This window comes from Nerophis lumbriciformis, linkage group LG38 (assembly GCF_033978685.3).
Source record: "Nerophis lumbriciformis linkage group LG38, RoL_Nlum_v2.1, whole genome shotgun sequence".
Classification (NCBI taxonomy): Eukaryota; Metazoa; Chordata; class Actinopteri; order Syngnathiformes; family Syngnathidae; genus Nerophis; species Nerophis lumbriciformis.
In genome coordinates, this window is record NC_084585.2 from 11050912 (window position 1) to 11195090 (window position 144179).

Genomic DNA, 144179 nt, shown 5'->3' on the forward strand with positions numbered 1-144179 from the left:
TCCATTTGGATGACGTCACACCCCTCCTCTCATCGCCCCCCTGTCTCCACAAATGTGTGTGATGCCCCCCCCACCCCCCCCAAACCATTGCACTCACACACACACACGCACGCACGCACGCACGCACGGAAACACGCACACACATTGTCAATTAAAGTATGTTGCTAGTATGTTTCACTAGAAGGAGTTCAAGTCCCACTCGGACCACCCATTTGAGGACAGAACTCCCAAAGTGGGTCACGGAAGTGTAATATATAATATGCATTACTTATTTGTGTTCCTTCTAGTGTTGTCCCGATACCAATATTTTGGTACCGGTACCAAAATTATTTGGATACTTTTCTAATTAAAGGGGACCACAAAAAAAATTGCAGTATTGGCTTTATTTTAACAAAAAATCTTAGGGTACATTAAACATAACTCCCCCCAAAATGGATTAACTCGCTGGAATAAAAAAAGACAATATAACATACATCCATAAACGTGGACGCATGTGGAAAAAGTGCAATATATTTATCTGTACAGTAACCTATTTATTTATTTATTTATGCACCTTATTGCTTTTTTATCCTGCACTACCATGAGCTAATGAAATGAAATTTCATTCTTATCTGTACTGTAAAGTTCACATTTGAATGACAATAAAAAGTTAAGTTAAAGTACCAATAATTGTCACACGCACACTAGGTGTGGTGAAATTTGACCCATCCCCTTGTTCACCCCCTGGGAGGTGAGGGGAGCAGTGGGCAGCAGAGGTGCCGCGCCCGGGAATCATTTTTGGTGATTTAACCCCCAATTCCAACCCTTGATGCTGAGTGTCAAGCAGGGAGGTAATGGGTCACATTTTTATAGTCTTTGGTATGACTCGGCCGGGGTTTGAACTCACAACCTACCGATCTCAGGGCGGACACTCTAACCACAAGGCCACTGAGTAGTATCCACAAGTCTAAGTCTAAGTCTAACATATGTTTCTTATTGCAAGTTTGTCCTTAAATAAAATAGTGGACATACGAGACAACTTGTCTTTTATTAGTAAGTAAACAAACAAAGGCTCCTAATTTAGTCTGCTGACATATGCAGTAACATATTATGTCAATTTCCATTCTATTATTTTGTCAAAATGATTAAGGACAAGTGGTAGAAAATGAATTATTAATCTGCTTGTTCATTTACTGTTTGTATCTGCTTACTTTCTCTTTTAGCCTGGTCTATCTACACTTCTGTTAAAATGTAATAATCACTTATTCTTCTGTTGTTTGAGACTTTACATTAGTTTTGGATGATACCACACATTTGGGTATCAATCCGATACCAAGTCGTTACAGGGTCATACATTGGTCATATTCAAAGTCCTCATGTGTCCAGGGACATATTTCCTTAGTTTATAAACATAATATAAATTTTTTTTAAATGAAAGAAGATGTTGTGATGCCAAAAAATGTCAACCTAATCATAGCAGTATCAACTTGATATTTGGTATCATTACAGTGGATGTCAGGTGTGGATCCACCAATGGCGTTTGTTTACATTTTGACGCCGGTGAGCTACGATGTGTAGTGAAGCATGTTTAGCTATTCCTCGTCCTGCAGGGATGATACTTGTAAGACACGTACTTTATTTGTCGCCATGGAGGCGAGGATTAGTGATTTAGAAGTAGCTAAAACACTGCAGACTGGGGCTGGACTTTAGCCGCGAGCTAGCTTGCCATGTCTTAAAGCACCTCTTCCTGAGGGCGTTTCAGTGTTATAACTTCACCTTTATTGTTAGTTTTTAAGCCAAAATGCGTCCGTTCTCCCTTTTCTGTCTACACACTGTGTCTGTTTGTAAGTAGTCCGTGATTGTGCGCTGCCGAACATGCTCGTCTGCTCGTAAACCAGCAATGACACGACGTGACGACGACGGGAGTGCGGGGGGGTGGCGAACCGGTACTTTTCAGGGGCGGTATAGTTCCGAATATGATTCATTAGTATCGAGGTACTAAACTAATACCGGTGTACCGTACAACCCTAGTTCCTTCACCTTTTCACTTTTAAATTATATTTTCTTTTCTTTATTGGAATTATTGAAAATGTCAATAATGAATGACAGAGCGCTTTTTATTAAATATTTACCACAAAAGTATTTCTATACCAATTCCGGCTTTTTGACTCGGGGGCCACATTGGGTTAAAGAATATGCCCGGGGCCAAACATTTAACATTTAATGAAGTCAAATACAAATAAGGCAACAAGAGAAGTATCCCACACTACTCTTTTGTAAAGTAAATCTGTACAGCAGATATGGGCATCTACAACAACCACATGAATTGCCTGAGGGGCTGAACAGGGCCGATTTATTTATTTATTTATTTTTTATCTTAGGACGTCCCTCAGTCCCGATTGTGGACGCTGGCGAACTGAATCCCTGGCGACCACATTTATCCTTGAGAATATGGACAAGATGTTTGATTGATAGATTGATTGATTGAATTAATTATTTCAAACCTGCACAGTACAACAACACACACTTTTTTTTTTCCCCTTTGAACACCCCATGTACAAGTGAATGAAGGGCATTCTTGTGCAACAGCCGTACGTGTCACACTAAGGGTGGCCGTATAAACATCGCCAAAACGGTCATAAACATGTACCATATTGTGAAACCAAACTAAACAACAATGACAAAACACATTTCGGGAGAATATTTTGCACCGCAACACAACACAACAGAACAAATACCCAGAATTCCCTGCAGTACCAATTCTTCCGGGATGCTACACCATTTTATTTGGTACAGGGTGTAATTATAAGTGTGACCAGTAGATGGCAGTCAAACATAAGAGATAAGTCTCAAGTAAACACCAACATTTTAAATGTTCCATTGAAAATAGGCGGTCAAAAATCTATCAAAATGCTTTAGTAGTAAATGTTTTAGTGCTGTTCCTAACATAAAGTAGTGTAAAGTTCTTATATCTGTCAGTAAACTCGCCATGAAAGTGCTAAAACATACCGGTGTAAGTGAGTTTACATTATTCACCCAAGGAACTTTAGTTACTAGAGTTCCTGTCCGACAGTTTCCGGATGAGGAGATGCTGTTCCGTTGTTGATTGAAGTAAAGTTTGAACGTCATTAAAACAGTTAGCGCCATCTTTTGACACTTCTTCCACTCCCGTCCTTGCACGCTACACCGCTACAACAAAGATGACGGGGAGAAGACGCAGCCGAAACTTCCACTCCCGTCCTTGCACGCTACACCGCTACAACAAAGATGACGGGGAGAAGACGCAGCCGAAGGTGAGCCACGTAAATAAGATGGTGTGTTTGACAATGAAGCAGCTGGAAGGAGACACCGTAGAACAAGGGGTGCCCCAACTTTTTGACTTGGGGGCCGCATTGGGTTAAAAAAAATTGGGCCGGGGGCCGGGTTGTGTATATATATATATATATATATATATATATATATATATATATATATATATATATATATATATATATTCCGAGTGCGATGATGGGAAAATGCATTTTTAGACAATATGATTTGCCTGAGCAGTTCGGAGACACCAAGAGTAACAAGTGGTAGAAAATGGATTGGAAAGGACAGATAAAAAAAAAAAAAGTTTATTATTATTATTATTTTTTTTAACTTAGGACTTCCCGCGGGCCGTAGTTTGGGGACCCCTGTCGTAGAAGGTCAATACTGTACATTATTATTACATCACCTCAAAAAACTATTATAGTTTTCTATCGTATTGTTTCTCATACAGTTTTTTTAAAAACTTTTTTTTACTTTATAACAGGCATGATACATGGTAAAATCGTGACGTTTTGGGGGGCCAAGCACAAAACAAATTAATTTGAATTTATATCAGTGGAGAATATGAATTTGAGATAAGAATATTGTGAGTCATGAGCCACTTTGACTCGTAAGTCGACGTACCACTGTATACATATGATATTTAATACATATACATATGTTTTTATTTTAAAGCTAATGAATTCATTTGATTACATAGATTTTTAAATTTTACTACATATACAATACAGGCCAAAAGTCTGGACACACCTTCTCATTTAAATGCATTTTCTGTATTTTCATGACTATTTACATTGTAGATTGTCACTGAAGGCATCAAAACTATGACATCTGTGAAGTGAAAACCCTTTCAGGTGACTACCTCAGGAAGCTCATCGAGAGAATGCCAAGAGTGTGCAAAACAGTAATAAGTTATTTCACCTTTTTTGTTATGTACATAACTCCACATGTGTTCATTCATAGTGTTGATGCCTTCAGTGACGATCTACAAAGTAAATAGTCATGAAAATAAAGAAAACGTATTGAATGAGAAGGTGTGTCCAAACTTTTGGCCTGTACTGTAAGTATAGTGTTTATTTCATTTTCACATTTTATAGGGCGGAGTGGCTCGGTTCGTAGGGCGGCCATGCCAGCAACTTGAGGGTTCCAGGTTTGATCCCCGCTACTGCCATCCTAGTCACTGCCGTTGTGTCCTTGACACTTTACCCACCTGCTCCCAGTTCCACCCACACTGGTTTAAATGTAACTTATATAATAGGTTTCACTATGTAAAGCGCTTTGAGTCACTAGAGAAAAGCGCTATGTAAATACAATTAACTTCTTTTCATATGCATTTAAAGTCTTTAAAAGACACACACGCACACACCGTGGGTGCTTTGGGGCCAGAGCACCCACGGACAATGCCGAGCACCCACGTGGGATTGATGGCAACTTTCAATCTTTAAAATAATTTAAAAAAAATCAATCTTGTTGTAGTTAATTTTGTGGTGAGTTTGGTCTGTTTAAAAAAAAAAATAAAGCCCCAAATCATATGGGATATTACTTCGCTGAACGTATATTTAAAAAAAAAATGTAATACACACACCAAGCACCCACTGGCAGAAATGCAGATCGGCGCCTATGCGCGCACACACACACACTGGTTATCATTTGGAATGGGCACCAAGTTTTTGATCATCACTTGTGGGCACCACCCTTTCTACAGGTTGTGGAGGCATAAAAAAAAAAAAAAGTAAAATGGCCACTGCCCAGTTAGCTCATACACGTCTTTAAATCTCTGGATTGATGAAGTAATGTGCTGATCATTCTTACTGGGGACCCTGGGGAAAAAGGGTTAATATAGTTCATGGGGACCAAATTTAAATAATTTTACATAATTCACACACATTTGTACATGGCTACTGAGGACCATTTAAAAAAAAAAAAAGTTCAAATTAAATATGACATGATCCTCAGAATACAGCACTAAAGCTGTCCTCTTATAGGGAGTTTCACCACTTAAATGTTAAAGCAAATCCTGCATCTTCTGTGACATTACTGGAAACTGCTATTTAGCAGTAATGAAGTTGTCTGCAACTCCAACTACCATATATAGAAGGATATAGAATGGATCTGACTATCATTTAAAGGGGAACATTATCACCAGACCTATGTAAGCGTCAATATATACCTTGATGTTGCAGAAAAAAGACCATATATTTTTTTAACCGATTTCCGAACTTTAAATGGGTGAATTTTGGCGAATTAAACGCCTTTCTATTATTCGCTCTCGGAGCGATGACGTCACGACGCGACGTCACATCGGGAAGCAATCCGCCATTTTCTCAAACACATTACAAACACTGAGTCAAATCAGCTCTGTTATTTTCCGTTTTTCCGACTGTTTTCCGTACTTTGGAGACATCATGCCTCGTCGGTGTGTTGTCGGAGGGTGTAACAACACGAACAGGGACGGATTCAAGTTGCACCAGTGGCCCAAAGATGCGAAAGTGGCAAGAAATTGGACGTTTGTTCCGCACACTTTACCGACGAAAGCTATGCTACGACAGAGATGGCAAGAATGTGTGGATATCCTGCGACAGTCAAAGCAGATGCATTTCCAACTGGACTGGACAGATCAGCTTTCAGGAAAAGAGAGCGGATGAGGGTATGTCTACAGAATATATTAATTGATGAAAACTGGGCTGTCTGCACTCTCAAAGTGCATGTTGTTGCCAAATGTATTTCATATGCTGTATACCTAGTTCATAGTTGTTAGTTTCCTTTGATGCCAAACAAACACATACCAATCGTTGGTTAGAAGGCGATCGCCGAATTCGTCCTCGCTTTCTCCCGTGTCGCTGGCTGTCGTGTCGTTTTCGTCGGTTTCATTTGCATACGGTTCAAACCGATATGGCTCAATAGCTTCAGTTTCTTCTTCAATTTCGTTTTTGCTACCTGCCTCCACACTACAACCATCCGTTTCAATACATGCGTAATCTGTTGAATCGCTTAAGCCGCTGAAATCCGAGTCTGAATCCGCTACTGTAATGTCGCTATACCTTGCTGTTCTATGCGCCATGTTTTTTTGTATTGGCATCACTGTGTGACGTCACAGGAAAATGGACGGGTGTATATAACGATGGTTAAAATCAGGCAATTTGAAGCTTTTTTTTAGGGATATTGCGTGATGGGTAAAATTTTGAAAAAAACTTCGAAAAATAAAATAAGCCACTGGGAACTGATTTTTAATGGTTTTAACCCTTCTGAAATTGTGATAATGTTCCCCTTTAAAAACGTTTTCCTTTAGGGGACCTGTTTTTTTGTCCCCATACTGTCAGAGGCCCCCTAAAGGTGACTGTGTAAACAGAGCAATGTCCCCATTAGGTAAGTATTGCCAGAACACACACACACACACACACACACACACACACACACACACACATACACGTCTTGCCTACTTTGTGTGGACCCACGTTTGGTCAGTAGGTTGTGAGGACCCCCCTTTCCACTATAGCTAGAAGGATGAAAAAAATATATCTAACACACACACTTGCTTATGGTTGTCCATCGATTCGATGATGACCATCTTCTTTTATTTATGAGTCTGCTGATGTTTGAAAAGTCCGATCTTTTGAGGTCGGAGACTCAGGTAAAGAAGATACCTGCGCAATGATGGTTTTTAGAGTGGCATGAGGGGTGCGCTTTTCCCAACGCCACTACCTTGATTGTAAGAAGATCGTTCCAGTGGCAAGGGAGACCCTAGACGACCGGCATCTTCTTACAACTGCAGGAAGCTGCCGGAATCCAGGTTTTTGGGAAACCGCCTCAAAGCTTGCCGCCACCAGCTTGCTTTTCTGTCAGGGTGTGCTCCCTTAGCCTTCGTCCGCTTTTACAGCCATTGTGGTGCTTCTCACTGCTACCATCTTCTGCCTGCTCCACCGTTGAGGTCTTCGGGATCACTCTTAGTCTGGACTCTACCCTTCGACCTGTTCGGCTTGGGTAACCCTGCCAGGAGTACAAGACTCCAGCCGACATAGCTCTAGGGGTCATGGAGACGCGCAAAGTGCCCCACCACGATAAGGTGGTGATCCCGTCGGGACACAACACACACACACACACACACACACACACACACACACACACACACACACACTTCCGTCCATCCATCCATTTTTCTACCGCTTGTCCCTTTTTTGGGGTCGCTTCCATTGCCGTCAAAACACTTTGCTCTAAAACCTATTAAGTATCATATATCTGCTATATAATAAACTTCATAATGATGATACAGTATAATTTTTATTACATCTTTTCTGTGACATATTGTATTTATCTATTTTATTATGCATTTTTTAAAATAACTTATGAGCAAAAAAATGATAAAGGAAGCTGAGCCAAAGGTTACATTTACCGCATGTGGTCAATTTTTTAGTCAGGCACCTTCATTTGCATAAAGTGTTTGTTCAAACGAGAAATCATTTCATACCTCATTTGGCAGCAGAAAAAAAATATATATGTATATATGTTTTCCCAGAAGTGTGCTGTTGTTGAGAAGAATTCACAGTCATTTAAGTATGATGTGAAATAAGTCAGCCAGCCAGCAGTCAAACTGTAATTTCTTGTCGTTTCTTACTACTTCCTGCTGTGACAGTCAATGACAAGTCAAATAAGCTGAAAGTAGTGTGTGTGTGTGTGTGTGTGTGTGTGTGTGTGTGTGCGTGCGTGTGTGTTTAGTGCGCAGGCTGCTGTGTCTGAGGGTCTTTTGGACTGTGATCTTGAGGTTTATTTAAGCTGAATTCCGTGGGCTCATCAGGAGTGCGTTAGAAAAAATTCCCCCTATAGAAGCAGAAAGAATGTGCAGCGCATACAGTCGGGCATTAGGCACAAAGGCGTGTCTTTAGGGGTGGGGGCCACCATCAAAAGACTGACTCAGGGGGGATTTCTTTAGAAAGGGCATGGCAAAGGAGGGGTGGAAGGTTGCGGAAGGTGCTCTGGGGCTCCGTTCAATACAGTTAGTCGGTCCCGCCAGGAATTTGGGATGTCTTGATTGTGTCAATTCACGCAAAGTCAACCAACCAACCAACTTAACCAGTGAAGTTGGCACGTTGTGTAAATGGTAAATAAAAACAGAATACAATGATTTGCAAATCCTTTTCAATGTGAATAGACTGCAAAGACAAGATATTTAATGTTTGAACTGAGAAACTTAATTTTTTTTTGTTGCAAATAACCATTAACTTAGAATTTAATGGCAGCAACACTTTGCAAAAAAAGGTGGCACAGGGACATTTTTACCACTGTGTTACATGGCCTTTCCTTTTAACAACACTCAGTAAACGTTTGGGAACTGAGGAGACCAATTTTTGATGCTTTTCAGGTGGAATTCTTTCCCATTCTTGCTTGATGTACAGCTTAAGTTGTTCAACAGTCCGGGGTCCTCGTTATGGTATTTTAGGCTTCATAATGCGCCACACATTTTCAATGGGAGACAGGTCTGGACTACAGGCAGGCCAGTCTAGTACCCGCACTCTTTTACTATGAAGCCACGTTGATGTAACACGTGGCTTGGCATTGTCTTGCTGAAATAAGCAGGGGCGTCCATGGTAACGTTGCTTGGATGGCAACATATGTTGCTCCAAAACCTGTATGTACCTTCCAGCATTAATGGCGCCTTCACAGATGTGTAAGTTACCCATGTCTTGGGCACTAATACACCGCCATACCATCACAGATGCTGGCTTTTCAACTTTGCACCTGTAACAATCCGGATGGTTCTTTTCCTCTTTGGACGTCCACAGTTTCCAAAAACAATTTGAAATGTGGACTCGTCAGACCACAGAACACTTTTCCACTTTGTATCAGTCCATCTTGATGAGCTCAGGCCCAGCGAAGCCGACGGTGTTTCTGGGTGTTGTTGATAAACGGTTTTCACCTTGCATAGGAGAGTTTTAACTTGCACTTACAGATGTAGCGACCAACTGTAGTTACTGACAGTGGGTTTCTGAAGTGTTCCTGAGCCCATGTGGTGATATCCTTTACACACTGATGTCGGTTCTTGATGCAGTACCGCCTGAGAGATCGAAGGTCACGAGCATTCAATGTTGGTTTTCAGCTTTGCTACTTACGTGGAGTGATTTCTCCAGATTATCTGAACCTTTTGATGATATTACGAACCGTAGATGGTGAAATCCCTAAATTCCTTGCAATAGCTCGTTGACAAATGTTGTTCTTAAACAATTTGCTCACGCATTTGTTGACAAAGTGGTGACCCTCGCCTTATCCTTGTTTGTGAATGACTGACTATTTAATGGAAGCTGCTTTTATACCCAATCATGGCACGCACCTGTACCCAATTAGCCTGTTCACCTGTGGGATTTTCCAAATAAGTGTTTGATGAGCATTCCTCCACTTTCTCAGTCTTTTTTGCCACTTGTGCCAGCTTTTTTTAAACATGTTGCAGGCATCAAATTCCAATTGAGTTAATTTTTGCAAAAAAGTTTTCCAGTTCGAATGTTAAGTATCTTGTCTTTGCAGTCTGTTCAATTAATTGTAGGTTGAAAGGGATTTGCAAATCATTGTATTCCAGCTTGAAGCCTCCAAAGACATGCACCTGGGGATAGGTTGATTGGCAACAATAAATTGGCCCTAGTGTGTGAATGTGAGTGTGAATGTTGTCTGTCTATCTGTGTTGGCCCTGCGATGAGGTGGCGACTTATCCAGGGTGTACCCCGCCTTCCGCCCGAATGCAGCTGAGATAGGCTCCAGCACCCCCTGTGACCCCAAAACGGACAAGCGGTAGAAAATGGATGGATGGGTGGATGCATTCTGTTTTTATTTACGATTTACACAACGTGCCAACTTCACTGGTTTTGGGTTTTGTACTATATAAACATTTACTTTCCAGTTTACATGTTTGGATATTTAATATTTATTTATCCGTGGCAAGACAATACTGACCTAGCAAACAAGCTGCATTTACATATTAGAGATGTTGAAGTGTGATGATAATCTCTCATTGTCACTCATTTACCAACAAAACTTTGCGCAGCAGATCGCTGTCAACAGTTCATAAATGCTCGAAACGTGCATGGGCTAAATGCGTTGGAACATTAATGAATGTTTAAGACAGACTAACACTTTTCAAGCGTAAAACATACACGGAGAATGTCTGCAACTTTTGGACGACAGAGTAGACAGCGGATATTATATTAGAGAAGCCTTTAGCGTTTTTTTTTTTCTGTAATCATGAATTAAAGTTCATAATGGTGATAATGAGCTCTAATAAGAATGTGTTTTTACTGCCATCTCGTGTCTACTTTAAGTCGGTGTGCTACAAAACGAGTAAAACATTAATAGAGTATTTGTGTTCTATTTTTTGTCGTCCTGTTCTTTTTGAGGTTAAGATTACAAGCAACACTTGATAACAAATTAATAAAATCTCGAGCTGATTCAATGTTATTGAAAAAAAAAAAAGCTTCAGAACAGTGGAACTTTTGCCGCAACTTTCTGAAAAAGCTGCCGTGAATTTAGGCATTTTAGGCCGAAACAATCACAAAAAAAGTTAGCAAAATTTTGGAGGGACTGAATAGTGCAAGAAGTCATGTTCTTATGCATGGTCATGTTATATAACTATGATCAGTCATGCACCTCAGTGTATAGATTTGTGTTAAGCACAGGCCATCCATCCATCCATCCATCCATTTTCTACCGCTTATTCCCTTTTGGGGTCGCTGGAGCCTATCTCAGCTACAATCGGGCGGAAGGCGGGGTACACCCTGGACAAGTCGCCACCTCATCGCAGGGCCAACACAGATAAACAGACAACATTCACACTCACATTCACACACTAGGGACCATTTAGTGTTGCCAATCAGCCTATCCCCAGGTGCATGTCTTTGGAGGTGGGAGGAAGCCGGAGTACCCGGAGGGAACCCACGCAGTCACGGGGAGAACATGCAAACTCCACACAGAAAGATCCCGAGCCTGGGATTGAACCCCAGACTACTCAGCACCTTCGTAAATATGTAAATAAATGTTTAATAAAAAAAATTTGTACACGGCAAATGACACGTTTCCGCTTCTATATGTGAATGTTTGGTAACACTTTAGTATGGGGAACATATTCTAAGTAACAAAGACTTAATTTAGAGTTATTTGGACACTAGGGGAACATATAAGGGTTAGGGTTACTAATAAGCAATAATTCTGAGGTTATTGAGGGAAGACTCTTAGTTAATGGCTTACTGGTTGTATAACAAGGCCATGCAGAATAAGGCATTAATAAGTACTTAATTATGAGTAATTAAGAGCCAATATGTTACTAATTTGCATGTTAATAAGCAACTAATTAAAGTTAAAGTTAAAGTTAAAGTACCAATGATTGTCACACATACACTAGGTGTGGCGAAATTATTCTCTGCATTTGACCCATCACCCTTGATCACCCCCTGGGAGGTGAGGGGAGCAGTGGGCAGCAGCAGTGGCCACGCCCGGGAATCATTTTGGTGATTTAACCCCCAATTCCAACCCTTGATGCTGAGTGCCAAGCAGGGAGGTAATGGGTCCCATTTTTAATAGTCTTTGGTATGACTCGGCCGGAGTTTGAACTCACAACCTACCGATCTCTAACACACTCTAACCACTAGGCCACTGAGTAGGTGAATATGGTGAATATGTTCCCCATACTAAAGTGTTACCGATTGTTTCTATACATAGCATCATAACGATCACAAAACAAAGGTGAAAGTGATTATAAATGTGATTTTTCATTGATGTGTACTTCACAGTTTTCTGCATGTGTCGATTGTTCTCTGTAAAATGTGGTGATGGGTAAACACTCACTTGCTGTACACACTGCACAGACACTGTGTTGGTGTTTCATAACGGTCATCCAAAAAGTCACTACATTGTACCTGCAAATAAAATCAATTGTCAGCAAATGTAATTGTTTTGTTATTTTTAAGCAAGCAGCTGTGCAGAAAGAAATATGAAACGTGTAACCCTGGTTAATGAGCCAAATAATACCGTATTGTTCGGAGTATAAGTCGCACCGGAGTATAAGTCGCACCTGCCGAAAATGCATAATAACGAAGGAAAAAAACATATATAAGTCGCACTGGAGTATAAGTCGCATTTTTTGGGGAAATGTATTTGATAAAACCCAACACCAAGAATAGACATTTGAAAGGCAATTTAAAATAAATAAAGAATAGTGAACAACAGGCTGAATAAGTGTACGTTATATGAGGCATAAATAACCAACTGAGAACGTGCCTGGTATGTTAACGTAACATATTATGGTAAGAGTCATTCAAATAACTACAACATATAGAACATGCTATACGTTTACCAAACAATCTGTCACTCCTAATTGCTAAATCCCATGAAATCTTATACGTCTAGTCCAGGGGTTGGGAACCTTTTTGGCTGAGAGAGCCATGAAAGCCAAATATTTAAAAATGCATTACCGTGAGAGCCATATAATATTCTTTAACACTGAATACAACTAAATGCGTGTATTTTTAAGTAAGACCAACATTTTAGAGTGTAAGAAATCTCTTATTCTTTTTAATAACATTGTTATTCTGAAGCTAATCAATAATAAATAAAATACTTCTTACCAATAATGCGACTTCTTGAACAGGTGCGGTATAGAAAACGGATGGATGGATTAAAATGAATGAGAATGTTTTATATTTTGAACGTTATTTTTTAACACTGTGATTATCGTGTTAAGCAATGTCAGCTAAGATTTATCTGAGAGCCAGAAGAGCCACATCTGGCTCTAGAGCCATAGGTTCCCTACCCCTGGTCTAGTCTCTTACGTGAATGAGCTAAATAACATTATTTGATATTTTACGGTAATGTGTTAATAATTTCACACATAAGTCGCTCCTGAGTATAAGTCGCACCCCCGGCCAAACTATGAAAAAAACTGCGACTTATAGTCCGAAAAATACGGTAAACAAAGAAAAAACTTTGACCTTTTTGTCGCTATAAAATCAAAATAATCCAACATTTCCGATTTTTTTCTTTTTCTTAGTTCCACTTAGATCAGGGGTCGGCAACCCAAAATGTTGAAAGAGCCATATTGGACCAAAAATACAAAAACAAATCTGTCTGGAGCCACAAAAAATTAAAAGCCATATTACATACAGATAGTGTGTCATGAGATATAAATTGAATTAAGAGGACTTAAAGGAAACTAAATGACCTCAAATATAGCTACAAATGAGGCATAATGATGCAATATGTACATATAGCTAGCCTAAATAGCATGTTAGCATCGATTGGCTTGCAGTCATGCAGTTACCAAATATGCCCGATTAGCACTCCACACAAGTCAATAACATCAACAAAACTCACCTTTGTGCATTCACGCACAACGTTAAAAGTTTGGTGGACAAAATGAGACAGAAAAAGAAGTGGCATAAAACACGTCCTAGAAAGTCGGAGAAAGTTATACATGTAAACAAACTACGCGGTGAGTTCAAGGACCGCCAAAATTAGTAGGACAAAACGGCGCTCGCCAAATACTCGAATCAGTGAAGCATGTTTAATACAAACAGTGTGATTTATAACAATTAGGGAGGTTTGTGTCATGTTTGTCCTCCTACAGAAACCATATTAAAACCAAAAACCTTTTTTTCCCTTCATCTTTTTCCATTTTTCATACATTTAGGGGCGGTATAGCTCGGTTGGTAGAGTGGCCGTGCCATCAACCTGAGGGTTGCAGGTTCGATCCCCGCTTCCGCCATCCTAGTCACTGCCGTTGTGTCCTTGGGCAAGACACTTTACCCACCTGCTCCCAGTGCCACCCACACTGGTTTAAATGTAACTTAGATATTGGGTTTTCACTATGTAAAGCGCTTTGAGTCACTAGAGAAAAGCACTATATAAATATAATTCACTTCACACTTCACTTCACTTCACATTTTTGAAAAAGCTCCAGAGAGCCACTCGGGCGGCGCTAAAGAGCCGCATGCGGCTCTAAAGCCGCGGGTTGCCGACCCCACCGACTTAGATTGATGACGGAGACAAACACCAATGTCATAGACAACACTTTGTTCAGTTTGAGCTATGTCACTCGTGATCCTAAAAAAAGCTTCCTGATGAACAGTTTCATGCTTCACAGTCAAACGCCACAGCGGCTGTATCGCTCACATGTTGTTTTTTCTCCTAAAGTGACGCACTCATTGAGGGACACAGTATCAGTCCATGATGCATCGACATTCAGTATCGTTTGACCCATCACTAACAAAATGTGTTTTTTATTCATAACCTTTTGGTGTATTATACACATTTGCTTGTTCAGCTACATCATAAACTACGATGTGGATGTTATCATAATATTGGCATACATTGGATTAATTTATAGCATCTTTAATGTACAAAATGTATCAAAGTGGCGTCCGCTCTTCAATGTTTTAAGTACGCGAGCGTCGACGGAAAAGGCGAGGACGCCCTAAGCAAAGCCCATGACCTTCTTGATCCAGTCCACGTAGACGGACACACGGATGAAAATGTTGGGTTGACCTGAGTGACCGCAGCGCCTCATTGGGATGATCACACCCTCCAGAACCCAGCAGTCCCGGTTCTGGCACGCCAACGGGCCGCCATAGTCTCTCTGCAAGCACACAGGATGATAATACTTCTCACTTAAATGAACTTTATTATATTTTTATATATACATTTTTAGATTTCAGAATATGCATCGTTTCCCACTTGTATCACTTGTGTAATTTTTATACATGCTGTTACGTGTATTGCTACTGCTAGCAGGTCAAAAACAGTGGCGTTACACAATTGTGGTTGTAGGCAACCTCCTGGTTTTTTTTTATAACTCCAGATGTCAGTAACTGCATTTTGGCTGATTCAGCAGTTTAGCACTATTACAACATTAGTTGTGTAACGATGTACTTGTTAATAGAAATACTTTGTGGTCAACGAGAGCCCAGTTCTCCTTTCCACTTTCTCATGTACTCCAGATTATTATTAGCGTTAAGATTTTTTACGTTTAGGAAAAACCGCCTCTCTCCAATTCTCATCTGTTTCCAATTAATGCCCTGGTTTCTTTGTTTATGAACCAGTTGAATTAAAACTGATTATTATTAAACCAGTTGGACTAGTACTAACAATTATAAACTAGCACTATTGATTATACACCAGCTGGACTAGTACTATGCATCCATCCATCCATTTTCTACCGCTTGTCCCTTTCTGGGTCGTGGGGGCGCTGGAGCCTATCCCAGCTGCATTCGGACGGAAGGCGGAGTACACCCTGGCCAAGTCACCGCCTCATCGCAGGGACTAGTACTAATGATTATAAAGTAGTTGGACTAGTACTAATGATTATAAACCAGTCGGACTCATACTAATGATTTTAAACAGGTTAGACTAGTATTAATGATTATAAAGTAGTTGGACTAGTTCTATTGACTATAAACCAGTTTCACTGGTACTAATGATCATAAACCAGTTGGACTTGTACTAACAATTATGAACTAGTTTGACTATTACTAATGGTTATAAACCAGTCGGACTTGTACTAGTGATTATAAACAAGTTCGACTAGTACTAATGATTATAAACCAGTTGGACTAGTACTAACAATTGTGAACTAGTTTGATTATTACTAATGGCTATAAACTAGTCGGACTTGTACTAATGATTATAAACAAGTTCAACTAGTACTAATGATTATAAACCAGTTGGACTAGTACTAGTGATTATAAACCAGTCGGACTCATACTAATGATTATAAACAAGTTAGACTAGTATTAATGATTATAAAGTAGTTGGACTAGTACTATTGACTATAAACCAATTTCACTGGTACTAATGATCATAAACCAGTTGGACTAGTACTAACAATTATGAACTAGTTTGACTATTACTAATGGTTATAAACCAGTCGGACTTGTACTAATGATTATAAACAATATTGACTAGTACTAATGATTATAAACCAGTTGGACTAGTACTAACAATTATGAACTAGTTTGACTATTACTAATGGTTATAAACCAGTCGGACTTGTACTAATGATTATAAATAAGTTTGACTAGTACTAATGATTATAAACCAGTTGGACTAGTACTAACAATTATGAACTAGCACTATTGATTATACACCAGTTGGACTAGTACTATGCATCCATCCATCCATTTTCTACCGCTTGTCCCATTCTGAGGCGCTGGAGCCTATCCCAGCTGCATTTGGGCGGAAGGCGGGGTACACCCTGGACAAGTCACCGCCTCATCGCAGGGACTAGTACTAATGATTATAAAGTAGTTGGACTAGTACTAATGATTATAAACCAGTCGGATTCATACTAATGATTATAAACAAGTTAGACTAGTATTAATGATTATAAAGCAGTTGGACTAGTACTATTGACTATAAACCAGTTTCACTGGTACTAATGATCATAAACCAGTTGGACTAGTACTAACAATTATGAACTAGTTTGACTATTATTAATGGTTATAAACCAGTCGGACTTGTACTAATGATTATACACAAGTTCGACTAGTACTAATGATTATAAACCAGTTGGACTAGTACTAACAATTATGAACTAGTTTGATTATTACTAATGGCTATAAACTAGTCGGACTTGTACTAATGATTATAAACAAGTTCAACTAGTACTAATTATTATAAACCAGTTGGACTAGTACTAATGATTATAAACAAGTTAGACTAGTATTAATGATTATAAAGTAGTTGGACTAGTACTATTGACTATAAACCTTTCACTGGTACTAATGATCATAAACCAGTTGGACTAGTACTAACAATTATGAACTAGTTTGACTATTACTAATGGTTATAAACCAGTCGGACTTGTACTAATGATTATAAACAATATTGACTAGTACTAATGATTATAAACCAGTTGGACTAGTACTAACAATTATGAACTAGTTTGACTATTACTAATGGTTATAAACCAGTCGGACTTGTACTAATGATTATAAACAAGTTTGACTAGTACTAATGATTATGAACCAGTTGGACTAGTCCTAATGATTATAAACCAGTTTGACTAGTACTAATGACTATAAACCAGTTGAACTAGAACTAATGATTATAAATCAGTTTTACTGGTACTAGTGATTATAAACCAGTTGAGCTAGTACTAACAATTATGAACTAGTTGGACTAATTCTAATGATTATAAACCAGTCGGACTTGTATTAATGATTATAAACAAGTAAGACTAGTACTAATGATTATAAAGTAGTTGAACTAGTACTATTGATTTTAAACCAGTTGGACTTCTGCTAATGATTATAAACCAGTTGCACTAGTACTAATGATTATAAACCAGTTGAACTAGTACTAATGATTATAAACCAGTTGGACTGGTACTAATGATTATAAACCAGTTGGACTAGTACTAACAATTATGAACTAGTTGGACTAGTACAAACAATTATGAACTAGCTTGACTATTACTAATGGTTATAAACCAGTCGGACTTGTACTAATGATTATAAACAAGTTCGACTAGTACTAATGATTATAAACCAGTTGGACGAGTACTAATGATTATAAACCAGTTGAACTAGAACTAGTGATTATAAATCAGTTTTACTGGTACTAGTGATTATAAACCAGTTGAGCTAGTACTAACAATTATGAACTAGTTGGACTAATTCTAATGATTATAAACCAGTCGGACTTGTATTAATGATTATAAACAAGTTAGACTAGTACTAATGATTATAAAGTAGTTGAACTAGTACTATTGACTTTAAACCAGTTGGACTTCTGCTAATGATTATAAATCAGTTGCACTAGTACTAATGATTAGAAACCAGTTGAACTAGTTCTAATGATTATAAACCAGTTGGACTGGTACTAATGATTATAAGCCAGCTGGTCTAGTACTAACAATTATGAACTGGTTGGACTATTACTAATGATTATAAACCAGTCTGACTTGTACTAATGAAACAGGTTTGACTAGTACTAATGATTATAAACCAGTTGGACTACTACTAATGATTATAAACCAGTTGAACTAGTACTAATGATTATAAACCAGTGTTACTGGTACTAATGATTATAAACCAGTTGAACTAGTACTAACAATTATGAACTAATTGGACTAGTATTAATGATTATAAACCAGTCGGACTCGTACTAATGATTATAAACAAGTTAGACTAGTACTAATGATTATAAAGTAGTTGGACAAGTACTATTGACTACAAACCAGTTGGGCTTGTGCTAATGATTATAAACCAGTTGCACTTGTACTAATGATTACAAAGTAGTTGAACTAGTACTATTGACTATACACCAGTTGGACTTGTGCTAATGATTATATACCAGTTGCACTAGTACTAATGATTATAAACCAGTTGGACTGGCATGAATGATTCTAAACCAGTTGGACTAGTACTAACAATTATTAACTAATTGGACTAGCAGTAATGATAATAAAAACAGTTGGACTAGCACTAATGATTAAAAAGTAGTTGGACTAGTACTAATGATTATAAAGTAGTTTGACTAGTACTAATGATTATAAACCAGTTGGACTAGCACTAATTAATATAAATCAGCCATACTAGTGCTATTGATTATGAAGAAGGTTGGACTAGTATTAATGATAATAAAGTAGTTGAGCTAGTACTATTGACTTTAAACCAGTTGGACTTCTGCTAATGATTATAAACCAGTTGCACTAGTACTAATGATTATAAACCAGTTGAACAAGTACTAATGATTATAAAACAGTTGGACTGGTACTAATGATTATAAGCCAGTTGGACTAGTACTAACAATTATGAACTAGTTGGACTAGTACTAACAATTATGAACTAGTTGGACTATTACTAATGATTATAAACCAGTCGGACTTGTACTAATGATTATAAACAGGTTCGACTAGAACTAATTATTATAAACCAGTTGGACTAGTACTAATGATTATAAACCAGTTGAACTAGTACTAATGATTATAAACCAGTGTTACTGGTACTAATGATTACAAACCAGTCGGACTTGTACTAATGATTATAAACAGGTTCGACTAGTACTAATTATTATAAACCAGTTGGACTAGTACTAATGATTATAAACCAGTTGAACTAGTACTAATAATTATAAACCAGTGTTACTGGTACTAATGATTATAACCCAGTTGAACTAGCACTAACAATTATGAACTAATTGGACTAGTACTAATGATTATAAACCAGTCGGACTCGTACTAATGATTATAAACAAGTTAGACTAGTACTAATGATTATAAAGTAGTTGGACTAGTACTATTGACCAAACCAGTTGGGCTTGTGCTAATGATCATAAACCAGTTGCACTTGTACTAATGATTATAAAGTAGTTGAACTAGTACTATTGACTATACACCAGTTGGACTTGTGCTAATGATTATATACCAGTTGCACTAGTACTAATGATTATAAACCAGTTGGACTGGCGTGAATTATTATAAACCAGTTGGACTAGTACTAACAATTATGAACTAGTTGGACTAGTACAAACAATTATGAACTAGTTGGACTAGTACAAACAATTATGAACTAGCTTGACTATTACTAATGGTTATAAACCAGTCGGATTCATACTAATGATTATAAACAAGTTCGACTAGTACTAATGATTATAAACCAGTTGGACGAGTACTAATGATTATAAACCAGTTGAACTAGAACTAATGATTATAAATCAGTTTTACTGGTACTAGTGATTATAAACCAGTTGAGCTAGTACTAACAATTATGAACTAGTTGGACTAATTCTAATGATTATAAACCAGTCGGACTTGTATTAATGATTATAAACAAGTTAGACTAGTACTAATGATTATAAAGTAGTTGAACTAGTACTATTGACTTTAAACCAGTTGGACTTCTGCTAATGATTATAAATCAGTTGCACTAGTACTAATGATTAGAAACCAGTTGAACTAGTTCTAATGATTATAAACCAGTTGGACTGGTACTAATGATTATAAGCCAGCTGGTCTAGTACTAACAATTATGAACTAGTTGGACTATTACTAATGATTATAAACCAGTCTGACTTGTACTAATGAAACAGGTTTGACTAGTACTAATGATTATAAACCAGTTGGACTACTACTAATGATTATAAACCAGTTGAACTAGTACTAATGATTATAAACCAGTGTTACTGGTACTAATGATTATAAACCAGTTGAACTAGTACTAACAATTATGAACTAATTGGACTAGTATTAATGATTATAAACCAGTCGGACTCGTACTAATGATTATAAACAAGTTAGACTAGTACTAATGATTATAAAGTAGTTGGACAAGTACTATTGACTACAAACCAGTTGGGCTTGTGCTAATGATTATAAACCAGTTGCACTTGTACTAATGATTACAAAGTAGTTGAACTAGTACTATTGACTATACACCAGTTGGACTTGTGCTAATGATTATATACCAGTTGCACTAGTACTAATGATTATAAACCAGTTGGACTGGCATGAATGATTCTAAACCAGTTGGACTAGTACTAACAATTATTAACTAATTGGACTAGCAGTAATGATAATAAAAACAGTTGGACTAGCACTAATGATTATAAAGTAGTTGGACTAGTACTAATGATTATAAAGTAGTTTGACTAGTACTAATGATTATAAACCAGTTGGACTAGCACTAATTAATATAAATCAGCCATACTAGTGCTATTGATTACGAAGAAGGTTGGACTAGTATTAATGATAATAAAGTAGTTGAGCTAGTACTATTGACTTTAAACCAGTTGGACTTCTGCTAATGATTATAAACCAGTTGCACTAGTACTAATGATTATAAACCAGTTGAACAAGTACTAATGATTATAAAACAGTTGGACTGGTACTAATGATTATAAGCCAGTTGGACTAGTACTAACAATTATGAACTAGTTGGACTAGTACTAACAATTATGAACTAGTTGGACTATTACTAATGATTATAAACCAGTCGGACTTGTACTAATGATTATAAACAGGTTCGACTAGAACTAATTATTATAAACCAGTTGGACTAGTACTAATGATTATAAACCAGTTGAACTAGTACTAATGATTATAAACCAGTGTTACTGGTACTAATGATTACAAACCAGTCGGACTTGTACTAATGATTATAAACAGGTTCGACTAGTACTAATTATTATAAACCAGTTGGACTAGTACTAATGATTATAAACCAGTTGAACTAGTACTAATAATTATAAACCAGTGTTACTGGTACTAATGATTATAACCCAGTTGAACTAGTACTAACAATTATGAACTAATTGGACTAGTACTAATGATTATAAACCAGTCGGACTCGTACTAATGATTATAAACAAGTTAGACTAGTACTAATGATTATAAAGTAGTTGGACAAGTACTATTGACTACAAACCAGTTGGGCTTGTGCTAATGATTATAAACCAGTTGCACTTGTACTAATGATTACAAAGTAGTTGAACTAGTACTATTGACTATACACTAGTTGGACTTGTGCTAATGATTATATACCAGTTGCACTAGTACTAATGATTATAAACCAGTTGGACTGGCATGAATGATTCTAAACCAGTTGGACTAGTACTAACAATTATTAACTAATTGGACTAGCAGTAATGATAATAAAAACAGTTGGACTAGCACTAATGATTATAAAGTAGTTGGACTAGTACTAATGATTATAAAGTAGTTTGACTAGTACTAATGATTATAAACCAGTTGGACTAGCACTAATTAATATAAATCAGCCATACTAGTGCTATTGATTACGAAGAAGGTTGGACTAGTATTAATGATAATAAAGTAGTTGAGCTAGTACTATTGACTTTAAACCAGTTGGACTTCTGCTAATGATTATAAACCAGTTGCACTAGTACTAATGATTATAAACCAGTTGAACAAGTACTAATGATTATAAAACAGTTGGACTGGTACTAATGATTATAAGCCAGTTGGACTAGTACTAACAATTATGAACTAGTTGGACTAGTACTAACAATTATGAACTAGTTGGACTATTACTAATGATTATAAACCAGTCGGACTTGTACTAATGATTATAAACAGGTTCGACTAGAACTAATTATTATAAACCAGTTGGACTAGTACTAATGATTATAAACCAGTTGAACTAGTACTAATGATTATAAACCAGTGTTACTGGTACTAATGATTACAAACCAGTCGGACTTGTACTAATGATTATAAACAGGTTCGACTAGTACTAATTATTATAAACCAGTTGGACTAGTACTAATGATTATAAACCAGTTGAACTAGTACTAATAATTATAAACCAGTGTTACTGGTACTAATGATTATAACCCAGTTGAACTAGTACTAACAATTATGAACTAATTGGACTAGTACTAATGTTTATAAACCAGTCGGACTCGTACTAATGATTATAAACAAGTTAGACTAGTACTAATGATTATAAAGTAGTTGGACTAGTACTATTGACCAAACCAGTTGGGCTTGTGCTAATGATCATAAACCAGTTGCACTTGTACTAATGATTATAAAGTAGTTGAACTAGTACTATTGACTATACACCAGTTGGACTTGTGCTAATGATTATATACCAGTTGCACTAGTACTAATGATTATAAACCAGTTGGACTGGCGTGAATTATTATAAACCAGTTGGACTAGTAATAACAATTATTAACTAATTGGACTAGTAGTAGTGATAATAAACCAGTTGGACTAGCACTAATGATTATAAAGTAGTTGGACTAGTAATAAAGATTATAAAGTAGTTTGACTAGTACTAATGATTATAAACCAGTTGGACTAGCACTAATTAATATAAACCAGCCATACTAGTGCTATTGATTACAAAGAAGGTTGGACTAGTATTAATACTTATAAAGTAGCTGGACTAGTACTAAGGATTATAAACCAGATGAACTAGTACTTGACCAATTGCCCACCTCACAGGCGCCAACACCGCCCTGGAAAGAACTAGTACACATTTCGTTCTCTCGGACGCGCCCTCTGAAGTACTTGTTGCAGTCCTTGTTGCTGAGAACTGGTATGTGAGCCACATTGAGGACAGTCTCGTCTCCCGTGCCTTGGAAGGAAGGAAATAGGTTAGAATCCGAGTTAGCAAAGTTTATGGTTAGAGTTAGCATGAGTAAGTTTGGGTTTGGGGTTAGAGTTTGTACATTTAGGTTTGGAGTTGGAGAAAATGGGTTTAGATTAGAGTTAGTAAGGTTAGGTTTGGGGTTAGAGTTAGAAATGTTAGGTTTGGGGTTAGAATTAGTAGGATTAGGTTAGGTTTGGGGTTAGAGTTAGTAGGTTTAGGTCAGAGTTAGTAAGGTTAGGTTTGGGTTTAGAGTTAGTAAATTAAGGTTAGAGTCAGTAAGGTTACGTTTGGGGTTAGAATTAGTAAGTGTAGGTTAGATTTTGAGTTAGCAAGGTTAGGTTTAGGGTTGGAGTTGGGAGGTTTAGGTTAGAGTTATAGTTAGTAGGTTTAGATTAGAGTTATTAGGTTTAGATGAGAGTTATTAGGTTTAGATTAGAGTTATTAGGTTTTGATTAGATTTAGAGTTAATACGGTTAGGGATGAGTTAGTAGGTTTATTTTAGGGCTAGAGTTATTCAGCTTAGTTTATAGTTAGTAGGTTTAGGTTAGAGTTAGTAATGTTAGGTTTGAAATTAAAGTTACTAGGTTTAGGCTTAACTGAGTATTATTACCTCCTCCGACAAGTATTTTGTATACTGATCAGCAAAAATTACTGTAAAAACTACAACTTACTACTGGGTTATATTTTAGCTGATTTTGGTGCAGAATTGGATATAGGTGCACTTCCGTGACGGTTTTTCCAAAATAAAATGCTCCTTCAACGATTTTACTTTTTTCTTTAAATTGTGATCAGTGTTGTTTATTTTCTCAACTGCAGAGAATAACAATCTGAAGCAGTTTGTACAGTATATGGAAAAACTGAAACATAGCCTGCTGTTCATTACAGATAAGAGTGGATGTGTTTGGACTTACTGCATAGTAGTATCAGTGGCCTACCTACCTACCTACCGTACCTACCCACTACAACCACCTACCTCCTACTCACCTACGACCACTCCCTGAGGATCTCAGAGCCCGAGATGGTTCATATGTCTCTAACATGTCAGTTATGTACTTTGGCACAAGACCATTAAAAGACTTGTTCACAGGCAGAACTGTTTTAAAGTATATTGTCTGAGCAACAGGAAGCCAATGCAGTAACCAAAGTACTGGACTAATATGGTCATATTTCCTGGTTCTAGTCAGGACTCAAGCAGCAACATTCTGCATGTACTGCAGCTGCTTTACAGCTCGTTTAGAGAGCCCAGAGAGAGGCCATTACAGTAGTCTAACTACTGAGTGGTAGTTATAACTACCGACGCACAGTACCTACCTACTTACTATACCTACCTACCTACTTACCTACCTTCTGTAACTATCTACTTATCATAGCTACCTACTTACTATACCAACTACTACTATACCTACCTACTATCCACTATAAGTACCTACTATATTTTACGCATAGTACCTACCTACTTAGTAAAACTGCCTACCTATGTACCCATCTTCTGTAACTACCTACTTACTGTACCCGCCTACTTACTGTACCTACCCACTTACTATACCTACCCACTTACTATACCTACATACCCAACTACAAAACCTACCTACCTACCTACCCACTATAACTACCTATGAAGAGCACCTACCTACTTCCTATAACTACTTACCCAACTACTATAACTACCTACCTACCTACCTGCCTACCTACTTAGATACTAACACTACCTACCCACTATAAATACCTAGGTACAGTACCTACCTACTTACCCAACTACAAACCCCGTTTCCATAGGAGTTGGGAAATTGTGTTAGATGTAAATATAAACGGAATACAATGATTTGCAAATCCTTTTCAACCCATATTCAATTGAATGCACTACAAAGACAAGATATTTGATGTTTAAACTCATAAACTTTTTTTTTTTTTGCAAATAATAATTAACTTAGAATTTCATGGCTGCAACATGTGCCAAAGTAGTTGGGAAAGGGCATGTTCACCACTGTGTTACATCACCTTTTCTTTTAACACTCAATAAACGATTGGGAACTGAGGAAACTAATTGTTGAAGCTTTGCAGGTGGAATTCTTTCCCATTCTTGTCTTATGTAGAGCTTCAGTCGTTCAACAGTCCTGGGTCTCCGCTGTCGTATTTTACGCTTCATAATGCGCCACACATTTTCGATGGGAGACAGGTCTGGACTGCAGACGGGCCAGGAAAGTACCCGCACTCTTTTTTTACAAAGCCACGCTGTTGTAACACGTGCTGAATGTGGCTTGGCATTGTCTTGCTGAAATAAGCAGGGGCGTCCATGAAAAAGACGGCGCTTAGATGGCAGCATATGTTGTTCCATAACCTGTATGTACCTTTCAGCATTAATGGTGCCTTCACAGATGTGTAAGTTACCCATGCCTTGGGCACTAATGCACCCCCATACCATCACAGATGCTGGCTTTTGAACTTTGCGTTGATAATAGTCTGGATGGTTCGCTTCCCCTTTGGTCCGGATGACACGATGTTGAATATTTCCAAAAACAATTTGAAATGTGGACTCGTCAGACCACAGAACACTTTTCCACTTTGTATCAGTCCATCTTGGATGATCTCGGGCCCAGAGAAGCCGGTGGCGTTTCTGGATGTTGTTGATAAATGGCTTTCGCTTTGCATAGTACAGCTTTAACTTGCACTTACAGATGTAGCGACAAACTGTATTTAGTTACAGTGGTTTTCTGAAGTGTTCCTGAGCCCATGTGGTGATATCCTTTAGAGATTGGTGTCGGTTTTTGATACAGTGCCGTCTGAGGGATGGAAGGTCACGGTCATTCAATGTTGGTTTCCGGCCATGCCGCTTACGTGGAGTGATTTCTCCAGATTCTCTGAACCTTTTGATGATATTATGGAGCGTAGATGTTGAAATCCCTAAATTTCTTGCAATTGCACTTTGAGAAACATTGTTCTTAAACTGTTTGACTATTTGCTCACGCAGTTGTGGACAAAGGGGTGTACCTCGCACCATCCTTTCTTGTGAAAGACTGAGCATTTTTTGGGAAGCTGTTTTTATACCCAATCATGGCACCCACCTGTTCCGAATTAGCCTGCACACCTGTGGGATGTTCCAAATAAGTGTTTGATGAGCATCCGTCAACTTTATCAGTATTTATTGCCACCTTTCCCAACTTCTTTGTCACGTGTTGCTGGCATCAAATTCTAAAGTTAATGATTATTTGCAAAAAAATTTTTTTTATCAGTTTGAACATCAAATATGTTGTCTTTGTAGCATATTCAACTGAATATGGGTTGAAAATGATTTGCAAATCATTGTATTCCGTTTATATTTACATCTAACACAATTTCCCAACTCATATAGAAACGGGGTTTGTACTACAACTACCTACTTACTCACTATAACTACTTACTTACAGTACAGATCTACTTACTATGACTACTTACCCAACTACTATAACTACCTACCTATCTACCTACCTCCTCACTATAACTACGTATGTACAGTACCGGTACCTACCTACTTACTATAACTACTTACCCAACTACTATAACTCCCTACCTACCCACTATAACTAGCTACGCACACTACCTACCTACTTACTGTAACTACCTACCTACATACCCACCTTCTGTACCTACCTACCCACTATAACAGGGGTCGGCAACTCGCGGCTCCGGAGCCGCATGCGGCTCTTTGATCACTCTGATGCGGCTCAGCAGCTTACTTGCCGACCCCCCCCCCCCCCCGATTTTCCCGGGAGACTTTCGGATTTCAGTGCCTCTCGCAGGAACTCCCGGGATTACTATTCTCCGATTTTCACCCTTAGTGTTATAATAAGGGCATGTCATGATGGTACAGTATTTGGCGCCCTCTACAATCTGAATTAACAGCGTGTCAGCCCAACCCTTTGTTAGGCAGTATGCATCTTCTGCTTGCACACGTAGGTGACAGCAAGGCATACTTGGTCAACAGCCACACAGGTTACACTGACGGTGACCATATAAAACAACTTTAACACTCTTACTAATAATGCGCCACACTTTGAACCAAAACCAAACAAGAATGACAAACACATTTCGGGAGAACATCTGCACCGTAACACAACATAAACACAACAGAAGAAATACCCAGAATTCCATGCAGCCCTGACTCTTCCGGGCTACATTATACACCCCTGCTACAACCAAACCCCGCCCCCACCCCAACCCTACTCCCTCACACATCAACCCCCCCCCTTTCTGTGCGTCGGTTGAGGTGGGCGGGGTTTGGTAGCGGGGGTGTATAATTTAGCCCGGAAGAGTTAGGGCTGCATGGGATTCTGGGTATTTGTCCTGTTGTGTTTATGTTGTGTTACGGTGCAGATGTTCTCCCGAAATGTGTTTGTCATTCTTGTATAGTGTGGGTTCTCAGTGTGGCGCATTATTAGTAAGAGTGTTAAAGTTTTTATTTTTATACCGCCACCGTCGGTGTAACCTGTGTGATTGTTGACCAAGTATGCCTTGCTGTCACCTACGTGAGCAAGCAGAAGTCCCATACAATGTGTAGCTGATCAGGCACGTTGGTTGTAGTGGGTGCTATATGCTGTAATATCACAGCACGCATGACGCTGTCAAGCGCCATTCATATTAAACCCGTGTGCTGCACCAGCCATCAAATTTCATATTAAGGTATGGACAGCGTGTCTGAGACCCCTGGTTTATACATAGCACAAAGCAAAAAAGATGCTTCTCATGCATTATTATTTCATTTTAAATTTCAAAAGTTTTTTGTGGCTCCCATTGTTATCATTAATTTGTGAAACTGGTCAAAATGGCTCTTTGACTGGTAAAGGTTGCCGACCCCTGCACTATAACTACCTACATACAGTACCTACCAGAGGTGGGACCAAGTCATTGCTTTGCAAGTCACAAGTAAGTCTCAAGTCTTTACCCTCAAGTCTCGAGTCAAGTCCCGAGTCAAGACAGGGCAAGTCCGAGTCAAGTCCAAAGTCAAGACTGGAAAGTCTCAAGTCAAGTCCCAAGTCCTGCACTTTGAGTTTCGAGTCACTTCAAGTCCTTTTACCCACAGACTAATATATTTAGACAGATTGTGTATGCTTTTAAAACGCTGTATTTATTTATTAAAACAAGTGCATTTGAAATTGCAGGGAAAAAGATAGTGCTGACATTGCACTTCAAAATAGCACTATTAACCAGTCATTTTAAACATGTAACTCATTCCTTTACAGAATAAACACATTTGAAAAAAACAAGTGCAACTGTACTTATTTGCACAAAAGTGTTAACATTGTATTTCCATGGCATATTGCATTGTAACTAGTTCCACAGCAGTTTCTATCCTGTTCTTACCTTATCTCATTGATCTCATCTCATACTGTATGTGTGTTGATGTGTGCGTACACATGAAAAACATAAATATATGAACATAACAATGAACAGAGTTGTACTTTTTAGATGTCAGGACCCTATGCAATATGTACACATATTCTTAATATAGTATACATTTTAACTGACCTTTATTTGACTATGTTTGTCTTTTTGGAGGTGGCTAAAATACGCCGTGCTGCTGACCGCCGTCTAACGTTACCTTACTGTGTGTGTTACATTGACTAACGTAATGTTACTGTGTGTGATACATTGACTAACGTTACGTTAGTGTGTGTGATACATTGACTAACGTAATGTTACTGTGTGTGATACATTGACTAACGTTACGTTACTGTGTGTGATACATTGTCTAACGTAACGTTATGTGTAGGTACCTCATGCAACCCTGCTTAAAAAAAAATCACTTGACAAAAAGTATGAATAAGGTAGCAAACTGCAGTGGACGCAACATATTGCCGTGTTTGCAATGACGTTATAACCATAGACATCTTATAAGTAGACGCAGCATTGGTTGCTGTGACGTGAGCAATTTGGCCGCCATCTTGAAGTGGTGATGAGGAGCCGGCGAGCAGCCTAAACTGACAGTTGACAGGTAGAAAACAAAGATGGTGTTCAGCGTTTTCCTGCTCAAATGAGCGGACTGTTGAAAATAGGAATCGGGGGATTACTTTTCACAAGTAAGATTTAACATTAACGTACTATTGGTTGTATTTTATGAAAATAATATTACCACAGAGTTGAGAAGGATCAAAGATCTTCAATATTTGTATGTGAAAATCACAAAGAAATCTTCTGGGGGAGGATGACGCCCTACAGGGGTTTGCTTTACAAACTTTCAGCCCCACCAAGAACAAAATTCACCAGCCGCCACTGATTATGATGCATTCTCATTTTAGGCAAAGTATAAGACAATACTATCTTAACAGTATAATTGTAACCAGGAATAAGTCTTCAAGTAACAATATTCAAATACTAACATTGTTGGGTTAAACAGAATTTGGTTTTATTCTGAATCCAGTGAAAAAGATTGGTGGTTTTAGCTGATATGAAGACTTTCAGGTGCTTATATATGTTTAAGTATTTGGCAGACGCTTTTATCCAAAGCGACTTACATAAAATAATACATATAAAACAATCACTGCAAACATTATCATTTAAGGGAAGAATGTAATAGAAAATATCAATACAAAGTGTCAAGACAGAATAAACTCTCTGCTGCTGAAGCAACAGAGATACAGTCTGTAGGTCCCTAAGATATATAGATATCTAATGTATTCATACATTGTTTATGTAGGATACACGCATGTATATATAACCTAATCATATTGTTTCTTCAACTTAAAAATAGTTTACCGGTTTTTTCCCCCTTCTCTGGGATTATATTCCCAGTTTTGATCTCGGACGTCTGGTCACTTATAGCGTATAAGAATATTATATTACTGTTAAGCAAACTATGAATAATAAAACATGTGTCTGTTATCATAGCTACACGTATGACAAAAAGGCATGTGAAAATCAGTGGTATTCAGTGAGGTAAGATGAATTAAATGTGCTGACAGTTCATTGCTCCTGCCAAATGAAGTGCACTGAGTGGAGCGGATCACCACTCCAAGATGGCGGCCCCGCGCCTCGTCTGCGCCAGTAGGCAGTAGCGCTCTATGCTGCGTCTACTTATAAGATGTCTATGGTTATAACGTTAGCAGTGAGTTTGCAGCCTCACTGATTTAACTACGCAGCAAATAAAAGTCACGTTACTTAGCCAATAAACGTTATCTTACATTCAAAACTTACCCTTCTTTGTGCAACTTCAAATGTCGAACGAAGTTGGAAGTTGTTGCGTCTCCGTCTGTAATATTCGAACTGCGTGATTTGCATACGGCAATTCGTTTTTTGTTGACCCAGTCGTAGTTTTTATACCCGAACGAAAACCAACTTTAACATAATTGTTTATCACTGGCACGTTGTTGGACAACTCTGTTCACTGGTTGTCCTGCAATTTGATTGGCTGTTGTACTGACAGCACACCAGCTGACAGGAACAACACGCTGATAGACAGACGAAGAAAATGAAAATTACGGAGCGCGCCCAAATAACTTTTTAAGCTTTGGATTTTGGGGAAAGTAGCAAGTCATGTCAAGTCAAAAGGCTCAAGTCCAAGTGAAGTCACAAGTCATTGATGTTAAAGTCTAAGTCGAGTTGCAAGTCTCTTTACATTTTGTCAAGTCGAGTCCAAAGTCATCAAATTCATGACTCGAGTCTTACTCGAGTCCAAGTCATGTGACTCGAGTCCACACCTCTGGTACCTACCTACTTATTATAACTACTTACCTAATTACCTATCTACCAACTATAACTACCTACCATAGTTACCTATTTACTACATCTACCTACCTACTTGCTATACCTACCTACCATAGCTACCTTCTTACTATACCTCCCTAACTACCTATCTATCTATCTATCCATCCATCCATCAATCAATTAAGGCCTCTATACAATGAATCATCAAGTCTCTAATCGTCGGTTGGTGCATGGTTTACAAAAGCAAATAACCACAAGGGTCTCTAATTAGCGCCGAGTCAAAAAACATGAGCATTAACAATTGTGGCAGTAGGCAACCTCCTGGTGTTGTTTTGATTAATTCCACAAAAATAATTTATGGATGTATTTACCCAACAATTAATTGTCCACGTTATTTTGACTTGCCTCTGGTCTCGCCCCAACCTGCTATCTCACAAACGGTCCTCTCAGCCACGATGTAGCGCTCAGGGGGCAGGCAAATCTGAGAGACACGCTCATTAAACTGGGCGGCGCTATAGGAGAAAGACAAGCGTGAGACTGAGTGTGTGCGTGCGTGTGCAGCGGCAACGTGTACACACTATTCCAGTTGCAGCATGACCAGCTGAGACTCGGACGGTCCGCACACGATCTTGGTGAGCGGGATGGTCTGCACGCCGGGCTCGCCCTCCAGGGGGTCACGGAAAAGAGTTCCCATCATGGCCGAGTATCCTGGCAGGTCCACGTAGCTGAAAGCACATGCAGTTTTGTAACCAGCTGCTGCTTTGACCGGACACAACATTAGGAACACCCGCACAAGCTAATGACTGACATTGGCTGGGTCTCATGGCCGTGCAGCAATGCAAACTTGAATCAACAACATGATGTATTGATCTAAATCAGGGGTCGGGAACCTTTTTGGCTGAGAGAGCCATGAAAGCCAAATATTTTAAAAAGTATTTCCGTGAGAGCCGTATAATATTTTTTAACAATGAATGCAACTAAATTTGTGCATTTTTAAGTAAGACCAACATTCTTAGAGTATAATAAGTCTCTTATCTTACCATTAATGCGACTTCTGGTGCTGCATGGTTTTGCTGATGGCTTTGTAGTCTGGTTGATACGTGGTTGTTTTTAACACTGTGATTACCAGCGGAATTATTCATTACTTAAGTGTTAAGCAGTGTCAGCTAAGATTTATCTGAGAGCCAGATGCAGTCATCAAAAGAGCCACATCTGGCTCTAGAGCCATAGGTTCCCTACCCCTGATCTAAATAGAAGATGAGATTCACGCCTAAAAAAATACATGTTGTCTTATATTCGGACATTTGTATTAGCAAATACACACAGGCGGCACCAAGCGACTCAAAAGCGAGTCAGAGCTTTTCTTCCTGTCACTCACACACTCCAGTGACCTGGCCTCACACTGGAACAAAGTGTCTACAAGGTTGTTACTTTCAAGAGAATGATGATCAATAAATCATCAAACTAGCCCATCCATCCATCCATTTTCTACTGCTTGTCCCTTTCGAGGTCAATAAATATAATTTATGAAATATGTTTGCTTTGATTTGGTCTTAGAAAGACAAGCTCTGAAAAAGAGAGGTTGTGTTATTCAGGCAAACACGCTATATTGAAGAACATTTCACACGTGAGGTATTGCTAATATCAGACAAAGTTTAAAATTGTTCGGGCATGTGCATACTTGCCAACCTTGAGACCTCCGATTTCGGGAGGTGGGGGGGGGGGGGGGGGGGTGATATATATATATATAAGAAATACTTGACTTTCAGTGAATTCTAGCTATATATATATGTTTTATTACATACATATATATATATATATATATGTATATATATATATATATATATATATATGTATACATATATATATATGTATACATACATCATATATATATATATATATATATATATATATATATATATATATATATATATATATATATATATATATATAAATAAAAGAAATTCTTGAATTTCAGTGTTCATTTATTTACACATATACACACACATAACACTCATCTACTCATTGTTGAGTTAAGGGTTGAATTGTCCATCCTTGTTCTATTCTCTGTCACTATTTCAGAACACACACATTATACAAATATACAATATAAAATCAATAAGAAAACGGGAGCCCTAATTTGGGAGTCTGAATTAGGATCAAAAGTTCCTATATAAACATTGCGTACTCACGTCGCCATTTTGTATTGATTACTGCAGCTGTGCACTGGATTCATTCACAAATACAAACTACAACTCACAAACACTTTAGAGTTAGGCTCCACCATCAGAATGTGTACTTAAACTTATAAAGATCACATGGATATTATTCAGTGAGTTGATTCACCAAAACTAACCTGTTATACAGGAGGAAAAAGCACACAGGACGTTTCAATTGTTCACAGACTGGTTGCGCTCATCAGAATGACAAGACACTTCCGGTCTGCAGGTGATAGCATTCAATTGGGAAGAAACGCCTTACTGCCCCCTACTGACCAATGTGAATACTGATAAATGTGTAATGACAGCCCCAAAAACGAATTCAAACCACAAAATAAAATAAATAAATCAACACAAAAATGTGACACATTATGGGTGGGTCACATATGCATGTACAGTAGATGGCAGTATTGTCCTGTTTAAAAGTGTCACATTGCTGTTTACGGCAGACGAACTGCTTTACGGGGGACGAAAACTTGACTGCTGTTGTTGTGTGTTGTTACCGCGCTGAGAGGACGTTAATGAAATTGCCTAACAATAAACACACATAAGAAACCAAGAACTCGCCCTCCATCATTAGCTGTTTATATTGTGAGAAAGCGGACGTGTGAACAGGCTGTCAACATTTCACTCTGGTCCGCATGGAGATGGAGGGGGCGTGGCCTCCAGCTCCGCCTGAATTTCGGGAGATTTTCAGGAGAAAATTCGTCCCGGGAGGTTTTCGGGAGAGGTGCTGAATTTCGGGAGTCTCCCGGAAAATCCGGGAGGGTTGGCAAGTATGGGCATGTGGGTCTCTCTAAGCCTGCGGGTAGGCCTTCATTGCTGGAAAGGGACCGTCACTCCCCCCGGCTGACCAATCGGCACCTAAACCTGGTTCGGTGTTCAGGTGCCCTATAAATGCCAACTGAAGTGTTTCCGTCATGCTTTTGCGACACACTTAAATATCGAAACGTCTGACAAACCACTGCCTGAGAGCGTAAAAAAATGTTTTAGCGATATTTGAGAGGTTTTCGAAATATGGGTGTTTCCTTTACCAGTCTCTTATTGCGGTATCTAGATTTCGCACATATACCCTCCTGCACCAAATAATATTATAAATCCATTTAATAAAGTAAAATACAAATAAGGCAACAAGAGAAGTATCCCATACTTCTCTTTTGTGAAGTAAATATGTACAGCCGATATGGGCATCTACATCAACTATATGATTTGCCTGAATAGCTGGACAGGACAAAAAAATAAAAAATAAAATGAAAAATAAAAAAAATAAAGAAATTGGTTTAGCACATTGCTAGGGGTAATGGAAACACAGCTAGTGTTATCGTTTTTCCATTTACAGTAAAGCATGGTAAACATTTTACTGTAAAATAGTGTCCCGGTACCAAAATTATTTCGATACTCCTCGGTACTTTTCTAAATAAAGGGTGCCACAAAAAATTGCATTATTGGCTTTATTTTAACAAAAAATCTTAAGGTACATTAAACATATGTTTCTTATTGCAAGTTTGTCCTTAAATAAAATAGTGAACATACAAGACAACTTGTCTTTTAGTAGTAAGTAAGCAAACAAAAGCTCCTAATTTAGTCTGCTGACATATGCAATAACATATTGTGTCATTTATCATTCTATTATTTTGTCAAAATGATTAAGGACAAGTGGTAGAAATGAATTATTAATCTACTTGTTCATTTACTGTTAATATCTGCTTACTTTCTCTTTTAACATGTTCTATCTACACTTCTGTTAAAATGTCATACTCACTTATTCTTCTGTTGTTTGAGACTTTACATTAGTTTTGGATGATACGACAAATTTAGGTATTGATCCGATACCAAGTCGTTACAGGATCATACATTGGTCATATTCAAAGTCCTCATGTGTCCAGTGCAGTGGTTCTTAACCTGGGTTCGATCGAACCCTCAGAGTTCGGTGAGTCGGGCTCAGGAGTTCGGCGGAGGTCAAGACACACCCGACTCATCGTGTAAATAAAAACTTCTCCCTATCGGCGTATTACGGATACGGCAACAGCAGAAGTCACACTGTGTGTAATTTGTTGTGAGTTTATGCACTGTGTTGGTTTTGTTCTTTGAACAAGGTGATTGTTCATGCACGGTTCATTTTGTGCACCAGTAAGAAAACATGGTAACACTTTAGTATGGGGAACATATTCACCATTAATTAGTTGCTTTTTAACATGCACATTAGTAACATATTGGCTCTTAACTAGTCATTATTAAGTACTTATTAATGCCTTATTCGGCATGGCCTTATTATAACCCTAACCCTGGCCCTAACCCTCTGACCTTAACCCTAACCAAATAACTCTAAATTAAGTCTTTGTTACTTAGAATATGTTCCCCATACTAAAGTGTTACCAAAAACATATAACTTTGTCTTGAATTAAAAAAAAAAAACGTTTTATTTTTCACTAAAGAAGGGTTCGGCGAATGCGCATATGAAACTAGTGGGGTTCGGTACCTCCAACAAGGTTAAGAACCTCTGGTCCAGTGACATATTTCCTGAGTTTATAAAGATAATATAATTTTTTTTAAACCTGAAGAAGATGTTGTGATGCCAAAAATGATCAATGTTGTATCGACTAGATACGCGCTTGTACTTGGTATCATTACAGTGGATGTCAGGTGTAGATCCACCAATGGCGTTTGTTTACATTTTGATGCCGGTGAGCTACGGTGTGTAGTGAAGCATGTTTAGCTATTCCTCGTCCTGCAGGGATGATACTTGTAAGAAACTAACTTTGTTTGTCGCCATGGAGACAAGGATTAGTGATTTAGAAATAGCTAAAACACTGCGGACTGGGGCTGGACTTAAAGCACCTCTTCCTGAGGGCGTTTCAGTGTTATAACCAGTGTTGGGACTAACGCGTTACAAAGTAACGCGTTACTGTAACCCCGTTAGTTTCGGCGGTAACTAGTAATCTAACGCGTTATTTTTTTTCATTCAGTAATTTAGTTACCGTTACTACATGATGCGTTACTGCGTTATTTTACGTTACTTTTGATGTAGTATCGGCTAGAAACAGAAGCGCTGCGGTGTCGTTCTTCTGAATCTTCCTCTGTCACAAGCCGGAGAGAAGAAAAGAGGCGCGGTCTATGTGTGTGTGTGTGTGTGGGTGTGGTGAGGCACACAATAAGTGATCCGCGGTTTGATATATGAAACAAAAAAAAAAAGTTGTTGGCACGTTCAGTCCACACACAGCGTGGTCATGGCGAGCGGAGTAACGGAGGAGCTTGAACGCCCCGCGCCATTTAATCGGTGTGTTTATAGGTGCAGACTCGGTTGTGCAAAACGAGGGTTTTAAACACATGCTGAACGTGCTTGAACCACGTTACGACATCCCGTCGCGCACCCACTTCAGCAATAAGATTGTGCCAGATCTTTATGAGCAGGAGAAGAAAAAACTATCCCGAGCATCATCTGTTGCGCTCATGACAGACGGGTGGAAGTCCAGGGGAACTATAAGCGCTCACTTCATCACAGCAGACTGGGAGATGAGAAGACACGCCCCCACTACGAGAGTCGCCTTGCGCAGGTACTGACACAAGCAGTGGAGGAATGGAAGATAAAGATATCCCAGTCACACGTGATAATGCCAAAAATCAAATAATTACAGAGAATGAGGCAGGACTGGGACCACAGATAGGTGCTTTGCACATGTAGTGAATTTGGCATCACAGAAGGGAATCTCAGTCAATAGGATGGAGTGCCTCTTTGGGAGGATCAGGAAGGTTTCCTACTTCCACCCAAGCACAACAGCTGCTCATGTGCTTAAGACAAAGCAAGAAATGCTAAAGCTGCCTGCTCATACATGATGTCCCAACGAGGTGGAACTCCACTTATGATATGTTGGAGCAGCAGGCAGCTATATACTCTGCATTGACCCACAACACCCTGAAGACAAATGTCACCCTGTCTGATGATGATGTGAGAGTGGCAGATGAGGTCCTCCAGGTGCTTAAACCCCTCAAAAGTGTTCCATCTCTACTGAGCACTAAAACTTCACCATCTGTGTCAATGATCCTGCCACTGAAAGCAAGTATTCTACAATCCATGGCTCCAAGTGTGGAAGACAGCAGCATCACTCCAGATGTCAGGCTTTATTTCACTACCTATGTTTCAAGGAAGATGATGTTTCTTCTTATGTTGCACTTAAACTTGTTTTTTATTAATGGTCATTGGTCCAAGTTTAAAGAAAGGAGGAATGCCTTTTTATGTTGCACTGTTTTTCATTAATTATGTTAAAAGGAAAATAAAAATGCATGTCAAGTTGATCAACAGATTGTATTATTCTCCAGTGCAATAACAGTACTGAAATGAAGGCAAAAAGGGCATTAATGGGAGCTTTAAAAAAAAAGAAGAAAAAAATAAGTAACTAAATAGTTACTTTTCACAGTAACGCATTACTTTTTGGTGTAAGTAACTGAGTTAGTAACTGAGTTACTTTTGAAATAAAGTAACTAGTAACTGTAACTAGTTACTGGTTTTCAGTAACTAACCCAACACTGGTTATAACTTCACCTTTATTGTTAGTTTTTAAGCCAAAAGGCAATTTTTAGAGTCGGTATAATACCGAAAATGATTCATTAGTATCGCGGTACTATATTAATACCGGTGTACCGACTATAAAACATCTCATAGTAACCAAAATAGTATTGCTCAAATGCACCCACACAATAATGTAAAAATGTAAATGCACAATAGTTGCATTGGCTTTGCGGGTGTTGTGACCTAAAGGCGTCCAGGTAAATGGTGTACAGGTGGCAGTGACAAAGTGTTTGAAAGATGTTTACCAGGAAGAGAAACACTGCTTGGTGCTGATCACCCATCTGGCGTCAACCAAGGCCCCTCCACAGAAATGGTTTCCTTTCCTGCAAGGGTAAGGGGTCAAAGGTCAACTGCAGCCCGCAGTGTATTGGTCTTGTTCTCTGCTACCTGTCCCTGAGGCTAACCGTCCATGGCGAGTTCCCCGGTATTCCGCCGACGATGCGTAGCCTCCTCTGGATGCGGTCCTCTCTTTTCCCACACTCACTGAACTCAACCTTTTCTACGTGGACAAAGCAAAACTGTATTTTCTCCTCCATCGCTTTAAAGAGTGATATGTAATGTGGGACGTACCCACTGGTTCAGTCAGCGATACTTTCTCTCCGGCTGTTGGAAAAGATAAACAATTTGCAGGAATGTTTTTAATAAACTTTCAAATAAATAAGCAGAGCGAGGTCAGTACCGCACTGCTTGATGGCACAGTAGTCAAACTCCGTTTTGGGGTCGGTGGTGTAGCACCAGGGTCCGTGTTGGTCCCCATCAGGGTTCCGACAGTAGTTCTCTGTCAGGTTGGCCTCTGGGTGTGTTCTGGGGTTTATTCTGGACACGACAGGAAGGTGACACACAGGATATTCACGTGAACAATCACTTTTGTGGACGTTCTTCTTGCCATACTTGGTGCTGTGAGGCGTGTTCACATTCCATTTTTGGCAGGTGATGCCTTTGCGAGTTTTGCGCACCATGCCCCGGTAGTTCTTTCCATTTTCTTGGTAGCAATCTGACAGGGGGAAAACACATCATAAATGATCTATTGATTGATTACTTTTTGATGAAGGCCAGGTTTTTATTGTAAAACAATTTTTTTGATCATCAATCAAGCACACATTCTCTTGGCTTGTTATAATTGAATGCCTTTAGAATTGCTTAATATCATACATAAGTCAATGAAATTGATTATCGTTTTGACCACCAAAGACAGTATTTTTTTTTGCCATAAAAAGTCTGAAAAAGACGAGTTGTCTTACACTGTATTGACAAAAGTATTTGGCCACCCATCCAAATGATCAGAATCAGGTGTCCTAATCACTTGGCCCGGCCACAGGTGCATAAAATCAAGCACTTAGGCTTTGTTTCTACAAACATTTGTGAAAGAATGAGCCGCACTCAGGAGCTCAGTGATTTCCAGCGTGGAACTGTCATAGGAGGCCACCTGTGCAACAAATCCAGTCGTAAAATTTCCTCGCCCCTAAAAATTAGAAAGTAAATTTATTATAAGGAAATGGAAGAGTTTGGGAACAACAGCCACAAAGTGGTAGGCCACTTAATCTGACAGAGAGGGGTCAGTGGATGCTGAAGTGCATAGTGCAAAGAGGTCGCCGACTTTCTGCAGAGCTCCAAACTTCATGCGACCTTTCAATTAGCCCATGTACAGTACACAAAAAGCTTCATGGAGTGGGTTTCCATGGCCGAGCAGCTGCATCTAAGCCATACATCACCAAGTCCAATGCAAAGGGTCGGAGGCAGTGGTGTAAAGCACGTCGCCACTGGACTCTGGAGCAGTGGAGACGCCTTCGCTGGAGTGATGAATCACGCTTTTCCATCTGGCAATCTGATGGACGAGTCTGGGTTCGGAGGTTGCCAGGAGAACGGTACATGTCGGACTGCATTGTGCCGAGTGTGAGATTTGGTGGAGGAGGAATTATGGTGTGGGGTTGTTTTTCAGGAGTTGGGCTTGGCCCCTTAGTTCCAGTGAAAGGAACTTTGAATGCTCCAGGATACCAAAACATTTTGGACAATTCCATGCTCCCAACCTTGTGGGAACAGTTTGGAGTGGGCCCCTTTCTCTTCCAACATGACTGTGCACCAGTGCACAAAGCTAGGTCCATAAAGACATGGATGACAGAGTCTGGTGTGGGTGAACTTGACTGGCCTGCACAGAGTCCTGACCTGAACCCGATAGAACACCTTTGGGATGAATTAGAACGGAGTCTGAGAGCCAGGCCTTCTCGACCAACATCAGTGTGTGACCTCACTAATGCGCTTTTGGAAGAATCCTATAAACACACTCCGCAACCTTGTGGACAGCCTTCCCAGAAGAGTTGAAGCTGTAATAGCTGCAAAAGGTGGACCCACATCATATTGAACCCTATGGGTTAGGAATGGGATGGCACCTAAAGTTCATATGTGAGTCAAGGTAGGTGGCCAAAATACTTTTGGCAATATAGTGTATATTTGCAGCTCAAATATTTAAACATGCAAACCTAACGGTGGCATCAAATGAATGTGAGTCAGAGCTCTTCTTCCTGTCACTCACATACCCACACACACGCACAAAAAAACGAAGGTATGATGCTAATTTAAAGACAATGCTGATCAATGAAGTTGTCTTATATTTGCTCATTGTGATGAATGACGGCTTCTGCTCCTGTTATGATGTATTCTATCTACTCTATTATCCATCATAGAGGGAAAATGGGAATTCTGAGGACGAACCCTCTGCTTCGATGTCGTCTGCACAGCGTTTGATTTGTAAGCAGAGTGCAGTCCTCATCTCCGGCACAGATGTAAAGCACCAGGGAGCCTCCGAGCCATCTGGGTTGCGGCAGTAGTTCTCCTCCAGACCTCTAAAAAGCATCCCAGAAAGTCCCCGTCCCTTAATTGTCGATGTCTCAACCAATAAGTATACAATGTTTTCCTGCAGCGTACATACTTGCATTCGTATGTACTTGGGTAGAAGGGATGCTCGTGAGGATACTGCGTGTCCCACCGCTGGCAGGGGATGCCTGACGTGGTTTCGTTGACTCTTCCACGGTAATCCTCCCCTCGGCCGCGGAAACAGTTTGTGGTGAAGCTGGAGCGTTGACGTTTCTCAACACGCACCTCGGCTGAGGGCAGAAGAACAGTTCATTAGAAGAAAGGTCGAAAAAGTCGATCCTACGGTAAGTACGGTTTAGGACGGGGGTCAGCAACACGCAGCTCTTGAGAGTCGCAGGCGGCTCTTTAATGACGCCCTAAAGGATTGAAAATGGAAAAAGATGGGGGAAAAATAATTTTTTTGTCTTAGTATGTTTTTGGATTGAGGACAAACATGACACAAACCTTCCCAATTGTTAGAAAGCCCACTGTTTAATATGTTTGTGTGTATGCTTCACTAAAGACAATATTTGGTGAACAACGTTTTGTCCTACTAATTACGGCGGTTATTGAACTCACCATAGTGTGGACTGTGACGCAACAGTTTGTTTACATGTAAAATCTTCCACTCCTTTTTTGTCTCATGTTGTCCACCAAACGTTTTATGCTGTGCGTGAATGCACATAGGTGAACTTTGTTGATGTTATTGACTGGTTAGAGTGCTAATCAGGCATATTTGGTCAGTGCATGACTGCAAGCTAATCAATGCTAACATGCTATTAGGCTAACTGTATGTACATATTGCATCATCATGCCTCACTTGTAGGTATATTTGAGCTCATTTAATATCCTTTACTTGTATCCACTTTGTATATAATTTAGTTTTGCACGTCTCGGCAACACTAAATTGGCCCTAGTGTGTGAATGTGAGTGTGAATGTTGTCTGTCTATCTGTGTTGGCCCTGTGATGAGGTGGCGACTTGTCCAGGGTGTACCCCGCCTTCCGCCCGAATGCAGCTGAGATAGGCTCCAGCACCCCCGCAACCCCGAACAGGACAAGCGGTAGCAAATGGATGGATGGACGTCTCATGACACATTATCTGTATGTAATATTGGCTGCATTTCAGTTGTTTGTGTGCCATGTTGTTCCAGACCACAGCAAACGTTACCTAGCTTGCCAAAGATTGTAATACATCTATTAAAAGAAGACAGCCTGCCGTTTAAAAAGCCAGTAATTTCCAGGAGTTATCTCACCTTCTGATTTACTAATGGTTTCTAATGTTGTAAAAATGTGTAGAGTAAATATTACATTTCAACATTTCTGTCAATTAAGATTTGCTTCAGCCTGCGACACATAGTCATTTTGATAGTAGGCCATCATAGCTAATATGTGTGTCATGTGTTGTCGTCATGATGAGACTTACAAATGGCTTTTCATTTTTTGCAGCTCCAGACAGATTTGTTTTTTTGTATTTTTGGTCCAATATGGCTCTTTCAACAATTTTGGTTGCCGACCCCTGGTTTAGGAGAAAACGAGTTGAAAAAAATCGGTCCTGCTGTAAGTACATTTAGGTGACAAGCGGTCAAAAAAGTTAATCCTACCGTAAGTACGGTTTCAGAGAAGGAGGGTCGAAAAAGTCGATCCCATTGTGTAGGTGGAAAAGGGTAAAAAAAAAAAGTTGATCCTACAGTAAATACAGTTTAAAAGGAAAAGGGTTGATCCCGCAGTCCAGGGCCGGCCCGTGGCATAGGCCGTATAGGCAAATGCTAAAGGCGCCGTCCATCAGGGGGCGCCACGCCAGTGCCACAAATGTTGGAGAAAAAAAAAAAAAGTTTGTACTATTATTTCTAAATACAAAAAATAATCCCACGTTAATTAAAATGCAAAGTAAAGCCTATTTAATAGAAATATTATTTGTTACAACATTACGCCCCCCCCCCCCCCCCCCCCCCCCCCCCCCCCGCACGGTGCGCCCCCTCCCTTCCCGTATCATGACTCTTTTTGGACGTCACCACATCAAAAAATCAACACAAGATGTCAAAACGGCCAAAACTGTCAGGTGCCCAGGGAAGAAAAAAGAGAAAAGAAGAGGAGGAGAAACAAGAAAAGACAGAGGTAGCAGGTAGGTAACGTTAGCCTACATGAAATTATTTGTCTGTTACAGAATGTGATAGTAGCTGGCTTTTTAGCATTAAGCTAATGTTACATGATTCGGCAATTGCTAATCAATAAATAGCTAGTTCTGTTTTAACGTCGGGTTAATATTGTGGAGGGGGCTAAATTGTTATGGAAAATAATAATGTAACGTTAGGTAATTACAGTACTCCCACCTTACATTCCTCAGGGACATTTGTATTAGATCTTTTAAGCAGGTGTTTTTTGTTTACATTGTTATTGCCTTCTGGTTAGCTAATGTTTGCCCTGCAGGTAATAGTCACTTTTCCACCTCTTTATATATTAGGTATAGTTGTAAGTAAAAAAAAAAAAAGGTCAAAGACAAAGCTATTCAGTTTCTTGTGAGTATATACACTTCACTGCCGATGTGGGGGGGCGCCACCTAAAATCTTGCCTAGGGCGCCAGATTGGTTAGGGCCGGGCCTGCCGCAGTCACCCCAAAGACATAAAATACATAACATAACATCCATCCATCCATCCATCCATCCATCCATCTTCTTCCGCTTATCCGAGGTCGGGTCGCGGGGACAGCAGCCTAAGCAGGGAAGCCCAGACTTCCCTCTCCCCAGCCACTTCGTCCAGCTCTTCCTGTGGGACCCCGAGGCGTTCCCAGGCCAGCCGGGAGACATAGTCTTCCCAACGTGTCCTGGGTCTTCCCCGCGGCCTCCTACCGGTCGGACGTGCCCTAAACACCTCCCTAGGGAGGCGTTCGGGTGGCATCCTGACCAGATGCCCGAACCACCTCATCTGGCTCCTCTCGATGTGGAGGAGCAGCGGCTTTACTTTGAGCTCCTCCCGGATGGCAGAGCTTCTCACCCTATCTCTAAGGGAGAGCCCCGCCACTCGGCGGAGGAAACTCATTTCGGCCGCTTGTACCCGTGATCTTGTCCTTTCGGTCATAACCCAAAGCTCATGACCATAGGTGAGGATGGGAACGTAGATCGACCGGTAAATTGAGAGCTTTGCCTTCCGGCTCAGCTCCTTCTTCACCACAACGGATCGATACAGCGTCCGCATTACTGAAGACGCCGCACCGATCCGCCTGTCGATCTCACGATCCACTCTTCCCTCACTCGTGAACAAGACTCCGAGGTACTTGAACTCCTCCACTTGGGGCAAGATCTCCTCCCCAACCCGGAGATGGCACTCCACCCTTTTCCGGGCGAGAACCATGGACTCGGACTTGGAGGTGCTGATTCTCATCCCAGTCGCTTCACACTCAGCTGCGAACCGATCCAGTGAGAGCTGAAGATCCTGGCCAGATGAAGCCATCAGGACCACATCATCTGCAAAAAGCAGAGACCTAATCCTGCAGCCACCAAACCAGATCCCCTCAACGCCATGACTGCGCCTAGAAATTCTGTCCATAAAAGTTATGAACAGAATCGGTACATATGCAACAAATTCATATTTATGTACTTTGAATTAACTCTCACGAATGAAAAATTATGTAATTAAAAATAAAATTTTTAATATAATTATCATGATATCAAAATTCAATATAACTTTTTTGTACTACTTTCAAACTTTAATATAATTTGATTATATATTTAATATTATCCAAGAACATTATTATCAATATGATGATGATTATTATTATTGGTATTATTATTATTATTATTATTATTATTATTATTATGTCTACAGTAGTTGGTATCCTTCTGTGAAGGTGAATGACAAGTCTACCAGCAGATGGCGACATGGTTTCTCAAAGGTGGAATACAAATGGGGGAAATCCCAGGTTTCTGCTTATTGCACAAATGATGTTGCAAGTTTGGAAAATAAGCAGTGGAAGTTTTTTGTGTGTCATATTGTAAATAAACTAGCAAAAGTCCTGGAAATCATGTGAAGAATAGTAAATATATTGTTAGCGGTGTTAAATGTTGTAGAGGCAGAAATGTGTGGTTGTGCCTCATTGTTGCATGTTGTTTTGTGTACTTGGTGATCTCACAGTTCTTTTTCTCCATACAGTGTGGTACAGCGTGGTAAAGAGTGGTATGGACTAGTATAGTGTGGTACGGATTACTATAGAGTAGTATAGAGTGGTACAGTGTGGTATGTAGTGGTATAGAGTGGTACAGTGTGGTATAGTGTGGTAATAGTAACATTATAGTATAGAGTGGTACAGTATGGTATTGTGTAGTAATAGTAACAGTATAGTATAGAGTGGTACAGAGCTTACTACATTTGCTGATCTCACAGTTCTCTCGCTCCATGTCTGAGTCAGTGGTGTAACACCACGGCACAGGAGAGGCGTCGGGGTTACGACAGTAATTGTCGTCCAAACTCTTATCTGGATACCTGACACAAGAACACAAACATGTGATTTTACTACTACAACATTCACGTCCGTGTAAAGTACTACAGTGCTTGTACTTTTCAGGCTGGTAGATGTGTTGGTGAGGATACTGCTGGTCCCAGCGCTGGCACTCTCTGCCGCTTACAGTGTGATCCACCTGTCCTCTGTAGTCCTCGCCGTTACATGTGATGCAGACTTCTGCACACAACACCGTAAACATATTTACATCAACATTAACATAACCATAAAAAAACTTATAACACCATACAAATATCTAACATCATTAACATAACCATAAACATACTTATAACACCCTAAACATACTTATAACGCCATAAACATAACCATAAACATACTTATAACCCCATACAAATACTTATAACACCATAAACATACTTATAACGCCATAAACATAACCATAAACATACTTATAACCCCATAAACATACTTATACGCCATAAACATAACCATGAACATATTTATAACACCATAAACATACTTATAACGCCATAAACATTACCATAAACATACTTATAACCAGTGTTGGGTTAGTTACTGAAAAGCAGTAACTAGTTACAGTTACTAGTTACTTCATTTCAAAAGTAACTCAGTTACTAACTCAGTTACTTACACCAAAAAGTAATGCGTTACTGTGAAAAGTAACTGTTTAGTTACTTCTTTTTTCTTTTCTTTTTTAAAGCTCCAATTAATGCCCTTTTAGCCTTCATTTCAGTACTGTTATTGCACTGGAGAATAATACAATCTGTTGATCAACTTGACATGAATTTGCATCACTCAACTCTGCTAAGCCATGTGGTCTACATACAACACACAAAGACAAAGATATGTTACAAAGGCCAATTTGTTTCTGGCCAGAACAAATTGACAAAACTATTTTAAATAGCTGCAACATAACATACATAAGTAACAAACAGCATAATAACAGCATAGATGTAAACCAAGAAAGGCACACACTACATACACAAAGTCTAACCAGGCATTTTCTTCCTCAAGTAATTCTTATACAAAATCATGTCTGAAACCCAGAACACTACACATTTCCCCAGTTTTAGTTTAGAGATAAGGAAAGATTGGCCTGGCCCACTAGGATCCCTCTTTATGTTTGTGAACTTTATAGTCTATACATTTAGAGTGATGTGATAATCAAACACTCTAGAAGTCTAGAATGAAAGAGTATATAAGAGAATTTGTAACGACGTGGTCGCATAGTGATGAGGGTGTGGTTCTCCCAAGGATGCAGACGGCTTCGGACACAGCTTGCAGGTAGGAAAATAATTTATTGAAAATATAAATCGTACGGGGATCAAACAAAAGACGTGCAAATAGCAAAAGGCAAAAACAAAAGGACTAGCGTGGGAGCTAGCAGGCAAAATGGCATAGCGTGAAAAGCTAGCAGGAATCAAAGTTGTCGTCATCAGTTGTGTAAGAACAAACTAGGAAGCCAGACCGAGTGAGGCCAGGGCAAGGACTAAATAGCCCTCTGATTGGTGCCCGGGCAACAGGTGCGCGTCCCGAACACTAACCAGAGGCAGGTGAATGTAATCAGTTGACATGGCAACTGAACAAAAACAAAATCAAGGTGCTGAAAACATGTGACTCAAACATAAACAAACTATGATCCGGGCAGCGGATCGTAACAGTACCCCCCCCTTAAAGGACAGATTCCAGATGTCCCTTGACACGAAATAAAACTAGAACCCAAAAAACAAGAAACAGTTCAAGAGTCCAGGGAGGGTGGAGGGAGGATTTGGTGGTGGGTCGCCAGGCCACGTGTCCCCGAATCCACCGGGGAAGAGTCAGGTGGCGGCGGCGAGTGGAACGCCGCTGCCGCAGGCGAGGCGGGCGACCACGGAAAGGCCACATTCGTGGCTGCCGAGAAGGTGGGCGTGAGTGGCGCCAGAAGTTTAGCAGCCGCAGAGTTCTAAGTCTATGTCTCGGTTGTCGCTGCTGTTTGCGCCACAGGCGTCCATACAGAAACCTCAGAGAGCGCCGCTTGCGCAGCCAGACCACTCGAGGTCGCTGAGACGACGATGAGGGCGAGGAAGGTGGCGGCGTCCTGGAAAAGCCCACCGGAGACGAGGAGAGAGCAGACGTCGCCGTGGAAGCAGGAGGAGTCGTCGTCGCCGTGGAAGCAGGAGGAGACGTCGTCGCCGTGGAGGCAGGAGGAGACGTCGTCGCCGTGGAGGCAGGAGGAGACGTCGTCGCCGTGGAGGCAGGAGCAGGTTCTGGTACCAGCCGTGGAGCAGGTGCAGGTTCTGGTAAAAGCCGTGGAGCCGGCGCTGGTGTGGGTACCAGCCGTGGAGCCGGCGCTGGTGTGGGTACCAGCCGTGGAGCCGCCGCTGGTGTGGGTACCAGCCGTGGAGCCGGCGCTGGTGTGGGTACCAGCCGTGGAGCCGGCGCTGGTGTGGGTACCAGCCGTGGAGCCGGCGCTGGTGTGGGAACCAGCCTTGGAGCCGGCGCTGGTGTGGGAACCAGCCTTGGAGCCGGCGCTGGTGTGGGAACCAGCCTTGGAGCCGGCGCTGGTGTGGGAACCAGCCGAGGAACTTGGCATGGTGGAGCTTGGCGTGGTGGAGGTACAGGAGACGAAGCTTGGTGTGTCAGCCGAGGTGCAGGAACAGGTGCTAGCCGAGGTGCAGCTGGAGGTGGCCTAGCTGACGGTTGTGGCTTAGCAGAACGAAGGACTGGTGGTGGTGGCCGTGCAGGAGGTTGCGGTTTAGCACGCCGAAAGACTGGTGGCGGGGGCCGTGCAGGAGGTGGCGGTTTAGCACGCCGAAAAACTGGTGGCGGTGGCCGTGCAGGAGGTTGCGGCTTAGCACGCCGAAAAACTGGTGGCGGTGGTCGTGCAGGAGGTTGCCGCTTAGCACGCCGAAAAACTGGTGGCGGTGGCCGTGCAGGAGGTTGCGGCTTAGCACGCCGAAGTTGTGCCACCGCACTAGCACAGTTCCCAGTACTAGCCCCCCCCCTCAAGACGCGGATACCAGACGCGCTCTTTGCGGTTTGGAACCGTCTTCAAGGGTGGGTGGGGAGAGGTAAGGAGGGGGGTATACTCCTCCTTTTTAAAATGTTCAAATTGACTGTTAGTCTTCCCAATATCATGGGACTGTAGGGACGACCAGGAGGGAGAAAACAGAGGAGTGGGCGGAGCAATAGTCACTGAGGGCGGAACCAAAGTCACTGGAGGTGGAGTCTGAAAATCAGAATGTGACTGACTAGACTTACACTTAATAAAAATGTCCTGATAATGTTTTATCTTGGAATAAAAGTCATTTGGAGGTGGCTGACTGAATGAAGCAGAAGATGGAAAAAAAAATTCTTGCTCAATGACGTCATCGGGAGTGGGCGGAGTTACCTCTTCGGGGGGCGCCAATGAAATGACGTCATTGTTGGAAATGTCCATGTGACTGACAGCCCAATCGGAGAAATGTTTGGCGAAGTGGTCGATTGGGTTGCCAAACGTCTGAGGAGGGGAAGTTTGAGCTGCATGTAGCTTGCTTCGGTCCGGGGGAGGAGTTTGCAGGAGCGGCGCGTCTTGGCGGCGAGGGAAAGACTTCTTGGGCGGCTTCCGTCTTCGCTGACGCGTTCGGTACTGCGGGGGTGTGGCGGTGTCCTCGGGCCAAACGGAGTGGACTGGGACCAGCTTTCCGTTAGGACCCCATATCAGGTCCTGGCGCTCCGAGGGGGAATAGCGAAGAGTTTCCGCCTCCATCGCTCGCAACACCTCCCACGTACCTTCGTCGAACTCCTCGTTAGCCGATGCGGGAGAATTGTCTTCTGCTGGCTTCCTACTGTAACGACGTGGTCGCATAGTGATGCGGGTGTGGTTCTCCCAAGGATGCAGACGGCTTCGGACACAGCTTGCAGGTAGGAAAATAATTTATTGAAAATATAAATCGTACGGGGATCAAACAAAAGACGTGCAAATAGCAAAAAGCAAAAACAAAAGGACTAGCGTGGGAGCTAGCAGGCAAAATGGCATAGCGTGAAAAGCTAGCGGGAATCAAAGTTGTCGTCATCAGTTGTGTAAGAACAAACTAGGAAGCCAGACCGAGTGAGGCCAGGGCAAAGACTAAATAGCCCTCTGATTAGTGCCCGGGCAACAGGTGCGCGTCCCGAACACTAACCAGAGGCAGGTGAATGTAATCAGTTGACATGGCAACTGAACAAAAACAAAATCAAGGTGCTGAAAACATGTGACTCAAACATAAACAAACTATGATCCGGGCAGCGGATCGTAACAGAATTGACAGCAACGTTCCCTCTCAGGAGCGCGCATGTGCAATTGCGCACTGCTCAAGCGTCCTCTGCGCACGGCAAATCTATGCCATGCACAAAATCAAATAAAAAAATAAGCGCATAACAATTTTCGACACGACACGGACACGACAGAGAAAACCGTTTTCGTCTGTTTCGAAGTGGCATCAGAGTCTCTGTCTCTCTTTACTAGCTTCGTCGAAGCATGTTGCTATGTAGCTTGTTTCAGCAGATTTGAATTGCTGTTTTGGGCAGTAGATGGCATCTTTGATCCAAAGCACAATTTACATTTAACTAAAATGTTATTTTCTTTGTGCTCGACAAAAGAAAAGTAGTGAAAATATCTCCATGTTAGCAAACTCGACTTCTGGCTCCGCCATGATCAGACACCCAACCCCCCCCCCCCCGCTCCCCACACTCACACTCAGACACACCCACACAGAGCGCATGTCTCTCTCTCTTCTCCGGCTTGTGACACAAGAAGAATCAGAACGATGACACAGCAGCGCTGCGATAAAACACACTTTATACTACATAAAAAGTAACGTAAAATAACGCAGCAACGCATCATGTAGTAACGGTAACTGAGTTACTGAATATAAAAAAATAACGCGTTAGATTACTAGTTACCGCCGAAACTAACGGCGTTACAGTAACGCGTTACTTTGTAACGCGTTAGTCCCAACACTGCTTATGACACCATAAACATACTTATAACGCCATAAACATAACCATAAATATACTTATAACACCATAAACACACCTATAACGCCATAAACATAACCATACACATACTTATAACGCCATAAACATACTTATAACGCCATGAACATAACCATAAACATACTTATAACACCATAAACATACTTATAACGCCATACACATAACCATAAACATACTTATAACACCATAAACATACTTATAACGCCATACACATAACCATAAACATACTTATAACACCATAAACATACTTATAACACCATAAACATACTTATAACGCCATACACATAACCATAAACATACCTATAACACCATAAACATACTTATAACGCCATAAACATACTTATAACGCCATAAACATAACCATAAATATACTTATAACACCATAAACATACTTATAACACCATAAACATACTTATAACACCAGAAATATAACCATAAACATACTTATAACACCATAAACATACTTATAACCAGTGTTGGGTTAATTACTGAAAAGCAGTAACTAGTTACAGTTACTAGTTACTTCATTTCAAAAGTAACTCAGTTACTAACTCAGTTACTTACACCAAAAAGTAATGCGTTACTGTGAAAAGTAACTATTTAGTTACTTCTTTTTTTCTTCTTCTTTTTTTTTAAAGCTCCCATTAATGCCCTTTTAGCCTTCATTTCAGTACTGTTATTGCACTGGAGAATAATACAATCTGTTGATCAACTTGACATGAATTTGCATCACTCAACTCTGCTAAGCCATGTGGTCTACATACAACACACAAAGACAAAGATATGTTACAAAGGCCAATTTGTTTCTGGCCAGAACAAATTGACAAAACTATTTTAAATAGCTGCAACATAACGTACATAAGTAACAAACAGCATAATAACAGCATAGATGTAAAGCAAGAAAGGCACACACTACATACACAAAGCCTAACCAGGCATTTTCTTCCTCAAGTAATTCTGATACAAAATCATGTCTGAAGCCCAGAACACTACACATTTCCCCAGTTTTAGTTTAGAGATAAGGAAAGATTGGCCTGGCCCACTAGGATCCCTCTTTATGTTTGTGAACTTTATAGTCTATACATTTAGATGTGATATTATCACATTTTGATGTGATAATCAAACACTCTAGAAGTCTAGAATGAAAGAGTATATAAGAGAATTGACAGCAACGTTCCCTCTCAGGAGCGCGCCTGTGCAATTGCGCACTGCTCAAGCGTCCTCTGCGCACGGCAAATCTATGCCACGCACAAAATCAAATAAAAAAAATAAGCGCATAACAATTTTCGACACGACACGCACACGACAGAGAAAACCGTTTTCGTCATCATTGTTCAAATATTGTAACGTCTGTCGAGACGCTTTGAGGACATGAATTCCATCCATCACTTTACTGAGCAAAACTCTTTATTGTCGGCCATAAACACATCACCAAAACAGTAGTAAAAAAATGATATCTAGCAAAAGTGGTCATTTTCTGCAGTACAAACCAGACCAAAAGCAACTTTGTTATATCAACAGCAGCCACTCGCTCTTTCTCACGTGCGCCAACACTTGCACATATGGCACTTAGCCAGTGATGCGCTTACAGCCACACAAAAAGTCGGACAACTCCAACACCACACATAAAGTGTAATTCCAGGTCGTTACACTATGATTTACCAATCAAATGTGTGCTTATTCTAGTGTCATTTATTAGGAATCTTAATTTATAAATATTAATCATTAAATGCTGTTAGTATATTAAATAAATACTAATAAAAATATATTTTTTACAAACAGGAAGTTGCAGGAATGTACACATGATCCCCTGCTTACATCTCATTGTGCAACATGTGAATGTTTTAATGGGAACTAAATGCAATGTCTGAAAGGGGTACAAATTATTTCCAAAGCAGGACCTCCACCCAGACAAACAATACAAGTACACAGTTCATGAAAAACAATATTTTTTGCTATTGTCATTGTAAGTGGGCCTAAACACTTCTATTAGAAATGGAAATGACTGCTGTCATTTGATTATAATAATAAGAGAATGTTGTCTGTCTATCTGTGTTGGCCCTGTGATGAGGTGGGGACTTGTCCAGGGTGTACCCTGCCTTCCGCCCGAATGCAGCTGAGATAGGCTCCAGCGACCCCGAAAGGGACAAGCGGTAGAAAATGGATAGATGGATGGAGATTGAGCTTGTTATTTAGTCAGGTTTGGGACAGGTGTGCTGCTGGTGTAGCCACAGTGTGCAAGTTGCTCACATGGGCTCCACTCAATGCTCAGGGAGTTTTTGCGTTTGCTCACACACATCAACAATTAGAGGGAACATTTATTGACAGAGTGTGTGTACCTTCAGCGGTGAATGATGAGCAGAGGCAGACTTAATCCTTAAGTGGTGGTGGAGGTGAAGTGACATCAGAGTCTCTATCTCTCTTTACTAGCTTCGTCGAAGCATGTTGCTTATGTAGCTTGTTTCAGCAGATTTGAATTGCTGTTTTGGGCAGTACATGGGATCTTTGATCCAAAGCACAATTTACATTTAACTAAAATGTTCTTTTCTTTGTGCTCGACAAAAGAAAAGTAGTGAAAATATCTCCATGTTAGCAAACTCGACTTTTGGCTCCGCCATGATCAGACACGCCCCCCTCTCCTCCCTCCCCACACTCACACACACCCACACATAGCGCATGTCTCTCTCTCTTCTCCGGCTTGTGACACAAAAAGAATCAGAACGATGACACAGCAGCGCTCCGATAAAACACACTTTATACTACATAAAAGTAACGTAAAATAACACAGTAACGCATCATGTAGTAACGGTAACTGAGTTACTGAATATAAAAAATAACGCGTTAGATTACTAGTTACCGCCGAAACTAACGGCGTTACAGTAACGCGTTACAAACGCGTTAGTCCCAACACTGCTTATAACGCCATAAACATAACCATAAACATATTTATAACACCATAAACATACTTATAACACCATAAACATAACCATAAACATACTTATAACACCATAAACATACTTATAACACCATAAATATACTTATAACGCCATAAACATAACCACAAACATAACCATAAACATACTTATAACACAATAAACATATTTATAACACCATAAACATAACCATGAACATAGTTATAGCTCCACAAACATATTTATAACAACAAAAACTCCATTAACATACCATAAAAAATATGTATGACACAATACATATACTAATATCATCAGAAACATACTAATAACAACATAAATACACTATAAACATACTAATAACACCATTAACATAACCATACAGATATTTATAACTTACAGCAGCATAAACATACCATAAATATACTTACAGCAAAATAGACATACTGACATAAACATAAACCTATTCCATAAACAATGATTCACCAACAATCATTGTGCTAGTAGTATTTTGATCCTACAATAAATAATATTTTTTCAATAATGTATTTTTCAATCGCAAACAACAGATGTAAAAACCAAAAATAAGAACATTAAATTGTGGCTTTAGAACCAAAATGTGAAACAACAAAATTGCTTGTTGCTAAGCAGAAATTTGTAAAGCACCATCGTAGTCGGCTGCATCAGACAAGAGAAGAAGAACAAGGAGATGCGGCAGGAACAGAATGTCATTTTTGACATGTTTATCTATACTAGGGGTCCCCAAACTTTTTGACTCGTGGGCCGCATTGGGTTAAAAAAATGTGGCCGAGGGCCGGGCTGTATATATATATATATATATATATATATATATATATATATATATATATATATATATATATATATATATATATATATATATATATATTGTCTTTTTAATCCGTCTTTTTAATCCGTTTTGACATTTAACATTGTCACGTTATCGATGGGAAAATTCATTTTTAGACAATATGATTTGCCTGAGCGGCTCGGAGACAACGAGAGTAACAATCGGTAGAAAATGGATTACAAAGGAAAGATTTAAAAAAATAAAAACATTTTTAAACTTGGGACTTCCCGTGGGCCGGATTTTGGACTCTGGGGGGCCGGATCCGGCCCGCAGGCCGTAGTTTGGGGACCCCTGATCTATACATTGTATTATATTACATATGAATGTATACATACTAATCTCAATCAACTATAATCGTGTTTACATTCTATTTGCACTACAGGATCACACTTTATTCTCATTTCTATTCATTACATTCTATTCATAATCTATAATTATATTACAGTTTTTTACCGTCGCTAGGACACATTTCCCAATACTCAGGTCACTTTTTCAAAACTCTTCACACAGTTCTCCAAACCAACTTTCAGCTCGTCACATCAGTTCATTTCACTTACCAAATCACTTCATACATGTCTCAAATCAACTCATTCTTCTAGAACACTAACAAAGGTTGACAGACAACAAACACACTTTTTCACCCAAAAAACAATTACCTAAAAAACACTAACAACAGGTAGCATTTTACAATATTTTCTTGTGTAAAACAAGGACATCTCTGTTTAGGATTCACAGCAAAATATATGTTACTGGAATGAATCGGACATGATGCAGATTACTTCAATATATTTGATGTCTATTATTATTATTATTTTTTTTTTTTTTTGCACTGAGTAATTCATGCATACGTGCATACGTATTCCTCTCCCCGTCCCAGCCACTCTTTCTTCCTCTTTCAGGCACGTGCCTATTTCTGTCTGGGTCCATGTTTACATCACAATGCAAAACTACTCAGCAGTTGTCTCCTTTTGTAATGAAATGGAAAGAGTAACACCTGTGGAGATGTTCATCTACAACACAGGTGTCAAACTCAAGACCCGGGAGCCAGATTTGGCCTGCAACATTATTTTATCTGGAAATGACATGTGTCAATAAAGTACTTAATATTTTCTTACTGCATGTAATTGATTTTTTTTTATTTTGAAAGAAAAAAATAAATGTACTGCTTAAAATTGCACGCCTTTTAAACTTGAATAGTATCCAATATTGCAACATATATTACAGTATATTATCATACTTTCCAAACATGTTTTTGTCTAAATAAAAATACCTAACCTTAGCAAACTACCCATCGAATTAATAAAAATAATAAATTTTACCTTGTTCTTTACAGCATATTACTGTAAATTGACAATAACTACTACTGTTTTTTGCGGTCAAATTCTGTTGACTGAGCTGCCAGTTTTTGACTGTAAAATCTACGGTTGTAGTTTTTAACGGTGTATTACTGTAAACGGAAAACCGGTACATTTGTTTTTACGGTAGAAAAAGTGGCAGCTAAGTTTCCAGAATAAAAAAAAAGAACTTGTACTGTTTTTCCATTCACAATATAATGTTGTAAAAGCCTATGTCAATTTAACACAAAAATTCTGGCAACTAAACTGCCAGATTTTTTTATAAGCCCCCCCCCCCAAAAAAAATAAAACAGTAAAATGTTGTAAAAACAACAACAACAAAAACCACTATATTTTAGAGTAAAATTTAGTAAATGTAAAGTTTTTACTGTAAAATCGACAGCCTACTTAAAACAATTTATATAATTAATAATAAAATCCAGAGGCAAATTCATACATTATTGGCTGTTACACGCGGCCCTCTGATGGCAGCCATGACTGTGATGTGGCCCTTAATGAAAACCAGTTTGACATGCCTGATCTATAATGACAATCAGCTGTGGTTGGTGGAATTGTCTAAATGTACCATTTAAAAATATATTTCATTCAAATATTACTGTAGAATTGTAGCAAATTGCTGTCTTATTCAAGTTTATTAAGTTACTGTTTTGAACTCAAGTTAAACAGTTTTGAAAACAGTATGTAAGCATGTTGCAAATTGGCCTGTAAGTACACAGAGTTTTGGCGGTGGTTGTGTCGAAGTGAGAAAATAATTAATGTCTTTTGAATGATGAAGGCATTGAATGCATTTTGTGCCAAAGCAATGATAATTGATCCTCAGTTTAGTCCATTTATACTTCTGTTGTGCTCACTGTGTGAAGAGTTTTGAAAAAGTGACCTAAGTATTGGGAAATGTGTCTTAGCGACTGTAATCTATTCTATTTATAACCTACTTAATTGATATTTATTTACATATTACATTACGTGATTACATCTCGTGTGTGTGTGTGTGTGTGTGTGTGTGTGTGTTACCATCTTTGCACTGAGGGATGCTGCAGCTCTCGTAACGACGCTCGGGGTCGGTGGTGTAGCACCATGGCCCGATTCGGTCGCCGTCTGGATTCCTGCAGTAGTTCAACTCCAGGCCGTTGGTCGGAGAGGGAGTCCACCTGTACGTGAGACGCAATCATCACAATGTTGGACGTGATGTCATCGGTCACATGACATGCTCCGCACACCTGTGATCGTGTGGAAACTTGGACCACCACTGCTGGCAGGTGAGACCGCTCCTTGTGGTGAACACCTTCCCTCTGTAGTCCTCGCCTTTACCCACAATGCACTTCCTCACATAGACTACACGTCACACAAACGGTCCTGTTACGTCACGCACTACATCACAGAGGTGTGTGTGTGTGTGTGTGTGTGTGTGTGTGTGTGTGTCTTACCCTTCTTCTCGTAAAGGTCACAGTTCACGTTACGCTTCACCTCCGCGTTGCTGCCGTCGCCCACCCAGGGCAGATGTTTGCAGGTGGCCGTGGGCCGCGTCTCGTAGTTGAATGCTCTGATAGAGAAAATAGCAGGATTATCACATTTTAGTGGAGCAGCCTGTAGGTTGTGGTCAAAATGTAAAACATGCTAGCATGTAATACACATGTAAAACATGCTAGTATACAGTACAAATAATACACATATAAAACATGCTAGTATACAGTACATGTAATACTTGTATAAAAAACATATATAAAACACACTAGTATGCATGTAATCCACAAAACACACTAGTATGCATGTAATACACATATAAAAAACACTTGGATCCATGTTTGTAATCCACACAAAACACACTAGTATGCATGTTTGTAATACAGATATAAAACACAGTCATATGCATTTAATCCACATATAAAACACGCTAGTATGCATGTAATCCACATATAAAACACACTAGTATACATGTTTGTAATACAGATATAAAACACAGTAATATGCATGTAATTCACATATAAAACACACTAGCATGCATGTTTGTAATACAAGTATAAAACACAGTAATATGCATGTAATCCACATATAAAACATACTAGTATGCATGTAATCCACGTATAAAACACACTAGTATGCATGTTTGTAATACAGATATAAAACACAGTAATACGCATGTAATCCACATATAAAACATACTAGTATGCATGTAATCCACATATAAAACACACTAGTATACATGTAATCCACATATAAAACACACTAGTATGCATGTTTGTAATACAGATATAAAACACAGTAATACGCATGTAATCCACATATAAAACATACTAGTATGCATGTAATCCACATATAAAACACACTAGTATGCATGTAATCCACATATAAAACACACTAGTATGCATGTTTGTAATACAGATATAAAACACAGTAATATGCATGTAATCCACATATAAAACACATTAGTATGCATGTAATCCACATATAAAACACATTAGTATGCATGTAATCCACATGTAAAAACCCAAGTATGCATGTACTCCACACAAAAAACACACTAGTATGCATGTAATACACAAAACACACTAGTATGCATGTAATACACAAAACACACTAGTATGCATGTTTGTAACATAGATAGAAAACACAGTAATATGCATGTAATTCACATATAAAATACATTAGCATGCATGTTTGTAATACAGGTATAAAACACAGTAATATGCATGTAATCCACATATAAATCATACTAGTATGCATGCAATCCACATATAAAACACACTAGTATGCCTGTAATCCCCATATAAAACACTATTATGCATGTAATCCACATATAAAACACACTAGTATGCATGTTTGTCATACAGATATAAAACACAGTAATATGCATATAATCCACATATAAAACACATTAGTATGCATGTTTGTAATACAGATAGAAAACACAGTAATATGCATATAATCCACATATAAAACACATTAGTATGCATGTTTGTAATACAGATAGAAAACACAGTAATATGCATGTAATCCACATATAAAACACACTAGTATGCATGTTTGTAATACAGATAGAAATCACAGTAATATGCATGTAATCCACATATAAAAACCCAAGTATGCATGCAATCCACACAAAAAACACACTAGTATGCATGTAATACACAAAACACACTAGTATGCATGTAATACACAAAACACACTAGTATGCATGTTTGTAATACAGATATAAAACACAGTAATATGCATGTAATTCACATATAAAACACACTAGCATGTATGTTTGTAATACAGATATAAAACACAGTAATATGCATGACATATAAAGCATACTAGTATGCATGTAATCCACATATAAAACACACTAGTATGCATGTAATCCACAAAACACACTAGTATGCATGTAATACACATATAAAAAACACTTGCATCCATGTTTGTAATCCACACAAAACACACTAGTATGCATGTTTGTAATACAGATATAAAACACAGTAATATGCATTTAATCCACATATAAAACACACTAGTATGCATGTACTCCACATATAAAACATACTAGTATGCATGTAATCCACATATAAAACACACTAGTATGCATGTTTGTAATACAGATATAAAACACAGTAATACGCATGTTATCCACATATAAAACATACTAGTATGCATGTAATCCACATATAAAACACACTAGTATGCATGTTTGTAATACAGATATAAAACACAGTAATATGCATGTAATCCACATATAAAACACATTAGTATGCATGTAATCCACATATAAAAACCCAAGTATGCATGTACTCCACACAAAAAACACACTAGTATGCATGTAATACACAAAACACACTAGTATGCATGTTATACACAAAACACACTAGTATGCATGTTTGTAACACAGATAGAAAACACAGTAATATGCATGTAATTCACATATAAAACACACTAGCATGCATGTTTGTAATACAGGTATAAAACACAGTAATATGCATGTAATCCACATATAAATCATACTAGTATGCATGCAATCCACATATAAAACACACTAGTATGCCTGTAATCCCCATATAAAACACACTATTATGCATGTAATCCACATATAAAACACACTAGTATGCATGTTTGTCATACAGATATAAAACACAGTAATATGCATATAATCCACATATAAAACACATTAGTATGCATGTTTGTAATACAGATAGAAAACACAGTAATATGCATGTAATCCACATATAAAAACCCAAGTATGCATGCAATCCACACAAAAAACACACTAGTATGCATGTAATACACAAAACACACTAGTATGCATGTTTGTAATACAGATATAAAACACAGTAATATGCATGTAATTCACATATAAAACACACTAGCATGTATGTTTGTAATACAGATATAAAACACAATAATATGCATGTAATCGACATATAAAGCATACTAGTATACATGTAATCCACACATAAAACACACTAGTATGCATGTAATCCACAAAACACACTAGTATGCATGTTTGTAATACAGATATAAAACACAGTAATATGCATTTAATCCACATATAAAACACACTAGCATGCATGTTTGTAATACAAGTATAAAACACAGTAATATGCATGTAATCCACATATAAAACATACTAGTATGCATGTAATCCACATATAAAACACACTAGTATGCATGTTTGTAATACAGATATAAAACACAGTAATACGCATGTAATCCACATATAAAACATACTAGTATGCATGTAATCCACATATAAAACACACTAGTATGCATGTAATCCACATATAAAACACACTAGTATGCATGTTTGTAATACAGATATAAAACACAGTAATATGCATGTAATCCACATATAAAACACATTAGTATGCATGTAATCCACATATAAAAACCCAAGTATGCATGTACTCCACACAAAAAACACACTAGTATGCATGTAATACACAAAACACACTAGTATGCATGTTTGTAACATAGATAGAAAACACAGTAATATGCATGTAATTCACATATAAAATACATTAGCATGCATGTTTGTAATACAGGTATAAAACACAGTAATATGCATGTAATCCACATATAAATCATACTAGTATGCATGCAATCCACATATAAAACACACTAGTATGCCTGTAATCCCCATATAAAACACTATTATGCATGTAATCCACATATAAAACACACTAGTATGCATGTTTGTCATACAGATATAAAACACAGTAATATGCATATAATCCACATATAAAACACATTAGTATGCATGTTTGTAATACAGATAGAAAACACAGTAATATGCATGTAATCCACATATAAAAACCCAAGTATGCATGCAATCCACACAAAAAACACACTAGTATGCATGTAATACACAAAACACACTAGTATGCATGTAATACACAAAACACACTAGTATGCATGTTATACACAAAACACACTAGTATGCATGTTTGTAACACAGATATAAAACACAGTAATATGCATGTAATTCACATATAAAACACACTAGCATGCATGTTTGTAATACAGATATAAAACACAGTAATACGCATGTTATCCACATATAAAACATACTAGTATGCATGTAATCCACATATAAAACACACTAGTATGCATGTTTGTAATACAGATATAAAACACAGTAATATGCATGTAATCCACATATAAAACACATTAGTATGCATGTAATCCACATATAAAAACCCAAGTATGCATGTACTCCACACAAAAAACACACTAGTATGCATGTAATACACAAAACACACTAGTATGCATGTTATACACAAAACACACTAGTATGCATGTTTGTAACACAGATAGAAAACACAGTAATATGCATGTAATTCACATATAAAACACACTAGCATGCATGTTTGTAATACAGGTATAAAACACAGTAATATGCATGTAATCCACATATAAATCATACTAGTATGCATGCAATCCACATATAAAACACACTAGTATGCCTGTAATCCCCATATAAAACACTATTATGCATGTAATCCACATATAAAACACACTAGTATGCATGTTTGTAATACAGATATAAAACACAGTAATATGCATGTAATTCACATATAAAACACACTAGCATGCATGTTTGTAATACAGATATAAAACACAGTAATATGCATGACATATAAAGCATACTAGTATGCATGTAATCCACATATAAAACACACTAGTATGCATGTAATCCACAAAACACACTAGTATGCATGTAATACACATATAAAAAACACTTGCATCCATGTTTGTAATCCACACAAAACACACTAGTATGCATGTTTGTAATACAGATTTAAACACAGTAATATGCATTTAATCCACATATAAAACACACTAGTATGCATGTACTCCACATATAAAACATACTAGTATGCATGTAATCCACATATAAAACACACTAGTATGCATGTTTGTAATACAGATATAAAACACAGTAATACGCATGTTATCCACATATAAAACACACTAGTATGCATGTAATCCACATATAAAACACACTAGTATGCATGTTTGTAATACAGATATAAAACACAGTAATATGCATGTAATCCACATATAAAACACATTAGTATGCATGTAATCCACATATAAAAACCCAAGTATGCATGTACTCCACACAAAAAACACACTAGTATGCATGTAATACACAAAACACACTAGTATGCATGTTATACACAAAACACACTAGTATGCATGTTTGTAACACAGATAGAAAACACAGTAATATGCATGTAATTCACATATAAAACACACTAGCATGCATGTTTGTAATACAGGTATAAAACACAGTAATATGCATGTAATCCACATATAAATCATACTAGTATGCATGCAATCCACATATAAAACACACTAGTATGCCTGTAATCCCCATATAAAACACACTATTATGCATGTAATCCACATATAAAACACACTAGTATGTATGTTTGTCATACAGATATAAAACACAGTAATATGCATGTAATCCACTTATAAAACACACTAGTATGCATGTTTGTAATACAGATAGAAAACACAGTAATATGCATGTAATCCACATATAAAAACCCAAGTATGCATGCAATCCACACAAAAAACACACTAGTATGCATGTAATACACAAAACACACTAGTATGCATGTTTGTAATACAGATATAAAACACAGTAATATGCATGTAATTCACATATAAAACACACTAGCATGTATGTTTGTAATACAGATATAAAACACAATAATATGCATGTAATCGACATATAAAGCATACTAGTATGCATGTAATCCACACATAAAACACACTAGTATGCATGTAATCCACAAAACACACTAGTATGCATGTAATACACATATAAAAAACACTTGCATCCATGTTTGTAATCCACACAAAACACACTAGTATGCATGTTTGTAATACAGATATAAAACACAGTAATATGCATTTAATCCACATATAAAACACACTAGTATGCATGTACTCCACATATAAAACATACTAGTATGCATGTAATCCACATATAAAACACACTAGTATGCATGTTTGTAATACAGATATAAAACACAGTAATACGCATGTTATCCACATATAAAACATACTAGTATGCATGTAATCCACATATAAAACACACTAGTATGCATGTTTGTAATACAGATATAAAACACAGTAATATGCATGTAATCCACATATAAAACACATTAGTATGCATGTAATCCACATATAAAAACCCAAGTATGCATGTACTCCACACAAAAAACACACTAGTATGCATGTAATACACAAAACACACTAGTATGCATGTTATACACAAAACACACTAGTATGCATGTTTGTAACACGGATAGAAAACACAGTAATATGCATGTAATTCACATATAAAACACACTAGCATGCATGTTTGTAATACAGGTATAAAACACAGTAATATGCATGTAATCCACATATAAATCATACTAGTATGCATGCAATCCACATATAAAACACACTAGTATGCCTGTAATCCCCATATAAAACACTATTATGCATGTAATCCACATATAAAACACATTAGTATGCATGTTTGTCATACAGATATAAAACACAGTAATATGCATATAATCCACATATAAAACACATTAGTATGCATGTTTGTAATACAGATAGAAAACACAGTAATATGCATGTAATCCACATATAAAACACATTAGTATGCATGTAATCCACATATAAAAACCCAAGTATGCATGCAATCCACACAAAAAACACACTAGTATGCATGTAATACACAAAACACACTAGTATGCATGTAATACACAAAACACACTGGTATGCATGTTTGTAATACAGATATAAAACACAGTAATATGCATGTAATTCACATATAAAACACACTAGCATGTATGTTTGTAATACAGATATAAAACACAGTAATATGCATGACATATAAAGCATACTAGTATGCATGTAATCCACATATAAAACACACTAGTATGCATGTAATCCACAAAACACACTAGTATGCATGTAATACACATATAAAAAACACTTGCATCCATGTTTGTAATCCACACAAAACACACTAGTATGCATGTTTGTAATACAGATATAAAACACAGTAATATGCATTTAATCCACATATAAAACACACTAGTATGCATGTACTCCACATATAAAACATACTAGTATGCATGTAATCCACATATAAAACACACTAGTATGCATGTTTGTAATACAGATATAAAACACAGTAATACGCATGTTATCCACATATAAAACATACTAGTATGCATGTAATCCACATATAAAACACACTAGTATGCATGTTTGTAATACAGATATAAAACACAGTAATATGCATGTAATCCACATATAAAACACATTAGTATGCATGTAATCCACATATAAAAACCCAAGTATGCATGTACTCCACACAAAAAACACACTAGTATGCATGTAATACACAAAACACACTAGTATGCATGTTTGTAACACAGATAGAAAACACAGTAATATGCATGTAATTCACATATAAAACACACTAGCATGCATGTTTGTAATACAGGTATAAAACACAGTAATATGCATGTAATCCACATATAAATCATACTAGTATGCCTGCAATCCACATATAAAACACACTAGTATGCCTGTAATCCCCATATAAAACACACTAGTATGCATGTAATCCACATATAAAACACACTAGTATGCATGTTTGTCATACAGATATAAAACACAATAATATGCATGTAATCCACATATAAAACACATTAGTATGCATGTTTGTAATACAGATAGAAAACACAGTAATATGCATGTAATCCACATATAAAAACCCAAGTATGCATGTAATCCACACAAAAAACACACTAGTATGCATGTAATACACAAAACACACTAGTATGCATGTAATACACAAAACACACTAGTATGCATGTTTGTAATACAGATAGAAAACACAGTAATATGCATGTAATTCACATATAAAACACACTAGCATGCATGTTTGTAATACAGATATAAAACACAGTAATATGCATGTAATTCACATATAAAACATACTAGTATGCATGTAATCCCCATATAAAACACACTAGTATGTATGTAATCCACATATAAAACACACTCGTATGCATGTTTGTCATACAGATATAAAACACAGTAATATGCATGTAATCCACATATAAAACACATTAGTATGCATGCAATCCACATATAAAAACCCAAGTATGCATGAAATCCACACAAAAAACACACTAGTATGTATGTAATACACAAAACACACTAGTATGCATGTTTGTAACATAGATAGAAAACACAGTAATATGCATGTAATTCACATACAGTATAAAACACACTAGCATGCATGTTTGTAATACAGATATAAAACACAGTAATATGCATGTAATCCACATATAAAACACACTAGTATGCATGTAATTCACATATAAAACACACTAGCATGCTTGTTTATAATACAGATAGAAAACACAATAATATGCATGTAATCCACATATAAAACACATTAGTATGCATGTAATCCACATATAAAAACACTAGTATGCGTGTAATACACACAAAAAACACACTAGTATGCATGTTTGTAATACAGATAGAAAACACAATAATATGCATGTAATTCACATACAGTATAAAACACACTAGCATGCAGGTAATCTACAGTTGTGCTCATAAATTCACATACCCTGGGAGAATGTATGATTTCTTGGCCATTCTTCAGAGAATATGAATGATAACACAAAAAACTTTCTTCCACTCATGCTTAATGGTTGTGTGAAGCTATTTATTGGCAAACAACTGTGTTTACTCTTTTTAAATCAAAATGACAAAAGATAGTACCCAAATGACCCTGATGAAAAGTTTACATACCCCAAATACTTTGACCTGATAACATGCACAAAAGTTGACACAAACAGGTTTGAATGGCTAATCAAGGTTCCAATCCTCACCTGAGACCTGTTTGTTTGTAATTCGTGTGTGTGTATAAAAGGTCATTGAGTTTCTGGGCTTCTGACACACCATTGCATCTTTCATCCAGTGCTGCACAGATGTTTCTGGATGCTGAGTCATGGGGAAGGCAAAAGAATAGTCAACGGATCTGCGAGAAAAGGCAATTGAACTGCATAAAACAGGAAAGGGGTATAAAAAGATATCCAAGGAATTGAGAGTGCCAATCAGCAGTGTTCAAACGCTGATTAAGAAGTGGAAAATGAGGGATTCTGTTTAAACCAAACCACGGTCAGGTAGACCAGACCAAGATTTCAGCCACAACTGCCAGGAAGATTGTTCGAGATGCAAAGAAAAATCCACAAATAACTTCAGCTGAAATATTGGACTCTCTGAAAAATTGTGGTGTGGCTGTTTCAAGATGCACAATAAGGAGACACTTGAAGAAAATGGGCTGCATGGTCGAGTCACCAGAAGAAAGCCATTTCTGCGCAAATGTCACAAAGTATCCCGCTTACATTACGCCAAACAGCACAGAGACAAGCCTCAAAACTTCTGGAACAAAGTAATTTGGAGTGATGAGACCAAAATTGAACTTTTTGGCCACAACCATAAACGTTACATTTGGAGAGGAGTCAACAAGGCCAATGATGAAAGGAACATCATTCCTACTGTGAAACACTGAGGTGGATCACTGATGTTTTGGGGATGTGTGAGCTACAAAGGCACAGGAAAGTTGGGCAAAATTGATGGCAAGATGAATGCAGCATGTTATCAGAAAATACTGGAGGACAATTTGCACTCATCAGCCCGGAAGCTGCGCATGGGCCGCTTTTGGACATTCCAACATGACTATGATCCAAAACACAAAGCCAAGTCGACCTGTCATTGGCTACAGCAGAACAAAGTGAAGGTTCTGGAGTGGCCATCTCAATCTCCTGACCTCAATATCATTGAGCCACTCTGGGGAGATCTCAAACGTGCAGTTCATGCAAGACAGCCCAAGAACTTACAGGAACTGGAGGCTTTTTGCCAAGAAGAATGGGCAGCTTTGCCATCTGAGAAAATAAAGAACCTTATCCACAACTACGGCAGCACGGTGGGACATCTGCCTCACAATACGAAGGTCCTGAGTAGTCCTGAGTTCAATCCCGGGCTCAGGATCTTTCTGTGTGGAGTTTGCATGTTCTCCCCGTGACTGTGTGGGTTCCCCCGGGTACTCCGGCTTCCTCCCACCTCCAAAGACATGCACCTGGGGATAGGTTGATTAGCAACACTAAATTGGCCCTAGTGTGTGAATGTGAGTGTGAATGTTGTCTGTCTATCTGTGTTGGCCCTGCGATGAGGTGGCGACTTGTCCAGGGTGTACCCCGCCTACCGCCCGAATGTAGCTGAGATAGGCTCCAGCGATCCCCCCGCGACCCCAAAAGGGACAAGCGGTAGAAAATGGATGGGATGGATGGATCCACAACTACCACAAAAGACTTCAAGCTGTCATTGATGTTAAAGGGGGCAATACACGGTATTAACAACTGGGGTATGTATACTTTTGATCAGGGTCATTTGGGTACTTTCTTTTGTCATTTTGATTTGAAACAAGTAAACACAGTTGTTTGCCAGTAAATAGTTTCACACAACCATTAACCATGAGTGGAAGAAAGGTTTTTGTATTGTCATTCATTTTCTCTAAAGAATGGCCAAGAAATCATAAATTCTCCCAGGGTATGTAAACGTATGAGCACAACTAACACACTAGTATGCATGTAATCTACATATAAAACACTCTAGTAAGCATGTAATCCACATATAAAACACTCTAGTAAGCATGTAATCCACATATAAAACACACTGGTATGCATGTTTGTAAGACATATATAAAACACAGTAATATGCATGTAATCCACATATTAAACACACTAGCATGCATGTTTGTAATACAGATATAGAAACACAGTAATATGCATGTAATCCACATATAAAACACACTGGCATACATGTAATCCACATATAAAACACTCTAGTATGCATGTTTGTGATAAAGATATAAAACACTCTAGTATGCATGTAATCCACATATAAAACACACTAGTATGCATGTTTGTAATACAGATATAAAACACAGTAATATTAATGTGATCCACATATAAAGCACACTGGTATGCATGTAATCCACATATAAAACACACTAGCATGCATGTTTGTAATACAGATATAACACACTCTTGTATGCATGTAATCCACATATAAAACACTAGTATGCAAGTTTGTAATACAGATATAAAACACACTAGTATGCATGTAATCCACACATAAAACACACTAGTATGCATGTATTACACATATAAGACACACATATGCGTGCAATACACACAAAACACACATATGCATGTTATACACTTATAAAACACACATATGCACGTAATGCACATATAAAACACACTAGTATGCATGTAATACACATATAAAACACACTGTTTAATACACATATAAAGAACACTAGTATGCACGTAATACACATAAAACACACTAGTATGCACGTAATACAAATATAAAACACACTATTTAATACACATATAAAACACACTAGTATGCACGTAATACACATACAAAACACACTAGTATGCATGTATTACACATATAAAACACACTAGTATGCACGTAATACAAATATAAAAGACACTATTTAATACACATATAAAACACACTAGTATGCACGTAATACACATACAAAACACACTAGTATGCACGTAATAGACATATAAAACACACTAGTATGCACATAATACACATACAAAACACACTAGTATGCACGTAATAGTCTTAGACATATAAAACACACTAGTATGCACGTAATAGACATATAAAACACACTAGTATGCACGTAATAGACATATAAAACACACTAGTATGCACGTAATACACATATAAAACACACTAGTATGCATGTAATACACATATAAAACACACTGTTTAATACACATATAAAAAACACTAGTATGCACGTAATACACATAAAACACACTAGTATGCACGTAATACAAATATAAAACACACTATTTAATACACATATAAAACACACTAGTATGCACGTAATACACATACAAAACACACTAGTATGCATGTATTACACATATAAAACACACTAGTATGCACGTAATACAAATATAAAACACACTATTTAATACACATATAAAACACACTGGTATGCACGTAATACACATACAAAACACACTAGTATGTACGTAATAGACATATAAAACACACTAGTATGCACGTAATAGACATATAAAACACACTAGTATGCACGTAATAGACATATAAAACACACTAGTATGCACGTAATACACATATAAAACACACTAGTATGCACGTAATACACATTTAAGACATTGTAGCATACACTTAATATAAACAAAAAGAGTGCAGTGTGGCCTAACAACTAGCATATATTAAAGTGGAACATTTTAAATTGAACAAAACTGGAGAACAATTATTCTATGGGAAACAATGGAACATTGAAATAGTCTGTTCCAGGGTCAAACTGTCGCCATCATCAGTGTTTCCATGACGACATGTATTAATATTCACATAGTCGTAGTGTCGTGAGCTACCTGCAGTCCAGTGAAAGCGAGCAGCGAGCAGCACACTCGTCCAGGTTTAGAACCAACAACAGCAGAACCCGTCCTGAGTTCCAGGAAGTAGTAACCAGTTCTCTGCCCTCTGAGCGCTGGAAATCATTCAAGGGACTGCGATAACCTGCAAATATATGTTGTACACTGTGTGCAGAATACAAACAGTGGTACAGAGTAATGTAGAGTGCGATAGAGTGGTATTTAGAGTAGTATTTAAAGTGCTATAGAGTGGTTTATAGAGCAGTATTTAAAGTGTTATAGAGTGATTTATAAAGTAGTATTTAAAGTACTATAGAGTGGTTTATAGAGTAGTATTTAAAGTGCTATAGAGTGGTATTTAGAGTAGTATTTAAAGTGCTATCGAGTGGTTTATAGAGTAGTATTTAAAGTGCTATAGAGTGGTACTTAGAGTAGTATTTAAAGTGCTATCGAGTGGTATTTAAAGTAGTATTTAAAGTGCTATAGAGTGGATTATAGAGCAGTATTTAAAGTGGTATAGAGTGATGATTTATAGAGCAGTATTCAAAGTGGTATAGAGTGATGATTTATAGAGTAGTATTTAAAGTGCTATTGAGTGATTTATAGAGTAGTATTTAAAGTGGTATAGAGTGATGATTTATAGAGTAGTATTTAAAGTGCTATAGAGTGGTTTATAGAGTAGTATTTAAAGTGGTATAGAGTAGTATTTAGAGTAGTATTTAAAGTGGTATAGAATGGTTTATAGGGTAGTATTTAAAGTGGTATAGAGTGGTTTATAGAGTAGTATTTAAAGTGGTATAGAGTGATTTATAGAGTAGTATTTAAAGTGCTATAGAGTGGTTTATATAGTAGTATTTAAAGTGCTATAGAGTGGTTTATAGAGTAGTATTTAAAGTGGTATAAAGTAGTATTTAAAGTGGTATAGAGTGATTTATAGAGTAGTATTTAAAGTGGGATAGAGTGGTATTTAGAGTAGTATTTTAAGTGCTATTGAGTGGTTTATAGAGTAGTAGTTAAAGTGCTATAGAGTGGTTTATAGAGTAGTATTTAAAGTGGTATAGAGTGGTTTATAGAGTAGTATATAAAGTGGTATAGAGTGGTATTTAGAGTAGTATTTAAAGTGGTATAGAATGGTTTATAGGGTAGTATTTAAAGTGGGATAGAGTGGTATTTAGAGGAGTATTTTAAGTGCTATTGAGTGGTTTATAGAGTAGTATTTAAAGTGGTATAGAGTGGTTTATAGAGTAGTATTTAAAGTGGTATAGAGTGATTTATAGAGTAGTATTTAAAGTGCTATAGAGTGGTTTATATAGTAGTTTTTAAAGTGCTATAGAGTGGTTTATAGAGTAGTATTTAAAGTGGTATAGAGTAGTATTTAAAGTGGTATAGAGTGATTTATAGAGTAGTATTTAAAGTGGGATAGAGTGGTATTTAGAGTAGTATTTTAAGTGCTATAGAGTGGTTTATAGAGTAGTATTTAAAGTGGTATAGAGTGGTTTATAGAGTAGTATATAAAGTGGTATAGAGTGGTATTTACAGTAGTATTTAAAGTGGTATAGAATGGTTTATAGGGTAGTATTTAAAGTGGGATAGAGTGGTATTTAGAGGAGTATTTTAAGTGCTATTGAGTGGTTTATAGAGTAGTAGTTAAAGTGCTATAGAGTGGTTCATAGAGTAGTATTTACAGTGGTATAGAGTAGTATATAAAGTGGTATAGAGTGGTATTTAGAGTAGTATTTAAAGTGCTATAGAGTGGTTTATAGAGTAGTATTTAAAGTGGGATATAGTGGTATTTAGAGTAGTATTTTAAGTACTATTGAGTGGTTTATAGAGTAGTAGTTAAAGTGCTATAGAGTGGTTTATAGAGTAGTATTTACAGTGGTATAGAGTGGTTTATAGTGTAGTATTTAAAGTGGTATAGAGTGGTTTATAGAGTAGTATTTAAAGTGGTATAGAGTGGTATTTAGAGTAGTATATAAAGTGCTATAGAGTGGTTTATAGAGTAGTATTTAAAGTGGTATAGAGTGGTTTATAGAGTAGTATTTAAAGTGGTATAGAGTGATTTATAGAGTAGTATTTAAAGTGGGATAGAGTGGTATTTAGAGTAGTATTTTAAGTGCTATTGAGTGGTTTATAGAGTAGTAGTTAAAGTGCTATAGCGTGGTTTATAGAGTAGTATTTAAAGTGGTATAGAGTGGTTTATAGAGTAGTATATAAAGTGGTATAGAGTGGTATTTAGAGTAGTATTTAAAGTGGTATAGAATGGTTTATAGGGTAGTATTTAAAGTGGGATAGAGTGGTATTTAGAGGAGTATTTTAAGTGCTATTGAGTGGTTTATAGAGTAGTAGTTAAAGTGCTATAGAGTGGTTCATAGAGTAGTATTTACAGTGGTATAGAGTAGTATATAAAGTGGTATAGAGTGGTATTTAGAGTAGTATTTAAAGTGCTATAGAGTGGTTTATAGAGTAGTATTTAAAGTGGGATAGAGTGGTATTTAGAGTAGTATTTTAAGTACTATTGAGTGGTTTATAGAGTAGTAGTTAAAGTGCTATAGAGTGGTTTATAGAGTAGTATTTACAGTGGTATAGAGTGGTTTATAGAGTAGTATTTAAAGTGGTATTGAGTGGTTTATAGAGTAGTATTTAAAGTGGTATAGAGTGGTATTTAGAGTAGTATATAAAGTGCTATTGAGTGGTTTATAGACTAGTATTTAAAGTGGTGCAGAGTGGTATTTAGAGTAGTATTTAAAGTGCTATAGAGTGGTTTATATAGTAGTTTTTAAAGTGCTATAGAGTGGTTTATAGAGTAGTATTTAAAGTGGTATAGAGTGGTTTATAGAGTAGTATTTAAAGTGGTATAGAGTGATTTATAGAGTAGTATTTAAAGTGGGATAGAGTGGTATTTAGAGTAGTATTTTAAGTGCTATTGAGTGGTTTATAGAGTAGTAGTTAAAGTGCTATAGAGTGTTTTATAGAGTAGTATTTAAAGTGGTATAGAGTGGTTTATAGAGTAGTATATATAGTGGTATAGAGTGGTATTTAGAGTAGTATTTAAAGTGGTATAGAATGGTTTATAGGGTAGTATTTAAAGTGGGATAGAGTGGTATTTAGAGGAGTATTTTAAGTGCTATTGAGTGGTTTATAGAGTAGTATTTAAAGTGGTATAGAGTGGTTTATAGAGTAGTATTTAAAGTGGTATAGAGTGATTTATAGAGTAGTATTTAAAGTGCTATAGAGTGGTTTATATAGTAGTTTTTAAAGTGCTATAGAGTGGTTTATAGAGTAGTATTTAAAGTGGTATAGAGTGGTTTATAGAGTAGTATTTAAAGTGGTATAGGGTGATTTATAGAGTAGTATTTAAAGTGGGATAGAGTGGTATTTAGAGTAGTATTTTAAGTGCTATTGAGTGGTTTATGGAGTAGTAGTTAAAGTGCTATAGGGTGGTTTATAGAGTAGTATTTAAAGTGGTATAGAGTGGTTTATAGAGTAGTATATAAAGTGGTATAGAGTGGTATTTACAGTAGTATTTAAAGTGGTATAGAATGGTTTATAGGGTAGTATTTAAAGTGGGATAGAGTGGTATTTAGAGGAGTATTTTAAGTGCTATTGAGTGGTTTATAGAGTAGTAGTTAAAGTGCTATAGAGTGGTTCATAGAGTAGTATTTACAGTGGTATAGAGTAGTATTTAGAGTAGTATATAAAGTGGTATAGAGTGGTATTTAGAGTAGTATTTAAAGTGCTATAGAGTGGTTTATAGAGTAGTATTTAAAGTGGGATAGAGTGGTATTTAGAGTAGTATTTTAAGTACTATTGAGTGGTTTATAGAGTAGTATTTACAGTGGTATAGAGTGGTTTATAGTGTAGTATTTAAAGTGGTATTGAGTGGTTTATAGAGTAGTATTTAAAGTGGTATAGAGTGGTATTTAGAGTAGCATATAAAGTGCTATAGAGTGGTTTATAGAGTAGTATTTAAAGTGGTATAGAGTGGTTTATAGAGTAGTATTTAAAGTGGTATAGAGTGATTTATAGAGTAGTATTTAAAGTGGGATAGAGTGGTATTTAGAGTAGTATTTTAAGTGCTATTGAGTGGTTTATAGAGTAGTATTTAAAGTGCTATAGAGTGGTTTATAGAGTAGTATTTAAAGTGGTATAGAGTGGTTTATAGAGTAGTATATAAAGTGGTATAGAGTGGTATTTAGAGTAGTATTTAAAGTGGTATAGAATGGTTTATAGGGTAGTATTTAAAGTGGGATAGAGTGGTATTTAGAGGAGTATTTTAAGTGCTATTGAGTGGTTTATAGAGTAGTAATTAAAGTGCTATAGAGTGGTTCATAGCGTAGTATTTACAGTGGTATAGAGTAGTATTTAGAGTAGTATATAAAGTGCTATAGAGTGGTATTTAGAGTAGTATTTAAAGTGCTATAGAGTGGTTTATAGAGTAGTATTTAAAGTGGGATAGAGTGGTATTTAGAGTAGTATTTTAAGTACTATTGAGTGGTTTATAGAGTAGTAGTTAAAGTGCTATAGAGTGGTTTATAGAGTAGTATTTACAGTGGTATAGAGTGGTTTATAGAGTAGTATTTAAAGTGGTATTGAGTGGTTTATAGAGTAGTATTTAAAGTGGTATAGAGTGGTATTTAGAGTAGTATATAAAGTGCTATAGAGTGGTTTATAGAGTAGTATTTAAAGTGGTATAGAGTGGTTTATAGAGTAGTATTTAAAGTGGTATAGAGTGATTTATAGAGTAGTATTTAAAGTGGGATAGAGTGGTATTTAGAGTAGTATTTTAAGTGCTATTGAGTGGTTTATAGAGTAGTAGTTAAAGTGCTATAGAGTGGTTCATAGAGTAGTATTTAAAGTGGTATAGAGTGGTTTATAGAGTAGTATATAAAGTGGTATAGAGTGGTATTTAGAGTAGTATTTAAAGTGGTATAGAATGGTTTATAGGGTAGTATTTAAAGTGGGATAGAGTGGTATTTAGAGGAATATTTTAAGTGCTATTGAGTGGTTTATAGAGTAGTATTTAAAGTGGTATAGAGTGGTTTATAGAGTAGTATTTAAAGTGGTATAGAGTGATTTATAGGGTAGTATTTAAAGTGCTATAGAGTGGTTTATATAGTAGTTTTTAAAGTGCTATAGAGTGGTTTATAGAGTAGTATTTAAAGTGGTATAGAGTGGTTTATAGAGTAGTATTTAAAGTGGTATAGAGTGATTTATAGAGTAGTATTTAAAGTGGGATAGAGTGGTATTTAGAGTAGTATTTTAAGTGCTATTGAGTGGTTTATGGAGTAGTAGTTAAAGTGCTATAGAGTGGTTTATAGAGTAGTATTTAAAGTGGTATAGAGTGGTTTATAGAGTAGTATATAAAGTGGTATAGAGTGGTATTTACAGTAGTATTTAAAGTGGTATAGAATGGTTTATAGGGTAGTATTTAAAGTGGGATAGAGTGGTATTTAGAGGAGTATTTTAAGTGCTATTGAGTGGTTTATAGAGTAGTAGTTAAAGTGCTATAGAGTGGTTCATAGAGCAGTATTTACAGTGGTATAGAGTAGTATTTAGAGTAGTATATAAAGTGGTATAGAGTGGTATTTAGAGTAGTATTTAAAGTGCTATAGAGTGGTTTATAGAGTAGTATTTAAAGTGGGATAGAGTGGTATTTAGAGTAGTATTTTAAGTACTATTGAGTGGTTTATAGAGTAGTAGTTAAAGTGCTATAGAGTGGTTTATAGAGTAGTATTTACAGTGGTATAGAGTGGTTTATAGAGTAGTATTTAAAGTGGTATTGAGTGGTTTATAGAGTAGTATTTAAAGTGGTATAGAGTGGTATTTAGAGTAGTATATAAAGTGCTATAGAGTGGTTTATAGAGTAGTATTTAAAGTGGTATAGAGTGGTTTATAGAGTAGTATTTAAAGTGGTATAGAGTGATTTATAGAGTAGTATTTAAAGTGGGATAGAGTGGTATTTAGAGTAGTATTTTAAGTGCTATTGAGTGGTTTATAGAGTAGTATTTAAAGTGCTATAGAGTGGTTTATAGAGTAGTATTTAAAGTGGTATAGAGTGGTTTATAGAGTAGTATATAAAGTGGTATAGAGTGGTATTTAGAGTAGTATTTAAAGTGGTATAGAATGGTTTATAGGGTAGTATTTAAAGTGGGATAGAGTGGTATTTAGAGGAGTATTTTAAGTGCTATTGAGTGGTTTATAGAGTAGTAGTTAAAGTGCTATAGAGTGGTTCATAGCGTAGTATTTACAGTGGTATAGAGTAGTATTTAGAGTAGTATATAAAGTGGTATAGAGTGGTATTTAGAGTAGTATTTAAAGTGCTATAGAGTGGTTTATAGAGTAGTATTTAAAGTGGGATAGAGTGGTATTTAGAGTAGTATTTTAAGTACTATTGAGTGGTTTATAGAGTAGTAGTTAAAGTGCTATAGAGTGGTTTATAGAGTAGTATTTACAGTGGTATAGAGTGGTTTATAGTGTAGTATTTAAAGTGGTATTGAGTGGTTTATAGAGTAGTATTTAAAGTGGTATAGAGTGGTATTTAGAGTAGTATATAAAGTGCTATTGAGTGGTTTATAGAGTAGTATTTAAAGTGCTATAGTGGTATTTAGAGTAGTATTTAAAGTGCTATTGAGTGGTTTGTAGACTAGTATTTAAAGTGGTGCAGAGTGGTATTTAGAGTAGTATTTAAAGTGCTATAGAGTGGTTTGTAGAGTAGTATTTAAAGTGGTATATAGTAGTATTTAGAGTAGTACTAGGGACGGCGTGGCGCAGTGGAATAATGGCCGTGCGCGACCCGAGGGTCCCTGGTTCAATCCCCACCTAGTACCAACCTCGTCATGTCCGTTGTGTCCTGAGCAAGACACTTGCTCCTGATGGGTGCTGGTTAGCGCCTTGCATGGCAGCTCCCTCCATCAGTGTGTGAATGTGTGTGTGAATGGGTAAATGTGGAAGTAGTGTCAAAGCGCTTTGAGTACCTTGAAGGTAGAAAAGCGCTATACAAGTACAACCCATTTATCATTTACTTAAAGTGCTATTGATTGGTTTATAGAGTAGTATTTAAAGTGGTATAGAGTGGTACAGAGTGGTGAAGAGTGGGATAGAATGGTATTGTTGAGTGGTATAGAATGGAATAGAGTGGTATAGTAGAGTGGTATATATTGTAAAAGTAGAGGGGTATAGAATGGAATAAAGTGGTATAGTAGATTGGTATATAATGGAATAAAGTGGTAAGTGGCATGGTATAGAATGGAATAGAGTGATACAGTAGAGCAGTATAGAATGGAATAGAGTGGTATAGTAGAGGCGTATAGAATGGAATACAGAAGTACTGTAGAGTGGTATAGAATGGAGTATCAATCAATCAAAGTTTACTTATATAGCCCAAAATCACGAGTGTCTCAAAGAGCTGCACAACCCACAATGACATTTTCGGCTCAGATCCCACATCAGAGCAAGAAAAAACTCAACCCAATGGGATGACAATGAGAAACCTTGGGGGACCGCAGATGTGGAACCCTCAAGTTGCTGACACGGCCGCTTTACCATCTGAGCCACGCCGTCCCTCAAGACTCTCCAGGATAAATCATGCATCGTATTTGCTCGGGTAAGTTTGCATTTCATGACTCACTTCGTGTCTCCAGCCATGTTTGGTGCCTGCCTTTGTACGCGTGTTTTCCCCTGTCGTTATCACAGTAGTACACACACACAATGTCAACATTGTGTGTGTGCTAAGAGCTTCATTTATTATTGTTGCCTTTGGTAAAAGCTTATAACTCTTTTAGATTTTGCCCACATTTGATTTCGTTTATTTAGACTTGCCAGGTTGGTGCTTTACGAAACACTCTTAAGAAATACAAATAATAGCAAGATAATACTTAAATGGGAACAAATAAATGTTAAAAAACAAATCTTTAACTGAGTGGTCACTGCAAACTCATGCATTCTTCGACTCTGCTCCTTTGGACTGGAGTGTGTGGTACTTTTGTCGTTTTTTTCCATAAAATCTTGCGCTCTACCACCATTCTCTATTACCTCTCGAGGAACTCTGAAGAAACGTTTATCCTTGTTGCGATTCAAACGGTTTTTTTAACAGCCGAAAACAAAGCAAGCATAGGGCCTTTTTCTTCGAGAAAGGCTAAATGGCGCCTAGTACCCATTGAGACCAGACGCTGGCTTGACCACCACACATATTTAATGACCTCATTTTGAATCCAAGCAATTGAACGGAATAGAGTTGTATAGCAGAGTGGAATAGAATGAAATCGAGTGGTATAGTAGAGTCGTATAGAATGGAATATAGTGGTATAGCAGAGTGGTATTGAGTGGTATAGAGTGGTATAGTAGAGTGGAATAGAATGACATCGAGTGGAATAGTAGAGTTGTGTACAAACCCTGTTTCCATATGAGTTGGGAAATTATGTTAGATGTAAATATAAACAGAATAAAATTATTTGCAAATCCTTTTCAACCCATATTCAATTGAATGTACTACAAAGACAAGATATTTGATGTTCAAACTCATAAACTTTTTTTTTTTTTTTTTTGCAAATAATAATTAACGTAGAATTTCATGGCTGCAACACGTGCCAAAGTAGTTGGGAAAGGGCATGTTCACCACTGTGTTACATGACCTTTCCTTTTAACAACACTCAGTAAACGTTTGGGAACTGAGGAGACACATTTTTTAAGTTTCTCAGGTGGAATTCTTTCCCATTCTTGCTTGATGTACAGCTTAAGTTGTTCAACAGTCCGGGGGTCTCCGTTGTGGTATTTTAGGCTTCATAATGCGCCACACATTTTCAATGGGAGACAGGTCTGGACTACAGGCAGGCCAGTCTAGTACCCGCACTCTCTTACTATGAAGCAACGTTGATGTAACACGTGGCTTGGCATTGTCTTGCTGAAATAAGCAGGGGCGTCCATGGTAACGTTGCTTGGATGGCAACATATGTTGCTCCAAAACCTGTATGTACCTTCCAGCATTAACGGCGCCTTCACAGATGTGTAAGTTACCCATGTCTTGGGCACTAATACACCCCCATACCATCACAGATGCTGGCTTTTCAACTTTGCGCCTATAACAATCCGGATGGTTCTTTTCCTCTTTGGTCCGGAGGACACGACGTCCACAGTTTCCGAAAACAATTTGAAATGTGGACTCGTCAGACCAGAGAACACGTTTCCACTTTGTATCAGTCCATCTTAGATGAGCTCAGGCCCAGTGAAGCCGACGGCGTTTCTGGGTGTTGTTGATAAACGGTTTTCGCCTTGCATAGGAGAGTTTTAACTTGCACTTACAGATGTAGCGACCAACTGTAGTTACTGACAGTGGGTTTCTGAAGTGTTCCTGAGCCCAAGTAGTGATATCCTTTACACACTGATGTCGCTTGTTGATGCAGTACAGCCTGAAGGATCGAAGGTCACGGACTTAGCTGCTTACGTGCAGTGATTTCTCCAGATTCTCTGAACCCTTTGATGATATTACGGGCCGTAGATGGTGAAATCCCTAAATTCCTTGCAATAGCTGGTTGAGAAAGGTTTTTCTTAAACTGTTCAACAATTTGCTCACGCATTTGTTGACAAAGTGGTGACCCTCGCCCCATCCTTGTTTGTGAATGACTGAGCATTTCATGGAATCTACTTTTATACCCAATCATGGCACCCACCCGTTCCCAGTTTGCCTGTTCACCTGTGGGATGTTCCAAATAAGTGTTTGATGAGCATTCCTCAACTTTATCAGTATTTATTGCCACCTTTCCCAACTTCTTTGTCAAGTGTTGCTAGCATCAAATTCTAAAGTTAATGATTATTTGCAAAAAAAAAAAATGTTTATCAGTTTGAACATCAAATATGTTGTCTTTGTAGCATATTCAACTAAATATGGGTTGAAAATGATTTGCAAATCATTGTATTCCGTTTATATTTACATCTAACACAATTTCCCAACTCATATGGAAACGGGGTTTGTAGAATGCAATAGAGTGGTATAGTAGAGTGGTATTAAATGATATGGTAGAGAGGTACAGAATAAATGGAGTGGTATAGTAAAGTGCTGCAGAATGAAATAGAGTGGTATAGTAGAGTTGTATAGAATGAAATAGAGTGGCATACCAGAGTTGTAGAGAATGAGATGGAGTGGTATACTAGAGTGGTAGATAATGAAATAGAGTAGTATAGTAGAGTTGTATAAAGTAAAATAGAGTGGAATAGTAGAGTGGTACAGAATGAAAGAGAGTGGTATAGTAGAGTTGTATAGAATGGAATACAGTGGCATAGCATAGTTGTAAAGAATGGGATGGAGTGGTACAGTACAGTTGTATAGAACGAAATAGTGTTGTAGTAGAGTTGAACAGAATGAAAAAGGGTGGTTTAGTAAAGTTGTATGAAATGGAATACAGTGGTATAGTAGAGTGGTACAGAATTAAGTAGAGTGGTTCAGAATGAAATAGAGTGGTATAGTAGAGTGGTTCAGAATGAAATAGAGTGGTATAGTAGAGTGGTTCAGAATGAAATAGAGCGGTATAGTAGAGTGGTTCAGAATGAAATAGAGTGGTATAGTAGAGTGGTTCAGAATGAAATAGAGTGGTATAGTAGAGTGGTTCAGAATGAAATAGAGCGGTATAGTAGAGTGGTTCAGAATGAAATAGAGTGGTATAGGAGAGTGGTACAGAACAGTAGCTTGCATGTGCAAAAATTTGGGCACCAGCATGCACATTTGACCTTTGGACCTGCTGCATCCCAGAGGGACACACTATTTACATGGCTAAAGTACAGTTTATCATGCCGTGAAATAAGAGAGTAATACTTTTGAAAACAGACAAAAGATTTATAAAACCTTTAAAAGATCTTGGAATGATGAATAAAAACTCACCAGTGACGAGTCCAGCGGTCAGTAAACAACACAGCACAACTTTCATTGCTGTAAGGCAAAGATCACTAACAAACACAAGACGTCTTACTCGGGTGTTTTTTTTAGGACGTCCCATCCCAAGTGAAAATGGCAGTAAGAATGTTGGAGAAGAGGGAGACGAATTCATGGAGAAGAATTCCAGGATGTGAAAATGTAAGACGAGCACCCAGGGAGGAACACCAAGCTCTTATTCAAACACAAGCTTTCACCCCAAATGAGGCGATCAATAAAATGAGTAATCATTAATCAACAAAATCCTATCTTCATTTGTTTTTCCATTTGAAACCAACACACACAAAAACATAACAACCTGTATTTTTTATTATTCTTTTTTTCAAATGAACTATTACATTTTATTATAATTGGAAAAACTAAAAAGAATGACGTTTTGTTTTTGTAATAGTACTTATATTAATCAAGTCAAATATAAAGAAGATAGACTACAGTCTCTGTCATTGCATTTTCTTTTTTCCCCCAGATCTATAGTTATTGCTTTACGGCACACTTTTTTTGGAGTACCAAAGGGCAATAACTACATCCAATAAACAGTTTAATTTTTATTTTCTATTTCCAATAGCAAAAATAAAAATCACCAGTGAGCAGACACGATAAACATATTTTTTTTTTATTAAGTGGACTGGCTTGTAGGAAAAAACATTGTGGTTTTGAACCCTTCACCAGAAAGACTAGACCAGTGTTTTTCAACCTTTTTTGAGCCAAGTTACATTTTTAGTGTTGAAAAAATCCGGAGGCACACCACCAGCAGAAATAATTAAAAAACAAAACTCAGTTGACAGTAAAAAGTCGTTGTTGCAATTGTTGGATACGAATTTAAAGCATAACCAACCATGCATCAATATAGCTCTTGTCTCAAAGTAGGTGTACTGTAACGACATGACTTATTTAGAGTTTTTTGCTGTTTTCCTCTGTGTAGTGTTTTAGTTCTTGTCTTGCGCTCCTATTTTGGTGGCTTTTTCTCTTTTTTTTTTTTGGTATTTTCCTGTAGCAGTTTCATGTCTGCCTTTAAGCGATATTTCCCGAATCTACTTTGTTTTAGCAATCAAGAATATTACAGTTGTTTGTATCCGTCGTTGTGGGGACATTGTTGATTGTCACGTCATGTTCGGATGTACATTGCCTTTGCTCCACAGTAAGTCTTTGCTGTCGTCCAGCATTCAGCCAGTTCAGTGCATAGCCTTCCCTACGCTTTAATGCCTTTTCTGAGGTACACTCACCTTTTGTTTATTTTTGGTTTAAGCATTAGACACCTTTTTACCTGCACGCTGCCTCCCGCTGTTTCCGACATCTACAAAGCAATTAGCTACTGGCCGCCACCTACTGATATGGAAGAGTATTACACGGTTACTCTGCCGAGCTCTAGACAGCACAGACACTCAACAACAACACATCATTTGCAGACTATAATTACTGGTTTGCAAAAAATATTTTTAACCCAAATAGGTGAAATTAGATAATCTCCCACGGTGCCGCGGCACAGTGGTTGAAAAACACTGGACTAGACGATCATGGATCAGTATGTTTTTTGTAAACACTACACATGTTTCCCCCAACATGCCAGTCCGCAGTAGTCTCTTTAAATAGCAACTTCCGGTTCGAGTCCGGTGTCGTAATATATGTAAACATTTGTTTTTGGACAGTTTTTTCGTTTGTGTTGATTTTTATTTTTGTTATATGAAATCTAAAAATCAAACCGTTTTTTTTAAAGATCTAGTCATTGCTCACCATCCATCCATCCATCCATCTTCTTCCGCTTATCCGAGGTCGGGTCGCGGGGGCAGCAGCCTAAGCAGGGAAGCCCAGACTTCCCTCTCCCCAGCCACTTCGTCCAGCTCTTCCTGTGGGACCCCGAGGCGTTCCCAGGCCAGCCGGGAGACATAGTCTTCCCAACGTGTCCTGGGTCTTCCCCGCGGCCTCCTACCGGTCGGACGTGCCCTAAACACCTCCCTAGGGAGGCGTTCGGGTGGCATCCTGACCAGATGCCCAAACCACCTCATCTGGCTCCTCTCGATGTGGAGGAGCAGCGGCTTTACTTTGAGCTCCTCCCGGATGGCAGAGCTTCTCACCCTATCTCTAAGGGAGAGCCCCGCCACCCGGCGGAGGAAACTCATTTCGGCCGCTTGTACCCGTGATCTTGTCCTTTCGGTCATAACCCAAAGCTCATGACCATAGGTGAGGATGGGAACGTAGATCGACCGGTAAATTGAGAGCTTTGCCTTCCGGCTCAGCTCCTTCTTCACCACAACGGATCGATACAGCGTCCGCATTACTGAAGACGCCGCACCGATCCGCCTGTCGATCTCACGATCCACTCTTCCCTCACTCGTGAACAAGACTCCGAGGTACTTGAACTCCTCCACTTGGGGCAAGATCTCCTCCCCAACCCGGAGATGGCACTCCACCCTTTTCCGGGCGAGAACCATGGACTCGGACTTGGAGGTGCTGATTCTCATCCCAGTCGCTTCACACTCAGCTGCGAACCGATCCAGTGAGAGCTGAAGATCCTGGCCAGATGAAGCCATCAGGACCACATCATCTGCAAAAAGCAGAGACCTAATCCTGCAGCCACCAAACCAGATCCCCTCAATGCCATGACTGCGCCTAGAAATTCTGTCCATAAAAGTTATGAACAGAATCGGTGACAAAGGGCAGCCTTGGCGGAGTCCAACCCTCACTGGAAACGTGTCCGACTTACTACCGGCAATGCGGACCAAGCTCTGGCACTGATCATACAGGGAGCGGACTGCCACAATCAGACAGTCCGATACCCCGTACTCTCTGAGCACTCCCCACAGGACTTCCCGAGGGACACGGTCGAATGCCTTCTCCAAGTCCACAAAACACATGTAGACTGGTTGGGCAAACTCCCATGCACCCTCAAGGACCCTGCCGAGAGTATAGAGCTGGTCCACAGTTCCACGACCAGGACGAAAACCACACTGTTCCTCCTGAATCCGAGGTTCGACTATCCGGCGTAGCCTCCTCTCCAGTACACCTGAATAGACCTTACCAGGAAGGCTGAGGAGTGTGATCCCACGATAGTTAGAACACACCCTCCGGTTCCCCTTCTTAAAGAGAGGAACCACCACCCCGGTTTGCCAATCCAGTGGTACCGCCCCCGATGTCCACGCGATGCTGCAGAGTCTTGTCAACCAAGACAGCCCCACAGCATCCAGAGCCTTAAGGAACTCCGGGCAGATCTCATCTACCCCCGGGGCCTTGCCACCGAGGAGTTTTTTAACTACCTCAGCAACCTCATCCCCAGAAATAGGAGAGCCCACCACAGACTCCCCAGGCACTGCTTCCTCATAGGAAGACGTGTTGGTGGGATTGAGGAGGTCTTCGAAGTATTCCCTCCACCGATCCACAACATCCGCAGTCGAGGTCAGCAGAACACCATCCTCGCCATACACGGTGTTGATAGTGCACTGCTTTCCCTTCCTGAGGCGGCGGATGGTGGTCCAGAATTTCTTCGAAGCCGTCCGGAAGTCGTTTTCCATGGCCTCACCGAACTCCTCCCATGTCCGAGTTTTTGCCTCTGCGACCGCTGAAGCCGCACACCGCTTGGCCTGTCGGTACTTGTCCGCTGCCTCAGGAGTCCTATGAGCCAAAAGAACCCGATAGGACTCCTTCTTCAGCTTGACGGCATCCCTCACCGCCGGTGTCCACCAACGGGTTCTAGGATTACCGCCACGACAAGCACCAACTACCTTGCGGCCACAGCTCCAATCAGCCGCCTCGACAATAGAGGCGCGGAACATGGTCCATTCGGACTCAATGTCCAGCACCTCCCTCGTGACATGTTCAAAGTTCTTCCGGAGGTGGGAATTGAAACTCTCTCTGACAGGAGACTCTGCCAGACGTTCCCAGCAAACCCTCACAATCCGTTTGGGCCTGCCAGGTCTGTCCGGCATCCTCCCCCACCATCGCAGCCAACTCACCACCAGGTGGTGATCGGTAGAAAGCTCCGCCCCTCTCTTCACCCGAGTGTCCAAAACATGAGGCCGCAAATCCGATGACACAACTACAAAGTCGATCATGGAACTGCGGCCTAGGGTGTCCTGGTGCCAAGTGCACATATGGACACCCTTATGTTTGAACATGGTGTTCGTTATGGACAATCTGTGACGAGCACAAAAGTCCAATAACATAACACCGCTCGGGTTCAGATCCGGGCAGTCATTCTTCCCAATCACGCCTCTTCAGGTTTCACTGTCGCTGCCAACATGAGCATTGAAGTCCCCAAGTAGAATGAGGGAATCACCCGGGGGAGCACTCTCAAGTACTCCCTCGAGTGAATCCAAAAAGGGTGGGTACTCTGAGCTGCGGTTTGGCGCGTAAGCGCAAACCACAGTCAGGACCCGTTCCCCCACCCGAAGGCGGAGGGAAGCTACCCTCTCGTCCACCGGGTTGAACTCCAACGTACAGGCTCTGAGCCGGGGGGAAACAAGAATTGCCACCCCAGCCCGTCGCCTCTCACTGCCGGCAACGCCAGAGTGGAAGAGAGTCCAGCCCCTCTCGAGAGAACTGGTTCCAGAGCCCTTGCTGTGCGTCGAAGTGAGTCCGACTATATCTAGCCGGAACTTCTCGACCTCGCGCACTAGCTCAGGCTCCTTCCCCCCCAGCGAGGTGACGTTCCACGTCCCAAGAGCTAGCTTCTGTAGCCGAGGATCGGACCGCCAAGTGCCCTGCCCTCGGCTGCCGCCCAGCTCACATCGCACCCGACCTCTATGACCCCTACTATGGGTGGTGAGCCCATTGGAGGGGGGACCCACGTTGCCTCTTCGGGCTGTGCCCGGCCGGGCCCCATGGGGACAGGCCCGGCCACCAGGCGCTCGCCATCGTGCCCCACCTCCGGGCCTGGCTCCAGAGGGGGGCCCCGGTGACCCGTGTCCGGGCAAGGGAAATCTGGGTTCCTTGCTTGTTTTCTTCATAGAGGTCTTCGAGCTGCTCTTTGTCTGATCCCTCACCTAGGACCAGTTTGTCTTGGGAGACCCTACCAGGGGGCATAAAGCCCCCGGACAACATAGCTCCTAGGATCATTGGGACACGCAAACTCCTCTACCACGTTAAGGTGGCAGCTCAGAGAGGAGTCATTGCTCGCCGTCACTGAAAAAAAAGGAAATAATCCTGGGTAACATTTATTTCAGTTAGTACAGTCCTCCTGTCTTCTTCTACGTTTGTTTACCTGCAAGGCAATTATTTTTTTCCCCTTCAGAACTTTATTTTAACAACAAAATTGTACAGAACGTCATATACAAAACAAACACCATCTTTCAAAACGGTAACACTATGAAAATAATGAACAAAATATGTTATATTTATTTCCACATACGTACATTAACATATTGTAACGACCTGATGGGGTTAATGTTGTGTTTCTGAGTGGGTGATATTCAGAGTTCCCATTATAGTGAACGTACCACGCCTGTAAGGCGATTGGCGAAGAGCGTCAAGAGCAGGCCCGGCCCTAACCAATCTGGCGCCCTAGGCAAGATTTTAGGTGGCGCCCCCCCACATCGGCAGTGAAGTGTATATACTCACAAGAAACCGAATAGCTTTGTCTTTGACCTTTTTTTTTTTTTACTTACAACTATACCTAATATATAAAGGGGTGGAAAAGTGACTATTACCTACAGGGCAAACATTAGCTAACCAGAAGGCAATAACAATGTAAATAAAAACACCTGCTTAAAAGATCTAATACAAATGTCCCTGAGGAATGTAAGGTGGAAGCAGAGGTGGGTAGTAACGTGCTACATTTACTCCGTTACATCTACTTGAGTAACTTTTGGGATAAATTGTACTTCTAAGAGTAGTTTTAATGCAACATACTTTTACTTTTACTTGAGTATATTTATAGAAAAGAAACGCTACTTTTACTCCGCTACTTTTATCTACATTCAGCTCGCTACTCACTACTAATTTTTATCGATCTGTTAATGCACGCTTTGTTTGTTTTGGTCTGTCAGACAGACCTTCATAGTGCCTGCGTTTCAACAAATACAGTCACTGGTGACGTTCACTCCGTTCCACCAATCAGATGCAGTCACTGGTGACGTTGGACCAATCAAACAGAGCCAGGGGTCACATGACCTGACTTAAACAAGTTGAAAAACTTATTGGGGTGTTACCATTTAGTGGTCAATTGTACGGAATATGTACTGTACTGTGCAATCTAATCATAAAAGTTCCAATCAATCAATCAATCAAAAGTGTGAAGGAAAAAATACCCTTTTTTATTTCAACCGTACACACCGTCAAAAGCCTAAAGACTGACTGCACAGTTCCTGTCTTCACAATAAAAGTGCCGCTCCATCGCGCCTGCGCTTTCAAAATAAGAGTCTCCGAAAGCCTGCGCAAACAAGCTAGCAAGCTACGGAGTTTGCCGCCAATGTATTTCTTGTAAAGTGTATAAAAACGAAAATGGAAGCTGGACATATAAGATGCCAAAAACCAACCACTTTCATGTGGTATTAGACAGAAAGGAGGAACTTTTTTTCTCCTCCATTTGAAAACGTGGACGTTATCATCACGACTGTCTGATCCCAATCAATGCAAGTCATCAGAATCAGGTAATACACCAACTTATATTCTTGTCTTCATGAAAGAAAGGAATCTATATGTGTTAAACATGCTTGTATATTCATTAAAACACTATTAACAAAAACGGCCAAAAAAATAAATATAAATTATATACTGTATATATCAATGTATGTATATATATATATATATATATATATATATATATATATATATATATATATATATATATATATGTCTTAATAAGGTTATCCAAAAAATAGTGCTCGATACCGTAGTAGAGCGCAATATATGTATGTGTGGGAAAAAAAATCACAAGACTATTTCATCTCTACAGGCCTGTTTCATGAGGGGGGGTTCCCTCAATCATCAAGAGATTTTAATGGGAGCATTCACATACCATGGATTATATAGGGCACAGAGTGGGTGGGTACAGGCTGGTGTAGGGGCGTGGTGAATAACATGGCAAATTCTTGCATCCAGCACACCTTACAATAGTGGTAATAAAAGATGCAACCTATGCTTGAAAGAAAAACTGTTTATTATTTACCGTCCAGACCTGTCATCCCTCAACAAGCGCAGCGAAATTGTAACAGCATGCCGCCACAGACGGAAACACCTCCTAGGTAACACATGAGCCAATCACCACGCCCCTACACCAGCCTGTACCCACCCACTCTGTGCCCTATATAATCCATGGTATGTGAATGCTCCCATTAAAATCTCCTGATGATTGAGGGAACCCCCCCTCATGAAACAGGCCTGTAGAGATGAAATAGTCTTGTGATTTTTTTCCCCACACATACATATATATATATATATATATATATATATATGTGTGTGTGTGTATATGTATATATGTGTGTGTGTGTGTGTGTGTATATATATATATATATATATATATATATATATATATAATATATGTGTGTGCATGTTACTCATCAGTTACTCAGTACTTGAGTAGTTTTTTTACAACATACTTTTTACTTTTACTCAAGTAAATATTTGGGTGACTACTCCTTACTTTTACTTGAGTAATAAATCTCTAAAGTAACAGTACTCTTACTTGAGTACAATTTCTGGCTACTCTACCCACCTCTGGGTGGGAGTACTGTAATTACCTAACGTCACATTATTATTTTCCAAAACAATTTAGCCCCCTCCACAATATTAACCCGACGTCAAAACAGAACTAGCTATTTATTGATTAGCAATTGCCGAATCATGTAACATTAGCTTAATGCTAAAAGCCAGGTTTCTATCACATTCTGTAACAGACAAATAATTTCATGTAGGCTAACGTTACCTACCTGTAATGATAGTGTTTGACCACATGGTGGTAGTAAGAGTCTACAAATGACTAGGAACCAATATATAGTATGTGTCAGGTAGGACTCTTCAGAGAGGTACACACCTTGTACGCACGAGTGTTGAAGTAGCGTTTGTAATATGTGATTGTGATTAAAAGACAGTTCTGCAAGTCATCCAACGATGTGTTATTTAAAACAATAACATAACATGGTACCAGGAGTGAACGAAAATTGAAGTGGTGTATTGTGAAAAGCGACATGGATTTGAAGCCACCTGAAAAGCTGACGCTAAGTGGAAATGTCGACAGCAATTGGCGCACCTTCAAGCAGCAGTTCCAGCTGTACATGGCGGCTATGGCACTGCAGGATAAGCCGGATGCAAGGAAGGTAGCGTTACTGCTTACAATAGCAGGCCCATATGCCATTGAAGTTTACAACACTTTTGTGTTTGATAATCCAGATGAAAAAAACAAGTTGGATGTTGTCATTGAAAAGTTTGATGCTCATTGCTCTCCCAAGAAGAATGAGACATATGAAAGATATGTGTTCCGTTCAAGAGTGCAAGCTCATGGAGAAAGTTTTGACAGTTTTGTGACTGATTTGAGGCTGAAAGCACAAACTTGCAACTTTGCTACACTGAAGGACTCGATGATAAGGGACCAGATTGTATGTGGCATAGAAGACAAAAAAGTCAGAGAAAGACTGTTGAGAGAGACAGAATTGTCGTTGGAGAATGCCATTAAAATTTGTCATGCAGCAGAATTGTCACAGATGCACGTCAAGACGTTTGGTGAAATGGCGTCCACCGCAGCCATCAGCGTGGGAGGCGACAATGTGCATGTCGTGTCAAGGGGATGGAAGTCGCAGCCTGCACAGCAGAAGAGTGACGTCATGTACCAATGCAAGCGCTGTGGATCGCAGCATAAACCAAAGCAGTGTCCAGCATTTGGTAAGCAGTGTTCCAAATGCTATGGAAAAAATCACTTTGCCAAACAATGTTTTGCTAAAGGAAAACCATGCGCTAAAAAGGAAAAATCTGTCAATGTAGTGGAGGACACTGATCTGGGTGAAACATTCTTTGTTGGCCTAGTGAACAGTGAAAATAAAACTGAAGAAGTAGTCAATGCTGTTGAAAAAGACAAGTGGATTGCACCGCTACAAATAAATGGAACTCGAGTTAACATGAAACTAGATACTGGTGCAAAGGCAAACTTGATCAACATGTCAGACATCAAGGAATTGAGAGAAAAACCGAAAATCCACAAAACAACAGTTGTACTGAAAGACTACAATGGTCGTAGCATTGACAGTCTGGGCACATGCAAATTGAGAGTCACTGTAAAAGGAAAAGTGCACTACCTGCTATTTTCAGTTGTCACTGAAGAACGTGAGTCAATATTGGGTGACAAAGCATGTGAAGTTTTAGGACTGGTGAAAAGAGTGTATCTTGTGAACACAGATGTGAGCGCTCAAAAAATTGAAACTGATTCAATAGTGCAGAACTACGCTGGTGTGTTCACTGGTTTTGGTGCTTTACCTTTTACATACAAAATACAGCTTAAAGAGCAGGCACGTCCAGTTGTCCATGCAGCGCGAAGAGTTCCAGCAGCACTTAAAGAGCGTCTCAAAAAGGAACTGGACCGGATGACAACACTGGGTGTAATAAAGAAAATTGAGGAACCAACAGATTGGGTAAACTCCATGGTCTGTGTGAAAAAGAAAAATGGCGATCTAAGAATATGCATGGATCCAAAAGACTTGAATGAAAACATAAAACGTGAGCACTACCAAATACCAAAACGTGAAGAAATAGCCAGTGAGATGGCTGGTGCAAAATATTTCTCAAAATTGGATGCATCAAATGGCTTTTGGCAAATCAAACTAGACGAAAACAGTAGCAAATACTGCACTTTCAACACGCCTTTTGGTCGCTACTGCTTCCAACGCCTACCATTTGGGATCAAATCTGCATCAGAAATATTCCATAGAGCAATGGAACATATCATTGAAGGCTTGGAAGGCGTGCGAGCGTACATCGACGACATTGCTGTGTGGGGAAGAACAGCAAAAGAACACAACGAAAGGCTGACCAAAGTGTTGGAAAGAGTACAACAATATGGACTCAAATTAAACAAAAAGAAGTGTCAGTTTGGAGTGTCAGAGATAATTTTTCTGGGAGACAAGCTCAGTGCACATGGCGTTCAACCTGATGATGAAAAAATACACGCCATACAAAGAATGCCGAGTCCCACAGACAAGACAGGTGTACAGCGTATATTGGGCGTGGTCAACTATATTGGCAAGTTCATCCCAAACCTTGCTGTGAAAACATCCTGCATTCGTGAACTCCTTCACAATGACACAGAGTTCAAGTGGACGTCCAGGCACGAGAATGAGTGGCAGAGACTGAAGGAAACACTCACTACTGCACCTGTGCTGACGTTCTTCGACCCTACAAAGAAAACAAAGGTGTCAACAGATGCTTCAAAAGATGGACTGGGTGGAGTTTTACTACAGGCTGATGATGAACACTGGAAACCAGTAGCCTATGCATCACGATCCATGACACAGGCTGAATGTAGGTATGCTCAAATAGAAAAGGAATGTCTAGGGTTAGCATATGGCCTGCAGAGCTTCCACAACTATGTATATGGTCTCCCTACCTTCACTGTAGAAACAGACCATCGCCCACTAGTTTCCATCATCAAGAAAAACTTGAATGACATGACACCACGAATACAACGTTTCATGATGAAGATGCAGCCATATGATTTTCAGCTCATCTACACACCTGGAAAGCACTTGATACTGGCTGATGCACTCTCAAGAGCACCCATGAAAAACAGCGTCAGTGCTACTGAAGAGGATGTACAAAACCATGTGAATATGGTGTCAGCTACACTTCCAGTGTCAGACATAAAATCACAACAAATCGCTGAGGAAACGGCAAAAGATGAAGAGTTGCAGCGTGTTATTACCAACATGCAGAATGGATGGCCTCCACGTTCCAGCCCACGGTTCTTCCATGTTAGAGGTGAACTAAGTGTTGTGGATGGACTTTTACTGAAGCGAAACCGAATAGTCATTCCACAAACATTGAGGCAGGATATACTACAAAGAATCCATGAAGGTCATCTAGGGATTGAAAAGTGCAAGAGACGAGCACGCGACACTGTATACTGGCCTGGAATCAACAAAGACATTGACAACATGATTGGCAGATGTTCAACATGTCAAAAATACAGAAACAAACAAACCAAAGAACCCATGATATTGCCTGAAGGTCTTACTGCACCATGGCAGAAAGTGGGAATGGACTTGTTTTATTTGAAGGGCAAAGAGTATGTTGTTGTAATTGACTACTATTCTAATTTCCCTGAAATGGCTTTGCTATCAAGCACATCATCAAACTGTGTGATCACGCATGTCAAATCTATATTTGCTAGACATGGTATACCGCATACTGTGGTGAGTGACAATGGACCATGTTTCAACAGTAAAGAGTGGCAGCAATTTGCAAAACACTATGATTTCAGACACGTGACGTCAAGCCCTCTGTACGCACAGTCAAATGGAAAGGCTGAGAAAGGAGTGCATATTCTCAAACAACTTTTGAAGAAAGCAGTGGATAGTAACTCTGATCCATACCTAGCACTACTTAGCTACAGAGCGACACCTCTTGAGTGTGGCTTGTCACCCTCTGAACTACTGATGAACAGAAAGCTTCGTACTACGCTACCAAGTATGTCTACACCAACGCAGAGTCAAAAAGTACAATGGAAGCTAAAGCAACAAAAGCTAAAGCAGAAGTCGTTTTATGACAAAGCAGCCAAATTGCTCCCACCACTATCACCAAGTGACACAGTGAGAATTGAAAGTTCTGATGGTTGGAAAACCAAAGCTACTGTTCTTCAAGAAACATCACCACGATCATATACTGTGAGGAGTGAAGAAGGACAGATACTACGTCGCAATCGTCGCAGTTTGCTGAGGGTTCCAGAGACTGTTCCAAACCAAGAAACAGCCGAGTCCGAGGTTTCATCTACACCGACTGTTTCAAACCAAGCAACAGCTGAGTCCGAGGTTTCATCTACACCCACTGACTGTGAAACAATGCCAATGCAGCACATGAATGAAGATGTGACTGACGATGATCCTGAACCTGTGTTGAGAAGATCTACAAGGCAGATCAAGAAACCTGTGAATGATGACTACGTGTATTATTGAACTCGTATAATATCAAACTGATTGACAAGCTAAAGAGTTCATGTTTTTTTAAAATATTTTAAATGTTTTGTAGTACTGTGGTGCATGGATAGTTTTTGAAAAGATTGCATATTCATGTGGTCAAGATAGAAAAACAAGTTATTTGTTTAATACAAACATTGTATTAGCAATGGGTGCTTAGTTTAGAAAGGGGGATGTAATGATAGTGTTTGACCACATGGTGGTAGTAAGAGTCTACAAATGACTAGGAACCAATATATAGTATGTGTCAGGTAGGACTCTTCAGAGAGGTACACACCTTGTACGCACGAGTGTTGAAGTAGCGTTTGTAATATGTGATTGTGATTAAAAGACAGTTCTGCAAGTCATCCAACGATGTGTTATTTAAAACAATAACATAACACTACCTGCTACCTCTGTCTTTTCTCGTTTCTCCTCCTCTTCTTTTCTCTTTTTTCTTTCCTGGGCACCTGACAGTTTTGGCCGTTTTGACATCTTGTGTTTATTGTTTGATGTGGTGACGTTACGGGAAGGGAGGGGCGCACCGTGCGGGGGGGGGGGGTTGGGGCGTAATGTTGTAACAAATAATATTTCTATTAAATAGGCTTTACTTTGCATTTTAATTAACGTGGGATTATTTTTTGCATTTAGAAATAATAGTGCCAACTTTTTTTTGCCGAAAGAGGCGATTTCAGCCACTTGAATGACGGCGAAATCATTAAAGGCTCACAATTTTTAATTCATCCACAAGTAAAGCACAAGTAAAGAAAACTTGGATTATTTCACTTTATGTACTTTTTTATGCCGAAAGAGGCGATTTCAGCCACTTGAATGACGGCGAAATCATTAAATGCTCACAATTTTTAATTCATCCACAAGTAAAGCACAATTAAAGAAAACTTGGATTATTTCACTTTATGTACTTTTTTATGCCGAAAGAGGCGATTTAAAAGAGGCTATTTCAGCCAACAGCCGAGTTAGATATACTTTTCGAGACGAGTGATGCAATCGAGTGACGTAAGCGCGCTCCCGCGTCAGGGGGTGCATATTATGGCAGGGGTGCGTTTTCCGGCACAACACCGGCCCTGGTCAAGAGCTACAATATTGTAGCGTCCAGAAGAAGTGCACACAAAGTCTGACGCTCTTTTTAAACTTTTATTGAGCAACCTATGCTAACACAGCTCAATTTATATCGTTCCTTCCACATGCACGTCGGTCCTCGTCCCTCCTTTCCGCAACAACGAACGCTTCCTCCCTCTCCGCCAATCACCTTTACAGGCGTGGTACGTTCATGATAATGGGAACTCTGAATATCACTCACTCAGGAACACATCATCAACCCCAGCAGGTCGTTACACTATCTACACCAGAGGAATAACAACGTCTGGGTAAAATTTGGACGCTTGTTATTTTTCATCTTCATTTTTGATTTACTAAATAAATATTTTAAAAAAAAAAACTTTCTTAACATTTCGTTGGAATGAAAAAAAATGAGGTGGCGACTTGTCCAGGGTGTACCCTGACTTCCGCCCAAAATGCAGGTGGGATAGGTTCCCCCGCCCCGAGAGGAACAAGCGGTAAAATGAGTGAATGAATGTAAAAAAACAACAACATGTCGTTATCAGCTTTTGTCCTGGTCGCTCCTACATGCAATTCTCTCACCAGGCGCGAGAGGGCACTAATTTAATTTGAAAGTTGTGTATGCCCTCTTTTTTCTTTTCCGGAAAACAACTTTCCAGTCGAAACATTTTCCTCCACATAATACACATCAGGTAAGACAGAGCGACACGTTGGATTCAAACGCATCTAATATGGGCTTTAAAGAGTTTAGGAGCAACAAAACGTACTAACAAGTATATATTCTACACCGGTTAGAAGTTTAAAGTAAGTCACTCACCTGGTCACATCATTAGGGACACATGGACACGCTCTAATACGAGAGCTTTTTTTCAGTATTCAACCACTAAAATGGCTGAATACTGAATACTTAAAATTATAATCGATATATATCTTATATTTTCCGGTGAAAGTATACATATAAAGATTGTTGGGTTTTCCTCTTTCTTCATTCATCTTCAATGAATACTCGCAGTTGTATATATATGAAAGATGATGGTTTATTTTAAGGATGGTTCAGTACAATGCCTCACAGCACCGGGAAACAAAACATCGGTAACTGTGGAAAATAGAAGACAACTCCATCGAACTTTTCTGTGTATGTCTCACACATCAGGTAAGACAGAGCGACACGTTGGATTCAAACGCATCTAATATGGGCTTTAAAGAGTTTAGGAACAACAAAACGTACTAACAAGTATATATTCTACACCGGTTAGAAGTTTAAAGTAAGTCACTCACCTGGTCACATCATTAGGGACACATGGACACGCTCTAATACGAGAGCTTTTTTCAGTATTCAACCACTAAAATGGCTGAATACTGAATACTTAAAATTGAAGTGAACCGGAAGAGATCACGTGACGATAGCGCAGATGAACCTGCACTACCGTATATAACCTATTGGAGGCGCATAACAACAACAGCAAGCCTTTCTTCTCATGATACACAGTAGAGATGCGCGGATAGGCAATTTATTTCATCCGCAACCGCGTCAGAAAGTCGTCAACCATCCGCCATCCACACGATGTAACGTTTGATCAGAACTGCACCCGCCCGCCATCCGCCCGTTGTTATATATCTAATATTAATAAAAAAAATAAAAAAAAGGGTGAAAACTACGCGAATTGCACCTTGTGCAGACAAGATTTTTCGATCGGACACGGAGGAATTAGCGATGTAAAAGACCACGTTGGGACAAAAAAACACAAGTCTAATGCCGTTGCTAGCGATACAAGTGGAAAACTTTCAACGTTTTTCGTCGCCCAAACAGATTCTTTGGATGTGATAAATGCCGAAGTTTTATTTACGGAGGCAATAATTGAGCATGGACTTCCAATCGCACTGGCTGATCACATGGGACAGTTAATAATGTAATGCAACCTTTAAAAATCATTACGCGGTGATCGCGATCCCAAAAATAAACTTTTCTTGCATGATAATGTCCAGAAAAATTTGCTTTATATTACTATAGAGTCCTTTTAACGAATCAGTTTGATGGTTTATCACAAACCTTAAATGAAATTCCATGGCCACCGTCCTGCGTCGGGCCCTTCTCGCGGATCGCCTCAGCTACGGCTCCCGGTGGGGCCCTCTCGGGGGAAGGGGCCTCGGTCCCGGACCCCGGCGAGGCGTCCCTTCTCCGCTCCGTAAAAGTGTCCATCTCTTTTCTTTTTTTTTCTTCTGTTGTGGCATATGCAGCAGGTGCCTGCTCGTTTTTCGTATGTGGGTAACAACATTTAACTATGTATATATATTTCCGAATTGGTTTAACTGCCACCCGCAAAAAAAATAAAAAAAATATCTAATTAATCCGCCCGACCCGACCCGCGAGCGGATAAAATCTTATTGTTTTTAATTTCATCCGCCCGATCCGCGGATAATCCGCGGACTCCGCGGTTGTGTCCGCAAACCGCGCATCTCTAATACACAGCAACAGCATTAATAACAATGAGATCACATTTACTCAACACCCCCCCCTTGATCTCATAACCATGAAACAGTGAAACACATTAGTTTCCAAAAAAAAAATAATTTCAATTTGTCAATCTTGGCTCTTGTAGTAGGTTTTGTTAAGATGTCTGCAACCATGTCTTCTGTAGGACAGTAGACTAATGAAATTTTCCCTTCAGTGAGTGCCTCACGAATGAAATGATATTTAACATCAATATGTTTGGACCTCTGTCTATTAACTGGATTTTTGCTCAACAAAAGAGCCCCTTGATTGTCTCCATGAATTGTTGTACAATTGTACAAACATTTGTCCATGCCACTCAACAGTTGGGTGATATAAATACTTTCTCGTGTAGTGTTGGATAAGGCAATATATTCAGCTTCACAAGTTGACAATGCAACTGTTGGTTGTTTCTTTGATTTCCAGGATATAGCTGGACCTTGTTTTGTTAGACCGAAACAATATCCACTAGTGCTGCGTCGGTCTTCCATTGATGATGCCCAGTCTGAATCGCTAAATGCAATCAGGTTGAGGCCTTCTGTTATGATCCGCTGCCCGGATCATATTTCTGTTTGGGTTTTCTGTTAGTCTTGGACTCATTTTGTTCCTGTCTGTGCACCTTTGAGTTGGTTACCATAGTTACCTATTAATTCCACCTGCCGCTTGTGTTTCTGACGCGCACCTGTTGTAATCACAGACGCTATTTAAGCCCACCTTTGTTCATCACTCGTTCTGCTTTCTTTGTTTTTGCATCACGCGACTGCCACGTAAGTTCGTTCTTGTTTCCTAGCCTCAGCTAAGTTCCATAGTTTGTGCTAAGTGTTAGCCTTAGCTTCCAGTGCGTTCGGCACCTCTTCCTGTCGGTTTGTTTTCTGTTTTGTACCAGTTTTGTGTTTTTTTATTATTAAATCAAGTTATTACCTGCAAGTCCTGTCCGGATTCGTCCCTTGCATCTTGGGAGAACAAACCCCCGCATCACCATGCGCACCGAACGTGACAGAAAGAAAGCAGCACCTCGTACTCCCGCATCGGACGGCAAGGAGTCTTCGCCTCGTCTTCAAGACGCGTCGCTCCCGAAAACTGAAAACTCCTCTTCCGGACAACAGCACGCCAAGAGCAGCCCAGTCTTCCCCTCTGATGTTTGGTAAATCCATTGAAGTTTGTGCCAAACAATTTTCCAACTGGGCTGTGAGCCAGAGGGAGACCCGCGCTGTTGACATTACGCTGCATACTTGTGATGACGTCATCCCGCCCACTAGTGATGACGTCAGAGACCAAGATTTTTTTTTTGATTCTGTTTACTCCCTCTGTCAGCCCCCCACTAAGGACTTTGTTTCTAGAAGTAATCCTTATGAGAATTTTTTTTCTAAATTTAGATTTTTTTCAATCTCAGTCTCCTGTTTTCCAAGCCCCGTCTCTAGTGACTTTAGTTCCGCCCCCAGTGACTAATGCAACCAGAAATGGACTTGTTGGACAAGTGAGAGGGGAGAAGTCTACCCCCCTCCTGACCTCCCTCCACCCACCACTGAAGACGATTCCAGACCACAGGGAGCGCGTCTGGTATCCGCTTCTTGAGGGGGGGGGCTAGTGCTGGGAGCTGTGCTGCTGGGGTAGCACAGCTGCGCCCAGCCAAGCCACAACCTCCAGCCAGGCCACCTCTGCCTAAGTCACGGCTAGCACCTGCCCCTAGGCTGGTTTCCGCACCAGCACCTGCCCCTAGGCTGGTTTCCGCACCAGCACCTGCCCCTAGGCTGGTTTACGCACCAGCACCTGCCCCTAGGCTGTTTTCCGCACCAGCACCTGCCTCTAGGCTGGTTTCCGCACCAGCACCTGCCCCCAGGCTAGCTCTAAGGCAAGCTCTGGTACCCTCTCCGGTACCCGCTCCCAGGCGAGCTCCGGTACCCGCTCCCAGGCGAGCTCCGGTACCCGCTCCCAGGCAAGCTCCGGTACCCGCTCCCAGGCGAGCTCCGGTACCCGCTTCCACGGCGACGACTGCTCCTGCTTCCACGGCGACGACTGCTCCTGCTTCCACGGCGACGACTGCTCCTGCTTCCACGGCGACGACTGCTCCTGCTTCCACGGCAGCGACGTCTGCTGCTCCTGCTTCCACGGCGGCGACGTCTGCTGCTCCTGCTTCCACGGCGGCGACGTCTGCTGCTCCTGCTTCCACGGCGGCGACGTCTGCTCCTCCTGCTTCCACGGCGGCGACGTCTGCTCCTCCTGCTTCCACGGCGGCGACGTCTGCTCCTCCTGCTTCCACGGCGGCGACGTCTGCTCCTCCTGCTTCCACGGCGGCGACGTCTGCTCCTCCTGCTTCCACAACGGCGACGTCTGCTCCTCCTGCTTCCACGGCGGCGACGTCGGCTCCTCCTGCTTCCACGGCGGCGACGTCTGCTCCTCCTGCTTCCACGGCGGCGACGTCTGCTCCTCCTGCTTCCACGGCGGCGACGTCGTCTCCTCCTGCTTCCACGGCGGCGACGTTGACTCCTGCTGCGGCCTCGCCTACCTCGATGACGATGCCTGCCGCTTCTACGCCGACGTCTGCTCCTTCCTCGTCTCCGGCGGGCCTTCCCACGGCGCCGCCACCCTCCTCGTCGCCAGCGTTGTTGCCTCCACGACCTCGGGCTGGCCAGCTGCGCAAACAGCCATCAGACACCGGCATGCAGCCCTCTCAGGGGTTAATTCTTGTATGCCCACGAATTGGGCGTAAGACTCAAAGACTGCTGAAGTTCTGGCGTCACTCCCGCCCACCTCGTCAGCCACGAATGTGGCCTTTCCGTGGTCGTCCGCCTCGCCTGCGGCAGCGGCGTTCCATTTGCCGCCACCACCTGACTCGTCCCCGGTGGATTCGGGGACACGTGGCCTGGCAACCCTCCGCCAAGACCTCCCTCCGCCCTCCCTTGACTCTTGAACTGTTGTGTAGTTGGTGGGTTTTAGTTTTTCCAGGGGACATCTGGGATCTGTCCCTTAAGGGGGGGGTACTGTTATGATCCGCTGCCCGGATCATATTTCTGTTTGGGTTTTCTGTTAGTCTTGGACTCATTTTGTTCCTGTCTGTGCACCTTTGAGTTGGTTACCATAGTTACCTATTAATTCCACCTGCCGCTTGTGTTTCTGACGCGCACCTGTTGTAATCACAGACGCTATTTAAGCCCACCTTTGTTCATCACTCGTTCTGCTTTCTTTGTTTTTGCATCACGCGACTGCCACGTAAGTTCGTTCTTGTTTCCTAGACTCAGCTAAGTTCCATAGTTTGTGCTAAGTGTTAGCCTTAGCTTCCAGTGCGTTCGGCACCTCTTCCTGTCGGTTTGTTTTCTGTTTTGTACCAGTTTTGTGTTTTTTTTATTATTAAATCAAGTTATTACCTGCAAGTCCTGTCCGGATTCGTCCCTTGCATCTTGGGAGAACAAACCCCCGCATCACCATGCGCACCGAACGTGACACCTTCCTCACTTTTCTTGAAACTTAGTTCAAAGTCATGTGTACCCTTGAGATACCTTAGCACATGTTTGGCAGAAACTAGATCCTGTGCTGTTGGCTTTGCCAATGTTTGTGATAACCTACCACCAATCCAGCTGATATCTGGTCTGGTGCAGGTCATGGCATAGATCAAACTACCAATGATTTCACGGTATTCTCTGGGGTTTACCACCTCGGTAGTGTCACACTCATTTTCATTTGTAGTGCTCAGTTCTACTTTCTGTTCAGAAGGAGTGCTTCTAGGTTTGCATTCTGACATGCCAAATCTTTCAAGCATCTTTTGTATGTACATTTTTTGATCCATTTTGATTTCATTCTGTTTCTGTTCAAAATGAATACCCAGGAAATAAGATATCTTACCCAGGTCTTTCATGTTGAATTTGGCTTTCATTGTTTCTTTGAATTGCTCAAGTGCTTCTTTGCTACTTGCAGCAATGATCAGGTCGTCCACCCAGATGATAACAATGACTGTTTCATTTTCTGTTTGTTTTCGGTAGACACAATGATCAGATAGGTTTCTTTTGAAATTGTTTTGCTCTAAATGGTCATTTAGAAGTTTGTACCAATTTCTTCCTGATTGTTTTAGGCCATAGATTGATTTCTTCAACCTAAATACTAGTTTTTCACCTGTGTCCGATGTTTTCTGAAAACCTTCTGGTTGTTCTAGGTATATCTCTTCATCAATGGGGGCATGTAAATATGCCGTTTTCACATCCATCTGGTGGACGGTGAGGTCATTTTGGACAGCTATTTGCATCAATGCACGCACAGAAGTAATGTCTGCGGTTGGTGCAAATGTTTCTTGATAATCTATACCTTCAGTTTGACTGTATCCTTTGGCAACATATCTAGCTTTGAAAAGCTGTCCTTTCTCTGTGTTTTCTTTGAGGGCATAAACCCACTTTCCACCTACTGTATTTTTCCCTTTTGGTAATGTTGTTAGTTCAAATGTGTCATTTTCTTTGAGAGATGCCAACTCGTCTTTCATGGCTTTTTCCCAGCTGGCTGCCTCTGATGACATCAGGGTGTCTTTATACGTCTGTGGGACTCCACACATTGCCCTGCAACAGTGATCAATAACGTCATGGCTTTCATTAATATCATCAATGTTTGTTACATATTCCTCTAAGTATTTTGGAGGAACAATTCTCTCTCTCTTTGGGTAACGACCTCTTTGTTCTGTTCTAGTCTCTGTGTTAGTTGTGGCATCATCTAACACCACATCCTCTTCTACTTCTAGAGTTTGTGTTTGTTTATCAACATCATTTTGAGCTACAGTTTGATTTTCGATGCTCACTAATTTTTCTGATACAGTGTCAGGTAGTTTGGTTTCATTGCTTTCGCAATCTGGGATTTCCAAGTCATACGCATTTGTTTGTGTCTCTTTTTCTGCAGTGTTCTTTTTGGTGAATTTTACCAGTCTGTGTTTTGACACCTTTCTTGACTGTGGATCATAGACCAAGTATGCTGGACTATTTTTACTATAGCCCACAAATACTCCTTTCTCACACCTTGGTTCAAGTTTCTTGTGACTGTGAGTGTATGCGTAACACTCCGAGCCAAACACCCACATTTTTGAAATGTTGGGCTTCTTTCTAGTTAGCATGAAATAAGGTGTGTTCTTTGTTCTGTCATTGTAACATCTGTTCCGAATGTGGGCGGCACTTTGAACAGCATAAGGCCATAATGTTTTTGGTAACTCTTTTTCTAGTAGCATACACCTTGCCATTTCAAACAGTGTTCGCCACTGTCTTTCAGCTGTACCGTTTTGATGAGGAGAATAAGGTGACGAGGTTTCATGTCTGATACCTTTCTCTCTCAAAAGTGTTTGAAAATCGTTTCCAGTGAACTCAGTTCCATTATCTGAGCGCATACATTTTACGTTGCCATATGGGGAAACGTCTGCAATGAACTTCTCTGTCGCAAAGGGTAGTTTCACTCTTATTTTTCAAGAAGTAAACAAATACTGCCCCTGAATAATCATCAGTAAATGAGACTGAATATTTATGCCCATGTAATCCAATGGGGTCAATGGGACCGGCCAGGTCAGTGTGCACCAGCTCTAGGGGTGCACTAGCTTTGACATCAGGTAATTTGTTCCTAGTGTTAGTGAATTTTCCTTGTGTACAAATGTCACATTCTATCTTTGCATCTCCTGTAACTGTCATGCCTGTCACAACATTTTGAAGCTTCAACACATCATTCACATTGCAGTGCCCCAAGATCTCGTGCCATGTTTTCACATCACAACATAGATTCACTTTGTCTTTTGACACAATGTCATGCACAGAGTCATCATACAGTTTTTGATGGTTTACCGTTTTGAGGTAGTACAGTCTCTCGTGTACTTCTATCTTGAAGGTGTTTCCTTCTTTCGTGATGAGCCGGTTTTGTCCTTCTCCGAAGATCACTTGAGCTCCATTAGTCGTGGCTGCTTTCACCGACATGAAGTCTTGTGGGTAGGTTGGGATGAACAAGGCGTTCTTCAGTGTGACGGGGACGCTTCTCCCCTCTGTGTTGCGTAGAAGAACCACTGCATCGCCTCTCTTCAGCGCCACGTTGTTCTTCCTTGTTCCATCGGCCAACTCCATGTAGTGTTTGTTTGGGTTAAAAGTCTCATCAAATCGTGTGAATTTGCTCTTCTCAGTGATTATGTGTGACGTCGCCCCACAGTCCACCATCAGTCCATTTTGTTTGATGCCGTCTGGAAGCACCAAATGACTGGCTTGGAACACAAAGGAGGTGCCAATTTCCTTTGAATCTTCTTCTTTCTCCATAGTTTGTTTAGCAGAGTCAGGCTTGGTTTTTCTTCTGCACGTCGCGTCTGTATGTGTTGTGCTTCGGTGGTAGTTGCACCACTTTGGTGTTGTTTTGTGGGGACAATTTTTCGCGAAATGTCCACGATTCCCACATCCATAACAGGTCGCTGACGCTATGTCCACTTTCATTACGTTGTCTGATTTTGGTTTGTGTTCAAATTTCTCTGTCTCTTCGTAGCTTCGTAGTTTGCTCTTGAACTCCACAAAAGTCACTTCATCGTTGCTCTGTGTCATGTGAATGACGAATGGTTTGTATGGTTCCGGTAGGCCCCGCAGAACCATAGCAATGCTCAACTCATCGCTTATTACTTGCTTTGTATTTCTTAAAGAAGTCACTATCTTTTCGGCTCTACTGATGTAGTCTATAATAGTTTCTTCTGAGTCTTTCTTCAGGGAACACAATTCGTTGTACAGGGAAATAATTCTTGGCTTACCATCACTGGCATAATGGCGCTGTAAAATTTGTAGTGCTTTGCGACCATCGTCAGCAGCGTCTCTCATTACCAACGACAGACTTGTGTCGTCTAGGAACTGGATTAGCTCTGCAAAGCATTCTGCATTCTTCTCTGGGTCAACCTCACCAGAGGAAAGTATTGTGTCCTTTAAACGTTCAAGTCTCATGTGACCAAGAAATTTTACTTCCCAAAGTTCGTAGTTGTCCTCGTCTCCATCGAAGATCAGGCGCTGCCATCTTCCTCCCGTTGCACGTCTGGGCCCATAACCTGTTGGGTTTCCTCTTTCTTCATTCATCTTCAATGAATACTCCAGTTGTATATATATGAAAGATGATGGTTTATTTTAAGGATGGTTCAGTACAATGCCTCACAGCACTGGGAAACAAAACATCGGTAACTGTGGAAAATAGAAGACAACTCCATCGAACTTTTCTGTGTATGTCTCACATTCTCTCGCGCGAAGTGAACCGGAAGAGATCACGTGACGATAGCGCGGATGAACCTGCACTACCGTATATAACCTATTGGAGGCGCATAACAACAACAGCAAGCCTTTCTTCTCATGATACACAGCAACAGCATTAATAACAATGAGATCACATTTACTCAACAAAGATATTCATTTTTGAGCGATATTCAGTGAAATTGAAGTGAATGACAACTGTAGGCCTACTGTAAACACTTTTATTAACCCAGTTAGTCAAGATGGGTATTAACAGCACAGAAAATAAACTGTTTAAGTAGTACAGAATTACATAACATAAATAAAATAGAAAATTATTATTTCTACGTAAAATAAATAACATAGCTGTGCAAATAATACAAAATGTATCAAACTCAGATAAAAAAAATATACATTTACAGGCAGGCACTTTGGGATTTCCTTTCATACTTGCCAACCTTGAGACCTCCGAATTCGGGAGATTGGGGGGAGGAGTATATTTATAGCTAGAATTCACTGAAATTAAAGTATTTCTTATATATATATATATATATATATATATATATATATATATATATATATATATATATATATATATATATATGTATATATATGTATATGTATATATGTATATATATATATGTATATATATATAGTACAGTACACAGTAATAAAAACACAGTTGTTCTACTAACTGTACTGTACTTGCTGCTTACTTTAAAAAAAACAAAAAACAAAACACTTACCTTTCACTATTTGAGTAGCCTTTGTTCTGCCATTTGAGTACTGGCGAGCGATCTCACGGATTTGTTGAAAACCTCCGCAAATGAGAACGGGATGTTGCTTGCAGCTATCAGCATAGCCGTCTTTGTCTCGGCATATGCTACACCCTCGGGTTTTCATTTAGCAAGGTGGCCCATAATACTGCGTTGCCGCCGCCTTGTGCTTCTCTGACTGTTCATGAGTGACTATATCAATTCAGCCACCGTGTTATGGGTTATAGATAAACCTATGGATAACAGAGACATATATAATAGTCTCCTTTTCAGGTGAGAGGACGCTAAAGGCAGTGCCTTTAAGGCACGCCCCCAAAATTGTTTGTCCGGCTGGAAATTTTGGACATTACTACTTGCCGTAGTTTTGAAGCAATGCATGATGGGAATCCGGATGTTGTTTGTCAGTGTATTAACGTGCCGGCTGGTATAAACACACGCTGAGAAATAGCTCCGTGCCTGCCTACTTTATGGGTTATAGATAAACCTATGGATAACGGAGACATATATAATAGTCTCCTTTTCAGGTGAGTGACGACCCAATATAGTTGTCCGGCTGGAAATAGGGAGAAATTCGGGAGAATGGTTGTCCCGGGAGATTTTCGGGAGCGGCACTGAAATTCGGGAGGGTTGGCAAGTATGTTTCCTTTCCTGGTTCGATGATCCGCCCTATCTTGCCTCTGATTGGCCTGTCCCTAACCAATCGTGACTCATCATAGTAAACAACCAACCAATCATGGATGTTCTTATACATGCAAGCACGTCTTGGGGGGGGGGAGAGAACAAGGAACACAACAAATAAGCAGCGTTTGGTCATTTTAACGTGAAATAAATTATATCGATATTACGATATTTTCTTAATTCATATCTTGTTTAAAAATATATCGATATATCTTACAAACTCGATACATATCGACCAGCCCTAATCCTTAAAAAATGGTTCCCGCGCGCGGCACCCTGCTGCCCACTGCTCCCCTCATCTCCCAGGGGGTGAACAAGGGGATGGGTCAAATGCAGAGGACAAATTTCACTACATCTAGTGTGTGTGTGACAATCATTGGTACTTTAACTTAACTTAACTTATGTGTAAGTGTAAAGGTACAAGTCATGTTATCATCCTGCGGTGTACATTCACTGTAGCCATATTGTACTTACGGTACCAGCCAGGACAGAGAGACGATTGTCTGGTTCTTGTTTCTTTTGTTTCCGTCCTGCTGCAAAACAACAAAGTTGTGTGTTCAGGATGTGTGAGGTGAAGGTGTGCGAGGGAAGCGTCCACGTGGAAGGCTGCGAATCGCCGCTCTTCTACAGACAAAGTCGACCTTCCTCGGGGGAAACCAAGATGTACGTCTTACTTCTTCACGGCATCCGCTTCTCCTCGCAGAACTGGCAGGACATCGGCACTATGCACACTTTGGCCAAATCTGGCTGCTGCGCGGTGGCCTTGGACCTCCCGGGTGAGCGTCTTTTCACAATAAAACATCCTGGCTTTGAGCGAGCAGAATTTAAAAAACATTTTTTTCCTGGAAAGGATTCGGACACTCCAAGTCAGCAAAGGCTCCGGCAGAAGTGGGAGAGTTGGCTCCGGCGTCCTTCCTGGTGGACGTTTGTAAACGCCTTGGACTGAGCCCGGTGGTGGTCATCAGCCCCTCGCTCAGCGGCATGTACTCCCTTCCCTTCCTCATTCAACACCAGAACCTTTTACGGGCCTACGTCCCTGTGGCACCAATCTGCACCCACAAGATCACCCCTGAACAGTACCGCAGTGTCAAGGTCAGGATCATAGCGTCTTTGTTTCATAGAATTATTTTTGGGAAAAATCATAATTTTCCTCAAACTATTTTTAATTTTGTAGTCAAGAATAACAAACCAAACAAATGGGCTACACTGTATAAATAACAAAATAAAAAATAATAAAATACAATAATGATTATATTATAATATAATATGCTAAACTGCAAAAGTGTAAAATTACACTACAAGTGTAATTTTTCCCGAAATCCATTTCTAATTTTATAGTCAAGAATAATAAATCAAACAATTAAATGGGCTACAATGTATATAAACAACCACAAATAATATATAGTGAAATAGAATACAATTATTTTTTTATATTCTAATACAATATGATGAAGTTCCAAAGTGTAACATTATAATACAAGTGTTATTTTCCCTGAAATCTATTTCTAATATAGTCAAGAATAATAAACCAAACAATTAAATGGGTTACCCTGTATATAAATAACAAAATAAAAAAATACTACCAAAAAATAATAAACTACAATAGTTATGTTCTAATATAATATGCTAAACTGCAAAAGTGTAAAATAACACTACAAGTGTTATATTCCCCGAAATCCATTTCTAATTTTATAGTCAAGAATAATAAACCAAACAATTAAATGGGCTACAATGTGTATAAATAACTACAAATAATATATAGTAAAATAGAATAAAAGTATGTTTTTGATATTCTAATACAATATGCTGAAGTGCCAAAGTGTAGCATTATAGTACAAGTATTATTTTCCCTGAAATCTATTTTTAATTTTATAGTCAAGAATAATAAACCAAACAAATGGGCTCCACTGTGTATAAATAACAAAATCAAAAATACTATAAAAAATTTTATGAAATACAATAATTATATTTTCCTATAATATGCTAAAATGCAAAAGTGTAAAATTACACTACAAGTGTCATTTTCCCCGAAATCCATTTCTAATTTTATAGTCAAGAATAATAAACCAAACAATTAAATGGGCTACAATGTGTATAAATAACTACAAGTAATATATAGTAAATTAGAATAAAATGATTTTTTATATTCTACTACAATATGCTAAACTGCAAAATAATACTACACTATAAGTGTTATTTTCCCTCAAATCCATTTCAAATTTTATAGACAAAAATCATTTGATTTGCAAAGTAACAAAAAATAAAATGTGATATTCAAAAAATATTGATAAATCGTGCTAATAATACAACTACTCATACTTCTAGTAAATATTTTTTGGAAACAAATGTATTGTAGATGAACTTTAGTGTTTACATCAGTTAGTTTAGCTCAGTTGTTCTCATATAGCGGGGCATGTTAAAAAGTTAAAGTACCAATGATTGTCACACACACACTAGGTGTGGCGAAATTATTCTCTGCATTTGACCCATCACCCTTGATCACCCCCTGGGAGGTGAGGGGAGCAGTGGGCAGCAGCGGTGGCCGCGCCCGGGAATCATTTTGGTGATTTAACCCCCAATTCCAACCCTATTGACCCCGGGGGAACATGCTTTATCAGTATCATGCTTTAAACCCGCTTTGAAAAGCTGTGCACTACAAATGTGCTCATTGTAGCTATTCATCTTGACTTCAACAAACTGTTTCATTCATTTTTGTTTTGTAGGTTAAAATGTTTCATATATTGTGACCCTGAGTTAATGTTGCTAATCAATTAGAATGTATTATTTGACTTTATTTATTTATTTATTTTAGTATCAAATAGCTCAAGTCAGTCAGAAAATGTTTATAGTTTAAACAAGGATAAAAAAATAAAAAAAAGCACTTTAAATATTTTCTGTTAGACTAAAAGCAATGATAAAGTTATTCTTTGGTGTAAGTTGATCTATATTTCTTTTTCTTTAAAGTTCATAAGGATACAATGTTATGTGTACTTATAACAATTGTATAGACAAACACATCTTAGTAGGAAATTGTACACAAAATAAGCACTGCATTAAATATGACATTTCACAAGCTTGTTGGCATATTAATTTGACCTATTCATGAAAAATAAAAACTGATTGCATATTAGTTAATTGAAATCTAACACCTTACAGCATCATACTATACACCGTTAAATGTGACAAAAGGCATTATTGTGATTAGTAATATAAGATTAAAACATATTTTACATAATTAAATATGATTAGTTATTTTTACATAACTATTATATTAAAACACATTTCATAATTATGATACAAAAGTTACTGTTATTATATTACAACCTAATTATGATTAATGAGTTACTGTTATATTAAAACATACATTACTTATGTGCTAGAACATTTATTGTTGTATGGTTACTTTTATAATATTAAACATTAATATATGCTAAAATGTGTTCCTATTATATAGTTATTATATTAAAACATACATTAACACATTTTTCGGTGTAATTATATAACAATAATGCATTTGTATACAATTAATTTAATAAAATGCTTTAGGCTATCGTTTGAATAAAAAATATTAAAAAAATAAAAATATGTTTTTTTTTGCTACTTCTGATAGTTTGAATTAAAACACCCACAACAAATAGTTTGACTTTTCTCCTGCAGGTTCCATCGCTGATTGTTTATGGTGACCAGGATTCTCAGCTGGGCGAGGTGTCGCTTAGCAACCTGAGCCATCTGCCCAATCACAGTGTGGCTATGATGAAAGGGGCGGGGCATCCCTGCTACCTAGAGGACCCTGACACGTGGCACAAACTTCTGACAGACTTCCTCGCTAAACTATGAGGTAGGGGTGTTTGTGTGTGTGTGTTGTATTTCTACCCTTCTTGAGACATCAACAAGGAAAAGTACCTTTCATATGAGGACCGGTGAACAAGTTAGGACATAAATCATGGTCCCAATACGTAAAACCATTGCATCTAATAGAGAATGTCTCATTTGCACACCTGGTGATGAAATATATCAAAATGAGGGCGGTCCCAAAAATGAGGGATTTTTTAAATTGACTGTGTGCCGGTTTTAAAAGTGCTCCCCCTCTGGTCAACATATGGAATCAAAAGTGTGTGTATGAATTTGAAGTGCTCCCCCTCTGGCCAACATTTGCAATAACAAGTGTGTGTAAGAAATTGAAATGCGCCCCCTTTGGCCAAAATTAATTACAAAAATAAAATAAATATGTATATAGAGACATACTGTAATAACAAAGTAAATAATGAAGATTAAAAAACAATTGCGAACAAAAAAACAACAAAACAATTATTAACTAAAAGCTTACCTTTTTTATTTTTGTATAGTAGGTATATATTATTAATGTTGTATGTACAAATCTTTATATATCTAGAAAGGGTGGTCCTAGAGAGGTAGGCATTTGTCGGAGGTCTCAAGAAGGTAACAAATACAAGAATGTTGTGTGTGAGTGTGTGCATGTGTGTTTGTGTGTTCATAACAAAAACAACAGCCGCTGAAGTGAAGTGAAAAATATGAACATTATTTATTAACTGATTCTCTGTAATAAACCATTTGAAAATATTTTACAAGGAGTCACAGACACAATATTTTACAAATTTTGCCCACTTCTTGTTTTTTTTTTTTTTTCGTGTGTAGCTTCATCTGTACAAAGAATGGAGCAACATTTGGACCAGCTGTCCAAAACAAGAAGGAGCTAAAATCATCATCCTCACATACTCGCTCAGTCGCTCGCTAACGAGAAATAAAAAAATGTAATCAACACCATTTTGACGTGACACCTGAAAACTTATCAACAGTGCTGTTTTCCTACATTAATGTTCATGATATTTACTTCGCTTTTTCTTTTCTCTAAATGTTTTTTTTTTTTTTTTGTTAACACACTTGTCACACATGGTCACGTTGCACCACACTACACAATCACATACACACTTCTTGTACGCCCCTCCCACTCCTCCTACTTCTTTTTACACGTTTTAGTCATTATTTTGGCAAACTTAACCTGTCACTCACAAGAAAAGGTTGCCTTCGCTATGGCGGGGGTGTGCGCGTGTGTGCACGTGCAGACAAGGACACAGTATGACGCTAGGTGGCTACGTGTTAGCGTAAGCAGCAAAGATTGTTGATAGTCGTGATGGAAAGTAGTGTGGAAAAAAAAACTCAACGGCCGCATTTGACGGATCTTTTAAGAGGGGCCAGACTGGGATGTTAAATAAGCAAACATGAGCGTCCATATTTGTCTGACTTTTAAGTAGAAATACTTTATGACTGCTGGAGAAAATATCCAATAACATTTTAGGATACATTTGTATAATACAAATATGTATATTAATCAGTCCTCCACGATTTTGCTGGCATTTCTTTGCAATTGTTCCGGCCTAAAACGCCTGACTTTGCTTTGCGGCAGCTTTTTTAGAAAGTTGTGGCAAAAGTTCCAATATTTTGAGGATTTCTTTTCCCTGTAACATTGAATCAACTTGCGATTTGATACATTTATTACAAACCCCTTAAGTGTTCCTTGTAACCCATCCATTTTCTACCGCTTGTCCCTCTCGGGGTCGTGGGTGGTGCTGGAGCCTTCTCCTTGTCAACCTTAATCTCAAAAAGCATGTGACTTTAATAAAAATTGTAGAACAAATATTATATTGATGTTTTACTCGTTTTGTAGCACACAGACTTAAAAGTAGACACGAAATGGCAGTAAAAGCACATACTCAGAGATCAGTGTCAAATAACTGTACTGTTTTAATTCATTATAACTAATATGAATATTTAATTATGATTACGGTGGAAGAGGGGTTAGTGCATCTGCTATACAATACGAAGGTCTTGAGTAGTCTTGGGTTCAATCCCGGGCTCGGGATCTTTCTGTGTGGAGTTTGCATGTTCTCCCCGTGACTGCGTGGGTTCCCTCCGGGTACTCCGGCTTCCTCCCACTTCCTAAGACATGCACCTGGGGATAGGTTGATTGGCAACACTAAATTAGCCCTAGTGTGTGAATGTGAGTGTGAATGTTGTCTGTCTATCTGTGTTGGCCCTGCGTTGAGGTGGCGACTTGTCCAGGGTGTACCCCGCCTTCCGCCCGATTGTAGCTGAGATAGGCTCCAGCTCCCCCCGCGACCCCAAAGGGAATAAGCGGTAGAAAATGGATGGAATTATGATTACAGAAAAAAACTCACACCAAAACCTTTCTTATCGTCTGCTGTCAGCTCTATGGTCCATAAATTGCAGGCATCCTCCGCATGTTTTACGCTTGAAAACGGTTCGTCCATCTTAAACATTCATTTACTGTACGTACCAACACATTTACCCCCGCATGTTAGGAGCATTTGTAAACTGTGGAGAGCGATCCATAGCGCTAATTTTTGTTCGTAAATGTGAGACTATGAGAGATAATTATCACACTTCAACATCTCTAACATGTAAATGCTGCCTCTTTGCTAGGTCAGCAATGCAAATTAAAAAATGTTCTTAATTCTCTTACCCTGGATAAATAAATGGTAAATAAATTCATGTAAATTAGGAAGTAAATATTTATATACTATATTATCCAGAAGGCTTACAGGAACAAGACGGTGGTCTGAGCTATGAAGGAGGACAACAATTGTGTCGTTTGGTAAAGAGTTACACCTTGTTGTCTCTGCTTTGTCTACACAAAAAACAAACATACGTTTTGATTAGACAGTTGACGTGCGCATTTGAGCGGCGTTGAGACAAATTTGATCGGTGAAAATGTGCCGGGAAGTTGCAGGCTCTGTACAAACTTGCGAGGCAGCGCATCATTTGCAGGGATTGGTTAAATTTGTGTCCATTTAAAATCCATCGCAAAATTCTGGAGGGTCTGTTTGTGATGTCATCCGATTTTATTTCAATTTCCAAAAATTCAACGTAATTAGAAATATTATATAATTAAACTATAATTATCCATCCATCCATTTTCTACCACTTGTCCCTATATTTGTAAATAATATTAACATGTATTTTTCTGTATTTTTCTACCACCGTGCGCTAAACACGATGGAGACATACCATAGTTTTCTTGCAACGTATTCATGATTCATCTCTCTTTTGAGGGAAAAATACAGTAGAACCTCCAAATTAGAAAAGTGCAAGTGGTTGCATAAAAGTCGAAAGGAAAAAACATCAAATGTCAGCAAACTTCAACTCAGCGAGCAGTTTAGTATTTTCCATTCCAGCAGTACCTATAAAAGGCCACTAGGTGACAGTATGTATTAACACGTGGGGACTTTTCTGCACTGTGGACACACGCACACACGACCTCCACATGTGATGTCCCCCGGAATGAAATCATTTGTAATATTGTTATTATTATTATGCTTAATTGTCACGTGACCCCATGAACATACAGTTTCTTCTTTTTTTTTTGTTAAAATACAGTAGAACCTCCAAGGAGCAACACCCTTTTTCTTTGGCTTTTCTGGCACGGTGTGTATGTGACAATAACCACAGACCCAGAAATGGAACTTAATGGAACCAGGCTGCTAAGTACAACATGGCTGACATTGAACACGAATATTTACCGTGACTTTAAAAGTTTGCTTGAACACCAATAAAGGATGCAAGATGGCCACAGTTTGACCCGGGAACTGATTATGTCCACTATAACTGGATAAGGATGGAGGTTCCACTGTATTGTCATTTAGACTCTTGATAAGATCATTGATAATTAAGCGTCAACTATTGGTGATGATTCCAAGACACACACGGAAGAAGACGACAAAATATGAACTACAGTATTAGCGTGACGGTTGTGTGTGTGTGCGTGTGTTAGTGACACTAAGGCATTTATAAAGAGGCGGTTGTTTTTAGTACGTTGCATTTTAAAAGTCAAAACATCGACAACGATCACATTCTGTCAACACAAGCAGGAGATCTTTTTTTTTTTTTTTTTTTAAACTTCCATAAAACTCGATTGTGTTGAAATCAAATCAATAAAACTGTCTTTGCTCACATTTCGACAACATTCCACACACGCACAACTTCAGCAGTCATGTGACCCAATCAATAAAAAGGGTGTGTCCTATTCTAGCGCTACGCCTTAGCTTACTGATGATTATGATGATGATGACGATGATGGCTGCTTTATTTCAAGAACCCAAAAGTACGACAGTCGTCCACAACACGGTGCATCAAGGCACGATGAAACGGTCTAACGTGACGATCACATGACTACTCTACTTTACTGCGCGTGACGGCCATATTTAATTTGTGCACCCCCCCCCGCGTTAAATTAGTCTTTTGTCTTTTAGCATTTTGGACTGATAAAGCTCAAACAGGCAATCGGAGCCACGCTAAAAAGATGCAATATCAGCAGGAATAATACACACTTTTACTATGTCGTGTAAAATGTTGCTATTACACTGCTGGAAAGAAGTGTCTCGTATGTACTGTATCATATTTACTTCTTATATCTTCTTCTGAGTGTCTTTTGCAAGTATGCATTCATTTCATATGGTCCTCGGTGTGTTGCCGCAGTCAGGAAGTAGTCTTTGCCATTTAACTTGAATGTGCCAGTCTTGTCTTTTGTTGAGTCCAACAAAGTGTTTGTACTGTAAGTATTGTACTTACCGTATTTTCCGCACCATTAGCCGCACCTAAAAACCACAAATTTACTCAAAAGCTGACAGTGCGGCTTTTAACCCGGTGCGCTTTATATATGGATAAATATTAAGATTCATTTTCATAAAGTTTCGTTCTCGCAACTTCGGTAAACAGCCGCCATCTTTTTTCCCGGTAGAACAGGAAGCGCTTCTTCTACGCAAGCAACCGCCAAGGTAAGCACCCGCCCCCATAGAACAGGAAGCGCTTCTTCTTGTACTGTAAGCAACCACCCGCCCCCGGAAGAAGAAGAAGCGCGGTGCATGCTGGGATATGTGACGTTTCATTTCCATTTGTGTGTTTATGTAAAGACCCCAAAATGGCTCCTATTAAGTGTGTTGTCTGTCTAATTATAAATAATGCAGACGAGGCGTGTTAACTGAGTTCTCAACGTTTACTCACAGCGTGCTCATAACCACATTCTAACTGCCAGCATACAACAACGCTTCTCAGGGCTACCGCGCATGCTCGTCACTATCGTTGCATGCTGGGTAGTGTAGTTGTTATATTTGCTAGCTCATAACATCACATTAAGAGACACGCTTACGCGCTTAATTCAATACTCGCCGTCATTCCGGGTGGATTGACAAAAGAACTCCAGCCGCTAGATATTGGTGTCAACAGGGCATTCGAAGCTAGACTGCTAACTGCGTGGGAACAGTGGATGACAGAAGGCGAACACACCTTCACTAAGACAGGGAGGCAGCGCCAGACGACGCCAACATCTGCCAGTGGATCGTAAATGCCTGGGCAGATATTTCGGTCACAACTGTGGTCCGAGCTTTCCGGAAGGCAGGATTCACAGAACTGCTGGACAACAGTGACACTGACTCCGATGACTTCGACGAGACGGAACCGGCCATTTTGGATCCCACATTTGCCCAACTTTTCACTTCGGACACCGAAGACGAAGGATTTACGAATGAAGAATAACTTCAGAAAGTGAGCGCTATGTTTATTTTGTGTGTTGTGACATTAACGTTCGAGCAACATTATGTTGCTATTGCTCTGCACTATTTTGAATTTTACTATGTTTGTGATTGCACATTTGCGTACATTTTGGGAGTGAACAGAGTTGTTAGAACGCTGGTTTTTAATATATTATTAAAGTTTGACTGACCTATCTGACTGTTTTTTTGACATTCCCTTTAGCGCAGCATAGGCGCGGCTTATAGTCCGGGGCGGCTTATAGGTGGACAAAGTTTTGAAATATGCCATTCATTGAAGGTGCGGCTAATAACCCGGGGCGGCTTATAGTGCGGAAAATACGGTACTACACACCAGCTGTTTATTTGTAACGTGCATCTTAATGTTGAAATCGCCATCACAAATGCTAATCCGTAGCATATATATGGCAAATCCAATGTAAATTAGCATGGAGCTAGCACATTTGTTTGAAAGCATTCATTTTATATTGAAAATGTCACGGAGAAGTTATTTAGTATGACATGTAAGTTATATTGACACATTTATTTCTGGATGTTCACTTTTATAGTGTTTTGAAGTAAAGGCTCTCAAATGGAGACGAGATGTTATCGGTCTGCTAAGCTAGCAAGAAGAGACATTAGCAAGAGAAAAACAGACTGCTGGAATGAAAGTTCTTAGTTTTAGATGCAGGTTGATTTACTCAGATACCTTTTTTTTCTGATATCGAACAGATATCACTATCGGAACATGACACCACTAATTTTTATTTCACACCTGTGTTCTTTTATTATTACTATATTACTATTTTTGTAACATTACTTTACAATTATATTTTTTTCTTGCATGTGTTGGATTTATTCTAGTAAGTATAGGATTTTTGTTGTTGTTGTAACTTTACTACTTTATTGACTATTTGTTGAAAAATAATATATAGTAGATAATAATTCTCCTTTTTTGTGTGCAAAGATTGATTTTTGCCCCCATAAAATAACAACTTCATTATTATAAAATATTCTTTTTTTTTTCTTTTAAGATTTCAACTTTTCTTCCTCCCCTGATATTATTTTGACTTACCGGGAAATGTTGATGTCTTTCTGTTTTGGTAAGATTAGAAATTATGGCAAAATATACACAACATTTTATTTTTCTTGTAAGATTACGACTTGTCATAAATTCACTTATTTTATACGATTACATCTTCACTGGTAAGACTGAGGTTTTTATTTATTTATTTACACAAATGTCCTACTTTTTTCTTCTATTTTTCTTTTCAGCGTGGCCCAACAGAAGCCTGATGAGTTCTATCCGAAGTTTTTGTGCGTAATGTAGAACCCGACACTGCTCTTCACACTTGAAATTAAAGGTATGGTGGCGTGTGTGTGTGTGTGTGTGTGTGTGTGAGCACATCATAACGTCACAAAAACAGTCGTCGTCAATTTAATACAAGCACGTCTTACGTCCCTCATTAGTAATGTCACGTACATATAAATGTCATACATGTGGTTATCATTTACATGTAAATGTACATATAAATGTCATGTACATGTAAATATAAATGTTGTGTGCATGTAAACGTCATGCACGTGTAAATGTTGTGTACATATAAATGTCATATATATGTAAATGCACATATAAATGTAAATGTTATGTACATGAAAATGTCATGTACATATAGAAGTCGATGTCATCTATGTGTAATTGTGGTATAAACGTGTCTTTTTGGCTAGAAAAGTAAGACCACATGAACGTCTATCTCATTTTGGCAAGTAGATACATTAGTGCATAAATCAACAAAGTCCCGTGAAAGTGAAAGGTGTCTACTTTGCTTTGACGGTGGTCTGGTGTGGGAGGGACGGTGGGACGACCGTGGCTGAGGACAAAGATTGTGAGCGAAGCGAACGGACTAGAAGGCGGCACTCAAGGGGAGGGGGGAACTTCCGGCCGCCGTCGTCGATAAGACGATGTTGCGTGGCGGTCGTGAGAGAAGCTAAACGTGTGTGCGTGAGAGTGCAAATACGTTAATGTAGTAGACGTCCGGCGGGAGTGCTGACCACAGGGTAGAGCAGAAACAGCTGGATCAGCAGCAACGTGTAGAAGGGAGGCTGGAAGGTGTGGCCCCGCCCACAGTCCGACGTGTTCTCCTGGGAAACAACACAAGTTGTTGGTCACACACTTGACTATGTCATCATGTTACCATATTAAACCACACCTCTTTTTCAAGACCGGCGAGTGACAAGAAGAAAAAGCTTGCATTTGGAGAAGTCATTTGATTTGCATGTTTACATTTTTAGATAATAAGACTTATCTTTTTGTTTTTTTAAAAGGTAAAAGTAGCGTCTTATTGCATTTAACAAATTTGGTCACATGATGTTGGTGCACCTTTATCATATAATTATTATGTAATCAGCATACATCTCCAATTTGTCCATCAGAGATAAAAAAAAAACACAAAGTGCTGTACAAAACTTAGGTGAATTAAAATAATTAAATGAAACAACAAGGCTGCCCTTTGTCACCGATTCTGTTCATAACTTTTATGGACAGAATTTCTAGGCGCAGTCAAGGCGTTGAGGGGATCCGGTTTGGTGGCTGCAGGATTAGGTCTCTGCTTTTTGCAGATGATTTGGTCCTGATGGCTTCATCTGGCCAGGATCTTCAGCTCTCACTGGATCGGTTCGCAGCTGAGTGTGAAGCGACTGGGATGAGAATCAGCACCTCCAAGTCCGAGTCCATGGTTCTCGCCCGGAAAAGGGTGGAGTGCCATCTCCGGGTTGGGGAGGAGATCTTGCCCCAAGTGGAGGAGTTCAAGTACCTTGGAGTCTTGTTCACGAGTGAGGGAAGAGTGGATCGTGAGATCGACAGGCGGATCGGTGCGGCGTCTTCAGTAATGCGGACGCTGTATCGATCCGTTGTGGTGAAGAAGGAGCTGAGCCGGAAGGCAAAGCTCTCAATTTACCGGTCGATCTACGTTCCCATCCTCACCTATGGTCATGAGCTTTGGGTTATGACCGAAAGGACAAGATCACGGGTACAAGCGGCCGAAATGAGTTTCCTCCGCCGGGTGGCGGGGCTCTCCCTTAGAGATAGGGTGAGAAGCTCTGTCATCCGGGGGGAGCTCAAAGTAAAGCCGCTGCTCCTCCACATCGAGAGGAGCCAGATGAGGTGGTTCGGGCATCTGGTCAGGATGCCACCCGAGCGCCTCCCTAAGGAGGTGTTTAGGGCATGTCCGACCGGTAGGAGGCCACGAGGAAGACCCAGGACACGTTGGGAAGACTATGTCTCCCGGCTGGCCTGGGAACGCCTCGGGATCCCCCGGGAGGAGCTGGACGAAGTGGCTGGGGAGAGGGAAGTCTGGGCTTCCCTGCTTAGGCTGCTGCCCCCGCGACCCGACCTCGGATAAGCGGAAGAAGATGGATGGATGGATGGATGGAAACAACAGGGGCAACATCGTAAAAAGAAAAGTTAACAAGTCCATCAACAAAAAGCTTTTCTAAAAAAGCAAAGTCTTTGAAAGATTTAAAGGGGAACATTATCACCAGACCTATATAAGCGTCAATATATACCTTGATGTTGCAGAAAAAAGACCAAATATTTTTTTAACCGATTTCCGAACTCTAAATGGGTGAATTTTGGCGAATTAAACGCCTTTCTAATATTCGCTCTCGGAGCTGTGACATCACATCGGGAAGCAATCTGCCATTTTCTCAAACACCGAGTCAAATCAGCTCTGTTATTTTCCGTTTTTCCGACTGTTTTCCGTACCTTGGAGACATCATGCCTCGTCGATGTGTTGTCGGAGGGTGTAATAACACGAACAGGGACGGATTCAAGTTGCACCAGTGGCCCAAAGATGCGAAAGTGGCAAGAAATTGGACGTTTGTTCCGCACATTTTACCGGCGAAAGCTATGCTGCGACAGAGATGGCAAGAATGTGTGGATATCCTGCGACACTCAAAGCAGATGCATTTCCAACGATAAAGTCAAAGAAATCTGCCGCCAGACCCCCATTAAATCTGCCGGAGTGTGTGAGCAATTCAGGGACAAAGGACCTCGGTAGCACGGCAAGCTATGGCGGCTGTTTGTTCCCGCAGACGAGCGAGCTAAACCCCCTGGATGTCTTGGCTCACACCGTCCCTTATGCCACCGAAGATGATCAAGAGAAGAATATCGACCCTAGCTTCCCTGGCCTGCTGACATCAACTCCAAAACTGGACAGATCAGCTTTCAGGAAAAGAGCGCGGATGAGGATATGTCTACAGAATATATTATTTGATGAAAATTGGGCTGTCTGCACTCTCAAAGTGCATGTTGTTGCCAAATGTATTTCATATGCTGTAAACCTAGTTCATAGTTGTTAGTTTCCTTTAATGCCAAACAAACACATACCAATCGTTGGTTAGAAGGCGATCGCCGAATTCGTCCTCGCTTTCTCCCGTGTCGCTGGCTGTCGTGTCGTTTTCGTCGGTTTCGCTTGCATACGGTTCAAACCGATATGGCTCAATAGCTTCAGTTTCTTCTTCAATTTCGTTTTCGCTACCTGCCTCCACACTACAACCATCCGTTTCAATACATTCGTAATCTGTTGAATCGCTTAAGCCGCTGAAATCCGAGTCTGAATCCGAGCTAATGTCGCTATAGCTTGCTGTTCTTTCCGCCATGTTTGTTTGTATTCACTATGTGACGTCACAGGAAAATGGACGGGTGTATATAACGATGGTTAAAATCAGGCACTTTGAAGCTTTTTTTAGGGATATTGCGTGATGGGTAACATTTTGAAAAAAACTTAGAAAAATATAATAAGCCACTGGGAACTGATTTTTAATGGTTTTAACCATTCTGAAATTGTGATAATGTTCCCCTTTAACACAGTCAGCTCAGGAAGGGACTGGTGCACGTAATTCCACAGTCTGGAGCAGTGGTTCTTAACCTTGTTGGAGGTACCGAACCCCACCACTTTCAAATGCACATTCACCGAACCCTTCTTTAGTGAAAAATAAAATGTTTTTTTTTTTTTTTTTCAAATTCAAGACAAAGTTAAATGTTTTTAGTAACACTTTAGTATGGGGAACATATTCTAAGTAACAAAGACTTAATTTAGAGTAATTTGGTTAGGGTTAGGGTTATGGCCAGGGTTAGAGGGTTAGGGTTATAATAAGGCCATGCCGAATAAGGCATTAATAAGTACTTAATAATGACTAGTTAAGGGCCAATATGTTACTAATTTGCATGTTAATAAGCAACTAATTAATGGTGAATATGTTCCCCATACTAAAGTGTTACCATGTTTTTTTTACTTACAAAATGAACCGTGCACGAACATCACCTTGTTCATTGAACAAAACCAACACAGTGCATAAACTCACAACAAATTACACACCTGACTTCTGCTGTTGCCATATCCGTAATACGCCGATTGGGAGAAGTTTTTATTTACACGATGAGTCGGGTGTTTTTTGTCCTCCACCGAACCCCTGAGGCCGACTCACCAAACCTAGGTTAAGAACCACTGGTCTGGAGGCTACAGCCTGGAATGCCAGGTGTCCCCGGTTTTTAAAATGAGTTTGTGGGATCTTTAGGAGAGCCTGGCTTGAAGACCGAAGGCTGCCCCCTGAAGTGTAGAGGCACAACAAATCAGCGATGTACTAACGGGCCCCACCATGCATCGCATGGAAAGTCAGGACTAAAATCTTAAAACTCAATGCTAGTTTGACTGGAAGCCAATGCAGACTGGATATAATGGGGTGTAATGTGGGCGGTTCTGGGTGCACCGGTCAAAAGTCTGGCAGTCGCATTCTGTACAGTCTGAAGTCTCTTTAGAGTTGATTTGTTGAAACAAGTGAAAACACAATTAATGCGAGACGAGATGAACGCGTGAATGATCATTTCAAGATTTTACTTTAGAGATATTTGGTCAGTTTACGACAGTGACCCTCCTAAGGTTTCTGAGGCTGGCTTCACAGATGCACCAACGGAGCTCTTGATCGGGGGATCTTTTTATGGTGAGCAATGATCAGGGTTTTAGTTTTGTTAGAATTCATCTGAAGGAAATTCAAAGTTTTTGAGTTTTCAGAGGATACACATTTTATGAACTGAAAAGTGAAACACTGAATCATTGAAGGAGCAATACAGTTGAACCTCATCTGCATAGAAACGATAAGAAACAATTTCAAAATTTCGGATCAACCGACCAAGAGGCATCAGGTACAACAACAATGAAACAGAGCTGTGGGCGACTCCACATGACAGGTTGGACATGTTGAACATTATTACATCATTGAAAGCAACATTAAAAGTAATTCCATTTATATGGGAAGTAAGAACAGCACCAGTAAACTCCATCTCTGATTTGAGTGGATTCATCAGTGTACTGTGATCCCCAGTATAAAAGGCAGATGTCCGTCCAGCCATCCATCCATTTTCTACCGCTTGTCCCTTTCGAGTCGCGGGGGTTGCTGGAGCCTATCTCAGCTGCATTCGGGCGGAAGGCGGGGTACACCCTGGACAAGTCGCCACCTCATCGCAGGGCCAACACAGATAGACAACATTCACACCAACATTCACACACTAGGGGTCAATTTAGTGTTGCCAATCACAGGGAGAACAGAAAGATCCCGAGCCCAGGATCAAACCCAGGACCTTCGTATTGTGAGGCACACGCACTAACCCCTGCACCACCGTCCTGCCTGAAGGCAGATGTCAAATCGAGTAAAACCAAAACTGTGCAGCGACAAGTCTACTGCCATCACCACGTCACTGAAATCTTTCAAAAGAGAAGTTTCAGTGGATTGACCCAAAGCCAGATTGATATTAATCATTAAAATCATGCTGTTCTAAAAATAATTCATTCATTTCATTTTAAAATTGCCAACATTAGATCAAAATGATAGATTCTTTTTATACTAAATATGATTTGTGATTTGTGTAAAGTTTTTGCAGACAAAAAATGCTCCTAAAAATCTCTTTAAGACATTGAATGATGTTTTTGAAGAAACAGTTGTTTATTGTTATTTACTTGTGTCCTCTTAAGTAGAGATGTCCGATAATGGCTTTTTTTTCCGATATCCGATAATCCGATATTGTCCAACTCTTAATAACCGATACCGATACATACAGTCGTGGAATTAACACATTATTATGCCTAATTTTGTTGTGATGCCCCGCTGGATGCATTAAACAATGTTTTCCAAAATAAGAGAACAACTTCAACTCAAGTTATGGAAAAAAAGTACCAACATGGCACTGCCATATTTATTATTGAAGTCACAAAGTGCATTTTTTTTTTTAACATTCCTCAAAACAGCATCTTGGAATTTGGGACATGCTCTCCCTGAGAGAGCAAGAGGAGGTTGAGGTGGGCGGGGTTGCGGGGTGCAAGGTTGAGGTGGTGGGGAGGGGGTAGTGGGGTGTGTGTATTGTAGCGTCCCGGAAGAGTTAGTGCTGCAAGGGGTTCTGGGTATTTGTTCTGTTGTGTTACGGTGCGGATGTTCTCCCGAAATGTGTTTGTCATTCTTGTTTGGTGTGGGTGCACAGTGTGGCGCATATTTGTAACAGTGTTAAAGTTGTTTATATGGCCACTCTCAGTGTGACCTGTATGGCTGTTGACCAAGTATGATTGCATTCACGTGTGAGTGTGTCAAAAGCTGTAGATATTATGTGATTGGGCCGGCACGCAAAGGCAGTGCCTTCAAGGTTTATTGGCGCTCTGTACTTTTCCCTACGTCCGTGTACACAGCGGCGTTTTAAAAAGTCATACATTTCCGATATTACATATTTAAGCATTTATCGGCCGATAATATCGGTAGTCCGATATTATCGGACATCCCTACTCTTAAGGTAGCCCAGATGTCAGGTGGGCTACGTTGTGGTGGTGTCTGAGCATGAAATGATAGTAAATCTTACAGCGATGTTGTTGTCAAAGCAGGTGGGAGGTCCTTTTCTGTAACGAGCCACACTTGTGTCTTCACACGGGTTCTCCTCCTTGACTGGAAAGCAACAATAAAAGAAAAACAACACTGACTTGTGTGTGTGTGTGTGTGTGTGTGTGTGTGTGTGTGTGTGTGTGTGTGTGTGTCAGTGACATCATGACATGAGAGGATACACTCTTCTTCCTCCTGGGACAACTTGTCCACCTCACAAGTGTTACACGGCATCTTCTCAGCCACGACAAACAACAAGTTGGTGTTGTTGAGCTTCTTGGCGTGAATCAACCTGCAAACAACACACTTTTTTTACTACACAACTACATCATATGCTTTTTACACACGACTACATCATACACTTTTTACTACACGACTGCATTAAACACTTTATATTACACAACTACATCATATGGTTTTAGACACATAACATTTTTAACTACACAACTACATTATACACTTTTTATTACACAACTATATCATACGCTTGGTACCAGAGGTGTGGACTCGAGTCACATGACTTGGACTCGAGTCATGAATTTGATGACTTTAGACTCGACTTGACAAAATGTAAAAAGACTTGCAACTCGACTTAGACTTTAACATCAATGACTTGTGACTTCACTTGGACTTGAGCCTTTTGAATTGACATGACTTGACATGACTTGCTACTTTCCCCAAAACCCAAAGATGAAAAAGTTATTCTGGAGCGCTCCGTATTTTTCATTGTGTACTTGTCTATCAGCGTTGCGTGTGTCAGCTGGTGTGGTCTCAGTACAACAGCCAATCAAATTAGATCTACTTTGTTTTCATCACACAGCATTCATCCAATCAAATTGCAGGACAACCAACGAAGAAGACATGTCCAAACCACACGCCAGTGAACAAAAAATGATACCTAAAATAATTTCGTTTGGGTATAAAAATTACGAGGTGGTCAACACAAAACGGTTTGCAGTATGCAACACATGCGGTTCGAAAATTACTGATGGAGAGGCAACAACTTCCAACTTCGTCCGGCATTTGAAGCTGCACAAAGAACGGTAAGTTTTGAATGTAAGATAACGTTTATTGGCTAAGTAACGTGACTTTTATTTGCTGTGTAGTTAAATCAGTGAGGCTGCAAACTCACTGCTAACGTTATAACGTTATTGCAAACACGGGAATCTGTTGCAGTTCACTACCTTATTCATACTTTTTGTTCAGTGATTTTTTTTAAGCAGGGTTACGTTAGTCAATATATCACACGTAACGTTAGACGGCGGTCAGCAGCATCGCGTATTTTAGCCACCTAAAAAAAGACAAAAATAGTAAAATAAAGGTCAGTTAAAATGTATACTATATTATGAATATGTGTACCGTTTTAGCTAGCTTTCTGACATACTGTTGGTTGTTTACCTCAGTGGTCCCCAACCACCGGGCCGCGGCCCGGTACTGGTCCGTGGATCGATTGGTATCGGGCCGCACAAGAATTTTTTTTATTTTTTTTTATTTTTTTAATTAAATCAACATAAAAAACACAAGATACACTTACAAGTAGTGCACCAACCCAAAACAACTATCTCCCCCCTTTTGTTCTGGGCATTGAACATGAAGACTCTTCCTTCACTGTTCCTAGTGGCCATGAGAGTCTTGGCAGTGCCTGCCTCCAGTGCTCCAGTGGAGCGAGTTTTCAGCCATGGTGGCATCATACTACGCCCCCATCGTGCACAAATGACTGACAGACTCTTGGCTAATTTGGTCTTTTGCAAATGCAATGCAGCATAGGGCCCTGACATATAAAAAGTACAACTTTTTTGTTATGTTCACGTATATGTCATGTTTTTTCAATGTTAACACTTTTGTACAAATAAGTACATTTGCACTTTATTTTTCAATGTGTTTGTTCTGTAAAGGAATGAGTTAATGTTTAAAATGACTGGTTAATAGTGCTATTATAAAGTGCAATGTCAGCACAATTTTCTTTCCTGCAATTTAAAATGCACTTGTTTTAATAAATAAATACAGCGTTTGAAAAGCATACACAATCTGTGTTAATATATTAGTCTGTGGTTAAAAGGACTTGAAAGGACTCGAAACTCAAAATGCAGGACTTAGGACTTGACTTGAGACTTTCCAGTCTTGACTTTGGACTTGACTCGGGGCTTGCCTGTCTTGACTCGGGACTTGACTCGGACTTGAGGGCAAAGACTTGAGACTTACTTGTGACTTGCAAAACAATGACTTGGTCCCACCTCTGCTTGGTACTAGGCATGATACTCGAAACCAATTTTCCCGGTTGTTTGATAAGAAAAGAACCGAGTCCTCGGACTCGAATCCCTTTTTGAGAACCGGTACCCGTTATCGAGACCACTATAGTAAAGAAAAAGAGTTGGTTCTTTATTCGAATCCCGTCCCAACCAGAAATGCCCCTTGAGACATCACAAAAAATGACGTCACGTAGCTCAGTCATTAGGCGCAGATAGGGAAAGCAGGAACAACAATGGACCGGAAAAAGCGCTCCAAGGTGTAATAAAGTTCAAAACAAAAGGTATAATCCAATGAATAACTTTACTGAGAGATTTGAGCAGGGTACAAACACATGACCAACACTTTCACGACCAACCGGAAACATAGCAACCAGGCGAGCAACGCACCTCCTTTATGGCAGCTGTCGCAACGTTCTTAAAGCAACCGCAGCACACACATATTGATACAACATATATGTTTTTTAACTTTTGTTTTTCTTTCCTTGTAAACAAAACAAAATCACACTGTATATGTGTTGTCTGTCTAATTATAAATAATGCAGACGAGGCGTGTTGGCTGAGTTCTTGACGTTTACTTTCACAGCGTGCTCATAACCTCATTCTTAGCTGCCGGGTGACGACATGCAACAACACTTTTCGGGGTTACCGCGCATGCTCGTCACTCCCGTTGCATGCTGGGTAGTGTAGTTGTTATATTCCTAGCTCATAACATCACATCTTTCCCCCTATAAAGAAATAATGTTAACTCAATAAAGTGTATTTCTTTTTTTTGCTTTAACTTTTCATTTTTTAGCATTGTAACCACATTTGCAAACAACTTTTCTCTTCATAGAATTTTCTTTCAATAAAGAAATAAAGTGCAAAAATGTCAAAGCATCATAACAAACAGTTATGTCAAATAGCAGCAGAAGTGCACTTTTTGGAGAGCTGTATTATTTTCAGTTTTGTGCCCAAGGGACTGATTTTATTTAACACTATATAATTATTTATACACCTATAGTGATCACAGAGACAGGTTGTTTTTGTGTTACTGTATATATTTGTTTTTCTGAAAAATCCCACTTAATATACTTTGGGTAACAACAGTCAATATTTGTTTATTTTATTTTATTTTTTTAGGGGGGTAACAGTCAATATTTATTTATTTATTAGATTTTATTTTTTTCTTATATAATAAAAGTGAGCTTTTGTTAAACCAAATATTGTGTGTTTTTTTCCATATACAACAACCTATCTGGACTCGATAAGAGAATCGATAAAGAATCGGTTCGATAAGAGGATTCGATAATAGGCTCGAACTCGATAATTTCTTATCAAACATCATCCCTACTTGTTACTATACAACACACTTACCACTACACAACATCGCCATACACTTTTTACTACACAGCTGCATCATACAGGGATCCCAGTGAGGGTAAAAAAGGAATAGAAAAATATCAGCTGGGGTTCAAGGAGGCTCTTTTGGGGGTTCAGGGCACATTTGCCATTTTTAAGATTAAAAATTTGGTAAAAATGCAAGAAAGCCTAGCAATAGTTTCTATCTATTAGATGGTATAAGCACTAGATCAGGGGTGTCAAACTCATTTTAGCTCAGGGGCCGCATGGAGGAAAATCTATTCCTACGTGGGCCGGACGGGTAAAATGTGAAGTTAAGTGATATAGTGCTTTTTCTCTAATGACTCAAAGCACTTTACATAGTGAAACCCAATATCTAAGTTACATTTAAACCAGTGTGGGTGGCACTGGGAGCAGGTGGGTAAAGTGTCTTGCCCAAGGACACAACAGCAGTGACTAGGATGGCAGAAGCGGGGATCGAACCTGGAACCCTCAAGTTGCTGGCACGGCCACTCTACCAAACGAGCTTTACCGCCCCATGGCATTATAACTTCAAAATAAAGACAACTTCAGATTGTTTTCTTTTTCTTTACTTTGGCCAAAAATAGAACAAACTGAAAATATTACTATTAAAATATGGGGGAAAAAAACACCTAGCAGCGGTAAAGTTTAAATCCATGAAGGAAAGAAGAAAGTGAATGAATGTTTATAACTAAATACATTTACATATGCATAAAAATGTGTTTTCTTTTGATACTTTTTTTTTTAATGAATTAACGTTTATGACAACCTTTTTACAAAACACGATATAGAATGTGAGATAATGCATATATTTATCATTTGTTTTCAAAATGGTTACAAAAAAGTGTGACCCCATTTGTATGACTTGATGGGGTCCCTGGAACTCCATTTTGAAAATTCCTAGCGCCAACACTGATGGGAGTATTGGTGCGTGTAAAACAGCAGCAGGCGGCTGTGGCCTGCGGGCCAGTTCTAATACTAATAAAATATCATCCCGGGGGCCATAGATCATTCATTCGCGGGCCGCATCTGGCCCACGAATGAATGATCTATCTACTCATTCATATCTATGGCTGACAGACGTATTTCTATACTGTATGGATATAATTATCTCCCCTGACCTATTAATCCACTTGCTAATTTCCTCTTCTTAACTGGTTACTTAGCGGTTCATGTTAGCCTTCTGTTGAAATGTACAAAGCATTTATTTCTTTTCTTGTTTCGCTACTTCACATTCAAGCTAGCTTAACGCCGCGGCTAGCATAGCTTATCCTCTCCTCCTCTCTCCGTCGTGTGCACGCTAACCCAGCTAACATGTTCAAATAATGTTCGCTAAACGTTCTCCCATGGTTAGTTGGAACCATTTTAACTTCCATACATACCATGAATTGATTAACGTGGACCCCGACTTAAACAAGTTGAAAAACGTATTGGGGTGTTACCATGTACTGTACTGTGCAATCTACTAATACAAGTCTCAATCAATCAAACCATTTTCTACCGCTTGTCCCTTTTTTGGGGTCGCGGGGGTGCCTATCTCATTTTTAAAAACAGTAGCATTAATGCTAGATTTTAGAACCATTACTTTGTTTAAGCTACTAATAATCCACATTTTCATGGTGATGCAGCTGAGAATCGATCAATGTTCCCACCTCTACAGCACATGCTTAGTGTATAATATTCTGAATCAAGCGTGTGTGTACCTGGAGCAGTTGCCACAGTCTTGTAGGATGTTGTAGGAACTGCTGAGGTTGCTTAGGAAATACTGAGTCTGGATCATCACACAACTTCTCTCTTTGGAGTCTATGCCTTCTGCATGCACCTCATCTGCACTCAAACACACACACACACACACACACACACACACACACTGGTTATCATTTGGAATGGGGACCAAGTTTTTGATCATCACTTGTGGGCACCACCCTTTCTACAGGTTGTGGAGGCATAAAAAAATGAGGTGAAATGGCCACTGCCCAGTTAGCTCATACATGTCTTTAAATCTCTGGATTGATGAAGTAATGTGCTGATCATTCTTACTGGGGACCCTGGGGAAAAAGAGTTAATATGGTTCATGGGGACCAAATTTAAATAATTTTGCATAATTCACACACATTTGTACGTGACTACTGAGGATCATTTAAAAAAAAAAAGAAAAAAGAAGAATATGACATGATCCTCAGAATACAGTACTACAGCTGTCCACTTAAATCAGGGGTCCCCAAACTTTTTGACTCCGGGGCCGCATTGGGGTAAAACAATTTGGCTGGGGGCCGCGCTATATATATATATATGTAAATGTGTGTGTGTGTGTATATATGTATATGTAAATGTGTATATATGTGTGTGTATATATGTATATGTCTATGTATATGTATATGTCCATGTACGGTATGTGTATATGTATATATGTGTATATATGTGTATATATATATATGTATGTGTATATATGTATATGTCTATGTATATGTATAAGTCCATGTATGTGTATATATGTATATATATATATATATGTGTGTATATATGTATATGTGTATATACAGGTAAAAGCCAGTAAATTAGAATATTTTGAAAAACTTGATTTATTTCAGTAATTGCATTCAAAAGGTGTATCTTGTACATTATATTTATTCATTGCACACAGACTGATGCATTCAAATGTTTATTTCATTTAATTTTGATGATTTGAAGTGGCAACAAATGAAAATCCAAAATTCCGTGTGTCACAAAATTAGAATATTGTGTAAGGCTAATACAAAAAAGGGATTTTTAGAAATGTTGGCCAACTGAAAAGTATGAAAATGAAAAATATGAGCATGTACAATACTCAATACTTGGTTGGAGCTCCTTTTGCCTCAATTATTGCGTTAATGCGGCGTGGCATGGAGTCGATGAGTTTCTGGCACTGCTCAGGTGTTATGAGAGCCCAGGTTGCTCTGATAGTGGCCTTCAACTCTTCTGCATTTTTGGGTCTGGCATTCTGCATCTTCCTTTTCACAATACCCCACAGAGCACTTCATGCTTCCTGCTGCTGACCTGCTCTATGGAGATGGAGATTTCAAGTTCCAACAGGACTTGGCGCCTGCACACAGCGCAAAATCTACCCGTGCCTGGTTTACGGACCATGGTATTTCTGTTCTAAATTGGCCCGCCAACTCCCCTGACCTTAGCCCCATAGAAAATCTGTGGGGTATTGTGAAAAGGAAGATGCAGAATGCCAGACCCAAAAACGCAGAAGAGTTGAAGGCCACTATCAGAGCAACCTGGGCTCTCATAACACCTGAGCAGTGCCAGAAACTCATCGACTCCATGCCACGCCGCATTAACGCAGTAATTGAGGCAAAAGGAGCTCCAACCAAGTATTGAGTATTGTACATGCTCATATTTTTCATTTTCATACTTTTCAGTTGGCCAACATTTCTAAAAATCCCTTTTTTGTATTAGCCTTAAGTAATATTCTAATTTTGTGACACACGGAATTTTGGATTTTCATTTGTTGCCACTTCAAATCATCAAAATTAAATGAAATAAACATTTGAATGCATCAGTCTGTGTGCAATGAATAAATATAATGTACAAGTTACACCTTTTGAATGCAATTACTGAAATAAATCAAGTTTTTCAAAATATTCTAATTTACTGGCTTTTACCTGTATGTATATATGTATGTGTATATATGTATATGTGTCTATATGTGTGTATATAAATATATATATGGTATATATATATATATATATATATATATATATATATATATATATATATATATATATATATATATATGTATTCATACATATATATTCCTCGCGCACTAATTGACTTAAAGAGCGCACTTGCTGCATGTCACGTTATCGATAGTAAAATGCCTTTTTAGACAATATGATTTGCCTGAGTGTCTAGTAGACGGTAGAACATGGACTAGTAAGGACAAAAAATGTTTAACTTGGGACTTACTGCGGGCCGGATTTTGGACGCTGGGGGCCGTAGTTTGGGGACAATGTTAAACCAAATCCTGCATCTTCTGTGACATTACTGAAAACTGCTATTTAGCAGTAATGAAGTTGTCTGCAACTCCAACTACCATATATAGAAGGATGGAAAATTCTGAATGTGAATCATACTTTAAGGTAGTAATGTTTTATAATCATGCTGTATGAAAATGTCATCCTAAGGAAAAAAAAAACCAAAAAAACCACTTCGGCATCTTCAGAATGGATCTGACTATCATTTAAAAAGGTTTCCCTTTAGGGGACCTGTTTTTTATGTCCCCATACCGTCAGAGGTCCCCTAAAGGTGACTGTGGAAACAGAGTGATGTCCCCATTAAGTAAGCATTGCCAGAACACACACACACACACAGACACACACACATGATAAATGATTCATAGGTCATACTTTTTTTTAATGCTATCTGCTTCAATTGCCCACAGAAGGAATGAGATAATCATACAATTGCCATAACTACTATGGCAGTAGCTTCAGTGCAGATTAAAAAAAAGAAAACAACAGGAGATAAGATCTAGAAAAGTCTTATTTAGAGATGTCCGATATTATCGGTCGATAAATGCGTTAAAATTTAATATCGGAAATTATCAGTATCGTCTTTTTTAATTATCGGTATCGTTTAAAAAAAATATATATATATTTTTATTTTTATTAAATCAACATAAAAAACACAAGATACACTTACAATTAGTGCACCAACCCAAAAAAACCTCCCTCCCCATTTACACTCATTCACACAAAAGGGTTGTTTCTTTCTGTTATTAATATTCTGGTTCCTACATCCATCCATCTATCCATTTTCTACCGCTTATTCCCTTCGGGGTCGTTATATATCAATATATATCAATACAGTCTGCAAGGGATACAGTCCGTAAGCACACATGATTGTGCGTGCTGCTGGTCCACTAATAGTACTAACCTTTAACAGTTAATTTTACTAATTTTCATTAATTACAAGTTTCAATGTAACTGTTTTTATATTGTTTTACTTTCTTTTTTATTCAAGAAAATGTTTTTAATTTATTTATCTTATTTTATTTTATTAATTTTTTTTAAAAGTACCTTATCTTCACCATACCTGGTTGTCCAAATTAGGCATAATAATGTGTTAATTCCACGACTGTATATATCGGTTGATATCGGTATCGGTTGATATCGGTATCGGTTGATGTCGGTATCGGTTGATATCGGTATCGGTAATTAAAGAGTTGGACAATATTGGAATATCGGATATCGGCAAAAAGCTATTATCGGACATCCCTAGTCTTATTACAAACAAACAATCAAACTCTATGCTAATAAAGTACTTTTTGGCTTGGAAAGGTAAAGACAAAAAAGAAACATGAACATAAATTGTATTTTACCTGTGACAAAGCAGCTATGATAAGCCAGTCCATAAATGAACTGTTGGAAAAATGACCTGCGGACAAGAAGCACAAATATAATTTCATTTTTAGTCGTTGCAGCTGCATTATGACCAACTTATCATCACGTTAACGGAATACTATAATATTAAAGGCCTAATGAAACCCACTGCTACCGACCACGCAGTCTGATAGTTTATATATCAATGATGAAATCTTAACATTGCAACACATGCCAATACGGCCGGGTTAGCTTACTAAAGTGCAATTTTAAATTTCGCGCGAAATATCCTGCTGAAAACGTCTCGGTATGATGACGCCTGCGCGTGACGTCACGGATTGTAGAGCACATTTTGGGACAGCATGGTGGCCAGCTATTAAGTCGTCTGTTTCATCGCAAAATTCCACAGTATTCTGGACATCTGTGTTGGTGAATATTTTGCAATTTGTTCAATGAACAATGGAGACAGCAAAGAAGAAAGCTGTAGGTGGGAAGCGGTGTATTGCGGCAGGTGTTGTGCCGGATAACGCACCCCCGTCGTAGAATGCACCCCTTGACTGTTGTGCCGGATAACACAGCCGGTTATCCCGAAAGATGACAGTCAAGCTTTACCATTGGCCTGTGGAGAACTGGGACAACAGAGACTCTTACCAGGAGGACTTTGAGTTGGATGCGCAGACGCGGTACCGTGAGTACGCATGCAGCTGCGGCTTCCAAACATTTGATCGCTTGCCCGTACGTGCGTGCCGCTATGTGCATGTCACGTACGTAACTTTGGGGACTTTGGGAAAATATATGTGCTGTATGAACTTTGGGGAGGTGAACGGTACTTTGGGCTGTGGGATTGAGTGTGTTGTGCAGGTGTTTGAGTTGTATTGGCGGGTTATATGGACGGGAGGGGGGAGGTGTTTGTTATGCGGGATTAATTTGTGGCATATTAAATATAAGCCTGGTTGTGTTGTGGCTAATAGAGTATATATATGCCTTGTGTTTATTTACTGTTTTAGTCATTCCCAGCTGAATATCAGGTCCCACCCGCCTCTCACAGCATCTTCCCTATCTGAATCGCTCCCACTGCCCTCTAGTCCTTCACTCTCACTTTCCTTATCCACGAATCTTTCATCCTCGCTCAAATTAATGGGGAAATCGTCGCTTTCTCGGTCTGAATCGCTCTCGCTGCTGGTGGCCATGATTGTAAACAATGTGCAGATGTGAGGAGCTCCACAACCTGTGACGTCACGCTACTCGTCTGCTACTTCCGGTACAGGCAAGGCTTTTTTATCAGCGACCAAAAGTTGCGAACTTTATCGTCGATGTTCTCTACTAAATCCTTTCAGCAAAAATATGTCAATATCGCGAAATGATCAAGTATGACACACAGAATGGACCTGCTATCCCCGTTTAAATAAGAAAATCGCATTTCAGTAGGCCTTTAATATTAATATTCGTTGGCTTGAGTCCTCACCATGCCGCTGCAGACGTCCACCAAGCCAAGTTGACGAAATCTGCGATTGTGGGCTGCGGAAGCAAGAATGAGAGCTTAGAACAGGTTGCATGCTCTCCACAAATCTGGCTCAAGGGCACGTCGGTACCACAAAGACTCCTCGTGGTGCAGCTCCAGCCTCGCTGTTGGGCACACGCTCACAAACTGACTGGTAGTCAAAGGACTGCTTGCGGTTGTAGAAGGAGTTGTTGTAGAGCGCGAACATCAAGTAGGGGTCCACGTCGCTGAAGAACATGCCCACCTGTGGACGGCATGCAGTGGGGTCAGCGGGGGACGGGACGGGACGATGGTATGAAAAGTGTCCTTGATGGACGTCAGCCGCACCTTGTTCCAGTCGTCCTTCTGGTTGGACATGATCAGGAAGCCTCCGTCGTCCACCAAATAACACAGCAGGTCCTGCAAACAATTCAAATATGCTAACGAGCAGAAGATGAAGTTGTGGTGAAGATGAGGAACACTCACGTCACTGTTGGCTTCACAGTCCATCTCACAGCCCTTGTTTGGTCCACACTGTCACACATGAGCAGTTATTAATAACTATAATCATCTGATAATAGTAGGGATGGGAATTGATAAGATTTTTCCGGTTCTGATTCCACTTTCGATTCTGCGTAACAATTCTTTAACGGTTCTCCTATCCTTTCTTATTTGAAAAAAAAGATAATAAAAAGATTGATTAGCATCAAATTTGTTTAGTTTAGAGCAGGGGTGTCAAATGTACGGCCGAACAGGTTTTTCCCGGCCCGCGTGATGAGTTTGCCAAGTATAAAAATTAGCTGCTTTTTTTTTTTTTTTAACGAAAGAAACTGCTGTTCTTAATGTGTCCACTGGATGTCACAATAACAATTATGTTAGGCAAGCAAACGGTTTATACCGGGGCCAAGCAAGAGGTACACAGTAAAGAGGGAATGTGGCTCCTCCTCCTCGACCCACAAGAAACTTAAAACCTGCCGTTTCATGTCTTCTGCTTCGAACACATCGTCATTTGGCACCCTCGTTGCCCCAAAATGTCTCTGTCAAACACGAGAAAAGTGAACTTAAACCTTTTGAATTGTTTTTACCTCCCTTTTGTACGGTTTGTTGAGTTAGCACTGGATTCAATCCCAGAAAGACTGGCTTAAAGTTTAATTCTGGCTTTGTAGATACACTGAGACAAAGTCTAAGCTCATTATGTTTTTGAAGCTGCACCAATTTCCTCAAAATTTTCAACAAACTTGAAGTGTTTTGTCTAGAGGATTATTTGTGATTTGTACGTTTTCATAATGTGCTTGTTCTATTTTTGGCCAAAGTAAAACAAAAAAAACAAGCTTTAGTTAGTTGTCTTTATTTTAAGTTTTCATGCCATGATTTTAGCATTAAAGTTAAAGTACCAATGATTGTCACACACACACCAGATGTGGCGAAATGATTCTCTGCATCTGACCCATCACCCTTGATCACCCCCTGGGAGGTGAGGGGAGCAGTGAGCAGCAGTGGTGGCCGGGCCCGGGAATCATTTTTGGTGATTTAACCCCCAATTCCAACCCTTGATGCTGAGTGCCAAGCAGGGAGATAATGGGTCTCATTTTTCACTTCGGAATAGATTTTCTCCCATGCGGCCCCTGAGCTAAAATGAGTTTGACACCCCTGGTTTAGAACTAACATGGCCTTAGAAAGCCAACAGTGAGGTCTTAAGAGGCACATAGCATGGGAAAAAACTTTTGAAAATACATTTGAAAAAGAAATTCCGTAGAATTTAACAAAACAATAGATGTGGAAATTACATTTCGTAACATTTTAAAAACTTTTAACAATCTTTGTCAGCGATACCTATTGAAAATATACTGTGCAATATACTGTGCAAAGGTTTGTTTAGATTTACAAGGTGAAACTTATATAATGACATGGGCTCATAGACTTAGACTTCTTTTCAAATTTGAACTTTACAGTACAGATAATAATGACATTTCATTGCATTAGCTCATGGTAGTGCAGGATAAAAAAGCAATAAGGTGCATATATAAATAAATAAATAGGCTACTGTACAGATAAATATATTGCACTTTTGCATATGCATCCATGTTTATGGATGTATGTTATATTGTCTTTATATTCCAGCTAGTTAATCCATTTTTGGGGGGAATTCAGGGGATTATTATGATGCGTTCAAGAGTCTGATGGCCTGAGGGAAGAAGCTGTTACAGAACCTGGAGGTTCTGCTATGGAGGCTGCGGAACCTCTTTCTAGAGTCCAGCAGTGAAAACAGTCCTTGGTGGGGGGTGGGAGGAGTCTCTGCAGATTTTCTGAGCCCTGGTCAGGCAGCGGCTTTTTGAAATCTCCTGCATAGGAGGAAGAGGAGTCCTGATGATCTTTTCCGCCGTCCTCAACACTCTCTGCAGAGACTTCCAGTCTGAGGCACTGCAGGCTCCAGTCCAGTCAGAGATGCAGTTGGTCAGTAGGCTCTCTATAGTGCCTCTGTAGAATGTGGTGGGAATGGGGAGAAGGAGCTGTGCTCTTTTCATCGGACGCAAAAAGTGCATGCGCTGGTGTGTAGAGACCAGGTCATATTGTCAGTTATCTGCATGACACGCAACATGAGATATTTTAAACCTTCTTTTGATATAATGTTGATATTTATTGCTTCCAGCTTGTGAAAACCTGGAATTGAACGTCTCAGAAATGTTGGCCATTATCATCAAAGTTGTATTAAATAGAGACTCGACATATGTCACTTTGCACGTAATGAGTTAATATCACATATTAGTTTTACATTTGAAGTTAATTGCTGACATGAATGGACTTTTACACGATATTCTAATTTTATGAGTTTTACCTGTATGATATGACGACTGAGAGAAAATGTGCAACTTTTCTCTGACTACAATTGAACATTCACCTACCAAAGGAGCATCTATGTGGCAAATTGTTGTAAGCTTTTGACCACAGACTTAGTCACTTCTCGGTGACATTTATCTGTCCTGGTCAAGTGCTACTTTTCCCTGCCGCAGTGAAAGTGAGCAGCGGACATGAACTGGAGCCGTTACTGCCCGCTTTGAAATCAGTCAAAATATGTCTTCTCAGGCTTGTCTAAATAAGAAGGCATTCATTTCAATTTAACAGGTAATAACGCTAACATTATCGGCGGTATTAATACTTATTCTATTCACGTCAGATGACTGCTGCTGCCTGGGAAGGAGATTGGTGCGGTTCAAAAACGCGACATTCATTGCATGTTGTATTTTCAAATGTTTCATCGTATTGCTCGTATGTCCTCCTCTTGATGAAATAGCAACTTCGGAATTATTAAAAGTAGCACTGTACCATTTTTTTTTTCAATCAAAATGTCGGCAAACTTCGGTGCGCTTTTTCCGCCCGGGAACACGCCGTGTTGCGTAATGACGTCATCCCCACCCGGAAGAACCGTTAAGAGAACCGCTAGACAAAATGGCAAATGATTCATAATACATTGAGAACCGGTTCTAAACAAGAACCGGTTTTTGATTCCCATCCCTAGATAATAGACAGCATAAAATACTTCTTTAGGTACAAGATGTAAGAATATGATGTCTTTACAAGATCATTCTGACAGATGTTTCTAATATTTTGGTTGCACTTGTTTGCATTGGTACCTAAGGAAGTAACTTGTGTGTGCTAATTACCGTGAAGAAAATAACTGTATGTACAGTATGTTGTTTTTGTAAATGAAGTCATTGAAAAACTGAATGAATCACAACATAATAGTCTGTGTTGTTGCTCATGTACATTTCAAAACTCACAATGTTGGAATCTATACATTTAAAAAAAATGGAAACATATGTGAATGTACGAAAACTAAACACGGAAAAGGTTGGTTTTAAACATTCATATTTCATTATTATAACAATCCATCTATATTTTGATTGTGTTTCTACAAACCCCGTTTCCATATGAGTTGGGAAATTGTGTTAAACGGAATACAATGATTTGCAAATCCTTTTCAACCCATATTCAATTGAATGCACTACAAAGACAAGATATTTGATGTTCAAACTCATAAACTTTTTTTTTTTTTTTTGCAAATAATAATTAACTTAGAATTTCATGGCTGCAACACGTGCCAAAGTAGTTGGGAAAGGGCATGTTCACCACTGTGTTACATGGCCTTTCCTTTTAACAACACTAAGTAAACGTTTGGGAACTGAGGAGACACATTTTTTAAGCTTCTCAGGTGGAATTCTTTCCCATTCTTGCTTGATGTACAGCTTAAGTTGTTCAACAGTCCGGGGGTCTCCGTTGTGGTATTTTAGGCTTCATAATGTGCCACACATTTTCAATGGGAGACAGGTCTGGACTACAGGCAGGCCAGTCTAGTACCTGCACTCTTTTACTATGAAGCCACGTTGATGTAACACGTGGCTTGGCATTGTCTTGCTGAAATAAGCAGGGGCGTCCATGGTAACGTTGCTTGGATGGCAACATATGTTGCTCCAAAACCTGTATGTACCTTTCAGCATTAATGGCGCCTTCACAGATGTGTAAGTTACCCATGTCTTGGGCACTAATACACCCCCATACCATCACAGATGCTGGCTTTTCAACTTTGCGCCTATAACAATCCGGATGGTTCTTTTCCTCTTTGGTCCGGAGGACACGACGTCCACAGTTTCCAAAAACAATTTGAAATGTGGACTCGTCAGACCACAGAACACTTTTCCACTTTGTATCAGTCCATCTTAGATGAGCTCAGGCCCAGCGAAGCCGACAGCGTTTCTGGGTGTTGTTGGTAAACGGTTTTTGCCTTGCATAGGAGAGTTTTAACTTGCACTTACAGATGTAGCGACCAACTGTAGTTACTGACAGTGGGTTTCTGAAGTGTTCCTGAGCTCATGTGGTGATATCCTTTACACACTGACGTCGCTTGTTGATGCAGTACAGCCTGAGGGATCGAAGGTCACAGGCTTAGCTGCTTACGTGCAGTGATTTCTCCAGATCCTCTGAACCCTTTGATGATATTACGGACCGTAGATGGTGAAATCCCTAAATTCCTTGCAATAGCTGGTTGAGAAAGGTTTTTCTTAAACTGTTCAACAATTTGCTTACGCATTTGTTGACAAAGTGGTGACCCTCGCCCCATCCTTGTTTGTGAATGACTGAGCATTTCATGGAATCTACTTTTATACCCAATCATGGCACCCACCTGTTCCCAATTTACCTGTTCACCTGTGGGATGTTCCAAAAAAGTGTTTGATGAGCATTCCTCAACTTTATCAGTATTTATAACCACCTTTCCCAACTTCTTTGTCACGTGTTGCTGGCATCAAATTCTAAAGTTAATGATTATTTGCAAAAAAAAAAAAAATGTTTATCAGTTTGAACATCACATATGTTGTCTTTGTAGCATATTCAACTGAGTATGGGTTGAAAATGATTTGCAAATTATTGTATTCCGTTTATATTTACATCTAACACCATTTCCCAACTCATATGGAAACGGGGTTTGTAATTCAGTGGAAGAAATGTGTTGGGCTGCAGCTATCAATTACTTTATTAATCTAGTGATCTATCAATTATTTTGTTCCATTAATCGCGTAATTGGATAAAACACACTTTATAGCCTCAATGCGTATTTTACATAAAATAGTTAAATCAAACAACAATTTTTCTCCTTGCTATAACCTTCATTCTTTTTTTTATAAATACATCGACATTGAATTGCTCTTCTTTGCATATTATAATTTCGAGCACTGCATGCCATAGTTGTTAATTTTTATTTGTTACACTCATTTCAATATTAATAATAGCAACATACGATAAATACAAACCTCCTTCCACTCGATTAATGGTTGCAGCCCTAGAAATGATTACATTCCTATATAATTCAGAAGAAATGACACTAATGTGAATATATATTTTGAATATTTGTTAGTTTGTGTGCATGAGTGGTCATCACAGAACCAAATGCTCATATTTGTAATAGGGCTGTCAAAAATAGCGAGTTAACTCATGTGATTAATCACAAAAAAATATTGCATTCATCATGCACATACGAAGATTAATCACACACAATTTATTTTGACTTTGCCTTAACGGCAGATGGTTACCTAAAAGGTGGACAGTGATGAGGCCAATGTATAAGCCAGTGCAAAGATGAGCGAGGAAACTCAGACTGGTTTGCTCACTAATTTCAAAATAAACAGTAATTTAAATGGTTACCAATTTTTGAGTAAATTAATGACGTACATTGAAGTAAAACATTTTTTTTAATCAAAGTTCCCGTATGACATTCTGACAATACAATTGCATTTGTGTCAAAAATATTGATTTAATTAATCCTATGCAAGCCAGTATTAAACTGATTAATCATCATTAATCCAAATTCAAACATGATCAGAAAATTAATAAATATAAAATAATTTCACCGCACTAGATTGTTGTATATATTATAGAGCAGTGATTCTCAAACTGTGGTTTGCGTACCACTAATGGTACAGAGGCCTTATCTAGTGGTACGCCAGATAATCACTTAATGAGATATTAAACCTGAGTGTTACTGTTCAAACTGTGTGTAATGTTACAGTAGCCAAAATATTAAAAGTACTTGTTAAATAAAACCCCTGCCTTGTTTTTGATGAATATTTAGGCCTACTATGCCACTGTATTTTAATGTTGGTCATTATGGTGATACTTGGAAAGCCAAGTGTTTTATGAGGAGATATTCGGTGAAAAAAATTTGATTATAGAAACATTATCATATTGACAATATTGTACAGTAGCATGTCAATAATTGAGAATATTGTACAGTAGCGTGTCAATAAATGTGTTGTAGTGTAAAGCACATACAGGTGCTGCTCAATAGATTAAAATATGACAATGGTCATATTGTAATTTATTGAGCAGCACCTGTATGTTTGTCTATGTGTGCGTGTATACACTCATTTTAATGTGTACATGTGCATATACTGTATGTATGCGTGAATGTGTACTTGTGTTTATGTGTGTGTACACGTGCATATGTATGTGTGCTTATGTCTGTGTGGGTATTACTGTATGTACAAAACCCAAAACCAGTGAAGTTGGCACGTTGTGTAAATCGTAAATAAAACAGAATACAATGATTTCCTAATCCTCTTCAACCTATATGCAATTGAATAGACTGCAAAGACGAGATACTTAACGTTCCAACTGGTAAACTTTGTTATTTTTTGCAAATATTAGCTAAATTGGAATTTGATGCCTGCAACATGTTTCAAAAAAGCTGGCACAAGTGGCAAAAAAAAGACTGAGAAAGTTGAGGAACGCTCATCAAACACTTATTTGGAACATCCTACAGGTGAACAGGCTCATTGGGAACAGGTGGGTGCCATGATTGGGTAAAAAAGCGGCTTCAATGAAATGCTCAGCCATTCACAAACAAGGATGGGGCGAGGGTCACCACTTTGTGAACAAATGCGTGAGCAAATTGTCGAACAGTTTAAGAACAACATTTCTCAACCAGCTATAGCAAGGAATTTAGGGATTTCACCATCTACGGTCTGTAATATCATCAAAAGGTTCAGAGAATCTGGAGAAATCACTGCACGTAAGCAGCTAAGCCTGTGACCTTCGATCCCTCAGGCGGTACTGCATCAAAAAAACGACATCAGCGTGTAAAGGATATCACCACATGGGCTCAGGAACACTTCAGAAAACAACTGATGCAAAGTGGAAAAGTGTTCTGTGGTCTGACGAGTCCACATTTAATATTGTTTTTGGAAACTGTGGACGTCGTGTCCTCCGGACCAAAGAGGAAAAGAACCATCTGGATTGTTATAGGCGCAAAGTTGAAAAGCCAGCATCTGTGATGGTATGGGGGTGTATTAGTGCCCAAGACATGGGTAACTTACACATCTGTGAAGGCGCCATTAATGCTGAAAGGTACATACAGGTTTTGGAGCAACATTTGTTGCCATCCCAGCAAGGTCTTTTTCATGGACGCCGCTGCTTATTTCAGCAAGACAATGCCAAGCCACATGCTACAACAGCGGGGCTTCGTAGTAAAAGAGTGCAGGTACTAAACTGGCCTGCTTGTACTCCAGGTCTGTCTCCCATTGAAAATGTGTGGCGCATTATGAAGCCTAAAATACCACAACGGAGACCCCCGGACTGTTGAACAACTTAAGCTGTACATCAAGCAAGAATGGGAAAGAATTCCACCTGAAAAGTTTAAAAAATTGGTCTCCTCAGTTCCTAAATGTTTACTGAGTGTTGTTAAAAGGAAAGGCCATGTAACACAGGTAAAAATTCCCCTGTGCCAACTATTTTGCAATGTGTTGCTGCCTTTAAATTCTAAGTTAATGATTATTTGCAAAAAAACTTTTTGTTTCTTAGTTCAAACATTAAATATCCTGTCTTTGCAGTCTATTCAATTGAATATAAGTTGAAAATCATTGTATTCTGTTTTTATTTACCATTTACACAACATGTGCTTGTGTGTTTGTGCATATATGTACAGTATGTGTGCATGTGCATATATGAATATGTGCATATATTTACGCGTGTGTGCTTAAATACCGTGTGTGAGCTTTGGCGGTTGTCAGTGTGGTTACTGGCAAGAATCTTGAACTTGTCCACCCAGGCTTCAAGGTCCAGTTTGACTCCAACAACTAACACAAAGCAAAATTACTCAGGAACACGCAGGTGTTGGATTAAGAACGACTGAAATATGTGTGCGCTGTAAAAAAAAAAAGAGCCACCAACCCGCTGGTTTGATGGTCTTCCCTCCCACCGTGATGTCCACCGCCGTGCTGACAAGGATGCCGATGGTGTCGTTGTCCGGGTTGAGAAGCTCGTCTCGGACTGCAGGAAGCGATGAAGGAGCGTGTGAGCAGGTGTGCGGCTGCACTGCTGATGCCGTCGCTCACCTGTGCGATGAGGCGCTCTGAAGATGTAGCCCTTGTTGTCCAGACTGCGGCGGTAAAAGCTGGCGTTAAACGGCTCTGGGTCTTCTTCCCAGCTCTCTGCCGCTCTGACATTTAGAGAGCGCACACAGAAAGACATGAAGAGAAGACGACGACTTCACAGAGACTTGGAAAAGATAAGGACTCTCACTTGTTGGGGAACACTCTGGTTACTCCTCCGTCAGTGGCAGCAAACACGGCCAGGAAGCCATACCTGAACAATAATACAAACGTCCATCACATTACCATAACACCTGCTTATAAGAACTCTGCTGTGTTTGGTCAAGGTCCGAATCCTGGCCTGCACCAAACGAGCAGACCAATTCAGAGCTCTGGCCAGTGAGGAGTTGTGAATGACTGCAGGGCCACAACATTAGGTACACCTGCAGACTGCAGGTGTACCTAATTCACAACTCCTCCAACACGAACATTATTGTTTTTGCACTTTTTGGCTTCTTATTAAATAACTTTTGTAACCTATTTTTATGGGCTTTCCTCTTTGTGATGTTAAGTTCCTGTTATGCGCTGTTATACAGTATATGCCTTGAGCTCTTATTTTGAAGGCGCTAAGAGCGGAAGTGATGACACGTTGGAGTGGAGCGGAGGTTTTTGAAAGAAGGTAAATAAAGTGGTCCTCGTGTAAACTGGAGCCTCCGTGTTTGTTATTTTGTAGTTTCATACAGTATAGGCAACATTTATAAACCCTCGGTTACACTTTTTTAAATAGATTCAATCTTGCACGTGGAAAGTTTAAGTGAGGGCTTTAGTTGATATAACACTCCCGTCAGGGGGTGCATTAATCCAGCACAACAGCGGCGCATGGACTTTATTTATAAGTAAAGGTAAGACCATAATAACGTTTTTTTTATTAAATGTGCTTTTTTGTGTGCTACAGTCTGTATGTGTAAAGTTAAAGTTAAGTTAAAGTACCAATGATTGTCACACACACACTAGGTGTAATGAAATGTGTCCTCTGCATTTGACCCATCCCCTTGATCACCCCCTGGGAGGTGAGGGGAGCAGTGGGCAGCAGCGGCGCCGCGCCCGGGAATAATTTTTGGTGATTTAACCCCCAATTCCAACCCTTGATGCTGAGTGACAAGCAGGGAAGAATGCTGGTATGAGCTTTTAAGCATAACCCGTTAACTGCTGCCAATCAAATGGTGAATAAGATACTCTTTAGGGTTCATATGTTTGTAAATCTGACTGTGATGAAGTCAGTGCCTCACCAGCCATCAACCTCACCGCACGTCACTGGCTCTGGCGTAGTTCGGTTGAATGAAGGTCAAATGTAAACGCTACACGGACCAGAGACAAACAGTTACACCAGCTAACGACTATTTCGAATAGTCGGCTAGTTAACGACTATTTTAACGATTAGTCGACTAATCGGATGATGAAGCGTATTCAGTGGCTCCAATTCAGCCATTGGCTTTTTTTAATTTCAGCTTGAGATATTTTTAGTCATGTGCTAACTAACAATAAAGATGACTAGTTCATTCATAAATATGTATTTACAATGTATCTGTGCTGCTCATTAGGCTGTACCAAAAGTAACAATTGAACTTTTGCCCATGTAAAAGCAAGGACAGGCAAAGTGCTGATAAAAACAACGTATCAATTATTTATGGACAGAAAAGGAAAAAATAGCAGCAATAACAACAAAACGACACCAAATCGAGCTAGCTAAGTTCCTCGGGAAGAAAACACAGTCGTGGTCAAAAGTTGACATACACTTGTAAAGAACATAATGTCATGGCTGTCTTGAGTTTACAATCATTTCTACAACTCTTATTTTTTTGTGATAGAGTGATTGGAGCACATACTTGTTGGTCACAAAAAACTTTCATGAAGTTTGGTTCTTTTATGAATTTATTATGGGTCTACTGAAAATGTGAGCAAATCTGCTGGGTCAAAAGTATACATACAGCAATGTTAATATTTGCTTACATGTCCCTCGGCAAGTTTCACTGCAATAAGGCACTTTTGGTAGCCATCCACAAGCTTCTGCTTGAATTTTTGACCACACCTCCTGACAAAATGGGTGCAGTTCAGCTAAATTTGTTGGTTTTCTGACATGGACTTGTTTCTTTAGCATTGTCCACATGTTCTCAATGGGGTTTAAGACAGGACTTTGGGAAGGCCATTCTAAAACCTTATTTTTTGTAATAAAGTGATTGGAGCACATACTTGTTGGTCACAAAAAACATTGATGAAAAACGTTTTTTTTTTTAATGAATTTATTATGGGTCTACTGAAAATGTGACCAAATCTGCTGGTTAATATTTGCTTACATGTCCCTTGGCAAGTTTCACTGCAATAATGCGCTTTTGGTAGTCATCTACAAGCTTCTGCTTGAATGTTTGACCACTCCTCTTGACAAAATTGGTGCAGTTCAGCTAAATTTGTTGGTTTTCTGACATGGACTTGTTTCTTCAGCATGGAACGCTATTCTAAAACCTTAATTCTAGCCTGATTTAGCCATTCCTTTACCACTTTTGCCGTGTGTTTGGGGTCATTGTCCTGTTGGAACACCCAACTGAGCCCAAGACCCAACCTCCGGGCTGATGATTTTAGGTTGTCCTGAAGAATTTGGAAGTAATCCTCCTTCTTCATTGTCCCATTTACTCTCTGTAAAGCACCAGTTCCATTGGCAGCAAAACAGGCCCAGAGCATAATACTAACACCACCATGCTTGACGGTAGGGATGGTGTTCCTGGGTTTTAAGGCCTCACCTTTTCTCCTCCAAACATATTGCTGGGTATTGTGGCCAAACAGCTCAATTTTTGTT

The 144179-nt window shown here is 39.4% G+C and overlaps 3 protein-coding genes across 12 annotated transcripts in view; 1 reads left to right on the top strand and 2 right to left on the bottom strand.

Moving 5' to 3' along the window:
- Nucleotides 1-14524: 14524 nt before the first annotated feature.
- On the bottom strand, nt 14525-80426 carry mst1 (macrophage stimulating 1). Its single transcript, XM_061932320.1, has 18 exons — nt 80176-80426; nt 69303-69447; nt 56718-56833; nt 56511-56625; nt 56305-56441; nt 45244-45364; nt 45050-45168; nt 40768-40942; nt 40551-40681; nt 38733-38835; nt 38521-38657; nt 38412-38444; nt 38229-38340; nt 38087-38164; nt 31634-31780; nt 31461-31567; nt 23224-23363; nt 14525-14896 (listed from the first exon to the last, which is right to left on the bottom strand). The coding sequence occupies exons 1-18, from the start codon at nt 80339-80341 to the stop codon at nt 14735-14737; spliced, it is 2244 nt and encodes a 747-aa protein (XP_061788304.1). The 5' UTR covers nt 80342-80426; the 3' UTR covers nt 14525-14734.
- Nucleotides 80427-93649: 13223 nt separating this feature from the next.
- The window catches only part of abhd14b (abhydrolase domain containing 14B), a 52891-nt gene continuing 2361 nt past the window's right edge, over nt 93650-144179 (top strand). The window contains exons 1-5 of one of the 7 annotated variants that reach the window (XM_061932359.1): nt 93650-93700; nt 105095-105309; nt 105384-105625; nt 108191-108371; nt 109190-110333. In XM_061932359.1, the coding sequence (XP_061788343.1) occupies nt 105096-105309; nt 105384-105625; nt 108191-108370 (636 nt within the window). In that variant the 5' untranslated portion in view covers nt 93650-93700; nt 105095 and the 3' untranslated portion in view covers nt 108371; nt 109190-110333. Of the gene's footprint in view, nt 93701-93982; nt 94085-94563; nt 94658-98784; nt 98810-99081; nt 99094-105094; nt 105310-105383; nt 105626-108190; nt 108372-109189; nt 110334-115371; nt 115511-144179 lie in introns of those variants that run through there. The other 6 variants (XR_009811819.2, XM_061932356.1, XM_061932355.1 and 3 more) reach the window with 6 other exon arrangements.
- cacna2d2a (calcium channel, voltage-dependent, alpha 2/delta subunit 2a) overlaps nt 115599-144179 on the bottom strand; it is a 629987-nt gene continuing 601406 nt past the window's right edge. For all 4 annotated transcript variants that reach the window (XM_061932344.2, XM_061932346.2, XM_061932343.2 and 1 more), the window contains 13 exons: nt 141540-141602; nt 141353-141456; nt 141189-141287; nt 141003-141094; nt 132957-133004; nt 132819-132890; nt 132583-132735; nt 132456-132508; nt 130990-131045; nt 127325-127448; nt 122196-122305; nt 121997-122079; nt 115599-116238 (listed from right to left, as the gene is read on the bottom strand). In XM_061932344.2, coding sequence (XP_061788328.1) covers nt 116116-116238; nt 121997-122079; nt 122196-122305; nt 127325-127448; nt 130990-131045; nt 132456-132508; nt 132583-132735; nt 132819-132890; nt 132957-133004; nt 141003-141094; nt 141189-141287; nt 141353-141456; nt 141540-141602 — 1180 coding nt within the window. In that variant the 3' untranslated portion in view covers nt 115599-116115. The remainder of the gene's footprint in view (nt 116239-121996; nt 122080-122195; nt 122306-127324; nt 127449-130989; nt 131046-132455; nt 132509-132582; nt 132736-132818; nt 132891-132956; nt 133005-141002; nt 141095-141188; nt 141288-141352; nt 141457-141539; nt 141603-144179) is intronic.

What these genes read in the sequence shown, in the direction of transcription:
- mst1 (XM_061932320.1), bottom strand. Translation starts at nt 80,341, where the DNA reads ATGAATTCGTCTCCCTCTTCTCCAACATTCTTACTGCCATTTTCACTT. An exon ending in CACATCTACCAGCCTGAAAA is followed by an intron (nt 45,169 to 45,243) that starts GTACAAGCACTG and finishes TTCTTGTGTCAG; the next exon opens with GTATCCAGATAAGAGTTTGG. An exon ending in AGACGACATCGAAGCAGAGG is followed by an intron (nt 38,836 to 40,550) that starts GTTCGTCCTCAG and finishes TCCCCCTGTCAG; the next exon opens with ATTGCTACCAAGAAAATGGA.